The sequence below is a fragment of the Homo sapiens genome, chromosome 12, assembly GCF_000001405.40.
Source record: "Homo sapiens chromosome 12, GRCh38.p14 Primary Assembly".
Classification (NCBI taxonomy): Eukaryota; Metazoa; Chordata; class Mammalia; order Primates; family Hominidae; genus Homo; species Homo sapiens.
This window is the reverse complement of record NC_000012.12, coordinates 67,256,048-67,400,226: the sequence shown is the minus strand read 5'-3', so window position 1 is coordinate 67,400,226 and position 144,179 is coordinate 67,256,048. Positions and strand designations below refer to the sequence as shown.

The window sequence follows — 144,179 nt, the reverse complement described above, 5'->3', positions numbered from 1 at the left end:
TGAAATAGAATTGGCAGGACATGCTGAGAGATGGATGTGGGAATAAGGGAATAGAGGGAATGAGAATAATGTCTAGATTTGTGGCTTGAGCAACTGGGTGGTGGTGTGAGGCCACTTACTGAAATGGAGTCTGCTGAATAGAAACAGATGGGGAGGTTGGTAAAGAATAAAGATTGTCCTTAATCGTGTTAGGTTTGAGATACCATTTGGACACCCAAGTGGAGATATCAGGTAGGCAGATAGACTTGGGCAAGTCAGTGCTGGAAAGCAATATTTGGGGTTATCAACATAAAAATGCTACTTGATGCCATAAGAATAAATGAGGTCATCAAGGGAGAGAAGAACAGAAAGAAAAGTGAAGAAAAAAATCCCAAGTCATAAGCCCTGGGATATTCCATTGTTCAGAATAATAAGAAGAAAGAGGATCCATCAAACTAGTCTGCAAAAAAGCAGCCTGAGAGGTGGAAAATAAACCAAGCAAGTGTAGTGCCACAAAAGCCAGAAGACCAAAGTGTTCTGTAAAGAAAGGAATAGCCAACTGCACCTAATGCTGTAGAGATGCCAGGAAAGGGGAGGAAGTGATGTGACTGTAATCAGCAGCCTAGAGGTCATCGGTGGGCAATTCAAGAACAGTCTCAATGGAGGTGGGATCACAAGTTCAGTAAAATGGGGATGAAGTCATTAACTACAGAAAAGCAACTTAAGACATATCACCAAGACAAGTAGCAGAGTAATAAGGAAGTAGCTATTAATAAAAAAAAATTTATCAGCCAAGTATGAAATGCAAGGCATTGTACTAAGTGCAATTGGAGAATAGGAGAGAAACACTTTACATTCCATGCTCTATAGAGCTCAAAAAGTATGGCAAGGCATTGGAAGACTAATCATGGTGACATGTATTTATTAGCTATTGCCATACTAACACTATATAACAAATAGTCCCCACAATACAATACACAATAAGGATTAATCTCAAACACAATAAGGATTGATTTTTGCTTGTAAGTCAGCTGGAAGGTTCTGCTGATTGGAGTCTGGCTCAGGGAGTAGGAGCTGGGCTTGTTCAAGTGTCTGTACTCAGGGCCTTTCTCGGTGCCAGAACCTTGGTGAGTGCAAAAGTTGCTTGTCCATGAGTATGGCTCTACCCACCAAATTGGAAGAACACGATCTGCCAATGAAGAGAATGAGGCTAGCATATAAAGAGGGATGAAGATAATTATTAAGGAGTCTTAACTATACCTTTGAGCTTGAATCCAAATATGCCTGAAGTCTTCCATCCTGCGCTTCCCAGTAACGGAAACTAAAAACCTCCCATTGTGTTTAATATAGTCTTAATTGGACTCTGCCACTTGCAATCCAAAGAGTTCTGACCAATACATCCAAGTTAATTTTGGACCTTTAAAAAAATAAATATCCATTGATGATTTAATCAAAGAGAGATTATTTTAAGGGGGAATTTAGGAAGATTCATTTTCACAAACTGGTTAGGAGAGATAATAAACTGCTGAGATGAAGTCCAGCTGGCAAGAATTTCATAATTTAGTTCCTGAGGATAAAAGGAAGGAAAATCCCATTTTCCTGTACCACAGCTGATATTCAGTTGGTTCACATAGGTATAGCCATGCTGGTTATTTAATGCCAGCATCCATTCTGATAAGTGGTATCCACATCTTCTGATTATTAGGTATCTTGATTATCACTGCTGTCCATATCTATGCTGCAATATATGTTCAACAAAGTGAAGCTGCTTAGGAATATTTTAGAATTCTGTTTTCTCTCTACCTATGATGTGTAACCTCAATTTCTTTCACCTTGGATATCAAGATGCAACAGAATAAATTTGTCTGCAGCCTGGATGAACTTGCTCCCCACGAGAGGGACTGACTTTACTCATCCTTCTCTTTTAACCCAGTCATGCTGAAATTATCAGAGAGAGCCAGGCAGAATGAAAATGGCAGTAACATCCAGACTCTCCTAGACATTGACCGGAAGTTGACCTCTGGCCACAGATGCCAGAAGCAGGCAGGCAAGGAAGGGACCAAGGAGAAGCCATCAAGAAAATGAAGGTACGATAAACTGTGAAAATTGCGTTGGCAATGCATGAGTTACCACTGAGTCAACCTATATTTCCAACAAAATCCTGGAGAATAAGCCTGCAGAATACACAGACTAAAAAGATGGCGGCTCCCCACCCCAAAACACCTTCCCTACCCACCAGCCTCTGCTCAAAATACCACCACACAAACTTGATTTTTTAATCTAAGGAAAGAATCAAGCAGATGAACTATGATTGAAGCTTATTTTGTAATAGCAATGATTCAAAAACAAACTCTATGTCCAAACTTAGTCAGCTTTCCCTGACTGGCTAAATAAATTATGATGTGCCCATACAATGGTGAGGCAGGAGAATAGGGTCTGGAGGCAGAGAACCTAAGATCGATTCACATTGACTTCTTAGGACTAAATCAAAAGGAAAACCCCAACTTTCCACAACTAAGAAACAAAAGTGTGGAAGCCTACTTCCTTTGCAAACCCTCCACCCACTTTTTCTGCCTGGCAGATGGAAAATTGAACATATCTCTGATTGGTTGCAGAAAGCATAGGAGTGTAACTTTTGTAACTTTACTTCAGCCTCTGATGGGTTGCTTTCCACAACCATTCAGACACTTGCATAGAATGTAACCTTTGTAACTTCACGTCAGCCTCTGATTGTGGGACCCACTTCATTTACCTAGGGTGTACACAAAGGAACCAGTGGGAAACCTCTAGAGGGTATTTAAACCCCAGACAATTCTGGAACCAGGCTTTTGAGCCCCTATGCTCGGCCAGCACCCACCCTGTGGAGTATACATTCATTTTCAATAAATCTTTGCTTTTGTTGCTTCATTCTTTCCTTGCTTTGTTTGTGTGTTTTGTCCAATTCTTTGTTCAAGATGCCAAGAACCTGGACACCCTCCACCAGTAACAATGGAATACTGTAATTCCATTGAGCCCAGACAGTGTCACGTGCCACCCCTACCTGCATGGGATCCTGGGGAGGCTAATAGGTTTAGTTGAGAATATTACCATCTTGAACAAAGTCAGAGTTCTCATCAGAAAGAAGTAGAAATGACAACTTGCTGCATCTGCCACGCAACTTCAATATCCTGCAATATGAGATTGTTTGAGAAACGAATGTACAACCACATGATGGAATTCTCTACAGATGTCTAATGCTAGAGAAAGAATAAAGGGGAAAATTGTGTGGTAAATGTTTTAGACATTTTAAATGAAAAAAGCATTTTCATTTAAAAAATGAAAAAGTTGAAAAAATGTAAATAATATGATCACGTGTGTGTATATGTTTGCGCGTGGATGGGTGCGTGTGTATCTCCTAGTACATGCATAGAAAATCTGTGGAAGAGGCTGGGCGCGGTAGCTGATGCCTGTAACCCCAGCACTTTGGGAGGCCGAGGCAGGCAGATCACGAGGTCAGGAGATCGAGACCATCCTGGCTAACACTGTGAAACCCCGCCTCTACTAAAAATACAAAAAAATTAGCCGGGCATGGTAGCACGCACCTGTAGTCCCAGCTACTCGGGAGGCTGAGGCAGGAGAATCGCTTGAACCCAGGAAGCAGAGGTTGCAGTGAGCTGAGATTGCACCACCGTACTCAAGCCTGGGCTACAGAGCGAAATTCCATCTCAAAACAAACAAACAAACAATTACAAAAATTAGCCAGGAGTGGTGGTGGGTGCCTATAATCCCAGCTACTCAGGAGGCTTAGGCAGGAGAATCGCTTGAATCCAGGAGGCGGAGGTTGCAGTGAGCCGAGATCCTGCCACTGCGCTCCAGCCTGGCCACAGAGCAAGACTCCATCTCAGAAAAAAAAAAAAGAAAGAAAGAAAAGAAAATCTGTAGAAGAATACGTAAGAAAGCACTATTGGTAGTTATTTCTGGAAGATAAGACTGAGAAGGAACATGACATTTACTTTTCACTTCAATCCATAGTATTTCTCTTGTCATTAGAATCAGAGAATTTATTGGTATAAAAATACCCAGGACTCCTACCGTGGTAATTTGAAAATTTGTTTCCAGATAGTCTAAATATAAAACACTCTGGAAAAAGCTGCCTCAATCCTGTCCCCTGGGACCCTCAGCAAGGGGCCTGTTAACCACGATTCCACTTCAGCAAAGAAGCCCCACCAGAAGGAAAAAACCACGCACCAGCCAGGACTCTACGGGAGAGAGAAGCCCACCAAAGGCTTTAGAGGATAACATCGCAGTTGTTCTCCATGTTACTTTTTTCTCCAAGGTAAGGAATACACTCCTAAATGTTCCTAAACTCATTTTGCTAATCTGATTTATCATAATAACCCTCAATAAAAGTCCTCCTTTGTATTTAAGTTAAAACTCTTTATGTAACCTATAATTTTAGTTCTATCAGGCTCACAGAAAGTTGGTCACCATCCTCCCTATTGTAATTAAACACTCAAATGCCTCCTAACGACTAAAGAAATTAAACCTATATATCTAGGACCCAGGAGCCAAAACCGTAACAGCTCAGACAAAAGCTTGAGTTTTTTTAAGTTTGTATTTTATATTAACAATTTTTTAGCATTTTACACTCTACTCCATGATATAGCTATAACTGATTCCCACTAAAATAATTTCTTCCTCTCCCCTCTCTTCTGGAATATTTGAATAAATTGATATTCCAGGAAGATGTGTCTTGTTTTCGCAAAGGCCACCCCCAACAACATATTCCCTCAGATTATGCTTTCATATGACCTCATCCCTCAGGCTTTTCTACTTTTAAGTCAACCATTTCTAATTCTCTTAACCCATAGACATAGGTCCCAATTTTTCAATTCTTCAAATTTCCCCATCATTTTCCTCCAAAGCCTATTCCACTTATCACTAACGCTCAAATAATGTGCTCTAAAATTCACTGCAGTGCTCCAATGAGATGCTGTTGGAAAGGGTCTCAATTTATGCTCCCATTTTCTCTCCCCTCATATTTGTACACCCACTGTTTATTTGTACCTCTGTACTTCCTGGAAGGAAGAACACATTTAATAATCAAGCCAACTAGTATTGCTGAGGCTTTCTACTAAAAACTTGTAGATCATTGCATAGAGCACAGCAGGACTGATTAGTATGCCAGGGTGAAGACATTGAAAAAATAAACTAGAAAAGTCCAAGGGAAGTTGTGATAGACTGTGTGAAGTTTAGAATAGAAAATGGGTTCATAAATTAAGGAGAGACGTGGGAAATTTTGCAAATATATGCATAAAGTGAACAGCCAAACGGTGAGTTTCACCCAGTGTAACACCCAGCATCTGTCCCAATTTGAAGCCCTTACCTTTAAGCAGGCCGGCCTGCCCAGCAGTTCACATAGCCTCAGCGAGAGGGCATGCCAAGAAGTCTGCTTTGTTCCCCGGCCAATGCTGGACCTTCCTGCCGAGACATGCCTCACACTCATATTTCCCAGCCTGTTCTAATGACGCCAGCTCTCAACTTCTCAGCTGCTGTCTCTGACTTTGCTCCTCTGTCCAATGCCTGATATTATTGTATCTCTGGGATTAAGCCTTGGTTCCCTGAAATTGCATTCACCACAAACTACATGTGCTTTTAGCTGCTCCAGAGAACATCCTAGCATAATCTGGCACATCCTCTGGACAAAACCCTGGTTGGACCTAGCCAATAAGACAGAAGTTACTGCTGGGATAATCCCAGTTGCTGAAGAGGAAAACTATGTTTATCTATGCATACTAATATGACTGAAAAAATATTTTCTTTATTAATCTATGGAGAAAAATGTCCCTAACACAGTCTGGGACAAAAATCACTTTACAAGGTTCTTTACAACCTTCTTCTGGGGGAAAAAAAAAATTACCATTCCTGAATAGAAATGCTGAAGCAATTTTATGATAAACTTTAATTAGATTAAGATCCCTTTTGAGAACTTACTTCCCATATCTCCGGCTGCGTGTTTGTCAGGAACCTGATGGTATTGAAAGAGATGTAGCATTTATTATATTCAGTGAACACAGATTATCTAATCATATCTAACCATTCTCTTTTTCTACAAAATGTCCTTACCCAAAGTAAATCTTTGGGTTTTGTTGTTGTTTGTTTTGTTTTTGAGAGAGGGTCTCACTCTGTCACCCAGGCTAGAGGGCAGTGGTACAATCATGGCTTGGCTCACTGCAGCCTCAACCTCCTGGGGCTCAGGTGATCCTCCCACCTCAGCCTCCCGAGTAGCTGGGACCATAGATGCACACCATCACACCTGGCTAATTTTTTTTTTTTTTTAATAGAAACAGGGTTTTGCTATGTTACCCAGGATGGTCTCGAACTCCTGGACTCAAGTGATCCACCCGCCTCAGCTCAGCCTCCCATATTGCTGGGATTACAGGCATGAGCCACCATGCACAGCCAATAGTAAATCTTTGGATTGTCCTGCAAGATCTGTTTGCTCTCAGCAAGTGTGAAATAAAATTTTGCCACTATGGGCTCTTTACAAATTTAAACAAATTATTTAAAGTTTTTTTTCAGGGATGGGGATCTCACTGTGTTGCCCAGGCTAGATTCAAACTCTGGGCTTAAGAGATCCTCCTGCCTCAGCCTCCTGAATACCTGGGACTACAAGCATATGCCATCACACCCAGCTCCCCAGAAAATTGCTTTTTATCAATGTGTTGAGTCTTTATAAAAACAGGTTTTGGTCACTGCTGAAGTTTACATTAGCCAATTTGTCTTGACTGTGCTTTAGACTGCTTTACACAGCCATTTGTTGCTTTGTTCAAAAACATCCAATTTCGTTTTGATAATACATTAGAATATCTGCTGTCCTTTTAGAGCTGTTTAAGATGTTGCTAGATTATTTGGAATGATTCAGTGTTGTGCTTAAAAATGTTGCCTGTTTACAGCTCTCTCATCTTAACTCTTGCTCACCTAGAGTGTAGTTTGGCAACTGATATAATTCACTTGCTTCTCCCAGAAAAATCCTTTTACATATTTTTTTTCTTTCTGGCATTACTTAGATCCTGATTTCTGGGCATATTCCAAAACAACATCTTTTTTTGAAGAAAGGAACAATATTTTCTTTTATCAACTAACGTATATGCATGCTCATTCATTATTAGTTCAAATCTTTATTACTATCCACTATAGGCAAAGTATTCTTTACATTTCCTTTCCTCCAGAAATATGCATTAGCAGTGGCATAGGTAAAAGAAAAAGAGAAAAGCTCAGTGATACAACAAATCTAGAACCACCTCATGTATCAGAAATATGGTGCACTTATACTCACACCAGATGATATTGAAGCAAGTGTTTAAATACTGAAAAGGAATTTATAAATGTACTGAAATCTCTCAAAGAAGCACTTAACAGACATTACATTGTACAACCCACAGTAGTTGTCCTAAAGATCTTTTCTTCATAGTCCCACTTTTCAGAACTTCTGCTTCCATCAAATCTCTTTTCCTCCCATCCCAGTGCCAGCAAGGATTTTGAATTTTCTTTCTCTCGCCCAACTCCCTTTCTTAGTCTAACATCCCAAGTAAATGTGTTATTTTAAGCATAGCTCTAGTCCCTTTCTAGCCATTCGAGGTTTTGTTGAGCCTCTGTAGCTCTATTATTCTGGTCATTATAAGTCCAGGCCTGGAGGCTGTTCCCCAATCAAGTGCCCCCTGCTTTATTAGGGGGCCAAGGAAAGGCAGTAAAGCCTTTTTTTTTTTTTTTTTTTTGAGACAGTCTCGCTCTGTGACCCAGGCTGCAGTACAGTGGCATGACCTCAGCTCACTACAACCTCTGCCTCCAGGGCTCAAGTGATTCTTGTGCCTCAGTCTCCCAAGGAGCTGGGATTACAGGCATGCGCCACCATGCCCAGCTAATTTTTATATTTTTCATAAAGACAGGGTTTCGCCATGTCAGCCAGGCACGTCTCAAACTCCCAACCTCAAGTGATCAACCCGCCTCAGCCTCCCAAAATGCTGGGATTACAGGCGTGAGCCACTGCACCCAGCCGGTAGTAAAACTGTTGATACTCATGTCATAATAACTCCACCTCCAGTATAGCTGTCACACTAGGCAACTTGGAATAAGGGCCACATAAAGCTGCAACGTACCAAGGGCATCTAGAATAGTGAGCACCCATTTCTATTTGCGAGGATTAGCCAAGTTTCACGGGCCAACAGGTGGAAGTCAGCTCAAAGCTGATGCCTCCATCATCTAGAGCAAGTCCAACCTGACTAATGGCTAGATGTTTAAGACAGGAACTTGCCATACTAGACCTCCCTTTCTGATACTCTGATACAAAGCCATTCTATCTGCATTCCTCTCCTTTCTGTTCCTCAAAAAGTCCAAGCCCTTTCCTGCCTCAGGGCCTTTGCACATTCTGCCTACTCTGTCTGAAATGCTCTTTCCTGTCTCTTCTCATGCCTCATTCCTCAGGCCTCAACTTATATGTAACTTCCTCAGAAACCTTCCTTGACCACCAACAACTGAGTTATCATCTCTCACTTCACCTGAAGATTGTACTGCCTACAATCTTCAACCTCTAATTGTCTCGTGTATTTACTTAAATAAAATTAGGCTGCAGTTCCATGGGGTCTGGGACCTATCTGTCTTATTCACACTATATCCCCAATCTTATGACACAGGAGGAATTCAGCCTATGTCTGTTGGTAGATTAAATGAATGAATCCCTGCATTCAGATCAAAATATCCAAGGGGAAGGGGCGTGGTGGGGATCCTCAGAAATGCATTTCAGCATCTTCCATCCTGTTGGAAATCCATTTTACATCCAACAGAATTCCTGTACAAGAAAAAAAGAAAAGAAAAGGCTCTTCTTGTGTGTACAAGTGTCCTTTCAGCACTAATTTTAGAAATTCTCATGATACAGTGCAAACATTTTAATCCCTGAACAAGCAGGTGGATGTAATTGGCCTGAACTCATGTTTCAGTGTGCAACCCATGAATTGGTAAGATCTTGCTTGCTAGTGGTGAGAACTCAAATTCTGGTGAAGCAATACTCCGTTGACATATCTCAGAAAGCTTACTCCCTTGTGACCTTCTCTTTGCACTGATTTATGGGAGCTATAAAACAAATGCCTGGTGTTGAGAAATAAAATTTTAAAAAAATTCAGTCTAGATTTTGAAAATGAATTGCCCCAATGAAAACACAAACACAAAATAATGTTGCCAAAATATGACACAAAAATTATTCCAGTAGCTCTTGGATCATCTCAAGGATATGGTCTTATATTCTGAAAACTGTCATTCTTGACACATCTGTCAAATGGAAATGGTGAAGAAAGTCAAAGACAAGGGCGTCCTCTAAAAAGCACTGCCATTTAAGAAATTTTTTATGATCAGAGTTCAAAGCAAGGAAACTTCAATGAAGTACTACAGTTCATCTGGCTATGCCAAGATATGCTCCAGTTTGCAGAGAGAAGGGTATATCTTAGGGATAGAAAGAGGCCTGATCTTGCCTTACACTTGGCCATCAGGGACAAGAAGAAATCTGCTAGAACTTTGTCTCTGGCATGAATGCCTTTGGACTTAACCTGAACCATTCTGATCTTTCAAGTTGCGTCTTCTACCACTTCCCAGCATATACCGTAAGTTCACACCATATTGAAATCCTCACACTTACTAATACATGTCCTGCTCCTTTACATCTCTAGGCCTCTGTATACAGCCTTTCCTCTATCTGGAATATACATCCCTGGGAGGTGATTGGATCATGAGGACAGTTTCTCACGGTTTAACACCATCCCCCTTGGTGCTGTCATGACAACAGTTAGTCATCCCAAGATCTGATCATTTAAAAGTGTGTAGCACCTGACCATCTTTCTCTTCCTCCTGCTCCCACCATGTGACATGCCGGCTTCTGCTTCACCTTCCCCCATGATTTAAGTTTCCTAAGGCTCCCCAGAAGCCTCAGGGGAGGCTTCTTAGGAAACCTTAGGAAACCACTATGCTTCCTAAACGGGCTGCAGCACCATGAGCCAATTAAACCTAATTTCTGTATAAATTACCCAGTCTCAGGTATTTCTTTATAGCAATGCTAGAACAGACTAACACAGCCTCTGCATAGAGCCTTTCCTCTATCTGTAATGTACTTCCATTTCCTTTCCTTTTCTATCAAGAAAAAAACTACTCATTCCCCCAGGAATCTGCCCAGGTACAACTTCATTGGTGAAGCCTTTCTTTTTTTTTTTTTTTTTTTTTTTAGATGGAGTCTAGCACTGTCGCCGGGGCTGGAGTGCAATGGCACGATCTCGACTCACTGCAACCTTTGCATCCCAGGTTCAAGCTATTCTCCTGCCTCAGCCTCCCAAGTAGCTAAGATTACAGGTGCCCGCTACCACACCCAGCTATTTTTTTGTATTTTTAGTAGAGACAGGGGTTTCACTATGTTGGCCAGGCCGGTCTCGAACTCCTGACCTTGTGATCTGCCCGCCTCAGCCTCCCAAAGTACTGGGATTACAGGCATGAGCCACCGCACCCAGCCAGTGAAGCCTTTTCAAATTTTCCAGGAAATTGGTGGCTTCTTCCCCTATGTTCCTATTGCCCTTTGGGAAAAGCTTGGTTATAGCACTTAGGATTTACATTTTAATGATTTTTTCTGTGTCTTTCTTTTCAGCCAGGCTGTGAGTTCTCTGAGGCAGCCAACTTGATTCATCTTTGTATCTTTACAGCATGATAGCTTAACAAATGCCGAATGGCTGGCTAAAGAATCAGAATTGAGACTTCAGCTGTTTGACTCCAGCTGCTAACCTCTAGACTGTTAAGGTAAAGGAAATTGAGTGTAATATATTGTAACATGCTGGAGATTTTTCCATTTACAGCATTCTAAAAGGTTTTTTACAAAAATTTGTAAGGAATTTTATATACCAAAGGAAACATCAATGATCTCCTGTCTTCCATTAAATATGGACAGACTGTAAATCAAAATTTTCTTCCTTTCAAGGGTATTTGAGCTTATACTCTATAAACAGAATTCAGAATCCTCCGGAGGCCCACCCAGCCCACTTCATCCAGCCTCTGTGTCCTGGGAGGTCTTTACATGTGAGAACGGTAAGGCCTAAGCCTCACAGAAGAGAAGACCAGCTGTGTAAAAATTAACTAATGAAGTCCAGGATCATAGAAATAGAATTGTGGTATGTGGTTACTTCTCTTCATGAAGATTTACTATCTAACCTGAACAGACATGCTGCTGTGTGACAGGAATTTATTTACTGTTCAAACCTGACCTTTTCCCGTGTGGTGGGAGATTGCATTACACTGGGTGGCTTGGAGATTTATTGTCTCTGTTTGGCTGCAGTGGCATTTCCTGACTATTGGCTGCTGAGACCCTCCTAAACTCAAGCACAGAAAATCCTGACCTCAAAGTCCCTCCTCCAACTGGGGGCAGATTTCTTGAGGGCAAAGTATTAATAGATTTAAAGGACAAGTTTGCATGGAAGCAAGTGAAAGCACAGGGGACAGTGTAATGATAAAAACACACAGGTTGCCTTCTCACCTCCCATGCAAACTAAGACAGATAAGTTCAAGCAGGCTTGAGACCCCGGGAACCCTGCAGGCAGGTGGCAGATGCAAGATCTGAAACCACAAGGAAATGAAATAGGACTCCTCTCTCCCTCGCCCCCTCCTTAATTGTCTCTCTACTCCATATCTAGGTCACAGCATCAGTTTTCCAAACCAGAGAAGAGTCTCAAAGTGTCTTCTGCAAATGGCACCAATCTCAGGTAGTCTTTAAGCACACAATGAATTAAGTGCCACACAGTTCTGTGTATTCTGGGTATATTTTAAATTTCCTTTTGCTAAATTTTTATTTTTCTTCTTTTCCTTCACTGTCATCATTTCTATAAACTTTGGTGCTTTCTTTTTAATATTTTTGTCTGCAAATATCTGTAAGGAAATTTAAAACTTAACAAATCAGGCTAAGAAAACACTATGTATTGGTAATTGAGTTCATCAAAACAAAATGGTCCCAATTAAAATGAAATTGATTTAAGATAGGACCATGTTAACTGAAAAAACTGTTTATATGCACCAAATTCAATACAAGTCACTTCAAGTGTAGCCTGTTTGGCTTCATCAGATTCACAGAGATATATATCATAGACAGCAATTAGCCAAAAGAATGTCATTTAACTATGACATTGCCCTCCCACTGTGTGCAGTATGCATCATTCATCATGGGCATATATAAAACCCCAAGGCACAAATGGACAGGAATTACTATGTTCTTCTAAAGGCATTTATTTTTTAAATTATACTCATTTTTAATTCATGTTGCCAGTTTATAATTCAAATTATAAAATTAAAACACTGGAGGGAAACCTAGACATTGTCTTGGATGGAGTTTTTCCAACCTCTTTTTAAAAGAAGAAACTTTCCCCAACTCCCCAAAAGAGAGGCCCAGTAAATAAAATTAATAGCAGAGTTTCCCACTCACTGGGAGGTCTTGAAGACCCACTTCTTCAGGGCCTCCTCCCATCCTTGCTCTTGCCCTGGCCCCCAGCACAAGAGCTTCCAGAACAACCCATAGAATTCAGAACTGCGAAATCTTTACTCAGGACAGTTTGAAAGCTGCTAATCTGGAAAGAACCTCTCACTTTATTTGAGTTGAGAAAAATGAATCCAACAGAGGTTAAATTACTTTCTTAAATTGACACAATTCTCTAATTGCTAACTTGACACTAGAACCCAGATGTCTATACCACCAAACTGCTTCCAATCAATTCCCAGTTCTTTTCTGGAGCAGAATGCCAGAAAGCAAGCCTGGATGGAAAAAAAAAAAAAGATATAGTCAGCTGCCTCCTTTATTGCCCAAGATAGAAGTCACTTTTATTATGTAATTTGATGTAGCAGTTAATGAACATATGTTTTCCATCAGACATCACAATCGTGGGGTTTCTCCTGTTAAAAACGGCGCTGTTACTCTACATAGTCTAGAACCAAGTGCAACATTTTGGTTGTCAAATTTGTAACATGAACAACTAATACTGATTGCAGAGCATTTTAAAAATATAAGATGCTGCCTAATTTTAGAAATAAGAATACAAAATTGTTCTCTATAAATAAGAACATGAATCCATGAGTCTTGCTGTCTAAATACTGCACACTTCTCTCCATATCAGTGGCCCATCTCAGGACACAACTGATGTAATATCACAGATGAAATAAGGTAGCAATGATACAAGGAAGAAGACAAAATCTCAAATTGAAATAACCTATTTAGAGGTTCAAGAGCGGCTGCTGGCTGTAGGTGCTCCTTATTTGTTCTCTGCAGTAAGCTTATTTTTCTCTCTATTTACATTAACCCTAAATTTAAGGGAACTATTTCCTGCTACTGTTAATTTTACCTTGTTTGTCCTAAGGAAAAGAGAAAAGAGAGAAGTTATTTCCAGTGTAGGATGAAGTGATCCAGGCTAATTAAATGCAGCAAGAGCTAACTGATGGATTAGCCTTTAATTCCATTAGCCCACATGCATAAACCGAAGTCATAAACATTTAGAAAGTTCTTTGCCATTTATTTTAATGCTTTTTAAATGTGCTAAGGAGAAAAAATTGATGATGTGTTTCTACAGCATTCTGGTTATGAAGGTTCTATCCATCAGTAACTAATTTATTTCTATAATGGAATACCAGTTTACAAAGAATGCTTCACATATAAGGAATTAATGCAGAAGTCTCTAAATGTGAGAAATTAATGCAGAAGCCTCTAATTATTGAAAAATACAGGCAAGAACATTTACTGAAAAAATTATATGTACTGAATTTCAAAAAAAACAAAGAGAAAAAATGCTTTAGGTCTTTTAGGAAGAAAAGATTTAAAAATCACATGGATTCAAATTTTTGCCATAAAGAAAAGAGTTCCAAAGCTCAGTTTACCACCCACTTATTAAACACCTAAATTCCAGTCCAAAGAATCTAGCTCCACCCTCAACAAGATTACTGTAACAGAATTTAAAGGATTACTAAAATAACTAACTCTGTAGCACAGTTTCTTGAAGGTTTACCTTAGTAAATCTATTAAGTCAAACATAGTCACTTAAGTTTAACACTTACGGTTCCAATAAATTTGAATTTTCAGTAACACCAGTAATTTGCCAAAATTGGTCAATTAATCTGGATTTAGTTACTAAAAATACTTTAATAGAAATAAAAATTATAAATAATTTCTAGTAATTCACTTGTTTTCCACGGTTACATTGCTTCAGCTTTGTCCCAGCTAAGCTTCACTGGATATTATGTTTTAAGACCCTGTTTGTATTTGTAAGGTAGCTGAAATTGATGAATTTTTCTTCTCAGTCACAAATGGTAATTTTATAACTGATTACACAATTCCTTTGCCATAACCACCTAATTGACTTTTATTTTAGTTTTTATGTGGCCAGTGTACCCTGACTAAAGTGGAAAAAAAATGTAGAATTGGCTGAGTGTGGTGGCTCAGGCCTGTAATCCCAGCAATATGAGAGGCCGAGGTGGGTGGATCACTTGAGGCCAGGAGTTCAAGACCAGCCTGGCCAACATAGTGAGACCCGGTCTCTATTAAAAATACAAAAATTAGCCCGTCATGGTGGTGCACGCCTCTCATCCCAGCTACTAGGGAGGCTAAGATGCAAGAATTGTTTGAACCCAGGAGGTGGAAGCTGCAGTGAGTCGAGATTGCAGCCACTTGCACTCCAGCCTAGGCAACAGACCAAGACTCTATCTCAATAAATAAATAAATAATGTAGAAATAAAAAATACTTGCCATATAGTGGGAAATATTAAAAGTATTAATTTAGTTCTCAACATTCCTTTATGTTGCAAGGACCACCCACCCCCAGGCAATGTAGAACATCCTAGGAATATGGACTAAGGATAGCACCTCTTATTCAATGTTTTCTAAAATGAATACACTAAAAGCTGCTTACAGCAAAATTATTAATCATCTTAAACCACCAGCATAACATTCAAAGACCTTCTTTGGTCTGCCCTACTTTAAAACAATTTAGTTCAAGTATGTCTTAATGGCTATTATCTATGCCAAAGACCATAGGAAGAACAGAAGATGGCATAAGATACAGTTTGAAACTAAAGGAACATAAAATTCTATTGAGGAGACAACATATGCAGAAGTAGCAATGCGCTTCCTCAGGCCTTGACCTGTTAAATAGAATACAACAATGTACACGGCTCAAGGGAAAGACCGTCAGTGCTGGGTAATCTTGGGAGATAAGAGGAGTCTAAGAGGCCTCCTGAGAAAAGAGGACCTGGCTGGCCCCTAAAGAATGGGCTAATGGGCCAAAGGTGGAGAAAGCAGGGATGCATATTCCCGCATAGGAAGCCATAATAGCAAATCTATAAAGGTGGTGGTGGCCAGGTCTCACTCAGGAGATAGCAGGGGGATTTTCCTAAAGAGAGTGCATTAGTCAGGGAGCAGGAATGATGGGGGAGAGGAGGGCAATAATAATAATACTATTATTATTATTATTAATCAAATATAATAAAGGGTCTTCATTACTACAATGATGAGTTTGAATTTCATCCGGCAGAGCAGTCATTTAAAAAAATAATAAATTATGTCAAGTCTTATCCCATTTGTGGTTGAAAATAGCCACAGGAGCATATTTACCTACATCTTAATGCCCAGAAAACAATCTGCAATGATACAAAAAAAGCTACTATCAATGGTTGCCTCTGGAGTGGGCAGGAGGTCGAGTTGGAATGGATTAAAGAGGAACTTGCACTTCGTATTGTGTACACTCCTGTGTTTAATGATTTTTTTTTTTTTTACCACAGGTTGTATTAACGTATCACTTATGTACTTAGAAAACAATTTCTTGGGGGAAAATTTTGTGATAGTTTATTCCATTTTTAAAACCAAAATGTAATTAAAACCCAAGACTTGACTTTTTTTTATGTAAAAGAAAAAAGTAAAATCCAGTTTGAATTTGTCCAGCATAGTCTTTGCTGGTTGGAACCTCATTCTATAATAACTCTTGATGTTCTATAAGGATGTGCTCACTCAGACATTAAGTATATATTGAAAAAAAAGACGCAAATTTGGAGGGCAGGATAGCAACCTGCTAGAAGTAAGGAGTCTGAATTTCAGACAGAATTCACCTTTTGCACTATCAACACAGACTCTTGCTTCAGTTTGGTGCAGGGTGAACTGATCAAGAACATGAGCTTTAGAATGCTGGCTATAACTGACATTTATTGAGTAACTAAACTTGAAGTAGGTGGGCACTATTGTCACCATCATTTTACAGTTGAGGAAGCAGATGCACAAAGAGTTCATGTAACTTTTCCCAGATGACACAATTGTAAGTGGTAAATCCAAGTCGCCTGATCCCTGAGCTTGGATTCTTAGATTTTACAACACAGTCAGGCCCAACATCAGATCACAGCCCCCACCAGCTCCATGACCCTGGAAGCGTCATTTAACCTCTCTGAGCTTCTAGTTCCTCATCCATCAGATGAGAAATTAGATAATAAATTAAAGGATTTAGGGCAATACCTGGCAAATACTAAACGCTCAAAAAATTATGGCTACTAATTGTTATGACATAGTTACATAATAGTAATGTTAACCCCTAGACATCCTTTTTTGGTTAGAGCACAAATTTCTGGTTCAAAAGACTGCCTTGAGCTTGCCTTCCACTTGCCCTGGTTTTTGTGTTTGTTTGTTTTGTTTTCTTTCCCCATACGTGCAAACATAAAGCACATGATTTTGGAAAAACTAGAGAACATTAGAGTTAAAGCAGAGATACAAGAAGAGCAAGCACTGAAATGCAAGAGGCTTCTCTACCTGTCCCAATTCACAGGAGATTGATTCTGCATCTTTTTGTTTTGTTTTGTTTTTTTGTTTTTTGGGGTTTTTTTTTTTTGAGACGGAGTCTCGCTCTGTCGCCCCAGCTGGAGTGAAGTGGCACAATCTCGGCTCACTGCAAGCTCCGCCTCCTGGGTTCACACCATTCTCCTGCCTCAGCCTCCTGAGTAGCTGGGACTACAGGTGACTGCCACCACGACCGGCTAATTGTTTTTTTGTATTTTTTAGTAGAGACGGGGTTTCACCGTGTTAGCCAGGATGGTCTCGATCTCCTGACCTCGTGATCCGCCCGCCTCAGCCTCCCAAAGTGCTGGGATTACAGGCATGAGCCACCGTGCCTGGCCCTGATTCTGCATCTTACAACTAAAAAGAAGAGCTACAAAACAAGACTGTTTATCTCCAGAATGTCTATTGTCCTGCACATTAGCAGTTTTCACCTGGGCCATTTCAGATCTCAAAAGGGAGGCAGATGCCAAAGGCTGGTCTATCATTGACATCCCCTTGTTACTGATCATCATTTTTGGAAGTTTTTTTTAAGTCAACTTAAGCCTCAACCATTAATGTATTTTCTGCAATGAAAATTAAAATTAATCATTAATATGGTCTGTTTTGTAGAGTTTTTTAAAGCAGTTTTAAAAAAAAGTTAAAATGCTGTTGACTGAACTACCCATAGAGAATGTGTGGGAAGCGAGCTGAATAGTTTTGGTTAGCGGCTTTTGCATTCTGTCCTTTTCAACCTCACTTTTATTTTTAGTCGTAATTTCCTATGTCAATTGGCAAGCTTTAAAAGGATTTTTTTTAAAAATCTATGGTGACAAGCTGCAATCTAACCTAAAAATGTCATGTTTTTCTTTTCTTTCTAGGTGTTACTCATGCCTTTCTGAGAAAATGTCTTGAATATTTCATCAAATGTGAGGGGAAAAATCCATAAATGTGAGCATATTTTTATTGTAAACAACTTGTTACACAACTGTTATTGAATTCTTCTAATGGAGCAAGGTCCTCTGTGACTTTGGTTTTCACTATTACTCAGATCCTTTGTGGCTTTGGTTTTCACAAGCTCTCTATCCCCAAATCTCTCCACTGGAAGAACTTTTAGTTTCCCTAAGTTCCCATGGCTGAATTCACGGGATTTGAAGGTACAGAAGCATCTCTCACTTGCCAGCAACTGCGAGTTTCCAAAATAGCCCTTTGATGAGGGCCTGATTCCCACTGTCATACATTAACACTTCAGAGGTAGTATTTCCTATTCCTGCAACTTGCTCTGAGCCTTGGGAAAATTACTTAACCTCCCTGGGCCTTTTTTCTCATCTGTAGTAAAGGAATAATAATATCTACTTTGTGGGTCATTGTGGAGATATATGTTATAAGGTTCTGTTTGTACTATCTAGCACAGAGCAAGCCCATATATAATGCCTATTATAATTACTTTCCTTAAAATTATATGACGACCCTACGTAACTAAAGTCAGGAGGTGCTATTACAGTGAATGGTTACAGACCTGAATAACCCTGCTCCTTAGACCTCCAGGGAATGTTGGGGGGTCCAGACACTGTCAAAGGTAGTATAGCTTGGTGATCCCGTGCTCACAGTGTGGATTGAGGCAGATTTGAATGTCAGCTCTGACACTTATTAGCCATGTGACTGTAGCAATGACAAATTACTCAGCCTCGGTTTCCTCATCTGTAGACTGGAGATGGTTTGTAACAGCATCCACTTCCTAGGATTACTTCAAGGATTGAACAAGACAGTAGGGTAAAGCACATAGTGGAATTCAGTAATTTCTCAATGCATAGCTTGTAAGCCCCAGTCCAGGTGGCGGTCATATGAATCAAAAGGCATGTGGGTGTGCCCCCCTTTCATCCCTGGCAATTGACCTATCTCTTAGGGGTTAAGACAACCCCATATTGCTTTTTCCAGTTTTGAAAATTAAAATGCTGATATATTGAACCTACTTAAATTAGAATTCTCCTCTACCTAATTATCCAGCAAGACAACCATTCTTACTGGTGTTTACTCACAAGTCTTTATAAGCATCAAATGGATGCATGTGTACTATTAATAATAATAGTGAAGACTTACCAAGAGTTTACTATGTCAATCGATTGTCTTGCATTATGTCATTTAATTTTTACATCAGCCCTTTGAAGTACTATTCTCCTTTTACAGATAAGCAAACTGAAGCTCAGAGAGGTCAACTTTCTCAGGTTTACAAGGCTAATAACTAATGGAGCCTGCACTGGTACCAAGAGAGTTTTAAACCAAAACTCGCAGTATGATATACTTCTTGCAGAATGCTCTTGCTTTAAATCAGATGTTAAATACTTTACAGATGTAACTTCGACCCATGTGATGACAAGCCTTTGGCTAGTGCTGTTGCCAGCCATGCTTTGCAGTCACTGACACAAACAGCGGGGGACGCAACTGAGGCAGGACCAAGCCCTCCATTTTGCCATCTGCTTGTTCTGAATTTCTGAACTGGGCCAAGTCGATGCTGTTTTTCACGAAAATCTCTCCATGGGTGGAATACAATGCAGCCATAAAAAAGAATGCGTTCATGTCCTTTGCAGGGACATGGATGAAGCTGGAAGCCATCATTCTCAGCAAACTAACACAGGAACAGAAAACCAAACACCGTATGTTCTCACTCATAAGTGGGAGTTGAACAATGAGAACACATGGACACAGGGAGGGGAACCTCACACACCGGGGCCTGCTGGCAGGTGGGGGGCAAGGGGAGGAAGAGCATTGGGACAAATACCTAATGCATGTGGGGCTTAAAACCTAGATGATGGGTTGATGGGTGCAGCAAATCACCATGGCACATGTATACCTACGTAACAAACCTGCTCGTTCTGCACGTGTATCCCATAACTTAAAGTTAAAAATATATATATATGGAGATATATCTATCTATCTATCTATCTATCTATCTAGATAGATAGATAGATAGATATCTCTCTATCTATCTAGATAGATAGATATATAGATATATATCTCTCTCCATGGGATCCTGCAAATAAAACAAAGAGGGAATTCTAAAAACCTAATAGCAATCTAGAGTTTACACACTATTTAGTGAATGGAGCAGTCTGTAAATCAAGTATTCTAGTTAAATCAGAGGCGTCTATGTATATATGGAACATAAAATGTCAGTTTTCAAAGAATCTGTATATAATTCCTGACACTCAAACTGGACATATTTTCATCTTTGTTTGAGAATTCAGAAGTCTGGGTTGTATCCCGAGGTTACTATCAGACATATCAATCACCACATTGTAAACTTCCAGTGAAGAAGAGAAGTACAATTTAAATGGGATTTACTGTATGACAGAGAGTATATTGTTTTTGTCTATGGATTGAAAGAATGTCCTAAATTTTTATTTCCATATTTTATCCTACATAAACCAGAATCCATGAAAGTGGTCAACTGAGTAAGTAACATGTAAATATTTTTTTGTCCAGAATAGCTATGGTCAAGTTCACTTGAAAAACGGGCTATTTTCTACTGTGTTAGCCCTTTTAATCTTCCTAAAGCTTGATATATTGAATAACTGTGAATTTGTACTATGGATTCAATGACAAGAGCTATGAACATAGAGATGGGCAAATGGAAAAATTACTGGAATTTGTCCAAAAAGTTGGTTCAGGACTTCAAGGAAACATCAGAGAAACTTCCAACTCCTCAAGGTCCCCCTTTCTGTTATTCTCTGATAAACCTAGAGAAACTCTCTCATTCCCAGTCCTTGGAGTTTTTCTCCCCAGTCCTATTTCTTCACCTTCCTTGAGACTAAACTTCAACTTTCCAGGAGATCTCAGGTCTGGATCATCACTTTCTCAATGTCGTTGCCCCAGGTGAGGCCCTTGGTAAAGCCGTCTTCATTTTTGATTCTATCCCCAGTGGACTATGTCAGCTGAAGTCAGTACTTTGAGAGTTAAGGCAATACTGATCCTCTGCTGAGACCTCTGGGGTACTGGCATGTAGCGCAACATTGCTAAACAGGGAAAGATTCTCTTTGAGTTCTCCCATAACTCACGTACTTAATGATGATGCAAACACAAAAGTGATTCTTCATGTCAGTAAATGTATAACTGTTGGTTACATGTTAAAATATGTTTCTATGTGCTGGCCAAGTAGTTTATTGATAATATAATGGTTTTCTTCTCACTAATTAAAAATATTAGAGGCAGCAATGATATGGATTCTGAATCAAACCTTGCAGTCCACCCACCTCTAGCCAAAGAGTCCCTAATGGATAGCCTCTGCTGTATTCATTTCAGAGGAAAATAGAATTCTAAAGATGTCACTCTAAGATTATTCAACCAAACAGGAATCTAGGTACTGCTATGAATTTTGCAGATATCATTAAGGATCTAGGTCTTAAAATAGGGATATTATCCTGGATTATCTGAATGTGCCAAATCTAATCATTTGAGCCCATAAGTCAGAGATATTTCTCTATCTGCAGTCAGAGAGACACAGCTGCAGAAGGGGAGAAAGATGAGGCTGGGAGTGAAGGGGGTCAGAGAGAGGAGAGTGAGATAAATATTTAGCCAGCCTTTGTTGGCTTTGAAGATAGAGGAATTGAGCCATGATATAGGGAATGTGGGCAGGGTCTAGAGGCTGAGAACAATGTTCTGTGGACAGCCAGCGAGAAAATAGGGGCCTACTTTCTACAACCACAAGGAACTGAATGCAGTCAACCTCCTGAATCAGCCTGGAATGGATTCTCCCCAAAGACCCTCCAGTAAGAAACGCAGCCCTGCCCATACCTCAGCATTGTAAGATGCTAAGCTGAGCCTACCAGACTTACAACATACAAAACTGAGAGAAAATACATGGATAATTGTTAAGCTGTTATGAAAGGAGTAATTTCTTACAACAGCAATAAGAAACTAATAAAATGTCCCAAATAAAAATGTACTCATCTCCAATAAGGACTTCGTTTTTTCCAAATTCCATGCCATATGTAATTTTCTAAGAAAAAATATCTTTGATTCAATTTTTCACTTTCTTTCACTAGGATGTAGAGATGGATCCAAAAAGTCCATATTTGCTCTAAAGTAGAAATCCATATTTATTATAGAGTAAGGGTTATATTGAGCTTCTAATGGCATGAAGTTTTTTGGTTATTCGCACACTATTAGAGTACAGGAAAGTCATTGTATAATAGAAATGTTTGTTCATTTAATACAAAGCCACTCAGTTTTGTGAGGCAAAAGAAAAGTTTTAGAACCCTATCAAATGCATGTAACGCCCAAATTAGACCTATCTTTTACAGCAAATAAATCCAATTTTAGAATTGATCTTAAGGATTCTCAGTTGAATGTTGGAAAGCTTTAAATGCCTTGTAATAGTCCCAGGAATGGATGCAATATCATCTTTATAAAACCTTGTAGTAAAAACTGAGGGAATTCAGTCAGAAATGCCAACCAACAATTCTGGTAGACCTTAAGGAAGTCATGATTTATTTTCCTCAGGCATGAGGAATCATTTTTAACAAGTATGATGACTATATATATAGCTAATGTCTCTCAACCAGAGTTTCTTAGTGCAATTTGAAAGAGCTGACGAGGCAGTAGCATGATTTAACCAAATTTCATTTATTGTAACGCATGCTAACGTCAGCTGCCTTTGCAAGCAGTAGCATGTGAGGAACAAGCCTAGAGCAGCCACGAGAGGCAGCCTGACCTGACTGACAAGGGAAGAATTAGGAAGATGAGTGGGTGTGTCCCACAACTGGACATGGTCTGCATTCCCACTAAGATTTATCTTAGTGATAAAATTAATAACTATCCATAAGGAGGCTTCTTGGCTCTGAACTGCCCTCTTTGTAACAATATGGTGTTGATATTAGGAAAAGAAGGGTCAGAAGAAAGCATGGCCCTAGATTTGGACCGTCTGCATTTCTGTTCATCAGAGTGGACTACAAAGTAATCAAATGCACAGTTTTCATTTTGTTTTTAGTTTGAAACAACAATTTCTATTGGCATATGTTTTACTTCAAATTCTGTTTTCCGAAAAAAGTGAAAAAGCAAATTAATTCCAAAGAAGCAAAGTCAGCCAATTAGCTTGTAAAGGACTGAGACTCGAAAATCTGGATTCCATGTCTGGTTCTGCCAGTGAGCCTGGAAGGTGAAAATGAACACCTCACGGGTTTGGAGGGCCTCGCCTTACACTCTCCTTCTATCATAATAAGGCAAACAAATAATGTGGTGCCTGAGGGCACAGACTTCCAAGTCACAGAACTGGCTTCCAGTCCCACCTCTGCCACTTAGTGGCTGTGTGTCTTTGCATTACTTAATGTCTTCAAATCTCCATTTCTTTACCTGTAAAATGAGTATAATCATAGCTGTCTCATAGAGATGGTGTAATAATTGAATAACATAAGTTTAGCACAGTGCCTTGCACATAGTGAGCACTCACAAATGTCAACTGTTGTTATTATTACAACTATTAAATGGTACTAGCAGATACCTTTGTGCAACATATGCAATATGTCTTTATGAGGCATTCCTAATTTCACATTTATCTACAGATATACATAATCAGAACCAAATGATTACCAAATACATTGGTTTATGTCATCTAGTTCCCAAAAAGTAAATCTCATTGGCCACACACATTCTACCTCCACAACTTTGTATTCCTGATGTGTCCTAATCTATAAAACTGACTCACACTGCATGAATTCAAATAACATTGTGTTAAAAAGAAAAGAAGACAGAGAGAGAGACAGTGACAATGTGAGAAGGAAGCTGTTAGTACAGGGCAAAGCCAACATGCAGAGGGCAAACCAACCACATTTGTCTTTGTCATCACCATCTGGCCCCATTTCCAAAGTTTAGAGACCATTTTTGTACCTTCAGCTTATTAATTGGGTTTCTGTTACCTACAACATCCACCATTGCCAGTCTGGAGCCAGGGTTGAGCCCTGCAGTCTCAATGCTTACACTAGCAACAAGCTTCCTAAAAATCAAAAGTAGTAACAATTAGGAAGGCTTTAAAGTGTCACTTCAAGGTGACAGTCCCTGCCAGTGCCCAGTGAAGGTGTCCTATTCTCAGAGGACCAAGGCATTCTGTTTAAAACAGTCAGGAAGCTTTTCAGATAACTAAATTTGTCAAACAAATGGAAACCTCAAAAACCTGGGGTTACCATATCTGGGTTTGTCACTGATGGGTATAATCTCAATCTCACGCGTATGTTGACAAAGAGTAATGCACTAAATAAGAAGGAAGATTTGTCTCTTTGCCCCCATTCTATGACTCCAAGAAGCTAGACGTGAGCATGGGTTATAGTTACATAAATCTTTGAGTCAGAATATACAGGTTTAGACCCTGGCTCTTTGTAACTCTGATCTAATCAAACTGCCTTAAATCTCAGTTTCCTTATCTATAAAATAATTATATATATATATATATATACACACACACACACACACAAACTGGACAGTGATAAGGAATTAAATGGGCCTTCACGTAGGAAATCTCCTGGATTTAGTATGTTTGTAATAAAGCTTTGTGTCCTGCTTCATGTCCCTACCCTGACCTCTATCAACTCCTGATTATTTGTCAGCTGATTTTACTGGTCAAGGATTACATAGATCTTTTCTTTTTCTCGCTCTCTCTTTTCTGCATTTCCATAGTTGCCAGGCTCTTCATTTAAGGTTAGCCTGACCAAAACAGGAAACCAAAGCGGACTTATCAAGCATTCCTACAGAATGTTATGAAAGAAAATTACTAGTACTGGTCTTCAATAAAATTTGTGAATTTCATTTCTCCAGATTTTCTTGAATACTATTAAAAGCCTACACGTTTGTATTAGTAATACAGATACAACGACCAATATTATTCCTTCATGACTCGCTTGGCTTAAAAATAGAAGAAAATTGAAATAGCATTTTAGTAACAAGATTGTTTCGTGTTAACTAATGCCATTTCAGAATGATCATTATCTTTAAGAAATATTTTCATGAAATCTGAATTTATTCTTTTACCTTTCCTAAAACACTGTAATAAAAAATTTTCTTTCTACTTCTTTGGACTTGATAGTTGTTCAAATAACATTATAGCTCATAAGAGAGGATGAAATGGCTTCTGTCCAAGTGAGATATTATTCTAGTTAATTATCAGCATTAAAATTCCAATTTAATGTTGAGCACACTAATAGACATATGCTGCCACTGCTATGGGTCAATGCTTTTATAAAAGACAATCTCATGCTAGCCGGGTATGAAATTATGTTGAGAAGCTGAATGAGCTAATGGCACCGTGTGTGCTGTGGGTGCATGCTCAGAACTCTTCACGTAGAATGAACCCCACAGAAGCTGCCTGGGTTTAGTCTAGAACTTTAAAAAATAAAGTTTATTTACGTTCTACAAATTGCATTTATTAATAGCACTTATTGAACAAAATATAGTAAAGAGTCCTCTGGGGAATTTCAAGAGAAATAGATCTCTGTCTCCAAGGAGGGCAGTCTGGGTATAGAAATATTAATCAAGTAGAGAACAGATTTCCAGAGCAGCATGCTAAAATGCCCACGTTCAACCCATTCCTCCACATGCATAAGAATTTAGAGGTAAGAAAAAGGAAGCAGAGATCAGAGGGATTAAATTGCGAGGGACTATTTCAGAAGCAGTAGTGGCAATGTGTATAAATGTGAGTCAGGAACCAGCAACTTGTGAAGAAGAGGAAGAAAGCTAAGTAACTAGCTGCTGTGGAATGCGTATATGAGAGTAAAAACAAAAGGTGGAAATATTCGAGGAAATGTATGTATGTATGTATGTATGTATGTATTTATTTATTTTGAGATGGAGTCTCGCTCTGTCAGCCAGGCTGGAGTGCAGTGGTGTGATCTCAGCTCACTGCGACCTTCGCCTCCTGGGTTCAAGCGATTCTCCTGCCTCAGCCTCCTGAGTAGCTGGGATTACAGGTGCGTGCCACCACACCTGGCTGATTTTTGTACTTTTAGTAGAGATGGGGTTTCACCATGTTGGCGAGGCTGGTCTCGAATTCCTGACCTCAGGTGATCCACCCACCTCGGCCTCCCAAAATGCTGGGATTAAAGACCTAAGCCACTGCACCCCGTTGAGGAAATGTTTTTTATCTTTACTGTGAAGATGGTTACCTAGGTATACACATTTGTCAAAATCTCATTAAAATATAAATGTAAAACACCTGCAATTTTTAAAATGTAAGTTATACCTCAATAAAGTGGCTTTTTACGAGGTCAAAAAATATTTTTAAAAATTAAAGAAGCTAAATCAGCAGGAGATTAATTTCTTCAAGGTTTATCTTTTTCTTTTTCTTTATTTTTTATCATTGAACTTGAAATCTTTTTCGAATAAGTTGCTAGAGAATATGCTTCCCAAAACTATGTTTTGAAACAAATTCACTTATAAAAATAACACGTTGGAATTGGGTATAATTCTGTTTAACTCCATATACCATTTTATGACCCATAGCACAGAATTTAGAATAAAGTAGTTTTTATTCTCAGAAGCTGATTAAATAAGGATGATGTCTTCATGCACATTTCTCAGTGATATATTTAAATCCTAAATCTTTAGTTATATATTAATACAAAATTTATACATTCCAAGTAAGTATATAGCCTTTTCTGAAACAAAAGGTAGTGGGAATAAAGCTGTGGGCCTCCAATCACTAGCATCAGTACCATTCAAAGTAAGGTGGGATATAGCAGGTTACAGAGGGCCAATATTCCCACTGCAATAACCAAAATTGCAAAAATTTTATTTTAAGGTATCAGAGTTCTCTGGAGGCAATGAAGTTTAGATTAATTCCAACATGAAGGGTGGGTAAATACTCCCTAGGCGAGTTGACCACAGTCACCTATCTTTTTCCCTTGAGGCACCTGGCAAGACATAAGTGCCACTGTAAGAGGCCCATGGCTCTTGGACTAAGGAGAATGAAACAAGCAGAGTCTTTGGTGTCCACACAGATCTGGAAGACTGGAAACTAGAGGAGACACAAATGCAAGACTGATTTTTAGCACTGATCATTTGCTATGTTCTGGAACAGTGTGGGAGGCTGGAGGCCTGGGGATGCTAGGCTAGAAAAGCCAAGTGAAATCTCCCATAGACTCTTGTTGCCTTGAAGATAAAATCCCACTGGACAGAAGGGGTCTGCAATAATAAAACTAGTCGCTCCCTGAAGACAGTTCGTATATTTTAAATTTGCCTGGAGCAGGAAGTTAAATAGTTAACACCTCAAAATCTTCAAAGGGCAAAAGTTTTAGGCCAAAGAAAGACACTTTCCAAAATTTGAATCAAAAGCCTGCATAGACCAGGGCTGAAGAATAATAAAAAACAAAAGTAGACTGACTTTTTTACTAAACCCTGGCTCAGTTCAGTCCCTGGGTGCAAGGCCAAATCATGAGCCCTCAGAAAACAAGGGCAAAACTTGCTTGGTCTTGATTTTTAATATGAACACAGGCCACAGTAGCACAGCTTCACAATTCTTTTTATCTTTTGGGTTTTAAACAAAAGTTGCCAGAAAAATTACGAGAGGATAATACACTTTATCTACCTAGTAGAGGGAAAGGGGGAACTCTCTGGTAAAAAGACATCATGCAGAGATGTTACTATTCTCTTAGACACAATGACCAGAATACAACCAAATGTTAACAGACATATGAATAGGCAGGAAAATGTGATCAAAATCAAATGAAAAAAATAGATAACGTACCCACAGATGATCCAGATGTTGGACTGAGTAGACTAACACTTCAAAATAACTAAGTTAAAATGTTAAAGAAAATAAAGAAAAAATAGGTAAAATAGATAAAAACATGAAAAAACTCAACAGATAAATGAATTATATACAAGAATAAAATAAACATTCTAGAATAAAGCTACACTGTATCTAAAATTAAATAATTGGATATCCTTAACAGTGACCTGGGCACAATAAATATAAAATTAGTGAGCTAAAAGATAGTATAAGATATCCATGTAGAAGCACAGAGAGCATAGGAAGAATAACAAGAACAGAACAGAGCATAACAAAAAATACATGGAAGACAGTCAAAAGGCTTAATATGTATGTATTTGGAGTTCCAGAGGAGAGGAGAGAGAAATTGGGGCAGTAGTAATATTTGAAGAGAAAATAGTTTTATATTTTCTAAAATTGATGAAAGACATCAACTTGTAGATTCAAGAAGTTCAGTAAACACCAAGCAGGATAAAAACAAAGTCATGCTCGAACATCTTGGTTAAAGCATAGAAAACCAAACTTTAAAAAAGGAAAAAAAAATATTAAAAGCTTCCAGAGGTAAAAAATACATTACCTACAAAGGAGCAACAACTATATTGAAGGCTGAATTTTCAAAGGAAATTGAAAGCCAGAATACAAAGAAATAACATTTTTAATAAGCTGGGTTGCGAGGGCTGGTAAAAAAAAAATGCCAATCTAAAATACTATACCCAGTGAATGTATCCTTCAAAAAATGAAAGTGAAATAAAAATGTTTTCAAACAAAAGCTGAAAAAGCTTGTACTGTGAGTGTACTAAAGGAAGTTCTTCATGTTAGAGAAGGCAACCCCAGATGATAGCTAACAGAAATTACAGGAAGAAATGAAACGCAATAGAAAAGGTAAATATAAAGTTATATTCAGGCCAGGTGCAGTCACTCATGCCTGTATTTCCAGTACTTTGGAAGGCCGAGGAAGGCAGATCACCTGAGGTCCGGAATTCGAGACCAGCCTGGCCAACATCCTGAAACCCCATCTCTACTAAAAATACAAAAACTAGCCAGGTGTGGTGGCACACATCTGTAATTCCAGCTACTTGGAAGGCTAAGGCATGAGAATCACTTGAACCCGGGAGGCAGAGGTTGCAGTGAGCGAGATAGTGCCACTGCACTCCAGCCTGGGCAACAGAGTGAGACTCCGTCTCAAAAAAAAAAAAAAGTTATATTCACTGCTTTAAATACAGTAATAATATGTTTTGTGGGCATTAAAACATATGTAAAAATTAAAATATATGAATATATGACTACAATAGCACAAAGGGTAAGAGGCAGTAACTACAGTTAAACCATCATAAGCTTTTTCATTGTTTGGGTGAAGCTTAAGGAAGGTGTTTTATAGTTAGTCAGGAATGCATTTTAAAATTTCTAGGGTAATCACTAAAAATAAACACAAGAGTGCATACTTAAAAAGTTAACTGAGCAGAAAAACTTAACCAATATCCCTGATGACTAAACCTTTCTCAGATCTACAATTCAATGTATAACAGTTGGCCCTAGAACATGACATTTTATTACATTCCCCCTGTTGGTTCCTGTGCTCACTCATTTCATGCCCACTGCAGTAGAACTTAGAAGAACATCCAGCAAATTTTTTTACAAATTGCTCATAGCTGTAATTATTAAGTACCACACATTATAAAAATACAAATCTATTCAGAGGCCACTAAAGAAAAATAAACAAGCATAAGCATAAATAATATCTAGCAATGAATAGAGAGGAAGAAGATAAATTTTTAGTATCAGTGCAGTGTTCCCAAGGGCACCTTCTATCATAAAACAAAGTAGAGGCCAATGAATACAGAAGAGTTTTCTCATTATCTCAGGCTTTCCCTGAATGAAACTATTAACTCTTACAAATCACAGACTCCTGTAGGAAGTGAACCACTGCTGTATCAAAAACAGGAATGAGATCACCAGATTTTCTTTCTCAACTTTGCATTCTGACAACAATCCCAGGCTCAGAGATTCGGAGGGATGGTTTACTGACATTTTGACAAGAGTCATGGTAACTACTACTACCACTGCTGATGCCGCTGCCATCCCTGTGCCTGCTGTTGATACTAACACTTGTTTGGCACGTTAGTTTGTAAAATATGTCAATATGCATTATTTCTTTACAGAAGTCCTAGGAGAAACATATCATAACATCTTCTTATTATCATACATAAGCTTATATGTGATAAGAAAACTGCAGTTCTAAATAAAGAACTTGTACATTTTGGGACATGTTTGCTACATGGCAAGCATTATCTAATACAGCAACCAAAATTAATATTCTGTCAGTGCTATTGTAAAACTGTTCAGGCAAGCAGTTGGCTTTCTATCTCTAACAGCCATCCAGCTTGTTCAATATCACAGGCCTAAATCCAAATTTTATCCTTCATAAGAAATAAAAACCAAATACAATGAAAGATGAAAGTAAATAATAGTGAAAGGAATCAAAGGGTTACAGTTACATGCAATGAAGACCTCAGTTGTTCATTTAACAAAGCTAGAACTATCCAAAATACACAGAGCTTTATGTGAAAATGACGAGAATTGAATACGATGAGAACTGATGCTCTTCATTTCAGAGATATATTACCCAAAGCAAGTCAACCCTGAAAGATGGGACATGTAGAAGCGATTAGAAGACAACATGCAATAATGCCCTTTATGGCTATTTATTTAATGTGTGTTCCCAACCTGCCACTTTAAACTTAATCCTCACTTTTATCTCTAGTAGATAGTACAGAATCTGGTATATATCAGGTTCTCAAAAGAATATTTCTGAATAAATAAGACTTGCCTAACCTTGTAATTCTACCTTAGCACTATCTCACTACTGTTTCTCGTAGATGTTTCTTATCAGCTTCTTGGAGCACAAGGGCCATGCTAGCTGCCACCTGATTCCCCAACAGCAAATATGTCTATGTGTGCATGTGCATGCACATGTGTGTGTATTGTATGTGTGTTTAAAGATGGTGAATGTGTCAGTAAGCTTTCAAACAATAGAGTAGACAGAAGTAAAGAAGTTGAAAATAAGGAGAAAGAGGGGATAATAGAATGAAAACTTTTTTTTAACCCTGACTTGAACACAGCCACAATAAAAGAATTTTTTTAGACAAATTAGGAAATTTGAATATGAAGTGGCTATTAGATGATACCAAGGAATAATTATTAATTCTGTTAGGTATGATAATGTCATTGTGGCTACACAAGAATATGTCTATTTTCTTTTTCTTTTTTTTTTTTTGAGATGGAGTCTCGCTCTGTCACTCAGGCTGGAGTGCAATGGCGCGATCTCGTCTCACTGCAACCTCTGCCTCCTGGGTTCAGACGATTCTCCTGCCTCAGCCCCCCTAGTAGCTGGGATTACAGGTATGCGCCACCATGCCCAGCTAATTTTGTATTTTCAGTAGAGACAGGGTTTCACCATGTTGTCCGGGCTGGTCTTGAACTCCTGACCTCAGGTGATCTGCCCACCTCGACCTCCCAAAGTGTTGGGATTACAGGCACGAGCCACAGTGCCCAGGCAAATATGTCTATTTTTTAAAAACATACAAACTAAAATATGTAAGATGAAAAGCCAAGGTGCCTGGCCAAATCTAGTAATTGTTGAATCTGGATAATAGATACATGAGTTTATTATTCTACTCTCTATATTTTCACATATGTATGCACAGTTAATAATAAAGAATTTTAAAAAATACTATTAGTCCTTCACATTTTACAATGAATAGATTCCAACAAAGGGTAGGAAGGACAACATAAAATCACAAGAACACGGTTCAAGATCAAGATCTAGCACCTTAGAAAAATGAGTCTCAATAAGAGTCTCAGCTTCCTCATCGGCACGGTAGAGATAAATGATCTCTGACATATTTTAAGTGACTAGGCTATTGTAATTTTCAAATAAGAAAATGTGTACAAGGGCATTTAGAACAAAATCTTTAAAGTGGCTCTGTGGCACAATGGATAGTGCATTGGACTTCTAATAAAGAATAAAATCTTTAAAGGACTATGTCTCTGCAGTAATAATTGAGGCAGAGCCTAAATGGTATCTGCAGAATAGAAAGGGAGACTCCCTCCAGGCAGATGAGGACATAAAGCCCCCTCTTTGGGCTGACACAGCCATATCCTGGGCTGGTTGGAGGCAGTGGAGCCACTAGGCAAAAAAAAAAAAAAAAAGGACAGGGTGGGTGAGGCACAGCTGGATTTGTGCTCACTCTCCCCAGGCTAGATGCTTTGGGTAACTCTACAAACTCCCCATCCTTTCTCTGTGTTTCCAGATGGAATCCAATATTTTCCTTATAACAAGGTGGAAGCAGCCTCTCTTCATGAGTTTGAGTAGAGTGGAAGAAAGAGGTGGAGGAATAGGAGGAGATGGATTTGGTAGTAGGTGTCTTTCTGCCTGGTGTGTTCCAAAGAGCAATGATTGGCAAACTCCCACCAGGTCCATTGCAAAGCAGGTGAGAGAGAGCACCAGGAGGTGTAGCATAGTTCAGAGAGGGAAAAGAGAAGGACTCAGCAATGTGACCACTACCTCCTTCCTTCAGTCATGCCTTGGGCTGGCCCAAAGTCTTACCATCCTCCACGCAGAGCTGCCTTGCACTTGAAAGATGAGTAAGCCATGTGGGCTGAAAGACCTGAACCAGAAGCAAGAGAAACAGTCTTGGGTCAGGTTTCTGTTTCCCATTCTAAATTAACTTGCTGCAAATTATTAAACCAAAGGCCATTATCTCAACATCATAAACCTTATTTCTAATTGAGATGATCAATGCCTCTTTCAGAATTATACATTCCAATTAGCAGGGAATAAGGTTATTTCTACTGTGCACTGGAATGCTAAAATTATCCTTGAAAAGTTTTTAAAAAATACTTCAATTATATGAAAGTATTAGTCTTCTGTCAGGCTTGTTCTGAAACATGGGTTCTTCATATTCCACTTAATGGAATTATGGCTTCATTAAATATATTTGCTTGTAAAAATATGTTCTTCAATATTTTAACAAAATGTCTCTCAAAATTTTGTTTTGTTTTGAGATGGAGTCTCACTCTGTCGCCCAGGCTGGAGTGCAGTGGCTTGATCTCGGCTCACTGCAACCTCTGCCTCCCGGGTTCAAGCAACTTTCCTGCCTCAGCCTCCCGAGTAGCTGGGATTATAGGCGCCTGCCACCACACCTCTCTAATTTTTGTATTTTTAGTAAAGACAAGGTTTCACCATGTTGACCAGGCTGGTCTCGAACTCCTGACCTCAGGCGATCTGCCCGCCTCAGCCTCCCAAAGTGCTGGGATTACAAGTGTGAGCCATCGCACCCGGCCGTCTCTCAATGTTTTTAACTAGCAGCACATGTGTACCTCAGCTGTGAGTTCTGCAATGTCTCATATCCTATGTACATGTTATTTGCATCTAAAAAATTAACATGACCTTATTATAGAAGATAATTTTACCCAAGGGAGACACACAAGACCTGGCACTAGATTGTCTATGGTATTTCCCCATCATGTAATTACTCAGTGCTTTTTAAAAAGTGTTATGTGCTCTGCAGAAAGATGATCCCACCACAATATATTAGCTCTCTTCTAGACACATATGTAATCACCCAAGGTTCATCTTGCCAACTGCTCAGAAGAGCCAATGCACCAAGGACAGTGGGTTTTTGCAACAGAGTGTTTAATAAATGCAGAGCCAGCTAAGCAAGAGGACAGGAGGTTATTATCACTCAAATCAGCTCCCTGAAAATTTGGACGCTAGGGATTTTTAATGATAGCTTGGCAGGCAGAGGCCTAGGAAATGGGGAATGCTGATTGGTTGGGTCAGGGATGAAATCACGCAGTGGGGGGTCGAAGCTGTCTTCTTGTCCTGAGTCAATTTCTGGGTGGGGCCCACAAGACCAGATGAAGCAATTTATTGGTCTAAGTGGCACCAGCTGGTCCGTCAGAATGCAGGATCTGAAAAATACCTCGAACACCAATCTTAGATTTTACAATAGTGATGTTATCCAGCTGGGAGGTTAGGAATCTTGTGGCCTCTGGCTGCATGACTCCCGAGTCATAATTTCTAATCTTGTGGCTAATTGGTTAGTTTTACAAAGGCAGTCTGATGTACAAACAAGGAAGGAGTTTGTATCCTTTGTTTCTAAATTGAACTATAACTAAATTCTTCCCATAGTTAGCCTACTCCCAGGAATGAACAAGGGCAGCTTAGGGTTAAAAGCAAGAGGAAATCAGTTAGGTCAGATTTCTTTTATTGTCATAATTTTCCTAAATCAGGTTTTTCTCTTTCATAATTTTTGCAAAGGCAGTTTCACACAGACCTGATTAAAAGCTCAGAAACATGGTTTCTAAAAATACAAGGCTAGAACTAGACTTGAATTCTAGGTCTGTCACTCCCTACCTAGTAACTTGACTTCTCTTGCTTTAGGTTTCATCGCCTGCAAAATGGGTTGATGAGGAGATTAAGTAAAATAATGTATGCAAAACTTATATCATGTAATAAATAGATGCTCAGTAAATACCAACACTACCTTACTCAATATCCCGTATATGATAATGGCTTAATAAATAGTCATTCATTTAATTGGAAATACAGTTCCAAAGATGTTTTTACTAGTTCTGCAAATGAGGAATATTATTTCTAGTAGTAGTTATGGTTCAGTCAACAACAGGATATGTTCTGGGCAAAATTTCCAATAAGCCAAATTGGCCCTGGTGCCTTCTTTGCTATTGCATGCTCCTTGTACACAGCTTGGCACTTTTCTCTCTGGCCCCCTCAAAGACGCTCCAGAAATGCTGCCCTGTGTTGTCTCGCATTATAACCTCCAAGAAGCCTTAGAGTCCCCAGAAAGCAATCTGGTTGAAAATCAATTCTTATCTGGCAATGACTGTCTAACCCACCCAGAAATATGTGCATTTTAAAAAGAAGCCCAGGATGATAATTCAAACAAAGAACAAATGGGCAGAATTTCAGGCAGCCATCGAACAGAAGACTTTTTTTGCATGGGAGAGGCATCTGGGGACAAGGACAGGTTAGGACTGGGACCTCCTAAATTATAGCATTTAGGCTGCTCATGGGGCTTTGACTACCCAATGAGCAAAGTGCACTCGTGAGTATGGCTTCCTCTGTGGAAGGAAGGGGTTAATACTCTAGGGACCTTTTCTTCTGGAGACCCATTGGCTGTATGTTTTTCTCCCCCAGCACCACAACTGTATAAGAAATGCCAGTTGAAAGTATGAAAATCAAAGTTTCATCCCACAGAAAAATTTAAATACTGTAACTTCAATAGCATTTTTGTCCTAAAGTGGGAATTTGTGATAAGAGAACATTTTTCTTCAGATAAGAAATTACTGAATTCCAAAAGTAATTTCACTTCCAGAAAAGATAAAAATAATAACTTCCAGAAATGAAGAATTCCTTGCATTATAATCATAAATGCTTATAGATGATTAAAAAGAATAGGATAGGCCCAGAATGGTGAAATCCACAAATAATCCCTGGATTTTACTGTTTGTCATCTTTTTCAACCTATCTTACCTCAAATATTTTTATAAAAAATGTTAATAAGCAAGAAAGTCAACCAGTTTTACAAATCCTAGCACACAATACCCCCCAAATAAATTATGATGGTAGCAACAGTGGTGGAGAAGTTAATGAGGACGGGAAAAGTGTAAATAGGGCAAGGGGTACCTCTATTAACTAAATGACTTCTGAATCGTCATTTACAATTTTGCCTAAAATAAAATCCCTGACCTTGGCTTTGATAGTGCAGGAAATAGTATTTTCACACCAATGCTGTAGGAGTATATATTACCATTTACAAAGCTATCATTTCTTTTTGTTTATCTTGTCTCAAATGATTTTTTTCCTTTCATTTCTTATAGCTCAAAGCAGAGAATGATGGAAACGATGGGAACACTTCCCCCAAAAGTACCAGCAGACCTTGGCTGAGACCTGTCTCTTTAGATGAAGTTAGGTGAGGATATTAGGGGAAACTAGAACCTGTTCTTATCTTCTTGAAATATCACTTGCAGAAAATAAGCATTAACTCCACTGAAGCACAGTGAGAATTTTTCCTCAAAGCCTCTTCACACCCTGCCTTAATTATGGCCTCACTGATGCTCTCTGGGAAAAAGTGTTTTGGAGTAATTAGAACTGCCAACATCAATAGTGCCACCAGAAATGCTGGTGCCAGACCCCCCAGGTGGTTTGCATGTCAAGAATGGCCTCCCAGATAGCTTCTTCTCCTAGAAATGTAAATAAACACAGCTGGTTCTCTTTCACACTTGAGATAAGCCAAGAGCTCTGAGTCCAAATCCTCACCTCCCTGTGGGTGGAGACCACCTCACCTGGCCAGAACAGTCCCAGGCCTCTCCAAGACCATTCCCCCTTGGCTGCTGTTCTCAAAGTTTTGCCCCTGGCTGCTTTACCACTCCTGACTTAATGTAAGGTCAAATCTTACATTCATTCTCATTCATTTTATCAGTGAGTCTTTATTCCTCAGATACCTCCATTCTCTTTTCCTTGTTACATAACCAGTACTTTAGAGAAATACAGAGTAGCTGGGTTGAACATCTTGCCCACAGGGAGTTACTGAAGCTCTAGGAGTGATGAAGTCTTCTTGCTTTTGTTACTCTCGAGGTTGCCTCACCTTTTCCCCCTTTTCACTTTTCCAATGCCTCTTCAACTAGTTTCCATAATAAATGCCCTCTACTGCCTGGCATGGGTTCTGTTTTCCAGACTGGATGCTGACCATTGCAAATAAGCCTCAGCAATGGTTGAGTTCTCCAGGTTTTTGCTGATGTTGAAGAACAAATGATGGGTTCAGGACACACCACACCAAAATATGACTGCGGGAGATCAGAATATGCCACCCTAAAATGTGCCTTTTTGGCATATTGATTATTTTGAGCTGGTTATTCTGAGAAACTGCAGACACAGAATGTCTAAAAAGTTACCCTTTTTAAGAGAAATTTACATCAATAAAGAAAACTTCCATTTGTAATGGTGTTTCCCTCTCTGCACCAGAAAGAAAAAGACAACTAAATCTCGAGACTCAATCAATGGTGAAGGCATAACAAATCTTACTTTTGTTTAACCTGCTTTTCATGGCCATCTCCTCTTAATTTGGCCTTTCCTCCCAGCCTCCTGTAATTTGCCTCCACTCTTGTCCCCCAACCCCAAATCTCTATTCTTTTCTGTAGTTCCAGGTGACACATAAACCTTAATCATCTGACAACTTCTTTAGGTATCATACTTTTGTGGGACTCCCATGCACATAATTAAAATTGTTTTCTTCTGTTAATCCTATGTCAATTTAATTTCTACACCAGCAAGAACCTAGAAAGGTAGAAGGAGGCAATTTTTCCTCCCCTGCAATGGTTTTGCCTGGCCCTCTACAATGTATTCAGGTCTCTTGTGTGTCTTCTAGCTACTGTGATCTGTTTCTATCCACAGAACACCAAACATTGGTGAGGGGAGGAAGGTCTCACACTAACCAATTCTCTAACTCTCAGGATACCAACTAGGTGTCCTACAATTCAATTATGACACTATGTACCTGGAGCTAGCAACAGATTCCATAGGTTAAGGGCCCAGCCCCACGACAAGGCTACCCTCATTTTAGATGCCAATCCGAAGTTCAGACCTCCCATGCTTCTGACCAACTGGCTATAAATCAGGGGTTCCCATTTTGACAAATGGTCATTTTTAGGTGCTCAAAGTTAAAACAGAACCAGGCAGCATGGCAGCGTGAGGGAGCAGTCAGGTACTCCGTGTTCTCAGAAAGATATTGTAAAAGTACCATAGGACCTCCCTTTCTAAAATCAAGCCAAACTAGTTCCTGTTTTTGGTACCAAGATAAACTGTGGCCCAATACACCCCTACTGGCTGTTTGAAAGAAACATCTGACAGACTTCCAGTGTGGGGCTTGGAAGCCAACCAATCAAATATCAGCTGTGTCAACCAATCAGGGCTCAGCTGTATTGACCAATCGGAACTTAGCTGTGCCAACCAATCAGAACTAAGCGTGTTTCAATCCTTCATTCGTATGAACAGACCTAATTGGGAACCTGGGCCGGAATTTTGCTATAAAGCTCAAACACTCTCTTTGCTCTCTGGAAGGTATCTTCCTTTTACTCCAAAGGCTGCTTCTGCCAGTTTGCAAACTATTTGCTGAAAAAAAAGTCTCTTTCCTCCAAATTCCTTTTTCAGAGAACTTTTTTTCACAGCTCCTAGCAAAACTCACAGAACTCAGGAAAACACTGCTTACATTCACAGGCTTATTCTAAACGATACAACTCAAGAACAGTCGCATGGAAGAACTGCATTAGGCAAGGTATGTGGGAAGGAGTGCGGAACTTCCATGTTCTCTCTGGGTGCACCACCCTTCCAGCACGTCACTGTGTTCATCAACCTAAATGCTCTCCAAACACTGTCATTTAGGGTTTTTATGAAAATTTCATTATGTGGGCATGCTTGATTAAATCATTGACCATTGGTGATTGACTTAATCTCCAGCCCCTCTCCCCTCTTCAAAAGTCAGGGGGTGGGGCTGAAAGTTCCAGCCCTCTCATTATGCCTTGGTCTTTATGGTGAGCAGTCCCCAGCTTTCTAGGGGCCCCAGCCACAAAACATCTCATTACCATGCAAAAGACAGTCATCACTGTGGGGATTGCAAGGGTCTTCAAAGCTTGGTGTCAGGGACCTGGGACTAAGACCAAATATTATAACAAAAGATGTTTCTATTATTACACCTATCATTCAGGAAATTACCAGGATTTTAGGAGCTCTGTGCCAGGAACTGGGGGTGAAAGCCAAATATATATTCTATATCACAATATCACACTGGCCTTCAGGAACACTGAGCTGACATCCGCTATTACAGGCTATGATTCCAGTCATTTGCTTCCATTTAACAGGTCCTCAAATTCTTCATTTATTTCTTCTAATCCCCAGCCCCTGATGGTACTCCAACCTCTGAGTGTCTCCAAACCCTCTCACTGGGGCACTCAGGGGCTCTGTGATATCCTGCAGGTTGTGGTTGCCCAGAGCCTCAGGCTCATCTCTCTTTCCTGTTATCTCTGTTTCTCTCTCTCTCTCTCTGAACCCCACTCTATCCCATTCTACCCCATTGCCCTTTCACTGTTTGAGATATGGTGCCATTTTAAATGCAGACGCTTGCATTCTTCCCCAGGCTCTTGTAGAGGAAAGAAGAAGAAAACCTTTTTTCTTTACCCACCTTAGGTTTTCTGGCTGGGGCCATATAAATTAGTCTTGCAAAATATTAAAAAGAGAAAAACAAACATAAGTTTAACACATGCATGTACACATGGGAGCACCCAGTGATAAATAACCCCAAGGGATGGTTAGAACTTGGGCTTGTATAACATCTTAGGCTAAACAAAGGAAAGAAATTTGAGCTTCTGGGTGGTCAAGTTATGGGAAGGTAACCAGGAAAAGTATAGTAACCCAGGGTTTTTTAGTAAGGTTTGTTATAAAGATTTAAGTATGTACCTTCTCCACTGATAAGAGTTGTTAAGAATCCTACTCTTTCTGCTATGATAGAGGGAGACACCTTTTACAAATGGAAACTTCCTTTATAAATGTAACTTTTCCTTTACAAAAAGAAAACTTGTGCCTTGTTTTTAGAGTTCTCCTTACAACTGCCGGTTCTCAATGGCTTTAGTTCAAAATAACTCATATGCCAAAGAGGCATATATTGGGGTTGTGTATTCTGGTACCCTCTAATATGTTTATGGAAGTGGGCCACTACTACCAATTTCATTACATTCCCTCATGCTTACACACGTGTTTCTAGACCTCACCTCTTACCATGGTTCAACCCTAAGAGAATAGGAGAAAGCAAGGACACTGACACCTCCTTCTTTCACTCCCTCCCTTCTATCTATCCTTTTCTCCTTCATATTAGAAGAATCTTGTTTTATTTCTTTATCTTGTTTGTCAGGGCCTTGACTCCAATTATTTCCTTCTCCTCAAATCATTGTTTATACTCACCACTTTTCTGGGACTCACACTGACAGAAAGGCTGCAAGAAAACATTTCAAGTTGGAAAAGGAAATGAAAAATACATTCATTTAATATTTTAATATACTCCCCTCACTCCATGATCCATCTACTACATCTCTTTCAAATGCCCCTCAAAGGACATTTATTCTATGTAGGTCTCTTCTCTTTCTAAGAAAGTGAGAGCTAGATCTCTGATCTCCATTTATCCTCTAGTCCTGTGCTGTCCAATATGGTAGCCACCAGCCACATGTGAATATTGAGCCCTGGAAATGTGGTTTGTCCATTAAGATGTGCTGTAAATGCATTAGAATACATACCAGATTTTGAAGACTTAGTATTAAAAAAGAATGTGGTATATTGCATCAATAATTTTTATATTCATTGCATGTTGAAATGACAGATATATTGGGATAAATAAAATATATTGTTAAATTAATTTCAGTGGTCTCTTCTTACATTTTAACATAGCTATTAAAAAACTTTAAATTGGCCAGGTGCAGTGGCTCATGCCTGTAATCTCAACACTTCAGAGGCCAATACTGGAGGATCACTTGAGGCCAGAAGTTCAAGACCAGCCTGGGCAACATAGTAAAATCCCATCGCTATAAAAAAAATTTTGAAAAATAGCAAGGCATGGTGGTGCACACCTGTAGTCTTGGCTCCTCAGGAGGCTGAGCTGAGAGGACTGTTTGAGCCCAGAAATTTGAGATTTCAGTAAGCCATGATTATACCATTGCACCCCTGGGTAACAAAATGAGACCCCATACTCTAGGGAAAAAAAACCTTTAAATTACACATGTGTATGCATCTTATTTCTATTAGCCAGCTGCCAGCTTCATGAGACCTAGGACAATTGCTGGTTATTAAGTATTGTACACATGGCTGGTAGCTAGTGGATTGGCCCTGGGGTGGCCATACCAATTGTTTACTGATGTTATTGGTTTTGGCCCTGACATCATGAGTGGTTAAATATTTTTTCTATCACCTGATTGCATTGCCATTAGCTACCACAGTGCCCACATATAGCAATAGATGGATGGATGGATGGATGAAAACACAAATGATACTTTTTCAGTATCTAAAATTTCCATGCAACTCTGACACGACAGATGATTGCATAAATCTGTCACACTATCCAAATTTTCATTCCCTGCCCTATGATCCAAAAGCCTAAACTAGAGTGATCACATTAATGTCAAAGAACAAGAAGTAAAAAAAGCCTCCTGCCCCATCTCTTGCGGGGGAGACTGAATTTCCACTTTCAAATGTAGAATCATATGAGTAACAAGATATACAAGCACAATTCATGTGAGTTTTTCTGTCTCCATTCCCAGCCTAAGCTACCGTGACAAGGCCAACTTCACACAGGGCTGAGCAACAGCTGTTTATACCGAATGACTGTAGAGCCCCAAGAGACACTTCTACCACTAAAATGCCTTTCTTTTCTTCCTTGGAGAGCTCTTCCCTGTTGACTGTAGGGGGTTGAACTGCATAACCACAAAAATTCATGTGTTAAAAGTCCTAATCCCCATTACTTCAGAATGTAAACTTGTTTGGTAATAGGGTTGTTGCAGATCTAATTAGATGAGGTCTTCCTGAAGTAGTGTGGGCCTCTAGTCCAGCAGGACTGGAGTCCTTATAAAAAGAGGAAATTTGAAGTCAGACATGCACACAAGGAGAAGACAATGTGAAGATGAAAGCAGAGGTTGGGGTGATGCAGCAAAAACCACGGAACGCCAGAGGCTGCCAGCAAACCCCCAGATGCTGGGAGGGAGGCATAGAACAGATTCTTCCTCACAGACCTCAGAAGGAACTAATCCTGCCAAAATCTTGATCTCAGATGTCTACTCTTCACAGCTGTGAGACAATAAATTTCTGATGTTAAAGTCACCCAGCTTGTGGCACTTTGTTACAGCAGCCCTAGAAAATTAATACACTTTCTTGATCTAAATCAGACTCCTAGTTCTTCCTCATACCACCTCCTTTGTGGTACTTACCAAATTTGTAAATATTTTTCCCTGTGTGTCTGTCTGTGTAATGTCTATGTCTCCATTTTTCTCCAAGCTCAATGCGACACCAGTGTCTGTTTTGTCCACCACTGTCCACCCAACATTTAGAAATGAAGAGTCCCTTCATAAGCACTTTTTGATGAATACCTGGGCTGTCCGGCCATTGGAAGCAGAAATGCAACTGTTAAAGGACCACAGGCAGCGCTCCTCAGAAAGAAAAGCCAGAATGCAGGATGGTGCACACTGACAGGCTGTCTCAGCAGCCCTCTTTCAACAAGGTAAAAGATGAAGGTGGCCGGGCACGGTGGCTCATGCCTGTAATCCCAGCACTTTGGGAGGCCGAGGCGGGCTGATCACAAGGTCAGGAGATCAAGACCATCCTGGCTAACACGGTGAAACCCCTTTCTTACTAAAAATACAAAAATTAGCCAGGCGTGGTGGCGAGCACCTGTAGTCCCAGCTACTTGGGAAGCTGAGGCAGAAGAATGACCTGAACCCTGGAGGCAGAGCTTGCAGTGAGCCAAGATCGTGCCATTGCACTCCAGCCTAGGCAACAGAGCGAGACTCTGTCTCAAAAATAACAAAGGGTGAAGGTTAGCGCTGACCTCTTTGGCACAGGCTAGTCTATTCAGTTATCTAACTGGATCAGGCAGAGATCAGGAGCCTGAAGTAAGTTCTAGAAATAGAACCCCATTCCCCTGGAGACGGCAGACCTAAAGGAAGCATCACAGCGTGCATGTATTGTTGAAGAGGCAGGAGGAGTGTTCCTCTAGAATGGCAGCAACAAGCAAGCACAAGGAACCAAGCCCTTGGCAGTGGAAGGAAACCAGCTGAAGCAAGACAAGCAGAAATGATCACAGTAGCTACCACTTATTGAGTCTCAAGTGAGTGCCATGCTGAATGCTTTTCTTACATTATTTCATTAAATCCCCATAACAGACTCACCAATAAGTACTATTATTACCATTTTACATGAAAAAACTGAAGTTGAGAGAGGTTAAGCAATTTGCTCACGGGCACACTGTTAATGAATCATAAGCTAGAATTTAAAGCCAGAGATCTGCTGTTTTGATACTTTCCTAGCTTTGCAGCCTTGCATAGAACTGGCCTTGATGACTTTCTTTCATGCTGTGATTACCAAAATCTGAAAAACCTACATGTTTTAGAAAGCATTACTTACCAATAATTGCTTACTGTCTATCTCCACCTATTAGAAAGCAAACGTCTTGAGATAGCAAATGCATACTCAAACTTATTAGGATTTCGATCCAGTGAACAGTAGGAGCTCAAAAATATTTGTATTAGGAATGAATCAAATAAGCACTTATTGACCACCTAGATGTACTTTAGAAGACATTAATGTTAAAAAAAAACTTCATATTAGAAAAAGAACCCTTACAAAACTACTGCACTAGAATGAAGCATTTATCTTTTCCACTTTTCAATTGCGAAGTACTGCAATATAGTTAAAGTTTCTGTGAATAAAAAACTATTCTGTGCTGCCCTATAGAAAGTTCCCACCCTTAGTTTTACAAACTTCCCTTCTCTGTATATTCATTTTCTTCTTCTAGCTGCTTGTGCTCAACTCTCCATTGGATTCTCTTTTGCATACCTATCCCAGTTTTGCTTGCTAAACCAGGAACTTTTTGTTTTAAGAAAATATTCAGGGGCCCAGGGGAGGGATAGCATTAAGAGAAATACCTAATGTAAATGATGAGTTTATGGGTGCAACAAACCAACATGGCACATGTAAACCTATGTAACAAACCAGCACGTTGTGCACATGTACCCCAGAACTTAAAGTATAATTTTTTAAAAAGGAAAATATTAAAGGTAATCAAACAGCAGATATTTTCAAATTAGATAACTCTAAAAGATAGCTAAACCTATTAAGATTAGGCAGCTGTTGATGATAAACCTCAGAATAACTTTCTCTCTCCCCTAATACAGAAATCAGAAATCAACTGGCAGGTGCACAAGCAAGATACCAAATTCCCGTTTCCCAGCCAAGCTCCTGTGGTGAAATTGTTCCTTGGCAAATGTCCCTTTTTTTTTTTTTTTTTTTTTTTAACTTTGCCTTAAGAGGAGGAAAAGCTGCCAAATGCCAACTTGGAGAATAGTGTACAAAATGCTAAATATAAAGAGTTGAGGAATATCAGGGGCTATTTTAAAAATTAGTCTCTAATAGAGCCTGTAGTATCCTCATATGTCTAGGAAACAGCATGGCAGTCATGTTGGTTTACACCAAAAGCAATAATTCTAGGTTCAAAAGCCCAATCTACAACAGCGCTAGTAAATCTCAGTATCTTTCAACTGAAGGCCAACCTATTTAACATTTCCTGCACTCAACAGCACAAACTCAGAAAATGAGAAGCTAAGTGGAAAAACAAGTGATCAGTGGAGTTGAAAGTACTTCTGCTCTCTCTTCAGATATGACTTGGAAGTCAAATATTACAATAAAAGAGCTCACCCAAGGCTCAAATCTTGAATAGTAACTCACGCTGGTCATAAGCTCCACAATGGGAGGCTTTGAGGGGCAAAAACGCATGCATTTTGTACCTTGATATTTATGATGTTCTATCGCCACCTCCTGGAAGAAAAGACCAAGAACGCCAAAAAAAAAAAAAAAAAAAAAAAAGGGTGCTTAGTATTAAGGCTTCCAGTGAAGATAAATTTCTTCAATTCTCAAGAAAGGTAAAGACATTCTGCAGCCGCTGACAGTTCCATTTCAGATGAATTAGCATAATGTTGGGCAAACAGCAAACCTAAAAGGCAAATGTTCAAGACTCTAGCGTCAGTTATTTGCCAGCAAAAGATAACATCAAACATATGAGTAATGAGCCTTTAAAGTTGCCAGTCCCCAGGGAAGATTTGAGTTCTCATTAGTAAAGAGATATGAGATCCCATTTTGCCAGAGTCAATAGCACCGCATGAACACAGAGAGATACTAGAAGAATAATTTCCACACTTGGCTCTGAAAATAATCATCCTTATCTTTGCATTTTAAGTCTCAGAATTTGGCAAAAGAGTTCTAAGGATTTTAAAACATTAATAACAAGACTAAGAATGTTCCCAGATGAACTCTTATTTCTCAGACTATCTTGTTGGAGTTATTTACACATATGGCACAAACAAAGCCAAATGAATTGGAATATTTGACTTTCTCTCCACAAGATCTTACCAGTCTTTGTTTCTCAAGGTTTAGTTTGCATAAGGACAAAGGAATACAGTCGAATACTTAAAAGTATTATTTTAAAACACACTTTTATCTTGATAGTTATGTCTTTTCCATCAATATCTCTATTCACTATGTGAAAAAAAAAAGTCATACAACTTCAGAGTAGAAAGCATTTCAGTCCAACCACTTCACAGTCGCAAATCACAAGCTATTCACCCAGGAGGAAGAGCTGCTAAAGTCAATTCCCACTAAATTTCACCAGGGGCAGTTTAAACCTTCTGTTCTGTCTAGACATTTTGCCCTCCTCTGCCCAAACATCCTGACTTTTAAGGAGTTTTACAGCTTAGTCAACTCACCAACATCCTGAAGTAGGCTGAGATTGCAGATTTCTTTTCTGAATACCAATTATGCTTATTTATAAAACACAGAACATGGAGCAGAGAATTTAAGATTTTAGAGCTGCAAGTCACCTTCCTTTTATAATCCACAAAAGTGATTTGCTGTGATACCTGATGGCCTCTTTTGGAAAACAGAAGGCTTGAACACAGCATTGAAATGTGTCAGACTTTCTTTTTAAAATTTTTTCAGCTTCTTTTGAGGGTATATCCTGTAAAGCACTATGAGAAACATCCGAAAGACACAATTCTTATCCCCCAAAAGCCAATTATGTTGTCTGACTTCGGTTTCCTAAGCTACCCACAAACTGAAAGGCAAGGTATGGTGGTCAAAGAGTAAAGTCGACGTCTACACAGAAGCTTCCCTCTTTCCCTCAGCTCTGCCTCTTTCCAGTGCTGCTCATGTGATATGATACTTAGTCAAGCTTACTTTTTAAGTCAGCCACTTCGTGGGAACACTTTCCGGAGTGATGGCCAGCAGAATAGCTAAACTTTGTTACTGCCAAACCTCTTCTTGAGACAGGAACTCTGCCTACACAAAGCAAAAACAATATTTCAGCATCCCACCCTCCCTTTGAACCCACATTTGGAGTCATAGTTTCAGTTTTCATAACTATCCGGAAAACTGAAATGCTTCACTGGCCCACAACCAAACTCTTGGGCTCTTTTCAAGTCTGCCATCTCCCCCTTTTCATTCCACTTCCTCCCTCACTGTGAAACCTTGCTTGCTTGGACACTCCTGTAGTTTTAGACACCTTCCTGTCGATCTTTGAGCTATTTACCAGCTGAACATTTGTATTGTTAGTGTTAAATGATAAATTCATATAGCTAAGACACTTGACCAAGATAGACCGATACTATCATTTGAGCAACTGTCTCCTGCAATCTGTCATCACAATGAGATAGCCATGTTCTAACCTATCAGTAAGATTATACAAAAGTAAACAGAGTTGTCGGTATAAAATTGATTGTCAGCCGGGCACAGTGGCTCAAGCTTGTAATCCCAGCACTTTGGGAGGCCGAGGTGGGTGGATCACAAGGTCAGAAGTTTGAGACCAGCCTGGCCAAGACAGTGAAATGCCGCCTCTTCTAAAGATACAAAAATTAGCTGGGCATGGTGGCAGGTGCCTGTAATTCCAGCTACTTGGGAAGCTGAGGCAGGAGAATCTCTTGAACCTGGGAGGTGGAGGTTGCAGTGAGCCAAGATCGCGCCACTGCACTCCACAGAGCTAGACTCCATCTTGAAAAAAAAAAAATGCCACTGAGAGGTCATCTTTTATGAAATTCAAAAGTTTCAGAAATGTATCTAAATTGTCACCAATCCTTTCCCTGTAGTGTTCACCAGCCTCTGATCAGTTGATTTTAGGCAAATTTCTCACCTTCCACACTTGCAACACAAACTCAACTTCCAGCATACAGAGCTACTTGAAGGTTTCCCTAAATACACTAGGCACCCTCAGTCACTACACTACATATATGCTCTTGCTTTTTTGCCCAATGCCTGCCTTTTGACAGTCTGAGTAATGCCTACTTGTTTTCAAACTTCAGCTCAGGAGCTGCCTTCGCTTGTCTCATCCAAGCAGTCTGCAGCCCCTTGCTTTTATGCTCCTACAAGACCCTATTTATAACTCCATCACAGTGCCCATCATATGCTGGTAAAATGGTTTGTTTTCCCCTCTCACCTGCCATAGGTTCATTCTGAAAAAAGATTAAGAGTTTGACTCTGCAACCCCAGCACCCCAGGCTGTATCTAACACGTGGTAGGCAAACTGCAAATGTTTGCCAGATGGATGACCATTCCTGATGGCCAAGACATTAAGAAAGGGGCTGTTTTCCAGTGGTCCATAGCACTATGGACAGCTAAGATGACTGCCTCACCAGTTCAGAAGAAGAATAAGACATGCTCTCACTTACTTTCCTCCCTCCCCTTGTAACATGTATCTGGCGTTCTAGACAGCCCCATTTCCCCATCAGCCAAAGTTTTGGACCTATCAAGAATAAATCTTTAATTGAAGTCTATTAGTCTGTTCTCACACTGCTATACCTGATACTGGGTAATTTATGAAGAAAAGAGGTTTAATTGACTCACAGTTCCACAGGCTATACAGGAAGCATGAGGCTAGAAGGCCTCAGGAAACTTACAATCACGGCAGATGACTAAGGGAAAGCAAGCACATCTTACCATGATGAATCAGGAAAGAAAAAGAAGAGGGAGGTGCCACATGCTTTTAAACGATCAGATCTCATGAGAACTCACTCACTACCAGGAGAACAGCAAGAAGGAAACCTGCCCCCATGATCCAGTGACCTCCCACCAGTCCCCTCCTCCAATTCAACATGAGATTTGGGCAGGAAAAGAAATCCAAACCATATCATGAAGCTTTAATTGAAATGTTTGATTCTTCAAATAAATTACTTTCAAGTCAACCCAAGTGGCGTACAACTCTTGTAAACAAGTTTTCTAAATTTTGGTCACATTTTATTAACAAGTATTGAAATTTTAAATCAAGGCATTCAACAAGTGGAAGAACAAAAACCTTCAGCTTGCAAAACTTTTTAGAGAATTAAAGTTATTGAAAACAAAACTTACAGAAGAGCAAATGAAATTTGTCTATACAAAAAAAAAGGATGTGAACAAATGTTAACAATACAAATTTAAACAGGATACAGGATTTAATTTTGAAATTCTATAATTGCACTTTGGAATATTTCAACTTGAAGAGTCTTTTGATGGAGCTCCTACGTTTATTCAGATAAATTGGCATTCTGTTCCAGAATAGAATGGAATAGAGTTGAGAAGTCTACATTTTCACAAAACCTAAATTTGGTGAAATGCTCCAAACAGTCATAAAGACAACGTTTTTCTTCCTTTTATTTTTTTTTCTTTTTTGATTAAACATGTCTTTATTATCAGTATGCCTGATTCTGTGGAAAGCCGACTGGAACCCTGGTCATTCTGACTCTCGGGGCCTCATGTTCCAAGGTTGGCTGCTGCAACTCTCTCTTGAGCTCTACCTGTGTGTACATCTTGGTGATGTCATTGTACCTGCCTTTGGGGGGCTGGTAGTTAGAGACCCATAGTGTATAATCTGGACCTTCCCATTCAAAGGGGAACATGCTGCAGTCCCACTTGATGGTCTCAGTGGGGAACTCAGGGGACTTGAGTGGTAGCTCCTGCAGAGCTTCCTGCTGGGTCCCCAGCACAGCCTTGATGGTGTCCCTGTCCATAGTGTGCTCTCGCTGCTTGTACAGAGACCACTCATCAGAAGCAGAGCTCTCCACTCACTCTCCTCCAAGGAGAGCTCCACCTGAGGCCACTGGCTTGCTTTATCCAAGAACCTCACAAGGCTAATAAAATCTGCAACAAGAATGAGCTCTTGGCTAGCCTTTTCCAGTTTTCATATCTTATTTTTCAAGCAGCCCTTTCCTGCTTGGTCTTTTTTAGAATTCACCTTCTGCTCTCGAAGAGGTTCTGCTCTCACAGGAATGAGTTCGTAGGAGGACAACACTGAAGCTCGCTGGTGGGTGCCTCAAACCTGCTCCAGAAGCCACTGGGTAGGCACATAGTGCATGCCAGCTCACAGCCTAGCACTAGGACTAGTTGGCAGCCTGGCCCTGAGAAATATTGATCTACAAGATTTGTCTTATAGAAGTGCATGTCAAAGAAAGGCATTCCAGATTGAAAGAAAAATATCTAGGCTAAAATGTTTACCCATTTTAATATATTTTAAAAGAGAATTGGGAATATCTTCTATTTAGCCGCATTTGTTGTGAGCTTACTGATTACCTCACCACTGACAGAGAGAATATATTCTCATTAAAAATAGAATTTTCATCTAGAAGTAAATATATCAAACATTTTCCATTTATATATCATAAAATTATATTTTGAAGATTAGAGGCAATTTTATTAAAATTTTGGAACCAAATTAGGGAAAAAAGCATTATTTACTCAAAGAATAAAGAAAGAAAAGAAGGGGAGGAGGAAGAGAAACAATGTCATAGGCTTAAAGGCAGACCAAACTAAGAAACTAAGTAAAATACAGTACTATGTTTGAAGAGTAATTATTACACTTGTGTTTTTTGAAATATTCAATCAATATATCTGCTTTAATAATTTTTTATTTTTTGTTTTTATTTTTGATCTTTGTTTTTTATTTTTGCTTTAATATTTTTAGAGAGACCTTTTAAAACAGTTTTAATGGAATTGTTTTATATGCTTAACAATAACATAAAACCAGTTTGTTGAACAATAAGTAAATATTTCAAAACTCATATAATGTTAATTTTTTAACAACTCATTTTCAAAATTGTACCAGTTTGGTTAGTAAGTTAGATTCTCATCTAAGCTCAAACTAAGTGCAGCCAGCATGGCAACTTATGGGTTGAATGGAAGTTGTTTAGACCACACTGAAGGGTTCTGATTATATCCTGATGGTTGGAGGATGGAACAAGGTGCACGAGCAGAGAGGTAGATGAAGCTGGAAATGCAGATGCCAGGTCCTCACCTGTACTTCATCCAGAGCAACTCAGCCTATATTTTATTTACATATTGAATTTCTGTGTAAGTTCTAATTTGAAGAAATGGTTCCATGACTAAAAATAAGCTTGAGACCACCACTGTGGGCAATGAAGAGTCAGGGAAGAATTTTAAGCAGGGGAGTGACATGATCGTGTTTGCATTTTTAAAAGTCACTCTGGCAACAGGAGGGAAAATGGACACTTATAAAAAATAAACACCTAGAATATGTGGGTTTAGCACATGCATACAATACTTCTTTGCATTAAGATTTAACGTCATGCCTGAAAGGCCTTCTTTAAGACTTTTAAGAAAGTCCAAAATATTGTTTCAAAGCCCCTTTGTACAAGGATCTGCACATTTAATTATGATTAGAATTTCATAAAAAGTTCATTTCTTTAGATGACCTAATTTGATTTCAATTACAAATCAACAAGAACTATATTACATAACAGTGTTTTCATTTTTGACATAGCTGCCTAGATGCTCAGAACTAAAACATTTAACTGCAGCAACTGATTTATTCTAGGAACTCAAAATGCAAATTTTTCCTGTATTTTTTTCTTTGTTTTGTTTTGCCTTTTTAAAATAGCCATTTCAAATATCTTTTGGAAGTACTGACTCTAATAGTAAATAATAATTGTCATGATTATTATTATATAGGGCTTACATGTACCAGACAATGTTCTAAACTCTTTGTATATATAAACTCATTTAATCCTCACCAAACTAAATATGGAACTATCTCTGGCTTTGGAATTTGTGAATTTATTTATAAAACATAGGTGACATCAGAGGACACCAGTTTCCCTTCATCACCAGTATAAACTTACCTAGTAATTTCTGTGCTTAAAACCCATCAAGCATATTTCAAGACAATTTCAAAAAAAAAAAAACTTGGCTCAAAACAACTAAAAATCAAATCACTAGAAGAAATCACCTCTCTGATCTTCCAGTCTTGTCTATGTAAAATACATGTAAAATAATGATATATATAAAAAGGTTGTAGGGAATTCTAATGAGAAAATAAATGTATAAACCATGTCGAAAATTGTAAGGGGGTAAACAAATATGAGTTACTGTTATTCTGAAAAAGAGACAGTAAGGAGTTGTCATTATCTCACCTGTCTCATGCAGTCCATGGGCAAGTCAATCTTCACAACACATTCAGAATCTGACAACTTCTCTGCACTTCCACCCCAACCACTCTTGTCCAGGGCACCATCTTCTTCCACCAGAACCATTGCTACAGCCTTCTATTGGGTCTCCTGCTTCAAATTCTTCCCTTTCACCCAGCAGGTACAGAGATTCTTCTAAAATACAATGCAGATTATATCACTCTTCTGCTCAAAACCCTCTGAGGTGGGCAGAATAATGATCCCTCAAAGATGTCCTGATCCCCTAATCCCTAACCTACAACCCCCAGAACCTGCGAATATGTGGCCTTATGTGGTAAAAGAGTCTTTGCAGATGTGACTAAGTTAAGGATCTTGAGGTGGGAGATTATCTTTGATTCTCCAGGTATAATAACAAAGGTTCTTATATGAGGGAGGCAAGAGAGTGAGAGTTAGAGAAGATGAGCCAAAGGAAGGAGAGGTGGGAGTGGTGCCATTGCTGGGAGGGGCCATGAGCCCAGGAATGTGGACTCTAGAGGTGGCAAGGTCAAAGAACAGATTCCCCCCTAGAGTATCCTGAAGGAATGCAGTCTTGAAATCACTTTGATTTTAACCCCGTATGTTATGAATTGAATTGTGTCCCCTCCAAAAAAATAAATATTTGGGAGTCCTAACCCCCAGTATCTCAGAATGTGATCTTACCCGGAGATAGGGTCTTTAATAGAGATAACCAAGTTAAAATGAGGTCATTAGGGCAGGACCTAATTTAATATGACCAGTGTCCTGATAAAGAAGTGAAAATTGGACACAGACATGAACACAGGAAGAACATCACATGAAGGTGAAAGCAGAGATTGTGGTGAGGCACTACAAACTAAGGTATGCCAAAGATTGCCAGCAAACCATGAGAAACTAGTGGAAAGGCATGAAACAGATTATTATTCACACCAATCCTGCTGACACCTTGATCTCAGATTTTAGCCTCCAGAACTGTGAGACGACAAATTTCTGATGTTTAAGCCACCCAGTTTGTACTTGCTTCATGGCCGCCCTAGAAAATTAATACACTCTGCAAGACTTATTTTGGATATCTGACCTCCAGAACCAGAAGATAATTAATTTGTATTTTCCTAAGCCAGTAACTTTGTGGTAATTTGTTACCATAGCAATAGGAAACTAAAACACTCTGTGAAGGCTCCCCTTCTAACATCCTAAAATATGAAGTTGAAATGGTTTGGGTTTGTGTCCCCACCCAAACCTTGAGTCAAATTGTAATCCCCAGTGTTTGATGGGGGGCCTGGTGGGAGGCGATTGGATCATGGGGGTGGATTTCCCTCTTGCTGTTCTCATGAGAGTGAGTTCTCATGAGATCTGGTTGTATAAAGGTGTGTAGCACCTCCCCCTTTGCTCTCTTCCTCCTCCAGCCATGTAAGATGTGTCTGCTTCCCCTTTGCCTTCTGCCATGATTGTAAGTTTCATGAGTCTTCCCCAACCATGCTTCCTGTTCAGCCTGCTGAACTGTGAGTCAATTAAACCTCTTTTCTTTATAAATTACCTAGTCTCAGGTAGTTCTTTATAGCAACATGAGAATGGACTAATACAGAAGTCCTTACCAGAGTATAACATCTTCCAACCTGACACTTCCTCTCTGACCTAATCTCCTAGTACTCTTTTCCTCACTCTCTGTGTTCCAGCCCCACTGGCCTCCTTGTTGTGCGTTGAACACTGATATGGTTTGGCGCTGTGTCCCACCCAAATCTCATCTTGAATTGCACTCCCGTAATACCTGCAGGTGTGGGAAGGACCCGATGGGAGATAATTCGAATCATGGGGGCAGTTTTCCCCATACTATTCTCTTGGTAGTGAAGAAATCTCATGAGATCTGGTGGTTTTATCAGGGGATTCTGCTTTTGCATAATACTCATTTTCTCTTGCCATCACCATGTAAGAAGTGCCTTTTGCCTCCCACCATAATTCTAAGGCCCAAGCATGCTTTAGCTATGCTTGCTAAAGCATAGCAACAGTGGCCTTTACTTTACTTACTTTCCCAATAAGTTTCTCATCTCCATTTGAAACCACCTCAGCCTGGACTTCACTATCTATATCTCTATCAGCATTTTGGTCACAACCATTCAACAAGTATCTAGGAAGTTCCAAACTTTCCCTTATCTTTCTGTCTTCTGAGCCCTCCAAACTGTTCCAATCTCTACTCATTACCCAGTTCCAAAGTTGCTTCCACATTTTCAGGTATCTTTATAGCAATACCCCACTACTCAGGACCAATTTTCTGTATTAGTCCACTCTCATCTTGCTATAAAGAACTACCTGAGACTAGGTAACTTACAAAGAAAACAGGTTTAATTGGCTCACATTCCCACAGGCTGTACAGGAATCATGACTGGGGAGGTCTCAGGAAACTTACAATCATGGCAGAAGGTGAAAGGGAAGCAAGCACATCTTGACATGGCCAGAAGGAGAGAGAAAGAGTGAAGGGGGAGGTGCTACACACTTTCAAACAACAAAATCTCATGAAAACTCAGTCACTATCACAAGAACAACAAGGGGGAAATCCGCCCCCATGATCCAATCACTTCTTCCAACAGGGGGGATTACAATTCAGCCTGAGGTTTGCGTGGGGACACAGAACCAAACCGTATCAAATAGGCTGTTATTTGGTCCACTCCTGTGTCCCCACTGCCTGTAACAAACAGTGCTAGACACACTGGAACAACTTAATATATCTTTGTTGATCGAATAAATTATTCAAGGTTGCTGCTATATTCTGCTTCTAAAGTTCTTTCCACTTAAACGATTTTTAATATTTTTGTCTTTGAGCATATAAACAATGAAACTAATAGGCTCTGGGGTCATAAATCCAATAGGCTTACCTTATGTGACCCTCATCAAAATAAATTGGAAGGAGATAAACTCACTGGGGAGATAGCAGCTCAGATTTTCAACTGAACTTCAAAACCTTTCAAACCACAGTCAAGAGCACATGAAGCACTAGTTCAGAGGCAGACCACTCCTGACCGGAGAAACCAGTCAGAATGTAATGACAGCTCTGGACTTATAATTAATCTCAAAAGTCTGGCTGGGCAATTACTCCTGAGTTTGCAGCTAGATATTAACATATTTTTAATGCACTCTCACTTGGAAGTAATAAAGGGGAGGCCAAAAGTTGGTTGTTTATAAGGAATTCAACATTGATCATAGTTTTCAAAAGCTTTCTCATTCTGCACCTTATAATTTAACTAATAGAACGTGACTCTTGGTGACAACATTGGCAGCCTCACAATAGACATCATAATATAAACAGGCTGGAGAGAGCAGCTAGAAACAAAATTCTTTCTCAATCCCATACTCTTTTGTGATTTTTTTTTTTCCTTCAACTTGGAAGTAAGATCATGCTCCACATCTGAATACAGGTGAGGATATAGGGGATTTTGTTTTAGGTTTTGTTTTAACCATATAATCATCATCATATCTGTATATCACCATGCCTGCAGACTTAGAACTTAAAAAACCAAACATAAGCAAAGGAAAGAATGGATTGTCCATTCTTTAAACAACATGTCTTCAGCTTCTTATCAAAGTCAGATATATATCAATCTGATAAATAATAAGAATAGATTCATCTTGGGAGGTCCTTTTAGACTCCTTAAGTCCCCAAGTCTATAATTGCCATTGTAAGAGGAAGAATGCTCATGCTCTTCTAGATACCACCAAGGGAGGAGAAAGAGCTAATCTGATTGGTTAGAATCCAAGATAATCCATCAGACATTGTTATTAGAAGCACATCACATAGCCATTTCCCTTGTAGGATCTTTAGCTCCTGTTCCTTCTCTATAGCAGGAATATTCACTGAGTCAAAGCTGCCTCAGGGTCCAGCAGTCTTACTATTTCTGAACACATGCCCAAACCTGCTGGTCACTAATGAAAGCTCCTCTACCAGGAAGCCAGGCAGAAGGTGGTAAAAGATCCCAACTTTGGATATAGGCTTGATGGGAACCAGGATGTCCAAACTAGGCCTCAAACCTAAGCCAAGAGCTCCCTTCAATTATATAATTGGGGTACTGGCCTGGTCTATCCAATAATAAAATGGCCCTTTGTTTTCCACCTACTTTTGGTCCTTATGCCTAGCTCCCTCAGACATTCCTGGGTCCCTCTTGCCAAATATTATTAAAAATCTGCCCATCACATATACACCATGGAATACTATACAGCCATAAAAAAGGATGAGTTCATGTCCTTTGTAGGGACATGGATGAAGCTGGAAACCATCATTCTCAGCAAACTATCGCAAGGACAAAAAACCAAACACTGCATGTTCTCACTCATAGGTGGGAATTAAACAATGAGAACACTTGGACACATGCAGGGGAACATCGCACACCAGGGCCTGTCCTGTGGTGAGGGGAGGGGGAGGGATAGCATTAGGAGATATACCTAATGTAAATGACGAGTTAATGGGTGCAGCACACCAACATGGCACATGTATACATATGTAACAAACCTGCACATTGTGCACATGTACCCTAGAACTTAAAGTATAATAAAAAAAAAAAATCCACCCGTTTACTTCACAGTACCATATAATTTCCACCCACAATGTAAAGGAAAACATCCAAACTCTGAAATAATCCCTTGGGTTTCTTAATGAGCATCAGAGCACACACAGCCATTAGCTGAGAACCTCCTGGTCATCAGCTGGGATCCCTCACCAGTAATTCCACTCTCCCAAATTTAAGCAACATGAAATTACATTCCAGCAAAATCACATAAGCCTGCAGAGCTGCATGTGACTAGTCAAAACCATACACATAAAAAGCAAAAATATTAAAGGTCAACTGTTTTATTTTCAATAACGCTGACATTTGCTGGGCACAGTGGCTCACACCTGTAATCCCAGCACTTTGGGAGGCTGGGGTGGAAGAATTGCTTGAGTCCAGGAGTTTGAAACCAGCCTGGACAACATAGTAAGATCCCATCTCTACAAAAAGTGAAAAATCATCCAGGCATGGTGGCATGTGCGTGTAGTCCCAACTACTTGGGAGGTTGAGGGTGGAAGGATCACTTGAGCCCAGGAGTTCTAGGCTGCAGTGAGCTGTGATCATGCCACTGCATTCCAACCTGGGCAACAGAGTGAGACCCTGGCTCAAAAATAATAATAATAATAAACATTCTGTAGATTCCTGTAGGTAGTTTTCCATAACTGTTAAATGCACAAGCTGAGGAGTTTGGCAATCTGGGATAGAATTCTGGATCCACCATTCCTAGGGTATGTGGCCTTTAGAAGTTTCCTTAAGATTTTGTTTCCTGAACTGTAAAAGGGGAATAATAATAATAATAATACTTGGTAGGATTAAATAAAAAACACTTTGCACAATGCTTGCCACATAGCATGCATTTAGTAAATGTTAGGAGTTACTGATATTGTTGCTGCTATTATTAATATTATTTCATTACCAAATGAATTTGTCTCACCAAAATTGGTAATGATAAAGATTTAATTAATAATATTCTTTAAACTATGATCATAATTTAGAAATGCCTGTAAAAGTAAAGCAATCTTATTGTTTTACGTAAGGAAATAGAATATATGCTAAATAAAACAACCAACCAATCATAAACACACACACCATCCCTCAACCCCAAGGCCATATCCAACTCTCAGAGAGAAAAAATACATGTATCAATAGACTTTAGTATGATAGAATATGAAGCATGACAGACCTGTGCATTCATTTTCTGTTGCTGGATAATGAATTACCAAAATGTAGTGGCTTAAAACAATACAAAATTATTATCTCACAGTTTCCATGTGTTAGATGTCCAAGTACAGGTTAGCTGGCAACTCTCCTCAGGGTCTTACTAAGCTGAAATGTTACTCACAGGTACAATTTCATCTGAAGCTTGGGTCCTCCTCCAAGCTCATTGCTTCTTGGTAGAATTAGTTCTGTGTGATTGTAGGACAGAAGACCCTATTTTTCTTGCTGACTGTCAGTTGGGAATTACTCCCAGTTACTAGAGGTCACCCTTAGGTTCCTGCTGTATTGTCTCCTCCATAAGTAGTTCACATGGTTGTTTGTTCCTTCAAAGCCATCAAGACAGCATTTCTGTTGCTTGAAATCTCTCTCACTTCTAGATCCTCTTTCAAGGGTTCATCTGATTAGGTAAAGACTCCTCAGAATAATCTCCTTTTTTAATTAACTCAAAGTGAACTTATAGGGGCTTCAATTACCTTTCACCTTTGCTATATAACCTAACCTAACCATGGACGTGGCATCCATCATGTTCACAGCTCCTGCCTAGACTCAAAGGGAGGGGATTACACAGGGTGTGTACACCAGGGGATAGGAATCTTGTGGGCCATCTTAGTGTTCTGCCTACCACAATCTGAAATCAAATACTAAAGCAATAAAACATAACAGACTTACTTATTCTGTAATGGTGTCAAAATTATATTTTTAAATAAAGAGAGAAACTAAGAAATAATAATAATAGACTTGGATAAACATAATGGTTGAATATATGTATATATCTCTTTTATCTTTCCCAAATGCATGCAAATGACAGTAAAATAATAAAACATTTCAACGTTTTTTAGACAAGGAGAATAGGAGAGTATGGACAAGAGATGTTGATAAGCATTTGGAGGATGCGAAATGAATAGAGATATGAACGGCCTTGTAGAAGAAAAGAAAATTGAACCCAAATGCTGGGGAGAGGTAAATACCAACCAACATCAGAACCCAGAAAGGCCCAGGGATTAGAGTGTCCTGTGATCTCAAAAAACACATGGGGAAGGGAGGGTGGTTAAAGAATAAAGAAGTAATGCAAGTCTGTATGAATAACAGAATTACTGGGTCACCTAAAAGTTGGTTTTTTAAAGAGATAAATAAGTTAGCAAACCTTTAGCTAGATTAAGAAAATAAGAGAGAAGGCTCAAATAACTAAAATTATAAATGAAAGAGCAGACATTACAACTGAGTGATAACACAGAAATAAAAAGGATAATAAAAGAATACTGTGAACAATTATACACCAACAAATTGGATAACTAGAAGAAATGGATAAATTCCTACAAACATACAACCTACCAAGAGTGAATCATGAAGAAACAGAAAATATGAACAGACCAATAATGAGTACAGAGATAAATTAGTAATCAAAATCCTCCCAACAAAGAAAATCCCAGGACCTAATGGCTTCACTGGTCAACTGTACACTTATTTAAAGAGACCTTCTCAAACTTATCCAAAACAACTAAGAGAAGGGAACACTTCCAAACTCATTTTACAAGGCCAGCATTACCTTGATACCAAAGCCTGCCAAAAACACTGCAAGAGATGAAAATTATAGGCTAATATACCTGATGAACATAGATGGAAAAATTCTCAACAAAATACTAGCAAACTGAACTCAACAGCAAAGGAAACAATCAACATTATGAAACCTACATGTTGAGAGAAAATATTTTCCAACTATATGGCTGAGAAGGAGTTAATATCCAAAATATATAAAGAATCCAAATAGTAACAAAAAAAACCCCCAACAATCTTTAAAGTGGGCAAATGACCTGCATGAACATTTATCAAGAGAAGACATACAAGGTGGCAATAGGTGTATAAAAAAAGGTCAACATCATTCACTAATCATCAGGGAAATACAAATTAAAATTACCATGAGATATTACCTTACATCTGTTAAAATGGTTATTGCCAAAAAGACAAAAGATAAGAATCATTGGAGAAGGTGTGGAGAAAAAGGAACCCTTGTGCAGTCTTGGTGAGAATGTATATTGGTACGGTCACTGAAAAAGTTGAAAATAGAACTACCAAATGATCCAGTGATCTCACTACTAGGTACATATCCAAAGGACGTGAAATCAGTATGTCAAAGAGATATCGACACTCCCATGTTCGTTGTAGCATTATTCACAATATCCAAGATATGGAAACAACCCAAGAGTCCAGTGAAAAATGAATGTATTAAAAAAGTAATGTAAGGGAGGTGGGGGGCAGCCCCCACCCGGCCAGCCGCCCTGTCCGGGAGGGAGATGGGGGGCAGCCCCCGCCTGGCCAGCCACCCCGTCCAGGAGGTGGGGGGCGCCTCTGCCCGGCTGCCCCGTCTGGGAAGTGAGGAGCCCATCTGCCCAGCCGCCACCCCACCTGGGAGGTGTACCCAACAGCTCATTGAGAACGGGCCATGATGACGATGGCGGTTTTGTCGAATAGGAAAGGGGGAAAGGTGGGGAAAAGAAAGAGAGATCAGATTGTTACTGTGTCTGTATAGAAAGAAGTAGACATGGGAGACTCCATTTTGTTCTGTACTAAGAAAAATTATTCTGCCTTGGGATGCTGTTAATCTATAACCTTACCCCCAACCCCGTGCTCTCTGAAACATGTGCTGTGTCAACTCAGGGTTAAATGGATTAAGGGCGGTGCAAGATGTGCTTTGTTAACAGATGCTTGAAGGCAGCATACTCGTTAAGAGTCATCACCACTCCCTAATCTCAAGTACCCAGGGAGACAAACACTGCGGAAGCCGCAGGGTCCTCTGCCTAGGAAAACCAGAGACTCTTGTTCACATGTTTATCTGCTGACCTTCCCTCCACTATTGTCCTATGACCCTGCCAAATCCCCCTCTCCGAGAAACACCCAAGAATGATCAATAAATACTAAAAAAAAAATAAAAAAATTTAAAAAATAAAAAACAAAAACAAACAAATAAACAAAAAGTAATGTATATCTACACAGTGGAATATATTCAGATTTTAAAAAAGGAAATCTTGTCATTTTCAAAAAAGTGAATGACCCTGGAGGACATTATTCTAAGTGAAATAAGGCAGATACAAAAAGACAAATACTTCATGATATCACTTATATGTGGAAACTAAAAAACACTGAACTCACAGAATCAGAGAGAATGATGGTTACCAAGAACTGGGGGAGGTTGGGATGGGGGGAATGGGGAGATGCTGATCAAAAAGTAAAATATCTCAGGTAGAGAGGATGAATAAGTTCTGGAGATCTACTGTATGGCATGGTGACTATAGTTAAAAATAATGTACTGTATACTTGAAAATTGCTGAGATAAGACCTTAATGTTCTCATGACAAAAAATGATAAGTATCTGTGACATGAATATGTTAACTAGCTTGCTTTATTAATTTCATAATGTATATATATATCAAAACATCATACACAGTGTAAACACATACAATTTTTAATCATCAATTATACCTTAATAAATGGTAGGGAGGAGAGGAATTCATTCTCCCTAATAATTATTTACTGTCCCTCAAAAGAATTGTCTACATTCCCCGACTCTCCTTTCTCCCTTTCCTTATAAAGAAAGTTGATTTTTCAGTGAAACTTCAGAGGGCAAGGGGGAGGTTTCCGCTTGGTCTCTATAATTTTGGCACTGCAGCCAGGATAGCAAAGTCTCTCTATTCTTTTGGGAGTCACAGTCAAGGGAAGCTGGGACCTGAAAAGCCAGGAGAAGGGTTTGCCTACTCTGAGAACTAAAACCCTGATTCAGTAGACAAATTGGCACTCACTGGGTCCACCACTGTGACTGCTGGCACCTGAACAAGCCACCTGGAGGCCTAAGGATCAGCCTGCCTGGACTCACTACCACTGATGCTCACATATGCCACATGGGGACCAAGGACTGATCTGCCTGGTGTCCCTATGCCCAGCAAAACCTCACCACAGTCTTCACTATCAACCACAGCCTAAGCCACTGAAGAACTCACAGACACCACTGATGCTGATTATAGACAAAGAAGTCCTACGGAGACTACACTACTGCATCCACCCAGCTTTCAAAGCCAAAGTGCTCTGCCCAACCAATACTATAGATACATTTATAGGAAAAACTCTTCCTACAAAAACCAACCCACAAAACTGGAATAAGCAACTGTAACAATAGATGTACAGACATCAATGTAATGACAAAAGAAACATAAAGAAACAAAGAAACATGACACCTCCAAAGAAACACAATTCTCCAGCAACGGATTCCAATGAAAAAGAAATATCTGAAATGCCTAAAACAATTTTCAAAATACTGATATTAAAGAAACACAGTAAGATACAAGAGAACACAGATAAACAATATTTAAAAATCAGGAAAACAACTTATGATCTGAATAAGAAACTCAACAAAGAGATAGATATCATAAGAAGACTCAAGCAGTAATCCTGGAACTGAAGAATTCAGTGAATAAAATTTTAAAAATACAATTCAGGGCTTCAACAATAGACTAGATCAAGCAGAAGAAAAAATTTCTGAACTAGAAGACAGATCTTTTAAAATAACCCAGTCAGAAAAAAAAAGAGAATGAAAAAGAATGAAGGAAGCCTGTATGACATATAGGAAACCATGAAGCAATCAAATATTCTAATTTTGAAAGCTTTAGAAGAAGAAACAACGGGCAAAGGCATAGAAAACCTATTTAACTATATAGTAGCTGAAAACGTCCCAAGTCCTAGAAGAAACAGACATCCAGATACAGAAAGCACAAAGATCCCCAAATAGATTTAACCCAAATAGGTCTTCTCCAAACCACATTATAGTAAAACTGTCAAAAGTCAAAGATAAAGAGAAAATTCTATGAACAGCAAGAGCAAAGTGTTAAGTCATATATAATACAATCCCTATCAGACTAACAGCAGATTTCTCAGCAGAAATCTTATAGGCCAGAAAAGAATGAGTTGTTATTTTCAAAGTGCTAAAAGAAGGGGAAAAATCCTGCTAGCCAAGAATACTATGCCCAGAAAATCTATCCTTCAAAAATAAAGGAGAAATAAAATCTTTCCCAGACAAGCAAAAACTGAGGGAATTCATCACCACTAGACCAGCACTACAAGAAATGGTTAAGTGAGTCCTAGATCTAGAAGTGAAAGGACAATATGTACCATTATGAAAACATATGAAAGTTTAAAACTCTACTAGTGGAGCAGATATACAAATAAGAAAGAGAAGGGACTAAAATATTACCTCTACAGAAAATCACTAAGCTACAATGATAAACAATAAGAGAGGAAGAAAGAAACAAAAGATATACAAAGGAACCAGATTAGCAACTAACAAAATAACGAGAATAAGTCCTAACCTATCAATAATAACCTTGAATGTAAATGGATTAAATTCCCCCTTAAAAGATATACACTTAAAATCCATACACTGGCTGAATACATTTTAAAACAAAACATAACCCCACTATATGTTGCCTACAAGAAACTTCACCTGTAAAGACACATTTAGAGTGAAAGTGAAGGGACGAAAAAAGGTATTTTATGCAGATGGAAACCAAAAGCAAGCAGGAGTAGCTATACTTACATCAGATAAAAGAGACTTTAAGTCAAAAACTGCAAAAAGAGACAAAGTCCTTATATAATGATTATATGGTTTGGCTGTGTTCCCACTCAAATCTCATCTTGAATTCCCACGTGTTGTGGGAGGGACCCAGTGGGAGGTAATTGAATCATGGGGGCAGGTCTTTCCCATGCTGTTCTTGTGATAGTGAGTAAGTCTCACAAGATCTGATGGCTTTATAACATGGAGTTTCCCTGCATAAGCTCTCTCTTTTTGACTGCTGCCATTCATGTAAGAAGTGACTTGCTCTTCCTTTCCTTCTGCCATGATTGTGAGGCTCCCCAGGCATGTGGAACTGTAAGTCTAATTAAACCTCTTTCTTTTATAAATTGCCTAGTCTCAGGTATATCTTGATCAGCAGCATGAGAAGAGTCTAATACAAATGATAAGGGGTTAATTCATCAAGAGGTTATAGTAATTCTAAATATATATGCACCCAACATGCGAGTACCCAGGTATATAAAGCAAATATTATTGAATCTAAAGAGAAACAGATTCCAGTACAATAATAGTGGAGAACTTCAACAACCCACTCTCTGCATTAAACAGATCATCTAGGCAGAAATTAACAAAGAAACATTGGATTTAAACTGCACTTTAAATCAAATGGACCTAACAGATATTTACAGAACATTTCATACAACAGCTGCACAATACATATTCTTCTAATTGGCATATGGAACATTCTCCAGGATAGACAATATAGGCCACAAAACAAATCTCAGCAAAGTTTTGGAAATTGAAATTATATCAAGAATCTTCCTAAACCACAATGGAATAAACTAGAAATCAATAACAGGAGAAACCTTAGAAACTGTACAGATATGTAGAAATTTAAAGAACATACTCCTGAATGACCACTTAGTCAATGACGAAATTAAGAAGGAAATAAAATATTGAAACAAATGAAAATGGAAATACAACATATCAAAACCTATGGGATATAGCAAAAGCAGTGCTAAGAGGGAAGGTTATACTAATAAATATCTACATTAAAAAAAAGATTTCAAATCAACAACCTAGTAATACCCCTCAAGGAAATATAAAAGCAAGAAAAAACACCAAAATTAGTAGGAAAAGATAAATAATAAAAATCAGAGAACTTAATAAAATAGAGACTAAAAAAATAGGATCAATGAAACAAAATTTGTTTTTTTTGAAAAGATAAAATCAATGAACCATTAGCCACACTAACCAAGGAAAAAAGAGAAAAGACTCTAAAAAATAAAATCAGAAACAAAAAAAGAGACATTACAACTGATGTTACAGGAACATAAAGGATCATTAGAGACTATTATGAACAACTATAGGCTAACAAATTGAAAAACCTAAAGAAAATGGATAAATTCTTGGACATGTACAAATTACCCAGATTGAACCAGAAAGAAATAAAACACCCGAACAGATTTATAATGAGTAATGAGATTGAATCAGTAATAAAAAGTCTCCCAACAAAGAAAAGCCCAGGACCAGAGATGGCTGTACTGCTGAATTCTACCTAACTTATAAGTAAAAACTAACACCAATTCTTCTGAAACTATTTCAAAAAAACAGAAGAGGAGGAAATTCTTTCTAACTAATCTACAAGGCCAGTAGATACCAAAACTAAACAAGGACACAACACAAAAAGAAAACCACAGGCCAATATCCCTGATGAAGATAGATGCAAAAATCCTCAACAAAATACTAGCATACCAAATCCAACAACACATCAAAAATAAAATACACCATGATCAAGTGAAACTTTCCCAGCAGTGCAAGGTTGGTTCCACATTCATAAATCAATAAAGATAATACATCACATCAACAGAATAAACAACAAAAGTCATATGATCATCTCAATAGATGCAGTAAAAGCATTAGAAAGAATCACAAATTAGACATAAAAGGAACATATCTCAACATAATAAAGACCATATATGGGCCAGGCGCTGTGGCTTATGCCTGTAATCCCAGCATTTTGGGAGACTGAGGCGGGCAGATCATGAGATCAGGAATTTGAGACCAGCTTGGCCAATATGGTGAAACCCTGTCTCTACTAAAAATACAAAAATTAGCTGGGCATGGTGGTGCATGCCTGCAGTACCAGCTATTTGAGAGTCTGAGGCAGGAGAATTGCTTGAACCGGGGAGGCAGAGGTTGCAGTGAGCCAAGATCGTGCCACTGCACTCCAGCCTGGGCGATGGAGCGAGACGCCACCTCAAAAAATAAATAAATAAGGACCATATATGACAAACCTACAGCTAACTTATTGAATGGAGGAAAGCTGAAAGCCTTTCCTCTAAAAACTAAAACATAAGGATGCCTACATTTAGCACTTTTATTCAACACAGTACTGAAAGTCCTAGCCAGGGCAATCAGGTAAGAGAAAGAAATAAAAGGCATCCAGGCCAGGCACAGTGGCTCACACTTGTAATCCCAGCATTTTGGGAAGCCAGGGCAGGCAAATCACTTGGGGCCAGGAGTTCTAGACAAGCCTGGCTGACATGGTCAAACTCCATCTCTAATAAAAATACAAAAAGTTAGCTGGATGTGGTGGCATGTGCCTGTAGTCCCAGCTACTTGGGAGGTTGAGACAGGAGAATCGCTTGAAGCTGGAGGCTGAGGTTGCGGTGAGCCAAGATCACACCACTGCACTCCAGTTTGGGCAACAGAGCGAGACTCTGTCTCAAAAAATCAATAAATACCACCCAAATTGGAAAAAGGGGAAGTCAAATTGTTTCTCTTTGTAGACAACATGATCTTATATATTAAAAAATCTAAAGATTCCATCAGAAAACTATTGGAACTGTTCAACAAACCAACATACAAAAGTCAGTAGCATTTCTACACATCAGTGATGAACCAGCTGAGAAAGAAATCAAGAAGACAATCCCATTTACGATAGCTCCAAAAAATTAAAAAAATAAAATACCTAGGGATAAATTTAACCAAGGAGGTGAAAGACTTCTACAAGGAAAACTACAAAACATAGATGAAAGACATTGAAGATACAAACAAATGAAAAGACATCCCATGGTCATGAATTGAAAGAATTAATATTGTTAAAATGACCATGCCACCCAAGCAATCTTCAGATTCAATACAATTCCTATCAAAACACCAATAACATTCTTCACAAAATAAAACCTCCTAAAATTCACATGGAACCACAAAAGACCCCAAAGAGCCAAAGCAATCCTGAGCAAAACAACAAAACTGAAGCCCCCACATTACCTGACTTCAAAACATTCTATACAGCTATATAATCAAAACAGCATGGTATTGGTATAAAAACAGACACATAGACCAATGGAACAGAATAGAGAGACCAGAAATAAAACCATGCATTTACAGCCAGTGTATTTTTGAGAAAGGCATCAAGAATATACATTGGAATTGAACTCATGCAGATAGAGAGTAGAAGGATGGTTACCAGAAGCCAGGAAGGGTAGTGGGATGGTGGTGGGAGGGAGGGGATGGTTAATGGAGACAAAAAATAGATAGAAAGAATAAGACCTAGTGTTGATAACACAACAGAGTGACTGTAGTCAATAATAATTTAATTGTACATTTTAAAATAACTTAAAATAGTATAATTGAGTTGTTTGTAATACAAAGGATAAATGCTTGAAGGGATGAATACCCCATTTTCCATGATGTGATTATTACTTATTGCATGCCTGTATCAAATTATCTCATGTATCCCATAAATATATATACCTATTATGTACCCCCAAACAATTGAATAAAAAATTAAAAATTTAAAAACATGTAAAACATAAAAAAGAATATACACTGGGAAAGGACATGTAAAAAATTAAAAAGAATATATCCCCAAATAAATTTTTAATACAAATTTAAAAATTTTAAAAACATGTAAAAATTAAAAAAAGAATACACTGGGAAAGGACACCCTCTTCAATAAATGGTGCTGGGAAAACTGGATATCCATATGCAGAAAAATGAAATTAGACCCCTATATCTCACTATATACAAAAACAACTCCAAATGGATTAAAGACTTAAACATACACCTGAAACTATAAAACTACTAGAATAAAACAAGGGAAATGCTTCAGGACATTGGTCTAGGCAAATTTTATGACTAAGACTTCAAAAGAGCAGCCAACCAAAATAAAATTCACACAGCAATGGAAACAATCAACAGAGTGAAGAGACAACCTGTTGAATCAGAAAATATTTTCGAACTATTCATCCAGCAAGAGACTATTATCCAAAATATGTAAGAAACTCAAACAACTCAACAGCAAAAAAAAAAAAAAAAAAAAACCCACAGATAATCCCATTAAGAAGTGGGCAAAGGATCTGAATAGACATTTCTCAACAGATACAAATGGCCAATGGTACATAAAAAAGTGCTCAACATCATTAATCATCAGGGAAATGCAAATCAAAACCACGATGAGATATCATCTCACCCCAGTTATAATATCTATTACCAAAAAGACAAAAATTAACAAATGCTAATGAGGATGTAGAGAAAAGAGAACTCTTATACACTGTCAGTGTGTACAGCCACTATGGAAAATAGTATGGACATTTATCCAAAAAACTGAAAATAGAACTACCATATTATCCAGTAATCCCACTACTAGGTATTTACCCAAAAGAAAGGACATCAGTATATCAAAGGGATACCTGTACCCCTTATGTTTATTGCAGCACTATTCACAATAGTTAAGATATAGAATTTACCTAAGCATCTATTAATGGATGGGTGGATAAAGAAAATGTGGTATATATACACAATAAAATACTATTCAGCCATAAAAAGGAATAAAATCCTGTCATTTACAGCAACATGGATGGAACTGAAGGTTTTTATGTTAAGTGAAATATATTAAGCCAGGCACAGAAAAACTAATATTAGATGTTCTCACTCCTATACGGGAGCTTAAAAAGGTGATGTCATGGAGGTAGACAGTAGAATGATAGTTACCAGAGGCTGGGAAGGATGGGTGTCTGGGAGTGAAAAGGATGAAGAGAAGTTGGTTAATGAGTACAAACATACAGTTAGATAAAAGGAGTAAGTTCTAGTGTTTGATAGCACAATAGGATGACTATAGTTAATTACAATGTATTGGATATTTCAAAATAGAAGAGAATATTTGAAATATTCCCAACACAAATAATAAATGTTCATGGTGATGAATATCTGAAATGTCCTAATTTGATCATTACATTGTATGTATCAAAAAATCACATGTACCCCATAAATTTGTACAATTAGATATCAATAAAAAAATGTAATAGCAGGGGGCAAAGGGGCAGGGCAGGAGACGACTATAAACATTCAGAAATGTCTCTCAGTTTTCTAGCTTTTAAAACATTATACCAATATTAGGCTGGGCAAGGTAGCTCACGCCTGTAATCCCAGCACTTTGGGAGGCTGAGGCAGGCAGATCACTTGAGGGTGAGGAATTTGAGACTAGCCTGGCCAACACAGTGAAACCCCATCTCTACTAAAAATAGAAAAAGAAATAGCTGGGCATGGTGGTGCACACCTGTAATCCCAGATACTTGGGAGGCTGAGGTATGAGAATCGCTTTAACCTGGGAGGCGGAGGTTGCAGTGAGTGGAGATTGTGCCACTGCACTCCAGCCTGGGCAACAGAGTGAGACTCTGTCTCAAAAAAAAAGAAAACAAATTATACCAATATCATATAATTATCATATTATAGAATTTCTACATCTAAAAAAAACTCTTCTATATTGATTTTTAAATATCAGCTATATGAATTTAAAGAACATTTTTTCCATTGTCATTACTCGGAAAAGCAAATTCCAAAAATTCAGTATCACACTGGGTGGTAGAAACTTATCTCAGATGTTTATTTCTGGAGAAAACTCCTTTCTATCCCCATTAATCACTTCAGTTCTTCCCCATTAATCACTTCAGTTCTTCCATAATTAATTAGAATTGTTTAGTTATTTGTTTTTATAGTCCCACACCTAAGGCTATTATTACAGTCACCAAAATAAAATGCTGACAAGTTAATTTTTGTAATTTATTTATGTCTACCAAGAGGTTCAAAAATTTTATAGCTAATATAGCTCAGTGAAAATCAAATAGTCATAATTATTTGCTCTCAAGGGCATCAAATCCACCAGGGCAAAGGTATCAAGAGAAAAACCAGAGTAAAAAATGGAAAAACAAATGGCCAGTTTCAGTGGTTCACACCAGTAATCCCAGCACTTTAGGAGGCTGAGGTGCGCAGATCACTTGAGCGCAGGAATTCAAGACCAGCCTGGGCAACACGGCGAAACCCCATCTCTACCAAAAATACAAAAAAAAAAAAAAAATTAGCTGGGTGTGGTGGCATGCGCCTATAGTCTCAGCTAGTAGGGAAGCTGAGGTGGGAGAATCACTTGGACCCAGGAAGCAGAGGTTGCAGTGAGCTGAGATTGTGCCACTGCACCCCAGCCTGGGCAATAGAGCAAGACCCTTCTCAAAAAAAAAAAGAGTAAAGAAAGTTTATTTTCACCACAACTCTTCATCACCAAAGATATGTAATAACACCCAAGGAAGTAGAAAAATTAAGAAATGTAATCTAAAAAAATATAGCTTACTATACTTTTATCATGCTTTGACTGTTGGGGATAGAAGAATTAGGTAAAGGGCCAGAGAAAGAAGACACTGAGGGCTTGTGGTGGAGGGCAAAGGTAAAATGTGGCGGGTAGGATTATGGTTTGGCCAGGAAGGAAAGAAAAGTGAAAGAGAAAGGAAGACAAAGACAAAGGTAGTCTCAGAGCAAAAGAGTCAAAATGACACCATATATTAGGTCAGTTTGATACAGCAATTTTAACACTCCTGAATCAAAGTAGCCCTATAAAAAATGTATAAGTCTCTGGGATTTTATTTTTTATTACCAAATAATTATGTGTACAACTTACTGATCCCTACTGCATCCATTAACGCAACCCAGACTACATGAGACTCACATTTTCTTTAAGTTCTATATTATTTGGATTTTTTCACACTATATATTACCATTATTTTAAGTATATATATATATATATATACATTTTTTAAAGTCTGTCCAATTTGTGTAAGCCTCTAATGATGTCCCAATCTTTTCTCCCAAAACATCTTGAAAGAGTTTTTGAATCTTAAATATAAAATATGTTCGTAGGTCAAAGTATCTGTTAGAAATTTAATTGAGGATTACATATGCCATCCAGACTTGAGATTAAGGGATCATATTGTGGCCTAGATATCTACTACCACAACCAGCAACATCTTCTCATCCTCAGGATATAGGAAGGTAAACAATAGTGTAATCATAACTCCTAAGAGCTATAGTCCATTTTCATGATCTTGAGATTGAAAATAGAATGTTTCATTTGGCCAGGCATGGTGGCTCATGCCTGTAATCCCAGCACTTTGGGAGGCCGAGGCAGCCAGATCACTTGAGCTCAGGAGTTCAAGACAAGCCTGGGCAACAGAGTGAGACCGTGTATCAAAAAGAAAAAAAAAAAGTTTCGTTATTAAGCAGGGACTTATTAGTAAAAAGTACATTATTAATAATTTTAAAAGAGAAATAAAGTAATATTTTTTAAAAACCAAAAACTCAAACTATTCAAGATACAAAAGATTATCAGAAAATGCACAGACAGCATGATAGCTCATGCCTGTAATCCTAGCACTTTGGGATACGAAGGTGGGCAGATCACTTGAAGCCAGGAGTTCGAGACCAGCCTGGCCAACACAGTGAAACCCCATCTCCACGAAAAATACAAAAAGTTAGCTGGGTATGTGGCATGTGCTTGTAATCACAGCTACTTGGGAGGCTGAGGCATAAGAATAGCTTGAACTCAGGAGGTGGAGGTTGCAGTGAGCCGAGACTGTGCCACTGCATTCCAGCCTGGGCGACCGAGTGAGACTCTATCTCCAAAAAAAAGAAAAAAGAGAGAGAGAGAAAGAGAAGAAAGAAAAAAAGAAGAAAGAAAGAAAGAAAAAGAAAGGAAAGAAAGAGAAAGAAAGAAAAAGAAAGAAAGAAAAAAGAGAAAGAAAGAAAGAAAAAGAAAGAAAGAAAGAAAAAGAAAGAAAGAAAGAAAGAAAGAAAGAAAGAAAGAAAGAAAGAAAGAAAAAGAAAGAAAGAAAAGAAAGAAAGAAAAGAAAGAAAGCAAAAAAGAAAATGCACAGACACTTTGGCCTAGAACAATGGATGGCAGTGCAGTAAACTCCTGGTTACGTGGCTTCTCTGCAAGATGATTCTTAACTCCCTCCCATCCCTGATGGGGCAGAACAAAGTTTGAGGACTGGGAAGCAGAGTGGAGCACAATATAACATGTGTTTAGTGATAGAAAATATGTTTAGAGACCATTTAACTCAGATTGATCCCGTCACACTCCAGGGTTGGTAGTTTATGATGTGGTAAGGTCCAATATTTTGTACTTATAATAAGGACATTTTAATATGGCCAAAACCAACCAAAAAGGAAAGAAAAGAGCATCTCATGTACAAATTAGTTAATAATTAAAAAAAAATTTTAACCTAAAGTTAAAATATGTTTTCTTAGCAGTTTGGAGATTTCTCAAAGAACCACAAAGAATTACCATGAATTACTATGTGACCTAGTGATCACACTAGTAGGTATATTCCCAAAGGCAAATAAATCATTTTACCAAAAAGACACCTGCACTCAAATGTTTATGACAGTACTATTCACAATAGCAAAGACATAGGGTAAACTCAGGTGTCCATTAATAGTGAGTTGGATTAAGAAACTGTGGTACATATACACCATAGAATACTACACAGCCATAAAAAAGAGCAAAATAATGTCCTTTGCAGCAACACAGACGCCGCTGGAGGCCATTATCCTAAGGAAATTAACAAATTAAGCCAACCAAATATGCTCACTTATAAGTGGGAGCCAAACATTGGCTATACACGGACATAAAGATGGGAACAATAGACACCAGTGACTCCAAAAGGAGAGAGGAGGGAGGGGGACAAAAGGCAAAAAATTACCTATTGGATACTATGTTCACTGCCCGGGTGACAGGTTCAAGTGAAGCTCACAGCATCATGCAATATATCCATGTGACACACCTGCACATGTACCCCCTGAATCTAAAATAAAAATAAATAAATAAATAAAAATGTTTTCTTTTCATTCTTTTTGGTTTGTTTTGATCACATCAAAATGTCTTCATGTCAATAGTACAAGAATCTTCATTGTAGCATTGTTTGAAATAGTAATATGTTGGAAACAACTTCAATATAGAACTCCCTACATAAATTATGAGAAATTTGTACAACAGAATATTAAGGAGCACTTTAAAAGAATGAAACATTTTTATTTCCACTAACATGGAAGGTTCTCCAAGCTATATTGTTAAATGAAGAAAAAAGGGGCAGGGGCAGTATGCTACCATTTGGGTAAAAAAAGAATGCCTACAAATATGTTCATATATGCTTAAACAGTTTGTGGGATACTACACAAGAAACTTAAGAGCAATGCCTCAAAGAAGAGACTCTAGGAGCTTTTTTTTTTTTTTTTTTTTTTGAGACAAAGTTTCACTCTGTCACCTAGGCTGGAGTGCTGTGGCGTGATCTCGGTTCACTGCAACCTCCGCCTCCTGGGCTCAAGCGATTCTACTGCCTCAGCCTCCCAAGCAGCTGGGACTACAGGCGTGTGCCACCATGCCTGGCTAATTTTTGTATTTTTAGTAGAGATGGGATTTCACCATGTTGACCAGGCTGGTCTCGAATTCCTGACCTCAAGTGATCCGGCTGCCTCAGCCTCCCAAAGTGCTGTGATTACAGCCGTGAGCCACCGCGCCCGGCCGATATTTGCTTTTTAATATATACCTTTAAAAATATATTGAATTTTCTACCATGCTTATAATACTGATTCAAAAGAGTAATTAATAATTAAAAATTTCTCCATGTAAAAACAGCAGCCTTAAGTGGAGCTATCACAATGTTCCTGACACTAAAAATCATTATTTCCAAACATTACATGCTTGGCACCACCACCTGGAATATCTTGAAATATGGAAGTTATTTATTCATTTATTCAATCATTTATGTATATACCATGTGCTTATTATACATTAGTGAGATAATAAATCAACAGACAAAATCCCTGCTCACATGGAACTTATGTTCTATGCCAGGAGACAGTTAAGGAACATATGATCCATAGGTTATATTGTACATTTAAAGGTGATAAATGTTATTGTATGGAAACAAAAGGGTAATAGAGATTGAGAAAGGCAGGATTGGTGACATTTAGGCAGACACTTGAAAAAGCAGAAGGAGTGAGCCATGTGGATATCTGGCATTGACACAGCACTCTGGGGACAGTGTTCCAGGCAGAAGGAAGAGCCAATGTAAATGTCATGCACCTGGCATGATCAATCAACAGCAAGGAGGCTAGGGTAGCTTTAGCGGAGTGAACAAGGGATAAAGTAGCTAGAGATGCAGTGAGAGAAGCAACGAGGGTTATTATATCATGAAGGGCCATGTAGGCTGTATGTAATAAGGTGTGTGGCATTTTCTGAGTTAAATGGAAGGCCAGTGGAGGCTTTTGAGCTATGGAATGGTGTAATGAGATTTACTTTCTTATAGGACCACTGATTGCTCTTTTGAGATTAGATTGGAGGAGAGCAAGTGAGGAAGCATCAAGGATAGTTGGGAGACTATTACAGCAACCCAGGCAAGCCAGAGATTATGATAAACTACACTAGACTGGTAGTATAGAAATGCTGAGAGGGGATCAGAGCCACAGACACATTTTGAAAGCAGAACAAACAGGATTTCCTAATAGATTGTATATGGTCTGTGAAAGAAAAGGAGGAATCAAGAATGACTTGCAGCCTTTTGGATTGAGTAGCTGGAAGGATGAGGCTATTACTACAGTGAAGAGCACTACAGGCAGAGAATTTATGAGGTAGAGAGTCAGGAGTTCAGTTCTGGATCTGTCAAGTTTGGGAAGCTACTTAGACAACCAAGTAGAGATGTTAAGTAGCTATAGTTGTATATACAGGGCTTAAGTTCAGGTGAGAAGTTCTGATTGGAGATATTGAGAGTTGTCAGTATAGATGGTATTTAATTCTATACTGCTGAGTTGATGAGTCCCCTAGGGAGTGAATGTAGATAAAGAGAAAAGACCCAAGATCTTAGTCAAGAAGAGGAGCAACAATAAAGATGACCAAGAAAAATGCTGATGATGTTCTTTTTCTTGTCCAGGGTGATAGTTACATAGTTACATGGGATATTAACATTTTGATAACTCATTCAGCCATACATTTATGAATTGTGATCTTTGCTCTGTATATGTCACACTTCAATAATTTTTTACCCCTCCCCCCTTCCTAGTCCCTTACTTTCTTGCTATTTCTTTATGGAATCATAAAGAAATTAACCCCTTCAGCAAATTTTCTCTTCTCTTCAATGCTGAATCTTCTACCAAACACATGGCATCTGCTCAGGGAACCGAAGTATTTTGAAATCTGTTTTTCTTTTCTTTTTTTTTTTTTTAGAGATGGAGTCTTGCTCTGTCACCCAGGCTGTAGTGCAGTGGCACAATCTTGGCTCACTGTAAGCTCCGCCTCCTGGGTTCACCCGCCATTCTCCTGCCTCAGCCTCCCAAGTAGCTGGGACTACAGGTGCCCGCCACCACGCCTGGCTAATTTTTGTATTTTTAGTAGAGACGGGGTTTCACCGTGTTAGCCAGGATGGTCTCGATCTCCTGACCTCGTGATCCACCCGCCTCAGCCTCCCAAAGTGCTGGGATTACAGGCATGAGCCACCGCGCCCAGCCTGAAATTTGTTTTAAATCAAATTAAATCTACCTTAGAATCTCACTATTCAAAGTGGCATACAATTCTTTGAATAGAAGTGGGACAGGCAATAGCTCCAAGGACAACGGATTGGGATGAGGGCCTTCTGTTCTTCACCACTGAGATGCTTGGTTTCCAAGCCCATGTGGCCCATTCTTCTGAGGAACTAAGTAATCTTTTTCCAAGGGCCTGTAAGCTATGGAATCCATAAGGCAGACAGCAATCCCTTTCAAAATCTTGAGCACTGTGTGGGGACACAGATCTTTCCCTGACAGTTGTACATATGTGCCCAACTCCCATTTTTCCCAGTCACAGAGAATCTCATTCTTTCCTCAACTCCCTACCACCTTGGGTTTCTCTCGACATACTCCTATATCCCACCTCTCTTCATCTCATTTGCCAAACATTCTCCTTCCAAACAAAAACTGGATTTCATTTGTTTGTCTTTAAGGCCCATGATAGTGCCTGTTTTCAGCCGTGAAACACAAATCTTATGAATACTTGAGGTAAGAAAACTCAGATGCAGAACACAGAGATTTGGCTAACTTTGGAAGATGAAGAAGGCAAAAACTCTTACCACTTTTCAGTTTTCAAGTTATTTTGGCCTGTAGGTTGTGTTCCTCTGGAAAGATCAGCTGTTCTCTTCAGATACGGGTGTTGGGTAAGAAGTCAATGTCAGATCCTTGTTTATATCCCATCTAGTGAGTTTAGGGAAACCAGAAAGTATGAGTTCTAGAGTGAAGAGCCCCAGGCACTACCTCCATTTGCTGCCATCCCTTAAAAAGACTCTTCTGGAAAGGGATTCTTCCTCATTTTTTAGCTTTTATTTTAGTTTCAGGGGCACACAGGTAAACGTGTGTCACAGGGGTTTGTTGTGCAGGTTATTTTATTGGCTTGTTTGTGTGGTTGCTTTATAGTGACACTGGTCTGTGTGTTTATATTAGCTGGTAGCAGTCTTTCTATATTTAGTGCTCCTTTCAAGATCACTTGTAAGGCAGGTCTGTTGGTAATGAATTCCCTCAACATTTACTTATCTGAAAAGAATCTTATTTCTCCTTCACTTAGGAAGCTTAGTTTGGCTGGATATGAAATTCTTGGTTGCAGACTTTTTTTCTTTAAGAATGTTGAATATAGACACCCAATCTCTTCTGGCTTGCAGGGTTTTAGCTGAGAGGTCCACTGTTATCCTTATGAGATTCCCTTTGTAAGTGACCTGCCCCTTCTCTCTAGCTGCCTTTAACATTCTTTCTTTCATTTAGGACTTGGAAAGTCTGACAATTATGTGTCTTGGGGATGATCTTCTTGTGTAAAATCATTCAGTTCTCCATATTTCCTGAATTTCACTGTTGGCCTCACTAGCAAGGTTGGGGAAGTTTTCATGGACGATATCCTGAGATGTTTTCCAAGTTGTTTGCTTTCTCCCAGTTCCTTTCCGGAATGCCAATGACTTATAGATTTGGCCTCTTGACCTAATCCCATACTTCTCAGAGGTTTTGTTTATTTCTTTTTATTCTTTTATCTTTATTTTTGTCTATCTTATTTCAGAGAACCAATCTTCAAGCTCTGAGATTCTCTCCTCAGCTTGGTTTAATTCTGCTATTAATACTTGTGATTGCATTGTGAAATTCTTGTGTTATTCAGCTCTGTCAAACTCACTTAGGTCCTTTTTCATACTGGCTGTTTCATTTTTCAGCTCCCATAATGTTTTATTGTAATTTTTAATTTTTCTTGGATTGGGTTTTGCCATCCTCCTGAATCTCAACGATATTCATTCCTATCCATATGCTGGATTCTATTTCTGTCATTTCAGACAGTTCAGGCTGGTTAAGAACTCTTGTTGGAGAATTGGTAAAGTAATTTGGAGGATATACAACACTCTGGCCATTTGAGTTACAAGACTGCTTGTGTTCATTCTTTCTCATCTCTGCACGTGGGTGTTCCTTTAGCTGTAGTGTGGATTGAGTAGTCAATAGATTTCTTTTCTGGATGTTTTCACCAGGCTGAAGCTTTGTGCAGGGTCTTTATTTGAAGCTGGCTTCTTGTCTCTGGTTTCAGAGTAGAGTAGGTTAGTGAGGTATTTTTGGTGTTGAAGCTTTGGAGTGTAATCCAGCAAGTGATATTTAGGATTATTTGTCAGTTGGTAGACTCCTGGTCAGTTGTATGGCTCCCCTGTGTTTCCTCACAGTTGCAGTCATGTTCCCTTTCAAGGCCCTGAAAGTGTGGGTTCCTCTCCCACTTGAGTGTTGGCTGTAGCTTGTGGCTTGGTGTTCCTGGGATGCCCACTGCAGTTCTGAGGCAATCTCTGTGTTTATATTCCTTCCCCAACTTGTATGCAGATGAAGAAGGGACCTTAGTAGTGATTGTGGCCAAGGGTCTTTTGCTTGTTTCCTTGAGGCCCCACCCCAGAGAGATGCAGGTCAGCAATCTCTCAGTGCAGTCCACCCAGGATAAAGGGTCTGTGCTGTAGGCCCAATCCAAGGATTCCGTTTGGTGATGAGCAGTTGGGGGCGGTGGGTGTGGGACCCGTGTAAGACAGACTGGCCTCCTCTCCTTGGGTTGACTGCAGCTTGTTGGAGGGGTGGATAAAGTACTTAGGGTCTTTGCTCCTTCATTAGTCTGAGGGTAGCAAGGGCAGTTCCACTGCAGAAGCAGTGGCAGAGAGGCTTTCAGTTGTCCCTGGAGGCTCTGTTCAGGTCAGGGAGTTCCCGAGTTGCTACTGGCTCAATAGCTCTGGCAGGGGTTGGCTAGAGGTCCAGGCCTTGAGGACCTACCTCAAGAGATATGGAAATGGCACCCGTGTAACAATCTGGCCACTTTTCTGTCAGGCTGTTGCACTGTGCTGGGGACCCACTCTAGTCCCTGGTTGCTGCAGATTTTCTAGTACCTGGTCCAGTGCAGACTGTGAAACATCAAAGATGGGTAACCTGCCCTTCCCTCTGGGAGCTTTGTTCCAGGGAGGTATGGACCTGTTGCCGGCCCAAACACACCTGTAGGAGGTGGCTGGAGACCCTGGTTAGGAGGTCCCACCCAGTGAGGAGGAATAGGATCAGGGACCTACTTGAAGCAGTCTGGTCACATTTTGGTGGATCAGCTGTGCTGTGCTGGGGTACCCTTTCCACCTCCGGTTGGCTCAGACTCTCCAAAACCCAAAGGCTGGAACAGCTAAGTCGCCCAAACAGCAATGATGGCAGCCTGCCCCTCCCTCTGGGAGCTCTCTCCCAGGGAGAATTCAAGTATCTGTCAGCTGGAGAACACTGGCAGGGGTGGCTGGAGGCCCCAGTCAGTGAGAAGGAATGGGATTGGGGTACCTGCTTAAAGAAGCAGTCTGGCCATATTTTTGTAGCGCAGCTGTGCTGTACTGGGAAATCCCTCCCACCCCCAGTCGGCTTGGACTTTCCAAAGCCTGAAGGCTGGCGTGGCTAAATTGCCCAAACAGCAGCGGAGATGGCGGCTCACCCCTCCCCCAGGGAGCTCCATTTCAGGGAGGCGCAAGGCGGCTACCAGGGGCTGGCTGGATTTCCAAGCCCGTGGGTCTTCTCCTATGAGATGCTGTGGAAGTGGGGCCTGCAGACTGTCACTGCGCAGCCTCTTGGATTCAGCCACTTTCCTACGGGTATATACGGGGGTCTAATCTCCCGCTTTGCAGGAGTTGCGGTTACTTTGCTGGAAAGCTTGATTTTCTAAGGCTTCTGGGTCTCCACCCATGCCTGAGCAGCTACTCTGCTAAGACTCTATGTAGCTCTGTCTGTCAGACTGAAGGCTCTGGTGAAGTGTGTTCATGAGATCTCCTGATCCCCGCGTTGCGATGATCCATGGGAGAAGCCTGGGTTCCCAGGGTCACACATTCACTCACCACTTCCCTGGGTGGGGGAGGTTCCCCTGGCTCGGTGTCACTCCCAAGTGGGCTGTTGTCCTGCCTTGCTTTTCTTTGTTCTCTGTGTGTCAAGTTGTTTCCTTGATTAGTCCCAACGCAAGTACCTGGATGTTTCAGTTGAAGGTGCTGTAGTCACCCTTCTCATTCCTCTCTCTCAGAGCCATGCACACTTCCTGTTTCTCTTCCACCATCTTCAATTTATGCCAGGGTTCGTCCTTTGAAAGAATCCACCTCAGCACATTTTATCAATTTTAAGCTTTTCTCTTGCTAGATTCTCTTGGTTTCCTAGGTGTGTGGTTATGTCACACACAAAAACGATAGCTTTACTTTCTAACTCACATTATTCATTATATTTTCTCGCTTTATTTCATTTTTTGGAAACCTCCAAGACCATGTTATACAATGCTATATAATGCTAGTAGTTTATCTTCTGACTTTAAATAAAATTGTTTTAATGTTTCACTGTTTAGGATACTATTTATTACTGGTTTCTGACAACTAGTCTTTATAGTTTTACTACTTCACTAATACTTTTACATTGGTATATTTTCTAATATTGAGCCATCAGAGGATTCTCAAAACATAAGAGTAGAATATTCCCCTCAAAATACATTTCATAACATTCCTTTCCCTCCCTTAGAAAATGGGAGTAACATGAAGAATCCAGTGTGGACTATTAAGGTTCTGTAGTCAGTCACTTATGAATAAATGTATTTTTTAAAATATATTTTTTGAGTAATTACTATGTGTTACTGAACCAAACTTAGGTCCATCCACCTGGTACAGCAAAGCCAAACACCAACACCAAGATCTGCACTGAGAGAAAGTAGGCATTCATTGCAGGGCACCAAGCAAGGAGAACTGGGCAGCTAATGCTTAAGACTCAAACTCCCCAGTGCCCTCCATGCAAAGGTTTTTAAAGGCGGTGAGGCAGAGTTTATAGGCAGTCATAAATCAATACATGGAGGTTATACATTGGTTTGGCCCTAAAAGGTGAGATATCTCGAAGCAGAGGTTTACAGGTGATAGGTGGATTCAGAGATTCTTCAATTCACCATTGGTTAAGGAAGCAAGGCTTTGTATAAAAACTTGGGGTCAGCAGAAAGGAATGTTAAGGGTTGGCCTGAGGGTATGACTCTGCAGGCCCCTCAGATAGAAATTTAGAACAAAGAAGTTCAGCCCTCAGTTCCTCCTTAACTGAGGTTTACATGACAGTCAGCATTTTCCATCAGGTGGGGGTTCAGGTTTCTGAAAAACAACTCAAGCACAAGTGTCAAGATGTTATTTTTAGTTTCTATGGGAACCAAACATCTTGTGACTCGAACTTACTTGGGTGACTATTGTTCAAGCTATTATTACCTTCTTGCTTATCAAGTTGCTCATTTACTTCACAAGGCTAGCTAGGTGCTTGGAATTTTCCTTAATTTCCATGCTTGGAGGGATCCGGCAGGCCCCTAAGAGGAGTCCCTGCCCTGTCTCATGTGTGTGTGTGTTAACCTTCTTAGTATGTTGGGGGAGACTCTTCTTTCAGACTACTACATATAACTCAATTTGACTAATGAGGAAATAGACCTAGTGAGGCAGGAGAACAGGCTCTGGAGACAGGGAACTTAAGGGCAATTTGTGCTAACTTTTTAAAAGAGAAATCACCAAGGTCTGGGGGCAGGAAATCTAAGGCCAAATCACGCTGACTTCCCAGAGCTGGATCTAAAAGAAAATACCTGGGTCTGGGGGCAGGAATCCTAAGGCCAATCAACACAAACTTCCTAAAGCTAAACCCAAAGGGAAAAACCCCATCTCCCCAAGCGAAGTAACTAAGGATCAAAGGCTACTCTCTCTACAACCCTCCCACTTCCACCACATCTGAGATGGAAAGGAAGAGTACCCTGGATTGGCTGAGGGCCACACAGGGACCATCTCTTCGTGTGCATAGGGTGCCAATTCACCTCAGCCTTTAGCCACAGACCAAATACTTCATCCAGATAAGGGGTAGATGATAAGAACCTCAAATGGGATACTTAAAGCCCAGAAAACTTTGTAACTGGGCCCTTGAGCCACTTGCTCAGGCCCACTCCCACCCAGTAGAGTGCTTTCTCGCTTTCATAAAATTCCTGCTTTTGCTGCTTCATTCCTGCATTTCATTCCTCTGCTACTTTGCGCGTTTTGTTCAGTTCTTTGTTCAAAATGCCCAGGACCTGGACAATTCGTAGTCAAGCCCCTCCACTGGTAACACTAGATACATTAATAATTTGCCCAAAGTCCCACTCTCAAGAAGTGGTAGAACCAGATTTAAACCCAGGTTTAGAGCCTGAGCTTTTACAACTATATTATAATGTTTCTCAGTAAAGCATTACCAAAGACCAAGAAATAACAGATGCTTCAAGATGGCAAAAAATCTGATGTGCTTATATTTATTGTGTCAAAATTCTACTGAAATGACAGTAAATATTTTTTAAAAGGAATGAATCCAAAACCATATATAGAGCAAGAAGGAAGGCCCAAGAATTTTGGAAATTCTGACAAATTTCTAGAAGGCAGAAAGCTGGGGGCATCAGAGTACAGAAAGTCACAAACCAGACAAGGAGGGGTTACTTTTAGTCCAGACAAGTGACTCCAAGCTGAGTCTTTAGATACAGAAACTGGAACTACGTTGGCAGTATTCAGTTTGACATTAAGGGCTGTTTGTGAACAGCTGGACTAGTCGGCCCTTCCCATACCCTCAGTAACCATCAGCAATGGTATGGAGGAGGGGAATAGCAGTATCTGCACCAACGTTAACAGACAGACAGGTGCTTTTAAAAGGAATTTGACAATATTACGTGCCTGAAAATGGAGTCAGGTTCCAAACATGGGAGTTGGCCCTTGGATTATGCCCTCTTCATTACTTGTCCAGGGAAGACTTCCTGGAGTCCTTGACCTAACCTACAAGATGAAAAGCAGCCAGCTAAGTAAAACAAAAGAGAAGTCAAGTCATTCCAGGCAAAAGGCATAACTTGACCTTGAGCAAACTTGAGAAGGCAAGGGAAATATTTTATAGTTGTCAGAAGAAAAAGTTAGTCCTAGTTGTGAGAGATGCTGAGGCTGGTGGGGCAGGCAGTAACCAGATCTAGTTTGTACTTATCCTATGGGCAAAAGAGAGACAGTGAAGGATGTAGTGCAAAGATGAAATGGTCAGGACCATTGTTTTGCAGCTGTGTAGAGGAAGGACTGGGAATTAATGCCTTCTGGGTATTTTAATGTGGTGGTTTCCAAGGTGTGGCCTTGGGGAACAGCATTAGAACCTGGGAACGTCATAGAAATACAAATTACTGGTTTACTACAGCCTACTGAACCACAGCCTCTGGGTGTAGGGCCCAGCGATCTGTTTTAATAAGTCTTACAGGTGACTGTGATGCACACTCATTTGAAAACTATTCTTCTAAGAGCTCATTCCTCAAGACATTTCATCTCCTTTATGAATTGTTTCTGTCTCACTCATGTTGAATGGACCATACCCTCAATTATTAACCCCCAGTATCCCGTGTATACCTCTCATACAGCAGAATTTTATGGTGCTTCCTTATGTCAGTCTTCCCATGATAATCAGCAAGCTTCTTCATATCAAGTACAGTCTCAACAGCTTTTGTAGCCCTGGCAGCACCCTAAGCGCGTAATAAATTGGCTTGCTAAATGAATGAACACAAAAATAACGATTAGCAGGCATTTGCCGCAGTCCAGTCAATAGATAAGGAGGAAAAGAGGTCTTAAGCCAAAAGCATGAGAGATATTTAGGAAAGAGATATTTAGGAGATGGGCATGAGAGATATTTAGGAAATAAAAGGGACAGAATGCTAGTAAGAGTTAACAATTATATTACTTAGTATGTCCCAGGTACTGTTTTAAGTGCTTTATACAATGTTCCTATTTAATCCTCACAATAACCCTATAAGGTGCAAATATTTTAATTCCCATTTTATAGATAGGGAAAGTTGAGGTTAAATTATTTGCCCAAGTCTAACAGCTAACAGCCAGGATTCAAACTAATATGATATATGATGTCTATCTATCTGTAGAGTCCTTGTTTTTTTTGAGACAGGGTCTCGCTTTGTCACCCAGGCTGGAGTGCAGTGGTGCATGCAATCTTGGGTCACTGCAACCTCCACCTCCCAGGTTCAAGCAATTCCCCTGCCTCAGCCTCCCACACAGCTGGGACTACAGGCATGTGCCACCACGTCTAGCTAATTTCTTTGTGTTTTTTTAGCAAAGACGGGGTTTCGCCATGTTGGCCAGACTGGTCTCGAACTCTTGACCTCAAGCAATCCACCTGCCTTGGCCTCCCAGAGTCCTTGTTCTTTATCATATTCTGCCTCCAAACTCTTGCTAAGTGAGGCTTTTAGATTTCCAGTTTGAATGACTGGGTAAATGGGATGCCATCAGCAAAGAGACAGGAAAAACCAGGGCAAGATGATGACTTCAGCTTTAGATATGCTGTGTTTGAGATACCTTTATGAGATGTATAGCAGGTGGTTGGATATAATAGTCTGAAACAGGGGCATGGACTGGGCTAGATGTATAGATTAAGAAACTGGCTGGGGGACGTGGCTCACGCCTGTAATCCCAGCACTTTGGGAGGCCGAGGCGGGTGTATCACCTAAGATCAGGAGTTTGAAACCAGCCTGGCCAACATGGCAAAACTCCATCTCTACTAAAAATACAAAAATTAGCTGGGCATGGTGGCACACGCCTGTAATCACAGCTACTTGGGAGGCTGAGGCAGGAGAATAGCTAGAACCCGGGAGGCAGAGGTTGCAGTGAGCCGATATTGCGCCACTGCACTCCAGCCTGGGAGACAAAGCAAGACTCCATCAATCTCAAAAAAAAAAAAAAAAAAAAAAATTAAGAAAGAAAAAAAAAGAAAAAAGAAATCAACAACATGTGGCTGGGCAAGGAGGCACTTGCAATAATCTCAGCAGTTTAGGAGGCCAACACAGGATTGCTTGAGCCCAGGAGTTTGAGATCATCCTGGACAAGGTCATGAGACCCCATCTCCACAAGGAAATAAAAAAATTAGCTGGACGTGGTGGCACACACCTATACTCCCAGCTACTCGGGAGGCTGAGGTGGGAGAATCACTTGTGCCCAGGAAGCTGAGGTGCAGTAAACCATGTTCGTGCTATGTACTCCAGTCCAGGCAACAGAGTGAGACCTTGTCTTAAACACAAAAACAAACCTGTGAGGCCATTTGCACTTCAGTTTCCCTTAAATATTGTTCACTAGGTATTTCAGCCCACACGTCTTCTCATTATATGTAATCCTTATTCTTTTAGGGCCATCTCATCCATTCTTATGGTTGCATGTTGTTGATTTCTTTTTTCTTCTTTTTGGTAGAGACAGGGTCTCACTATGTTGCCTAGAGCTGGTCTCCAACTCCTGTCTTCAAGTGATCCCCCACCTTGGCCTCCCAAAGTGCTGAGATTACAGGCGTGAGCTGCCATCTGGCCCTGAAGTACAATTCTTTACTATTTTTTTGAGAGCATTCTAGACTAAAATCACTTAATATCCATCAACCATTACTTACTGGCAATAGCAAATTAATTCCAATACTTCCTAATCTGGAAACAATGTCACTTTACATAGCATAAGCTTTCTGTCTTCTAAGACCTCAGCAAAATAATTAAACTTGCTAAAATCACCACTAGAAAGTTATGAAGAGGACAGGGTATTAAGATTCCAAAACAAAATTAGGTATTTCTGTCTACTAAATATCATTCTGAAACCTGACACACTGGCATTATAGGGTCCAAAAAAGTAAAATTATATGCATTACTCACTTCAGTAGTTTTTGGATTCAGAGCTAACTTTCTAAGTTACAAAGAGCAAAAACATGTTGCTGAAAGATCTTGCCTGAAACTACAGCAAAGGTGTTTACAAAATCTTTTCTGATATTCATAGGAAAACAAGCAATTTACTGTATTGGAAAAGGAAAACATATGATTTCATTTTGCATTTCCTTTAAGAAAACAGCCTTATCTGATGAGATTTGGGTAGCCTGTAGCCAAATACTTCCACTGTGTTCCACTTTTGCAACCAAAATTATCAAATGAATTTTATTTAAATGGAAAAGTCAGTTAAAACCAGAATATCCTTTGTCCAATCAGTCAATAAACTATTACCATACTGTCAATTTTCCATTCCATAAACAAGATTTCAAAAACAGGTATGAATCTGGGGTAGCAGTGGTTTGAAAATTAGGATTCAATTTAAAACAGAGCTAGAATCCAAAATTTACTTGCTGAAATGTTTAAGGTCTTTAATTTCAAAACACTTACTAAGCATAATATATCCAGAGATTGGCAATTAATTTTAACAATTTAGGTCTTTAGTAAAATTAATGTGGGCAGAAAATGTTACTTCATTACAAAGTGTTACTATATACTTTGTCTTGTGACTAACTAGAGCTTACAGGAGTATAAACAAGTTAACTGAATTTTTCAGTGGCTGAGGATTTTGTATACTTCCTCATTTTGAACTTCAATCATGACTATATAATCATATTCATACATCTGAGACTGAACTAGATATAAAGATATCACAACACCCACTAGAACTGGTTAATTAGATATGCCCATTATTTCTTCACTATTTACCGAAGAAAAGTATGAAGAAAAAAAGACTAATTTGGTTTAATTATGGTTACATAAAAATTATGTAAATATTCAAACATTTGATGAAATCATCATACTCCAACCATAAAGAATTGTAATTCCTAATGGTTAAGCAGCTTTCAGATATCATTAATAAAATACATGACTGTCATTAAAAAAATTATCATTCAGTGCTATTGATTTTATAAATAACCTTTTAGGTTAGGCCCTGCCATACCAAATTTCCTTCCTGCCTTTTTTTTTTTTTTTTTTTTGAGACAGACTCTCGCTCTGTTGCCCAGGCCAGAGTGCAGTGGCGTGATCTCGGCTCACTGCCAGCTCCGCCTCCTGGGTTCACGCCATTCTCCTGCCTCAGCTGTAGCAGCTAGGACTACAGGCGTCTGCCACCACGCCCAGCTAATTTTTTGTATTTTCAGTAGAGATGGGTTTTCACAGTGTTAGCCAGGATAGTCTCGATCTCCTGACCTCGTGATCCGCCCGCCTCGGCCTCCCAAAGTGCTGGGATTACAGGCGTAAGCCACTGCGTCCAGCCCTCTGCCTTCTTTTAAAATAAATCAGGTAGACCTAAACTAACTTAAATGTTCTCATGAAAATCAGTAAACAGCTTGGTTTTGTATTAACTTTTAGATCTCCTCAGGAACCTACATGTGACAAATTCCTAAGTTTAACACCTTAATATTACTAGTAAGTAGCATGAGTGGTAGACTATGTCTGGACTCCACATCCTGCCACTTCCATTCCAGTATCTGGACCACATCACCACTAGGAGTATGGAGTTAATCATCAGTATGACACAGCATTGAAATTCTAAGCACTGCTGTTACTAATTTTGTTAATGTATGCATATAAACAGGTATATAAACACTAAAGCCATAAAAGAGCAGTATCTATTTCTTTAGTACTAAAAGAATTTCAACTGTTAGAAAAATGAATTGGCTTAAGAGACAAAAACAAAGCAAAACAAAACAAAACATGCATCTTGAAAGTTAAAAACAAACAAACTGAAGAAAAAGCCAGTTGAAGTATTTGGATTTAACTTTACCCAACTAAGACATTCACACAACATATGCATGTCAGTCTCCTGTTCAGTCCTAGAGCCTGCAGTATTGTAATTTATTGTAAAACCATGTAACCAAATACTTAAATATATCCACAACATCTATACCACAGAAATGCATAGTACATAATATACTAACATCTCAAAATAAACTTCTATTACAGTTTTATGCAAATTATGGTAAAAGATTATCACCTGCCACATTTTGAAATGGCACCAACTTCAACATCAATGCACTAGTCAAAATCCTTACTAGAAGTGATGTCTTCTGCATTATCATCTGAACATTCAAAATCAAGCTGTTAATCTAATAACCACAGTATGTTATCATTTAAAATCACTGTATATTTGGATGTTAAAGCAGGTAGTAATACAGCAGGAAAAGTGTTTCTAATTCACAGTTTCAAAACTAAAGGGTGCAGTTTTCAAATATCTGATTGCTTAAATTGGTCACTCAATTTAACAACTGCCTCCTTCAATACATGTAAACTATGTTTGCACAGCATTAGGAGATGTCTTTTATTTCAGAATTAGTTCTTACTGTTACAGGAGCACCACAAATTTTAAGGAAGAGGCTACAGTGTGAAATGAGCTCACTGAAGGATATGTTAAATAAAATTTTAACTACAATATAAGGTACTGCAAAAGCTTTGTTCCCCAGCACAGATCCCTTAATCAGGAAAAGTAGTGAACACTTACCCAATACAATATGTAAATTCGCTCTACAGGAGATGGGGAAAAACCTAACTCAACTAAAAGAAAATACTATTATTAGCTAACAAACCTGTGATAGCTGGCTTCAGAATTTTCCTAAAAATAAAATTCAAAAGCATACACAGTATTTATATCCTTTGATAAGGAATGTAGACATCCAAACGGAATGAAAGAAAAATCTGGTTTTAAGAATTTCTAAGTGGAATCACACACACACAAATGGGTAACTGAGAAAAACTAAATATTCAAAATTTAAGTAAGAAGATTTATAATAGAAAAAAGTGGCAAATTGTTACTGTGACTTGATTTTCTGAAAACATCTGCAAATTCACACTGGCATTAAGAAAACCCAAGTCTCAAAAATTCTCCTTTCTTTCTCTCCAGATAATGTGTTTTCTGTGCAAAAATAAATATCTGAAAATTGCACTAATACTTATTTTAACTTCTATATTATGAATAATCTGCACATGCTGCTTTACAGACGATACATATTTGTAAACTTACTCATGCAAAATTAGTGTGCGCAACAGGGATATTGTTAATTTTCATACTTAAAAATGATACCTTATTATCTTTTAAAAATTGCCAAACTCTCTGAAATGGTTAACAAATCTTATATGGATATTCTTGTCTGCCAGCTAAAAATCAATTTATGTTGCTGAAAACAAAAAGTTATACAAGAAAAAGAAACATGGTTTTTGTTTTGCAAGATTTTTGATTTTTAAATGAGAAAATTTATAAAAGAAAGAAATTCATGGTCACAAAATTTTAACATTTTAATCCTAAACATTACAGGGTAAATAGATACTGGACCCTATCTCCATACTCCATAAAATCCTAACTTTTAGTTTCCATTTCAAATGTTGCTGTAACCACTAAAACACTAGTGGTTTTACAACCTCTGGATTATGGAAATACACATTTCTGAAATAAATGCTACAAAAACAACAATGGAAGAAAGCCAAACAAACAGTCTCCATGAAGGAAAAAAAAGTGGAACATTTTGAAGCTTTTAGACACTTCTCTTTCCATGTCTTATGATTAACCTGTCAATTCAGTGCATTGTATGGTCATATGTAATGGTCCCCATGGTGAACAAACATCTAACTAGTGTCCATTGATTCCAAGTTAGTAGATGATGAATCTTTCTGGATACTTTCAAAGATAGCCGCCAGCTCAGGGTTAGAACTGATCTGTGACTGGAATTCACTCATCAGTGGACTCTTCTCTGCTTCTGGAATGGTTAGCAGTGCTGCTACTGCTCTCATGGCAGATCGCTTTAATTCATCTTGTTTTTCAAACTCCTGCTTTACTGAGTTTGCCTTTACCTGTAAGATGGAGTAAACTTAGATTACATGCTATAAAAGACAGCTCTTACATGAACAAAATTTAAGCACATAAGATCTTCCTGCTAAAAGCTACTCTCGTAGGTCCATAAGGCATATTACATTCTAAGAACAACTGTTTTTAAACTTATTTTTAAAGTAGCTGTCTCCTTTTCTTTTAAGGGAATATTTTACACAAAGCCCCATTATAAAAACAGAAAATCTAGACCCAAATGATTGTAACAAAGAGAGTAGGACACTCTTTGTTTCAACTATCTGCTTAGCAAGTCTCACACTTTAGCCCCCATCAAGAAAGTACTCCTCTAGCTACCCTATTCTTTGCTATACTCTATTATTCACTTTTTCAAACACACCATATGATGACATCTCCAGGCCTTTATTCAAAGCCCGTTTCATCTTCTTGGTCTAAAAAAAAAAAAATCTTGATTTTTCGAGGTTCATTGCAAATGTTGTCAACCTAATATGAAACCTTCTGACTCCCCTTCCAACCAGAATTAAAAATTTCCTCTTTTGTGGCCTGATCACATTTTATCCCATATCAGTACTTCAAATATGTATCAGTACTTCAAAATGTTAACATATTGATATAGCAATAAACAAAAACTTTTAAGAATAGCCGTTAACAGGGCTAAGTTTTATAAAATATCAGTATTCGATAGGTTAACTTTTTAAACCAACTGCTACACAGAGCACTGGAATAGTTATATTTGGAAAGCTAGAGAAAAGAATTGGCTAGGAATCCCCAATACACCAAGTCTGACCTAGGTTGATACTTATCATTTCTTACCTTAGTTGTACATGTTGCACGTAATGGCTCAACAAGTCGGTCCAACCTCTGCAGTACTGCACTTGGACAAAGGGTAGACAGTCTCACCAACATTAAAAATGTCAGCATCTATTAGGAATAAAAAAGACAGAATTTAGATTTGACATCATTTTCTAAAAACAAAATACTAAATTCTGACAAATCCTTTAAAGGAAAATAACTAGCATGCAAAGTAAACCTTCCTTTTAATGTAATCTGCCAATCAGAATCAGACAGATTTGTCTCAAACAGATATAAGAACTAGAAAAGTGGTTTTCAATCTTGGTTGCACATTAGAATCATCCAGAGAGCTTTAGAAACATACCCATTCTTCAAGCCCCATCCCCAGAGAGTTTTACTGAACCTGTCAGAATATGGCACACATTATTTTTTTTATTTTTATTTTTTAAAGCTCATGTGCACCAGAATTGAGAATCATAGAACTAGAAAATTACTGAACTGGAACACAATTTCATAATAAGTTTCCACTATCATAACAGAGTTGACCAGTTATTCAGATTAATCCATGTAAAACCTGATAACCCATAAACCTTTTTCTCTTGGACTATAAACTCATAGAATTAAACAAGCACATCCTTTTACTTCTTGGTGGGGAGGCCCTCTTCATTGAACTTTGAGAGGCTCAGGTCACTACCACACATGGAAACCTAAGAGTAGGAGTTCGGGTAGTATGGCTCAATTACTGCTGAGTTACCACTTTTGTCCTGCTTGGCCAAAAGCCCTAAATGGAAGAGTAGATGAAAAAGACACAATGCATATATTTTTCATTTTTCAAATCACCCTTTTACTGTTCACATTTTAAATGGAGACGAACACACAGGAAAACAAAGAACACTTATATGCAAAATTCATTATCCAAACATAAGACGCAGTATGATTTCTCTCAAGTAGCTTCTACAGATTGTTTTGTATATCTGAAAAGTTCCATGTCCTATAACAAAATTCTTGATATTAAACACAGTATATTATATTGAAAAACAAAAATTCCTCATTCAGGTAAATGATACAGTTACAATTCAGACTAGCCCCAAAGGTAGCTCAGGAGACTTAATCAAGACAATGCTAAGAAAACCCTCCATGGGTAGCAACTATGGTCCAATGTTAAGACAGGCCAAAAAGTTACAGATTTATACTTTAAACAGCAAAATCTGTCGGGACTTTTTTGAGGGAAAGGATCTAGGGACTATTCACTAAGCAAGTGGGCACACAGCATTTTGCATCCACTGCCACTTCCTCCTCCAATAAAAAGGGCTCTGGATCTTTCTTACACGTCAACTGGTGTTACACTGCCTATTACTTTTGCACTTTATAGTTTACAATATGCTTATCAAAATCTTCACAGACAACCTGATTTTTCTCAGACACATGAGTAAATTACAAGGGTGAAAGTTGCTCTAGCAAAGTCTTCTTCTAAAACATTGTATAAATAGGCACAAACATCTTACCTTAATATCATAATGGTCCTTCAAACCATCTTCAACATGATTTAGAAATTCAAAGATATCAAGTCTATCAAGACAACTGTCTAGAAGTGTGTACATACACTCAAATGCTGCCTTTCTAATATCCAGACCATCATCAACCGTATGTTTAAATGGACCCATTTCTACCTGTTAAAGCAAAAAAGAACGTGTGGATATACAATACTTAAGTCAAAGACAAGCTCAAATAAACAGTGTGATCTAACTTACCTCTCTTATAAGCTCCTTTCTAACTTTTGTTTCATTGTAAAGATGTGGAAGAACAGTATCCAATAGATCCCTTATTAATGATGGCTTGTTATGTGCTGCTGAATTAAATGTGACCAAGGCTACTCTTCTCACATTCAAATCTGGGTCTTCCAAAGTTTTTAGGAAATCACCTGAAATATTACAAGAAAAGCAACAGACAGACATGATAAACTTAAAATACAATATACATTATATTTTCTCTAAGTTGATATAATTTATTTTTGCTGGTGTCATTGTTATTTCTTCAGTGACGGTCAGGGAAGAACCTGATGAAACACTAAGTGAACCATAACGTTTCTTTCAGCAGCAACGCAACTATCATTTCTGAAGGTGAATATATTTTCAATTGATAATCCACTCTCAGCACTTATAATGCAGAGGGTATGGAAGAAGAGTCCATAAAGTTCCTCAATATCACTTCTATAGATATAAGATATGACAGAGACAGAGCTAAAAAGACTAATCACATGCTTGATTCTCCTTGTAGTTCACTAAAAGCAGCAACAAAAATATTTTTAAACTAAGTTCAAAATAAGAATAAAAAAATGAAGTGAAGACAGACCCACTGCTTAATAAAGATGGAGTACTATTAGCAGATATACAATTAATCAAATGAAAGAGAAACGTGCCTCCAAAAGCCCTACTTTATTTCTGTCTTCAGTAAGAAATACACGAATTCACAGGAAAATAATATAAAAGGAGAAAATTGAAAGCTAACATAGGACAAAAGCCAGAGAAGCCATCTAGGTATTTTAAAAGTCTGCTTACTCTTGCAAATGTGGGCAAGAAAGTATAATGCAAAGATCTTTGGAGTCACATGGTTGGTGGTTCAAATCATTTTACTTGTTAAATGTATGATTTTGTGCAAGTTACTTTAGGCAAGAACCTCAGTTTCTCAGTCAATAAAATGAGGATTATAAACCTTTTAGAGCTATACTGAGCAGAATAAACGGCGCATATATTGTTGAAGACAATGTCTAGTACACACTAAGTATTCACATGTAGCTATTATTCATCATTATATGATCTCAACTCTATCATCAGCAATCTTTTAGAATACACAGGGAAATGTAGGAGAGATAAAAGACTTGAATGCCAACTTGAAAAACCTGCAATTTGAAAATATGGGAGGAAAGAGAGACTTCAGATACTGTAGATTGGGAAACCCAATGTTGATATCCAAGAAAGTTCCAGCACTGATTTAAAAAAAAAAGTCTGAGAAACAGCGTGGTTTCAAAAACAATATAAATGTACCAAACTAATCTCCCCTCCCCTTTATTTGCATACTAAACTGGTAGATTAGAAGAGTAATTACAATAGAGTATATATCCGCTTTCAGTAAAGCATCTAAAATATTGCTATTATGGACAAAATGGTGTCATGAACTAGCAATTTCAATTTTTAAAAAGTTTCCCAGGTGGTTCTGATGTTCAAATAGTCATGAATACTTAACTAGATCATAATTCAATTAGAATGCTAACTACCTGGCTGAGTAACTGTATCAACAATGCATACTGGTTGACTGCTGTCAACATGGAAAGATATTTCTAGAGATATGGCATGGGCCTCTTCCTCTGTCCTATTTTGCATAATACCAATGTCCTCAATAAACATATCAAAGCAGAAAATGTGTGGGGGAAATGCCAATAAGTTGTTTCTCATATAGACTTTAAATAATTTCTAGGCCCTAGCAATAGAACCCATTTGTGCCTGTGCTTTCCTTATTCTGAATTGGCAATCCCTTTCTATGCAGTTCAAATTTTATATTGTATTTTTTTTCTTTCTGGCACACTGAAGAATGGCACAAAGCTACAAAGCTTCTTTGCCAAATCCCTCAATCCTCCCTGATGGTTATCTCCATTATCCTGTCCTCAAGAAAGCAACAAACTAAATTCTGAGGTGTTTTTGGCTATTATCAAACTCTAGGAAAACCAATGATAAAAACAAAATGCAAGGAGGTTATAAAATCAGAAATAATCCCAAAAGCTAATTCTTGTCTTCACAGAAATAGAGAAGCCCTAGTTTTTCTTGGGTTATCTCCTCTTAGTTCTTCTGGGAATTAGCTCTCCCCCCCTTTATTTTTTATTCTTAGGTTATTTTGACCTTAAATATGGAAATCTCCATAGATCTCCTTGGGTGTTAGAAGTAATAATTGAAATTTGAGGCCTTAATAGCTCAAGCAAGACTCATTTAAATCTAGGGAGAAACTTCAGACTGGCCATATAAATCTAGTATCTTTTTGCTTTATCCACTAAAGCTATCTTAGGTCACCCCAAAAATATGGCTATCAAATATGTAGTTGACTCTAAAGACATGCTGGTATATTATAACTTCATTTATGTGCAAAATCATCTAGGAATAATTACAAACAATACAGGCAAATGCAATTTGTTAAAAGTTGTAAGATCATATCAATTTTCTTTTAAACAATTATTTTATAAGCATTTTAATTCCTCGATATTTCTAGTTACTAAGTTCAAGAGTTTCTTGAGAATTCTAAAGTCCAAAAATCAGTATGTTTATCTTTGTTTCCACTTACCTATGCAGTTCTTTAACAGTGGATCAATAGGTTGTGGATGGTCAGAAATTGTAAATTTCACAGCCGTAACCACTGAGCTTCGGGCATATGATGAGCCTAGTTAAAAATAAATTGCAAGTCTATTGGTATGTAGTCCACTAAAACTCACGGACATCATTTTTAAACCACTCCAAATAACACCAGTGTCTTCAATGCCTTAGAATTCTCCTTGGCCAAGAAGGGTATTTCTTATTGCACACATGAATCCAAAGGAGCAAAATTAACTTACTTATGAGCACAAAATATAATCCCATTAGATTTCAAAGAAACAATTCCTTCTGGGAAGGAGGGACTTGAAGCAGCAGTGGACGATCTCGCCCTCACAAAATAGAACTAGCTAAATCCAAAACCGCTTAAAAATCTTCAAATTTTTTACTAAAACAGAAAGCAATGTCTAAGAATGAATGGCTATTACTGCTATTAATATTACTACCTTTTACTTGTTCTAATGGGGATGACACTGGTAAATCTGAAAACTCTTCCAGAATCTTCCATTTGAAAAAAGTACTGTCACCAATTATACTTATTGTAATTAGTATCAACAAGCTCTTCAGATTATGTTAATTCATTAGATACATCTTTTCCACATTTTAACACAATATAGTAACATTAAAATGTAGTTATCATGAGGAATTAGAACAGATTTAACCATTATCTAATTACCACACTATCCTTTAAAACAACAAAATGTCATTTGAATATCACTCCATACTACGAAAGACAGTTTTTCTTCATCACATACTTAGCTTTTAGGTTTAAGAAAATATAGACATGGCTTAACTTCTTTATTAGGTGTCTTTTAAGGCAACCAACTATCAATAAAAAACTTTTTAAGTAAGAAAATCTAGATACCTACCTGATATCAAGTACCCCTTAAGCCGTGGAAGGAGAGTTTCTGGATCAATTAGAGTGAGTTTTCCTAGACATTCAGCAACAACATTTCTGGTTCCTTCCTCTGCACACTCACAGTGCTTTAGTAATAAGGCCCAGATGTTTTCAACATATGGTTTAAGGCCCACCACTGATGCAGAGCTAATAATTTCCTTCAAGGAATGAAGTAAAAGATACTGCCTTTTGGGTTGACTAGTTATTTCTTGCAGGACAAACGGCAGATATTCAGGAAGGTTGCCCACACTAATGCTGCCTAATGCATAGGATGCAGCTGATTTGACTTCTTCACTAGGAGATGAGAAAGCTTCTAGTATTACAGATTTTAGTTCCAACTGTCCACTTAAGTCAATATGATGCCCAACTTCTCCAAGAGAAAGTAGAGCTAAGAGACGAATGGAATCTGTAGACCTTGAGTTCTTGACATCTTGAATAAACTGACCTACTACAGCTGGTCCCTCTTTAGGGCATGCTCGAGTAAGGGCAGCTACACATTTGGCAATGGAATAATAAGACTGCTTATGAGTAAGAGCTGTGCTCTGAGAGTAAACTGGACCAGTCAGCATGCGCAACAAATCCATGTATCCTAAATTATTTGTTCCAGTGACAACCAGAGCTTGGAAAAAGTCTAGCATGGCACTAAGAGCTCCCCCCTGCAATAAGGGTGATCTCACAAGTCCAATAAGTTCATTGAGAATGGATCCACTTATCTTTGAAAGGGAGGAGGGATATACTTTTGCCAAAGTGGTAAGAAAACTGATGGCCATTTGTGAAACATGCATATCACTTTCGCTGATAAGAGGTGGGAGCTCATCTAGAACTGCATCAATCATGGCAGCTGTCAAGCTGTCACTATAGTTTTTTATTAGAATATCAAGGGCAGAAAGAGTACCCAGTTTCAAAGCTCTCTGGTTTTTTCTAAGAAATGAAGCAAGGATAGGAACCCCTTCTCCCAGAACAGGCCTCAAATCTATCTTCAAAGGTGACCCAGCAATCAGTGTCAATGCCTTTACTGTAGTTAACCTGGTAATTTCATTCTTTAGTCTCTCCAAGAAAATCTGAAGTGTATTAGGCAAGTCAGAACCCAAATTGTCTCCAAGGTTGCAAATAATTTGTCCCATACAGGAAATAGCCCTTTCCTTGACTTCCTGATCAATGTCAGCTGCTTTTAATCTCTTAATGGTACAGGTAAATAGATCTTTGATATAAGGAGTTGCATCAAACGAGGAAGGCTGATCTAAAGGACGAATTACTTTGACAAGCTGTTGAGTAACAAGAAGTGCTTCAGATGTAATTTTGTAAAATGGGTCTCCAACACAAGCCACCACTGGAGGAACCAAAGCCTGAACGTGAGGATGGAAGACTTGAGGAGAATGGTTACAGAGGATTACGTATAGACATGACAAAGCATCGATCTTCAAATTCGATGAGCTTGATTTATCATTCAGTGAGAAAATGATTCCTAAAAAGCCAACAAAAAATCCAATCATTGCTGTGCAGACTTTTAAGAAAGAAAAATTAAAAATCAACCCCTATAGTACTGCTAATGTTCCCACTTCATTATATTATTTCTATAAGTAGAAATTTTCACCATCTACAATAAATATTACAGCCAAATATTTTAGGGTGAGACTTTTAACCTTTTACTTACAAATTTCTAACTTCAGGTATTCAAGATTGTTAGATTAAAAAGTTAGCTCTATGTGCATATTAAGTTGTCACATATATTCCTTTAAAAGGAAACAATTATTTAAGCTTATCTAAGTCCTAACAAAAAGGCTACAATAAGTCCCAAAAGAGATTTATGTTTCTTTCATACCTGGTACAAGTACAGGAATGTGTTGAGTTAGGGCCCCAGGTAATACATTTACCAGCTCAGTTAACATGTTAAAACAACACTGTCGGGTCTTCACACTTTTTTCTTTCATCTGTTTGTGAAGAGCTTTAACAATGTTGGGAACCTGCAATTATCATATAGTCATTAGCTGGTTCAGCTGTTGGTATTTCCTCAGTACACTTAACATGAATTATGGAGAATGAGGATAAAGGGAAGAGTTTATCTTTTTTTGTTAAATTCCTAATTCAGCTATCTATTGCTATTGCTAACACAAGATCAAGTTTGTTGCATGTATTATATATGTTCTCTTGTAACTATATTTGCTTGATACTGATAAGAAATTACAGAAAAGCTATCATTTAGCTTTCCAGAGAGCAACAAAATAGTCTTCCCTACTTAATTTTTAATTGTGAAACATACATGACTAAAAAGAAATTAATAGGCTGGGCACAGTGGCTCACGCCTGTAATCCCAGCACTTTGGGAGGCTGAGGCAGGCAGATCACGAGGTCAAGAAATCGAGACCATTCTGGCCAACATGGTGAAACCCTGTCTCTATTAAAAATACAAAAATTAGCTGGGCGTGGTGGTGCATGCCTGTACTCCCAGCTACTCGGGAGGCTGAGACAGGAGAATCGCTTGAACCCAGGAGGCGGAGGTTGCAGTGAGCCGAGATAGCACCACTGCGCTCCAGCCTGGCAACAGAGCAAGACTCCATCTCAAAAAAAAAAAAAAAAGAGAAAGAAAGAAATTAATCAAATCATATTTTCAATAAAAAATTTAGGAGGTTAATTTATAAATGGTATTTTGAATGACAACAGCACAGATAAAAATCAAAGGAAACAAGACAAATTATGGAAAAGCAACCATCGAACAGGTCCTTTTCTTACTTTCCATTTGCTGTTAGAAGGAATCAACCTCACTTCAAATGTAGCTACAAGCAGCAGGGGTATGATTAAAAGACATCTGCTCTAAACTTCCTAATGTTTTGCTAGTCAGTAAAACAAACAGGGTCTCTACTAACAAATCTTACGGATGCAAAGCTATCAACGGAGCTTCTAGAATACCTCAACAGCAAAGCAAGTACAGAGTAAAAACAAAAAGCCAAGAAAAATCCCAACAACCAAACTACATGGACACATACCCTAATTACACAATGATCTAAGAACTAGACAAAACAAAAAAAATGTCTGACTTTCCATAGCATTGTCAGAATTCCTGGCAACTCTACTGAGCAATACCTGACTTCTATATACTCACTCACTTGCATATGTCCTCCATACACTTTATCTCATTTCCTTCTACAATTAATCTTCAACATTCACCTTTATGAGTAAGTTCACCACAAAAATGTATTTATTTGTACTACTTAAAAACAAGATAGATACAGTATGTGTGTCCCGTCCTCTCCACTGGTTTAATCCCTGGCAATATCTGTTTTGTAATCTATAAAAATTGACCTACTATTTGTGCATCCCATAGGGCTGCTGTAGAGATTACATATAAGATAGGAGAATGCCTGGTATGTAATAAATATTCAATAAATGGGAGCATATAATAGCTCTAATGTTTAGGATCTTAGAAAACAAATGCCCTCAAGTGAAAAAATGTGTATTTTATTAGTAAGTACTGGCATATATCAAGCATATATGTAGTAGGCACTACACTGAATGCTCTACACAGATCACCCAGCTCTCACAACCACAGGTAGATATTTCTAAGTACGTTCTTATTACAAATAAGAAAAGTGAGGTTTAATAAAATGACTAAATAACTTGCCCAAGATCACACACCTAAATTAGAAATGAAGTCAGTTATGTGATCGCAAGTAGTATGACTCCACAGCTCTAAGACTTCTCTATTAACATCAAAGATAAAGACTACTTTACTGAATCTTAAAATTATTTAAATATTGTTTATCATGTAAAGCCAAGAATAATTCAATTAGAATAGTTTACAACTAACATAATATGAACATGCATTAACTATATAAACATATCCTAGAACTTTCTGCTTCTCTATAGATATTCTGGAACTCACCTTTCCATATAAAGACAATTTTAAAAGCATTGCATTTACTATCATGATTTTCTAAACTTTACTTTAAAACCCACCTGACTCTGAAGCATTGTTAAAGGTGTTTCTCCCTGCTCCATTGCATCAGGGTCACATAGCCAACTTTGTACAGGACGAGTTTGCTTCAAAAGAGAAAGGTATGCGTGAAAAACATCTGCCTTTACATTCTCTTCACGCTCTTTAAATCTGGATATTAGTGCAGGAGAGACGGTCTTGTAGAATTCTGGAAGCATTTCATGCCTTGTGCTAACTACAGCATCCAAGCACTTCGCAGCTGCACGTCTCACTTTCCAACTCATGTCATCATCATCACTGTATTCATCATCACTCCCTAAGGGTAAGTTTTAATGTAAACAGGCTATTAATGACAAGAGAAGTATATCATTTAAAACAGAAAATCAATTGATATTCTTAACCAAATCAGTTAATCTAACTTTCCGGTAACATATACAGCAACAGGTAGGTTTCAACAGAACTAGAACTTGAACAAAGAGCTTGTTATTTCTGTAAATCTGCACATAAATTAAACTTAAAAAACAAACATAATGGTATTTTTAATTAGTTAAACATTTTCTCATTTACTTTGTAATGAACTGCTGCTTATTTTAACCCTTTAAAATCATCAATTAACACATTCAACTTCTTTAGAATATAAATATTTATAGTCATAAATTTCCCAGCCTTTGAAACAAAATTCAAAGAACTTACTTAACAGCATAGGAAAAATCAAGCAAACAATCAGGGACTTTATAAGACAAACCATGAAATGGATTTGTGGTAATAGAGTAGGTGATAAAAAGAATGGTTACCAATCCCAAAACACTGTAGAACTAATTTGCTGGGAATAAAAAGAAGGTTGACATCAGCTTTGTGACTACAAGGCTTTTCACTCAACTTGTTGATAAGCTGTGAGGAACAAATATGTATATTCTAAACCTTTCACAATTTTGTCTTAATGTACTTTAACAAAACCATTTTTGCTTAATTATACCAAGAAAATGCTGCACACTTAACAGAGGACCATTTTTTCCCCTAATGCTAAACCTTAAACATTCAAAGCAAAAGCACTAAGAATTGTATCTCACTTATCTATACTTGATGGATAACATGTGTGTGAAATCTCCAGAAAATCTTTCTTTCTAACACCATCAGGTTTAATTAGTTGGGTAATATGAAGTCAGAAAGGTGGCAGAAATATTAGCAGTTATCATGATAGTCTAAAATTATCTCACAATAATTTCTTTATTCTTAGATAAGACTATACATAGCCTTGAAATAATAGAGCGGAGTAGTAACTTTTTACTGGCTTTTATTCCAATTAGCTTAGTTTGACAGTCAAATGTAGCCAGCTAGGCCTTAGAAGATTCTACAGTATACAACAAAATAATAAAATTTTCCAACTCAAAAGCTTAAAATTCACCTTAGCACATTACAGGAAAATACAACCAAATACTGCTAAATGCAAGACGTTTGCTTATTTACCAATATCTATTCAAATAAAGTTAAAAGATACTGCCAAAATACACTATCAAGTTAAGAGCACATAAAATTTTTTCCATGTCAATACACTATGGCAATTGCCTCCCAGAAATATAAGCTTTATTAAAAACAAGATTATAAAAAATTAACAAATGTCCTTATTCACTAAAATTACGTTGATTTTATAAATCACAAAAACACCATGGTAGAAAAGTCATTTAATGGGTATAATTCATACTAAGTGATAAAGCAGGTGAAGTACCTAGTTTGTTATACAGCACACAAAAAAACAAAATTCAAAACCTGGAATATACATTGCTACTGCTTTCTTCAAAAGATATTCATATTAAAATATAAGCTAAAGTTTCCCTTCATTAATACAACCCATTTATTGATTGCCTGTGTGTCAAGTACTGTCCTAGGCACTGGAATAAAGCAGTCAATCAAGAGATTAAAACATCTAGCCTTCATGAAACTTATATTCTAATAGGTAGGAGACCATCAATTACAGTATGTCAGAAAGTTACTAAGTGTGATAAACAAAATAAAAACAATAAAATGAAAGATAGTTCTGAGGTGGAAGACTAGCTGAGGGATGTGTGAAAAAGGAATCAGGTATGACTGCAAGGTTTTTGGCCTGATCAACTAAGAAGAATAGAGGTACCATTCTGAGATGGAAAAGGCTAAAGAAGAACAGGTTAGGTGGGAGATGGGGAAGGGGCAGGGAAAAGATATTTTAGATATCCAAGCAGCAATATTAATTAAGCAGTTGCATATGAATCTGGATTCACAAGTGAGATCTGGATTAAAGATAGGATGTGGGTTGCCAGCATATTGATATTAAAGCCAGGAGACTAGATGAGATCAACAAAAAAATCAACAGTATAACAGGTTAAGTTCAAGGACTGAGCCTTGGGATACTCTAAGTACAGTGGTCAGGGTGAAGAAGAAGAAACAGCATCGAAGACTGGAGTAATCACAACGATAGGACTACATCCAGGCTAGAATGGTATCCCAGAAGCTAAATAAAGAAATGTTGCCGAGACTGAGTAATACGATAGGCAGAGTCAAACATTTGCAATCTCATCCATCACTGGAGGAGTGGATTCAAGAGAGAATGGAAAAAAGAAAATGGAACTGCATTCTTTTAAGGAGCTCTGTTGTGGAGGAGAGAAACTAGGCAGCAGCTGCTAGAGGAGTATATGGTGTTAAGAAACTCTTTTGGTACTTGTTTTTTAAAGATGGGTGAAATTACTGACTTGACAGGAAAGCTGTTATGTAAATTCATTCAAAGAATCAAACTAAAAAGTATTCTCAAAAATAACAAAAAATCCACCAACCTGTTTACCTAGTAATTTACCAACTTAAATATTTGTTATTATGATTCTTCCAATACAAACAGAAACAACTGACATGAGCAACCCCTATGTCCTTGAAGTGCTGCTACTACTTTCCAGAGTAAATATCATAAATCATCGTGTGATTACATCAATCTTAGGAGCCTCAGAAATGTTGTAAGCTATTAATGAATGTTAAATGGGGCCTCGAACAGTATTTAGAATTTTTCATGAACTATGAATAAACAAACTAATATTCTTTCAAGCCAAGCTGCCCTAAATATGTATATCTACAGATTCAATTCTTTCTAAAACCTTGGTTTATCTCCTTACAAAAATGCTTTGTAGAAAATTTGAATAGTACTTAAAACCAAAAATCATACATAGTTCCTAGCCAAGAGAAAACAAGTGGTAATAGTACTAGTTGTAAATATACAGATTTTTTTCTGTATACTTAAAGAAATAAAATTGGGCTATGGTGAGCAATTTTTGCTACATACTTTTCACTCACCTTATTAACAGCATTAATGAATGATTTTTAGACATGATTTTTTAATGTGTTGCATAACAGTTCAATACATGGATGCCCTCTAACTTAATTTGCTGTTGTCAAATATTGAGATCATTTCCCTTTTCACTATTATAACTAAATAAAACAAACAGTACAATTTGGACTAAGAATCATCTCCATCTATAAGTGTCTTTCACAAAAACTCAAAAGATTCTATTTAATTTGCAATACCTTGATCATCATCATCACCACCATCAGCATCCATTGCATTTTCATCTTCATCTTCATCATCGTAATTATAATTTGGATCATAGGTAAGATATTTAAGACAAATATTTATAATGGTAGAAACATGAGGATATACTTCCTTAGGACATCTAAAGACAAAAACAAAAGCTGCCTTGAAGAGCTGCATTTTACTCCTTGATTCATTACCTGCCACATTTTGCTTTATTACCAGCAATAACATAGGACAGTAGTTCCCAGACTATCTAGCACCAATGATTCTTGCTCTTTCTCTCCCATGGACTTACTATTTTAAAAGGTTTACCTTTCAAATTGTACTTATTTAATCAATTTTAAGATGAACTCCCCTAATCCCGATTTTAACTATGTTATGGTTAATGTATGGCAGTATAGACAGAAATCGGTATATAATCAACATGTTATTAGAAAACCAAACCCAGATGAATGTGCTCTTCAGTAACTAGGATTATTTGTGGAAATGCCAGTGCATATTCACCTAGGCTTGGTCTTCTACCGATGTAATGAGAGGACAGAACATATAAATGCCCACAGGGCCAGCAAATAAAAGAATACTTTGTGTTTCTCAACTAAAGGAACAAAAATGAATCTAACAATTTCTGATTTTCAGAATATGGTATGATTAAAAGCCACTTCTCAAAACCAGGAGTGTCAAGGGATAAATGCAGAAAACAACCAGTAAGGTCTCAAGACACCATGCTACTGCATTAGTCAAGAGGAAAAATAATGTTACTTATCTTGTATTGCCTTCTAGTACACAAATACACAACTTTTACTAAGCTTTTAAAAAATATATTAGAATCAGTTTCCAAATTGAGAATCACTGACCTAGCAAAATGGATGTGACCTAAGAAATTGTTGAAAAGGCAATTCACTACTTATTTCTGACGAATAATTTATCCTGCTGGGCTTTCAGTACAGACTACATTATTACACTGGCATTTCTTCCCTTCTAAAGTAAACCCAAAATAATTATAAATACCTTTCCAAAATTCTTTAAATAAAGTCCTAACAATGACAAGGAAAATTTTCAAAATAAATGTGATGACCACATTTTATAATAGCAAGATGACATTAGTTTCAAATACTGTATTGTCTGTTATATCTGAAATCCAAAAGGCCGCTTCTCCTCACACACCTAATGTAGACCTTATGATTCTACTCTTAAGGAAAAACTTTTTGTAAAAAATAGAGATCTTAAAAACTTACCTTCTTACAAATGATTCAAAGGCTTGAATACAGTACTCTCTTAATTCATCATCATCTACATTGCAAAATTTTACCACCAAAGGAATTATCTTCTCAAGGTATTCACCTAAGAAAAGCATAATGGTTCTTTAAAAACATGCATTAATTTTTTTAATTAAAGAAAACTGTAAAACTTTTAAAGATTTCTTACCTATTCTATGACCAGCTTGCCTACTAATAGCAGCAATACATTGTATGTAGGTTCTTGTTGTTGACATAGAATCATTTTTGGACAACTCTGACAACAGATGTTCAATAAGATCTACAAAAACTATATTTCCACAGCTCATAACCAGATGGCCAAGAGCGATAATGGTTCTTTTCCTCACTGCAAGTCTAGGGCTGGTCAACTGGGGAAGTAGACAGGTCAGAATTGAAGGATGGAAATTAACAAGAAGTCCTCCTTGCCTTAAAATAAAATAAAAAAAGAAAGAAAACAACAAATGAATTCAAGATGCCTGGCCACTACTAAATGTCTGGCCTCTGACCTCAATGCAAATATTCAGAACACAAATTTAGTTGAGACTAATTCATAGTGAAAGAAAAATTAAATTATCACTTTATCTACCAATGCAACTGAAACCTGAGCTAAGTGAATGCAGCACTGAAATTTACATTGCCAAACTGACTCCGGGAATCTAGACCTAAATCCCCAATTATAGGATATCTAATTGATTGGCTTGGGAAAATATTAAAAAACAAAAACAAAAACCACAAGTCTGGGTGTGAAGGCTCACACCTGTAATCCCGGCACTTTGGGAGGCTGAGGCAGGCAGATCACTTGACCCCAGGAGTTCGAGACCAGCCTGGGCAACATGGCAAAACCTCATCTCTACAAAAAACACAAAAATTAGCTGCGTGTGGTGGTGCATGCCTGTAGTCCCAGCTGCTCAGGAGGCTGAAGTGGGAGGATCACCTGAGCCTGGTAAATTGAGGCTGCAATGAGCCATGATCATGCCAATGCACTCCAGCCTGGGCCAAAACCTGTCTCAAAACCAAAACCAAACACAAACAACAACAACCAAAACTACACAATCATCTTGTCACTTTCTCCTTCCAAAATCTCTAAATGATTTTCTGTGCCAGGAATGGTGGCTCATGCCTATAATCCCAGCACTTTGGGAGGCTCAGGCGGGTGGATAACTTGAGGTTAGGCGTTCGAGACCACCCTGGCCAACATGGTAAAACCCTGCCTCTACTAAAAATACAAAAATTAGCCAGTGGAGGTGGTGGGCACCTGTAATCCCAGCTACTCAGGAAGCTGAGGCACGAGAATCACTTGAACCCAGGAGGCGGAGGCTGCAGTAAGCTGAGATCACAGAACTGCACTCCAGCCTGGGTGACAGAGTGAGACTCCATCTCAAGAAAGAAAAAAAAAAAGAAATCTAAATGATTTTCTGTATTCTGACTTTCTGTATTGCTTTTTTAGGGGGGGATTCACAACACTAAAAAACTGACCTTCTCTTGAGTTCTCCCTCTCCCTTATTGGCTTTCCTCTATATATAGTTTCATTGTTCCTGTTGTTCCAACACCCCTCTTCCAAATCATCTCAAATGTATAGTTCAATGAGTCACTACTACCCAAACCTGTGCCAGGACAATCAGTGTTCGTGATTAAATCATGCACAGGACAAAAAGTCTGAATTTTCAGTTTATCAAATTAAACATAAATTCCTCATCCACCTCAACATGACCCCAATCTATCAGAATGATTTCCTACTGCTTTTCTATTCATTCTCTATTCTAGAAAACTAGAATATGCTTCCCCATTCGCATACTACTTATGTATTCTACACCTGGGCACATCTAACTATTGAAGGGCTACCCATTCTTCAAAACCCAATTCAAATGCCACTTTCCATAAAAACAATTTTCTTGAATCCTTCCATTTTAAAACCCAAAACACACTATGCTCCCAGTTAGTCTTTAGTCCCATTCTGCCCTGTAGCCATCGGTGTTCTTATGTCCTATCGTAAAGTATAAGCTCTTTCAGTGCCAGGATGATAGCTCCTCACTTTATACACACACACCCACACACCCACCTGAAGGCACTTGATTGTTTTTAAGTTGACATGAATTTGCCACAAAAAACACACACAAATAATGGTGGCCTATAATGAATATGAGAATCAGAAATTGACAGGTCCTTTAAGGTATTTTCTCCTAGGAGTTGCTTAGGTCTGTCTATGTTCTAACATCTGACTTCCAAAGGAAAGTGAAAAAGCAACAAATACATAAAAGCCAAGGTCCTCCCTCCCCTAAAATATGCACTATTAATATGGTTACCGAAGATTACCAGCATTCTTTTAACCGGAAAATCCGTAACTACCAGCACATCTCCTTATCTAAATACACCACTGAATGCAAGAATATATGAGTAAAACAAAACATGAACCGTGCTAAAAAAAATTTAAAATCACAAATTTTATTAATTACTTTAAAGAACTACAAAATGTTTACTATACAATATTATATACTTATATGTTAGTGTAATTAGCTTATTTCCCCCTCACTCCCAATCACACAAATTGATAAAACAGCCACCATTTAAATATGAATAATTTCTGACCAAGTTTTATTATATTTACTAGAAAGGGTTTTTAGTAAATTAATGTAGTTATCTGTATTACGAGTAACGGAAATAAACAGGCACACTTACCTGCTCAACATATCAGCCATAATATCCAAGGCTTCTAGCTGAACAGAGACATCTTCCTGTTTTGCTATTGCACTTGTAAGACGTCCAGTAATCTTTTTACATACATTAGCAGCTAATGCAGAGCCTGCATGAATAAGAAGCCAATAATAATTTCAAGGCAAGCATGTTGAATTCCCTCTTATATTCATGGTAGTTACCAAATATTTAACAACTCCACACTTGATCATGAGACACAACAGATCCAGGGCAGAAAAACACATCTTTCAAAACAGGCTGCTTTTCAATAAAATGACTTATAGAAATAAACAAGAATTAGACCAAATATTTAACAACTCCACACCTGATCATGAGACACAGGAGATCTGTGGGAGAAAAACACATCTTTCAAAACAGGCTGCTTTTCAATAAAATAACTTACTGGACATAAACAAGAATTAGAGATGACAACTTCAGAAGGGGTAAAGGACACAGAAAACAATACAGATGTCAGCAGATTCTTTCTACTGGATAATAGTAGATATTATAGATAACTAGTAATAGTAGATAGATAACTATGCTATCTACTGGATAATCTGTATGCATTGGTATGAATGCTAGCTATGGAGCCAGTAGTAGCTGTAGAGCTTGCACACCTAGATTGAAAAGCAGCAAGGAGAGTTTTCTCTATTTGAGTCTTTTCTAGTAGACTAGCCTTTTAAACTTCAGTGAATTAAAAAGCATATATTCTGAGCTCCAATGCTTAGCAGCTTCTTTAAAAAAAAAAATCAGCCATAACTTTTAATAAGGTCCTTTCCAACCCAAAGATTCCGTAACTTCATTATAAAGCAGAAACCTCGTTCCAGGACTCATAAATCAGAATTGTTACTACTTACAGTAGGTCATGTTGTTACTGATGAGAGAAGAAAAAGAACAAGTCACTGTGAAAGTAAGAATCTGAATGGTTAAAAAAATTCTTGTAAGAACCGGAAATTGGCTCAATGCAAACACATTTCAATGAGAGAAAAAAAATTAAAAAATATATACATAGCTAATACAATTATAAATAACATACTTCTGAGTTGGTGAAATGTTTTATTGAAATAAGTAACTATTTAATAAAGGTAAAATAACACTGGTATGATACATTGAAGAAAGCATCCTTTTTCGATTAAAAGAAAATGGATTTGAATCTTTACCCAATTACTCACCCAACTTTGGGTGAATTAACCTAATCTCTCTGAATTTCAGTTCTCCCATCTACAAACTAGAAGGAACAGTAAGACCTCCCATATGATTGATGTTTAGACTAGTTTACGTATGCAGCCTTTAGCATGAAAACTAGCACAGTGAATGATTCAAGTACATGAGTGGAAATAACATACCCAGACTACATTATTTATTTTTTTGTTTTTTTATTTTTTTTTGACACGGAGTTTCACTCTTGTTCCCTAGGCTGGAATGCAATGGCACCATCTCGGCTCACCACAACCTCCGCCTCCTGAGTTAAAGTGATTCTCCTGCCTCAGCCTCCCAAGTAGCTGGGATTACAGGCATGCACCACCACGCCCGGCTAATTTTGTATTTTTAGTAGAGATGGGGTTTCTCCATGTTGGTCAGGCTGGTCTTGAACTCCCGACCTCAGGTGATCCACCTGCCTTGGCCTCCCAAAGTGCTGGGATTATAGGCGTGAGCCACCTCGCCCGGCCCCCAGACTACATTATTACCAATCTAAATCTTCCCATGAAATAGGTGATAATCTCACCTTTTGCAGATGAGACAAAAACTTTTAGCCTAATAATTTTAGCAATAGTTTAGTAGTCAAGACCAATTCTAAAATTTATATTACCTACACATTTCTATCAAAGGCCAAAAGCTAATTAGTTAACAAATACATTAATCATAGTTTTAAATTTGTTTAATTACCAAGTAGCTGTAAAAGGCTCAGCTTTAATTAAAGCTACTAGTAAACTGAACTATTCCACAGCTATGTCTGAATGGTGTTACATTTTACATAGCAAATACTGACGCAAAGTAAAATTAATACTGGAAACAGTGAACTAATCAGGATGCAATATTTTGGTTATCTCTTCCCTCACTGCATAGGTTGGCATAACTCTAGTCTGCAGTCATGGTACACACAGTATAAAATCTTGCTCCAACATATAAAAATCCTTCACTGAAATTCATATTACATACAAGTTCAATCAAAATATTCATTTAACATTTATTTCTAAGGAAAATAAGGCTTCACGCTTTAATTTTCTTAATTGTCCAAAGGGATTCCTATGAACATCTGTAAGGACAGCCACCTCCCTCCCTCCTTGGCCAGAAGGGGAAAAAAGGGTGGGGAGAAATACCTCCACACAAAAAGAAATAGGAAGAAAAATGTGCTCTTGCTTACCACTGGAAGCTGGAGGAAGTTCTCCAATTACTGTTTTAAGACCAATACTTGAAATGTCTCGAAGTTGTTCTTTATCAGAAAGCATGTTAGTGCAGAGGGTATCTACAATTGTCTCTACTTGGTATTCTTTCACTTTACTCACTAAAGGACCAAGACTGTAATACAAAGAAGAAATTGTTTAAAAAAAGCTAGATAAGCACAAAAACAGGAAAATACATAAGTAGAAATGTTAACCTTTCCGCCTAGAACTTTCAAGATAAAGTATATACCATGTCTGTATCATAAATAGTATACAAATGACATAAAAAATTGTGATTGGTTAAGATTTTTGCAGTTGGTTTCCAAGTTTTTCTCATTGATTTCCATCCTAGTATCATGAAACTGAAGCTGCTTTCCGTATCATACCCCACGTCATACCCCTAAAGCTAATTAGTTGACAAATATACAGAAAACTTATTTTTTATTTTTTTGAGAGACAGGGTCTCACTGTTGTTCACACTGGCCTTGAACTCCTGGGCTCAAGCAATCCTCCCACTTCAGCCTCCTGAGTAACTAGGACTACAAGGGCACAACACCATGGCTGGCACAAAACTTTTTAATAATAAGGTAAGGCCGGATGCAGTGGCTCATACCTGTAATCCCAGCACTTCGGGAGGACCAGGCGGGTGGATCACTTGAGGCCAGGAGTTCGAGACCAGCCTGGCCAACATGGTGAAACCCCGTGCCTACTAAAAATACAAAAAAAAATTAGCTGGGCATTGCTGGTATGTGCCCGTAGTCCCAACTACTTGGGAAGCTGCACAAGAATTGCTTAAACCCAGGAGGCGGAGGTTGCAGTGAGCCGAGATTGTACCACTGCACTCTAGCCTGGGCCAGAGGAGACTCTGTCTCAATTAATCAATCAATCAATAGGCGAATTAGGAGTCTGCTCCTAACAAGAAGTTTTTTCTACAATGGAAGTTCCATCCAACATATAGATTTAGCATCCCTCATCTAAAAATTCAAAACCCTTTGAGTGCCATGGTGGAAAATTCCACACCTGACCTCATGTGCTGGTCAGTCAAAGCTTTGTTTCGTGCAGAGAATTATTATTTTTTTCCCTTCCTATCTTCAATGTACAGAATTACTAAAAATATCATATAAAATTACCTTCGGGCTATGTGTATAAGAGATATATATGAAACATAAATTAATTTCATGTTTAGACTTGGGTTCCATCCCCAAGTTATCTCATTTTGTATATGCAAATATTCCAAAATCTGGAAAAATACAAAATATGAAACACTCTGGTCACAAGCATTTCAGATAAAGGACACTAAACCTGCATCACTTTGCCAACTTTGACCCTTTCTTTCTATTACCAAACACCACCTCATGAACCAAAAGAATTTCCACTGCCCTTGAATTTCCTTGAGGAGATTTATAAAACAATGTGCCTTTTATATACTTGTCTAAATGTTAAAAGCATAAAGTAACTGGTTGTAAAGATGAAAACAAGTCAATACTACACTACCCTGTGCTCCCAAAGCACCTTGCATATACTTTTCTCATTACTATTATGGATGTTGTTACAAGTTTGCATTATGTCCACCAATTGAACCATTTCTTGAGGATGGAGGAAAGTCCTTCCTTTGTGTTCTTCCCATAGATTTTAGTAGGTAAGTTTGGTACATGAATCTCATTAAGACAGCAGTTCCCAACCATTTTGGCAGCAGGGACCGATTTCATGGAAGACAATTTTTCCACAGATTTGCAGGGGAGGCAGTTTCAGGACAAACTGTTCGACCTCAGATCATCAGGCACTAGATTCTCATAAGGAGCATGCAACCTAGATGCCTTGCACACACAGTTTACAATAGGGTTCGTGCTCCTATGAGAATCGAATGCCACCGCTGATCTGACAGGAGGCAAAGCTCAGGCAGTAATGCTGGCTCGCCCTCTGCTCTCCTCCTGCTGTACAGCCCAGTTCCCAACAGGCCAAGGATCTGTATGGGTCCATGGCCCAGGGTTTAAGGACCCCTATATTAAGAAGTCACTGTATTCAAAATTATTGAATAACAAAGACAGTATGGCCCCTATCTTCAAAAACTTAACCATCTGGTTGATGAACTAAGGAACTCCATAACTATTTATGAAATGAAGGCATTCACTACTCTGGCATGATTAAAAACAAATTTAAAAAAACTTTTAAATGCAATGTCAGCATTTACAGGGTAAGAGACTGAACATTAACAGTCAGATTTTTAGGTATTAAGTTTTTTTTTTTTGAGACACTGTCTTGCTTTGTCGCCAGGCTGGAGTGCAGTGGTGTGATGTTGGCTCACTGTAACCTTAGCCTCCGAGGTTCAAGTGATTCTCATGCCTCAGCCTCCCAAGTAGCTGGGACTACAAGTATATACCAACATGTCCCATTACTTTTTGTATTTTTAGTAGAGACGGGGTTTCACCATGTTGACTAGGCTGGTCTCGAACTCCTGACCTCAAGTGATCCACCCGCCTTGGCCTTCCAAAGTGCTGGGATTACAGGCATAAGCCACCACGCCAGGCTGGTACTGAGCTTTCATGAGATAGTGAGAAAAGAAAAGCATTTCAAATGAGGAAACAAGTTCTTGTAAAGAACAGAGACTAAAACAAGTAGAATGCATATTGAAACAAATTAGGAGTAAAAAGAACTGCTTTATACAAAAGGCAGATGGAAAACACCATAGGAAAAATAACCACCTATGATATTACAGAGAACTCTTAATGTCTGGTCAATGACTTGAAATGTGATAAAACTGGCAGCCAATGCATTTTTTCAAGCATAAGTAACATCATGAAAATTTAATTTGATAAATGCTCAGATCAGTGTCTCAAATAGATGCTCAACTGATGACTGCTGACTGCTTGACCAAAGAAGTAGTAGGCAGGTCAATTTGGTGATTTAAAAGAAAAGATAAAAATAAAAAAAACTGAAAGGTTAAATATAGCCTAATCCAAAATGAAGACAGTGATAACTGAAACATGGCAGATACATGGAGAGACCGAATATAAAATAATAAAAATTGGGAGTGAAGTTAAAAGGAACTCAAAAAATGAATTTAAAGAGTTCTAGCTTTCAGCAGAATAGTGGCGAGTCACGATTGTAATCCGAGCACTCTGGGAGACTGAGGCGAGTGGGCTCCTTGAGCTTGCCCAGCCTGGGCAACATGGTGAAACCCTGTCTCTAACAAAAATACTAAAATTAGCTGGGTGTGGTGGCATGCACCTGTGGTCCCAGCTACTCAGGAGGCTGAGGTGAGGATCACTGGAGCCCAGGAAGTCAAGGCTGCAGTGAGCCATGATCACACCACTGCACCCTCACCTGGGTGACAGGTTGAGACCCTGCCTTAAAAAAAGAGAATGTTATTATTAATTAGCTGGACATGGTACATGCCTGTAATCCCAGCTACTCTGGAGGCTGGGGCAGGAGAATCACTTGAACCTGGGAGGCGCAGGTTGTGGTTAGCTGAGATGGCGCCACCACACTCTAGCCTAGGCAACAAGAGCAAAACTCCATCTCAAACAAATAAAATAAAAATAATAAAAAATTTAAATGCTGTATTTAAAAAACTAAAAATAAAAAATAAAGGGCAGAAATTATAAAACTGAATAAAAGAAAAAACAAGACTTAACTACCTGCTATCTACAACAAACAATTTTAAAATAAAAACAGACAAAACAAGAAATAAAGAAGATACATATGCACATACACCAATCTTGAAATAAACGGGAGTGGCTATATTACTAACATCAGAGAAAATATATTTCAAGGTAAGGTGTATTACCAGAGATAAAGAGAAATGTCTTATATTCATAAAAGGGTCATACATCAAGAAGACACCACTATTATAAATGTTTATGTACCTAGTCATTGACAAAGACTCTCTGACCAAACTTCACTAAGCCACGTCTCAGCCCTCTTCTCAACAAGCAGTTCTTGACCCTGGGCCCCTGTCCTTGCCAGGCCTACATAGCCCAACTGTAGTGAGAATCTCACCAACCCTGATGTTTGCTCTTGTGTAATGTTCCATCTCTGACTGACTCTTTCCACTCTTTGGCTAGAAATTTCCACTTGTCATAGTATTTGAAGTTGAGACCAATCTCTTTCGCCTATTGCAATAGTCTTTACACCTATCACAATAGTCCTGATTAAAGTATTTCTTACTGTTTAAACAAATATCAGAACAATTTTGTCTTTAACATTATACAGCTTTAAAATGCAAGAAAAAGAAACTGACTTTACTATAGGGAAAAGTAATACATAGTTGAAAGTTTTAACATCCTTCTCAACAGTCAACAGATCAACTAAACAAAAAATCAGAAAGGACGGCCAGGCATGGTGGCTTATGTTTAAAATACCAGCTCTTGGGGAGGCGGAGGTGGGTGGATTACTTGAGGTCAGGAGTTCGAGACCAGCCTGGCCAACATGGTGAAACCCTGTCTCTACAAAAATACAAAAATTAGCCAAGTGAGATGGTGTGCGCCTGTAACCACAGTTACTTGGGAGGCAGTCTGAGAATCGCTTGAATCTGGGAGGTGGAGGTTGCAGTGAGCACAGATCACACCACTGCACTCCAGCCTGGGTGACAGACTGGAGTCTAAAAAAAAAAAAAAAAAAATTCAGAAAAGATATAAATCTGAACACTATCAAATACCTTGACCTGACACTTATAAAACACTTTACCCAACAACTGCAGAATATACTTTCAAGTATATATAAAATATTTGCCAAGACCTACCATGTGGTACACCACAAAACAAATCTCAGTAAATGTTAAAAGAAGGTGCCCTGACCACAGTAGAATTCAATTATAAACCAGTAAAAAAATAGATAACCTCCAAATATTTGGAAACTGCTTCTAAATAACCAATGGACTAAAAAAAAAAAAAAAAAAAAATCACATCAAAAATTAAAAATATTTCAAACTGAATAATGAATATACCCAAATTTGTAGGATGTAGCTAAAGACATACTTAGAGGAAAATATATACCTTTATATGTTTAAATTAGAAAGAAACCCATTAGGAAAGCAATAATCACAGAAAAAATCAATGAAACAGACAACAGACAAAATTAATAAACCGACAAGTCAGGTCTTTGATTCAGATTCGTAAAGCTGGTAAGTTCCTGATTCAATTAATTAATGATTAAAAAAAAAGGAACACAAATCACCAAAATTAGGATTGAAAGAAAGGGATATTCACTGATGACGATTGTTTAGGTAGAAAATCCTGAGGACTCAGCAAAAACGACTTTAACAAGTATGAGATACTATGGTTCATGGTTGAAAGACTAAGTATTGTTAATACACAAATTCTTCTCAAATACTCCTAAAGCTTCGACAGACACAATTTTAATCAAAATTCAAGCAAGCTTATTTTTAAGAATAAAAGCTGACAACTCTAAAACTTACATGGAAATATAAAGGACCTAAAAAACTAAACTACTCTTGAGAAAGGAAGAATGAAGCTAGAGAACTTAAATTACCTTTTACTTCACACTTATCTACACCCATGTTTCTCAACAGGGCAATTTTTGCTCTCCAAGAGACATTTCTGATTGTTACAATTGGGAGAGGTGGGAATGCTATTGGCCAGGGATGCTGCTAAATACTCTACAATACACAGAATACACAGCTCCCAACAACAAAAAGAATTATCTGGCCCAAAGAGTAAGTAATGCCAAAGCTGATAAACCCTGAGTTACAATGAATGCAACTGTTGTACTGGTATAAGTATAGACAAATAAACGAATGGAACAAAACAGCATCTAAAAACAGACCCACACTTTTATAGTCAATTGATTTTTTGACGAAGATGCCAAAGTAATTCAGAAGGGAAGGAAGGTCTTTTCAATAAACAGTGCTGCATCAACTGGATATCCATTTGGAGAAAAAAAGAAAAAGTTAATTCCTACCTCACATCCTTTGCAAAAATAAATTCAAGATAGATCACAGAACTAAAAGTAAAGCTAAAATCAGAAATCTTATTTGGAGAAAACCTTTACAACCTAAGGTAAACAAAGATTTCTTAGGACACAGAAAACAATAACCATAAAAGAAAATTTTTAATTAACTTATAAATTAAATCAAACTAAAGTAAATTCAAAACCAAAATTAAAAACTTAAGCTCATCAAATTCAGAGAAGAACTAGAACTTGATAATAAAAAGTCCATGCACAAAAAAAAAAAAATGGCCAAAAAACACAGGAAACAGTTCTTGACATCATTAGTTATCAGGGAAATAGAAATTAAAACCACACTTACACACCTACTGAAGTGGCTAAAATTAAAAACTGACACAACCAAATGGCTGGTGAGAATGTGGAGCAACTGGTACTTTCACATAAAGTGGTAGATAGACTTTGGGAAACAATTTGGCGTTTTCATAAAAAGCTAAGTGAACAAGAGCAGTTTCACTCTTGGGTATCAGTGAAAAATAAAGACGGCAGGGCGCGGTGGCTCAAGCCTGTAATCCCAGCACTTTGGGAAGCCGAGGTGGGCGGATCATGAGGTCAGGAGATCGCGACCATCCTGGCTAACATGGTGAAACCCCGTCTCTATTTAAAAAATACAAAAAAATTAGTTGGGCGTGGTGGCGGGTGCCTGTAGTCCCAGCTAGTCAGGAGGCTCAGGCAGGAGAATGGAGTGAACCCGGGAGGCAGAGCTTGCAGTGAGCAGAGATCCAGCCACTGCACTCCAGCCAGGGCGACTGAGCGAGAATCTGTCTCAAAAAAACAATAATAATAAATAAAATAAAACAAAGACACATGTCCTAAAAGGGACTTGTACACGAAACGTTCACTGTATATTTATTCACAGTAGTCAAATCCATGAAAGAAACCAAATGAATAAACAAACCATCAATGGACTACTAATCATTAATAAAAAGGCATGAACTACTAATATACACAACATGGATGAACTTGTGGTGTTATGAGAGCAAAAATAGCCAGACACAGGAACACATACTACGTAATTCCATTTATATGAGTTTTGTAACAGGCAAAACTAATTTATGGTAAATAAAACGTGAATAATAGTGACCTTGATTGGAGATGTTGTATGATAAAATTATACAATTTTATCAAACGATTATCCAGTCATTTGAAAAAGGTCCATCTTTTTCTCAGTGATGCCACCTTCATAACATACTTTACATTCTATTTTACCTCACTGGTCTATGAATGCCCCACTACCTCACTGCTTTGATTATAGAGACATAATATTTATAGGGCTAACCAACACCTCTCTACCTTCAGCAATTGTTCTACCTGTTCAGAGTTTTCTTAACTATCTTCAGCACATGCTCACTCTCAACCCTAATATACTTTAGTCAATTTGTCTAGTTTCTGGAAAAAAACTTAATATTTTTATAATTAGTTTAGCATAAAAGTAACCTGAAGAGAACCAAAAACTTTATGATGTGGAGTTATCCCATCCAAGGACATGAAATATCTCTCTGCTTGTTCAAGTACATTTTTGTATCTTCAAGTATTTTAAAATTTTTCTCCCATAAATTTGGAACAACAGAAAACTGTAATCTTACCTTACACTACACAACACTGCAATACAAGGTCACCACTGTAACATTTCTTGTTACATTTACTCCTATGTTGTCTTTCTGTTGCTATAATAAATGGGTGTTCCTTTCTATTGTATCTTCTGATTGCCCACATGAAAAGCTACTTATCAAAAGCTTATATGAAAAGCTACTAACTTTGTAAATTTTACATCCTACCTCACTGAATTTTTTGTAAATTCAATTTTTCTTAATTGACTTGTTTCTCCCACATAAACTTTTCAATTCTTATGCCTCTAACTTTCTTCCTACCCCTCTGTCTTAAAGTGGTTAATACCCTCAAAAGAAACAGCAGAGAGATACACATATTTGCCTTGTCCCTGACTTTAGGGTGAATGTATCTGGTATTTTATAACTTTTGGGCTGAAGTAAGTGTGTGTATGTGTGTGTGTCGGGGGCGGGGGCTGAAGTGTGTGTGTGTGTATGTGTGCATGGGCTGAAGAAAGTTTGTGTGTGTGTGTGTGTGTGTACATGCATGTGTACTCTTTTAAGGACCTATCAATTCCTATGTTGTTACATGTTTTACCTGGAACAGATGATGAATTCTGTCAAGTGGGATAATACATCTTCAACCTGTTCTTCACTCTAATGACAAATCAAGTATGATGCTGGTTTTTGGAAGTTCTTCACCTCCCTAATTATACTAAGTAAACTAAGTGCTTTTGTTCGTTTTGTTTTAATCAAGATTCAATGTTGACTCTTATCAGTGTCTTGACAACTAACCAGATAGTTTTTTCTCCTTTGATCTACTAACATAATAACTGTATTAATAAAGCATATAATACTGAACTGCCCCCTTAAAATCTTAGTCACAGTATGTTACTAATAATACACTGCTATATTTTATTTTGAACATTTAAATGAAGCTAATCTATAGTTTTCTTTCTTTTTTTTTTAAGTATTATCATTAGTCAGGATCTGTTATCAGTATTTAATTTAAATAAAAGTCTGGAAGGTTTTCATACTTACCCTATGTTCTAGAACAGTACTACAACTCTCTGTACTGGAATTATCTGTTCTTTGAGGTTTTAAAGACGTGTGAAATATTTCTGGATCTTTCTTTTGGGTGATGAATTCTTTGTTCAATTTTTCCAAAAATGGAAAGTTTTTGTTCAATTTTTCCAATTTTTTGATATGGCTGCTTAATAATTGATATGGCTGCTTAATAATCTATTGGGATTTTCCAACCTCCAAGACCCAGCTCTTAGATTATTTACTATCATTTTATCTCCTACTCTATTTATTTATATCCTAATTCCTTTATTTTCTTGAATATATGTTATTTCTCCCCAACTCCTCTAACTATAAATATAAAATATCAACAAAAGGTCAAGAAACTCAGGTTCCTAATGAGTAAAGATACATACTAAAGTGACTAAGAAGTACGTACCTCCCAACTCTCAATATGGGACAAAGATTACTTTTTTAAAGACTTATTTTTTTAAAAGGTTGAGAAACATTCAGGATATATTTTGAACAAAGTTTAATTTTGTTTATTAGGCACATGGCAAAAAGATATTAAAAGATAAAGAATTAAACTAAAATTACTGACTGATCTGTATCATTCTATAACACCTTTTTTTTTTTTTTTTGAGACACAGTCTTGCTCTGTCGTCCAGGCTGGCATGCAGTGGCACGATCTTGGCTCCCTGCAACCTCCGCCTTCCAGGTTCAAGCGATTCTGCTGCCTCAGCCTCCCAAGTAGCAGGGATTACAGGCATGCACCACCATGCCTGGCTAATTTTTGTATTTTAGTAGAGACAGGGTTTCTACATGTTGCCCATGCTGGTCTCCAACTCCTGACCTCAGGTGATCCACCTGCCTCGGCCTCCCAAAGTGCTAGGATTACAGGTGTGAACCACCACTCCCATACAACACCATTTTTTGAAAGACCCATTTTATTTTAAACTTGCAAATGTCCCAAGTTAAAGAAATTTGTATTGCATGTCTGGAAATTCTATGCTGACAAATTAGTTCTCATATTTTTATTTACTTTTACAAGGGATATGTAAAAGTTTAGGCTAAAACAAATTTAAAATCCTTTAAAAAGAAGTAACAATGGGATAATGCTTTATTTAAATTGATATCAAATATAATGATGTACAAAAAGACATAATTCCATAATTTTTATGAGGCTAAAGGTTATACTAATAACTATGTAAATTAAGGGTTTCTAAAAGTTGACATTCATAAACTAAATCAGTATGTTAATGGAATTTATTGAGAACTCAAATTCTTTACCCTACTAAAAATAAGAAACCAAACTGCCAACATCATGCATAGCAAGAAGCTCCCACTGCAATGTATACACAAAGACAATCAGAATCTCCATAATTCTTAGAAAAGACTCTCTGTAACTATCGTATCATATGTATATTGTATCAACTGATGATATATATATTGTATCATCAGTGTTGTTTTGAGTTAACTATGGTTTAACTGCTGCTATTCTTTATTAAGAATTTTATTATTAGTAGTTTTTTGGCTGGGCATGGTGGCTCATGCCTATAATCCCAGCACTTTGGGAGGCCAAGGTGGGAGGATCACTTGAGCCCAGGAGTTAGAGACCAGCCTGGGCCACAGAGTGAGACCTTGTCTCTACAAGAAAATTTTAAAAAATGAGGCAGGAGGATTTTAGTCCAGGAGGTCAAGGCTGCAGCGAGCTGTGATCACACCACTGCACTCTCACCTGGGAGACAAGGTGAGACCCTGCCTTAAAAAAAAAGAATGTTATTATTATTAGTTTTTAATTTTCCTTAGTCATTTCATTTTAAAATTTCATCCCCACTGGAATACAGAGATACATAGAGGAAAGTAGGCCTTTAACTCAACTAAAAATGTAGACTATAGTGAAACAAATGAGAGAACCATTGTTTTTGGAGTTCCCTACATGCACTTCGTAAGAATTAAAAGAAAATACCATTTAGTAACTTATATGCTGTAAGGAAATACACTATATATACCATATACAAACACTAAACATTAGTCACCTAAAAATTCTACACACACACACTAGAAAGAGATAGTACAAGGCTAAGATAATTTACTACTTATCATAGAGTTTTTAAAAACAGGGTTGGGGGAGCAGGAAGAAAGACTCAACCAGTAAAAAACAACTTACCATTTGACAGCTAAATTCTGTACCTCTCCATTTTTATCTTCCAATAACTTCAAAATCATTTTCACTACTTTCCTTTCACTATCATCATCCAACTTGATGGAATCTTTCTGCAGTTCCGTCATCAAATCATTTGTAGCCATAAACCTATCAAAAAAATAAAATTTGTTAATTTGAAAATTTTAAAGCATTAATTTAAAAAGATAATGATTTTTCAAATCCACTGCTATACCATTCACTCAACAGAAACATCTTTTATTATAAAACTCATCCACTTTTTAAAAAAAGTGATCATAAATTTAATCTAAAAGCTACCAAGGAAAAGAGCAATAATGTACTTAAAATTCATTGTATCCAGAGAGACGGTGAGACTTTTTAAGTACTGATATGCTTTTATATGAGGTACCACTATCCAAAATTATTTTCCCCAGGTCAGTCTTGATCTCAAATTGACTACCAGGACCTACAGTGAGTACTCTTTCATTCTAATTAATTGCATCACTGCTTTTAGGTGAGAAAAGTTCCTCTTTACTTTTTCTTTACATGAGATTTGAATTCTATCTAGGAAGCCCTTAACCAAAAACATTAAGAACACCTTCCAAACATTAAGAACACTTTCAAAACAAGTACGTTGCATTGCAGGGGATGATCACATATTACTGGAAATTTTCCAAAATACCCATCACTAGGTATCAGGCCTATTTTCTTTTTCATTCTCTTTTTTTTGTAGAGGGAGTCTTGCTCTGTCGCCCAGGCTGGAGTGCAGTGGCAGGATCTCGGCTCACCGCAACCTCCGCCTCCCAGGTTCAAGCTATTTTCCTGCCTCAGCCTCTCAAGTAGTTGGGATTACAGGCGCCTGTCACCACGCCCAGCTAATTTTTGTATTTTTAGTATTTACTATACAAAAATAATAATTTAGTATTATTTATAATAATTATAATTTATAAGAAATAATTTATAAAAAATAATTTAGTATTATTGTATTTTAGGGTTTCACCATGTTGCCCAGGCTGGTCTTGAACTCCTGACCTCAGGGAATCCACCTACCTCGGCCTCCCACAGTGTTGGGATTACAAGCAGGGGCCACTGTGCCCAGCCACCAGGCTTATTTTCAAAATAGTGAAGAGGTGATTCTAAAAAGTAGCTCTTCCCCCTGACATCGCCCACCTCCCCTCCCCTTAAGAACCACTGCCAAAGGAAGGTTTAACAGTGTGTTGCCTGGCAAAAACCCAGAGTGATCAATCATCTAATCTCAGCTTTAAATGAAAAGGACTGAATGGTGGCCAAGATAAATAGAGTCTCAGGTAAAATAAGGTATAAACGGCATCTCAGATTTTCTTCTCCACATGCCTTACCAAACAATTCATTGTTTTAAAAGTGATTTCTCAGAATATGAGATAATCACATTCAAATAAAGCCCTAAGACCTCCTTAAAAGTCAAATGAACTTGTCCCATAATTCTTGGCTCCCCTCCACTTACAGAAGCAATCCAACTAAGATAACTAGTTAACACTTTTTTCTTTTATTTGAACCAGATACAGTTTTAGTAAAAATACGTTATTTTGTACACTACAGAGAAATGTCAAAATCCATGTTTAAACAAAAAAACAACTATTGGAGCTGAATTGATAAACAGCTATGGAGATAGTCCGCAACATGGGAAATAAACTGTGTGGTAAAGGTTGGCAAAACAACTTAATAATTTAGAAATGCATTACATGTAAGGCAATTTTAAGGATAATTCCAATAACTAGTACGTTCATTTAATGCTGATCTGACAAAGTTTTACACTACATGCAAGTAGGTATTATGGTAAAAACCACAATTACTTTTGCACCAACCTAATAGTTTAATTCTTACCACGTTCTGTAAAACTGCTTATTTTTAAAAAAGCTTATATTTGCATTAGGGCAATACAAGATCAGTTAAGCACGTACTTTTAAAAAATGGACACAGCTCTCCTAATTGGAAGCCCCTCACCCATTTTATAATGTGACAAAACAAAATTAAAACTACATGACTAATTTTCATTAATATTCTGGAAAGTGGAAAAATTGCATAACACATTAATGCAGGCACTCCTGCACACAAAGTACTGAAAAAATCTTAACTGTTTTACTTAAACAAAATCCATTAAATAACCATAATAGTTATGACCTCTAAGAACCACTGCAGTGCCAGTTACCTGCTTCCAGAGAAAACAGGGATCATCAATTTAAGTAGAAAAACATAATCCCAAGTAAAAAGTTGTTTTATGGTCCTGTATGGTTCTACCGGCACAAATTCATTCTTTACTTATTGTTTATTTATTCACTGTCTATTATGTAAGAAACTCTGGACTAAGAAATCAGGACAGATAAAAGTTGAATACACTTTGGCCCCCCTAACATCAAGAAGCTTACTTATATTGTAATAAAGAAGCCTACTGATTTTCAAAAATCTATGATTAATGGTTAAATATTTTAAAAAGTTGAAATGAGCACTATCAAAATTAGCAATAGATATTTTTAAAAAGCAGAAAAAGTAGATTATTATAATACCAAGAGTTGCTTTTAAATGGTGACCCTGAAATCACAAAGTTCTGGGAATAATTTATTCCTTCTATAAATGTGGTATTAAAAATTTACACTATTAATCTTATTAAGGAAGCTGTTTGACCAGTTTGAAAGCTGTCCATGGCATGTCCATGTCTCTTCAGCATTTACTCTTTTAGGTATGGTGCTAAGGGCACAGATCTCAATACATTTTATAAAACACTACTCAAGAGCATATGGAAATTATCACACCCAAGAGTTGACTGTTAGGTTGGATCTCAAAGGATGAACAGGGGTTTGCATGGGAAAAATTGGTTTGGAATTTAAATTACTTTTTTTTTTTTTTTTGGTGGTGGGGAAGGACAGAGCACCTCAGAGTGAAGGACTAAGGAAACAGTTCAGTATGTGGAGCACAGAAACCTAATAGGAAGATGATGGGAATATAGGCTGAGGTCAAAATGGGAATGGCGTTATATACTCATACACTGTGTAATAAGAACCTACTACATATCAGGTACTGTACTAGTTTTTGCTGATATAAGGGCTAACCAAAGCACACACAATTCTTGCTGTCTTGGAGCTTACATTGCAGTCTAGTAAAAGGCATATTAACTTTTTAAATTGCATGTATGAGTAAGCACCTGTAGAACTAAGAACTAAGATAAATGCTATGAAGGAAAGTGTTATCAAGAAAACACTATGGGGCCAGGTGCCAGTGGCTCACGCCTGTAATCCCAGCACTTTGGGAGGCCAAGGCAGGCAGATCTCCTGAGGTCAGGAGTTCGACACCAGCCTGGCCAACATGGTGAAACCCTGTCTCTACTAAAATTACAAAAATTAGCTGGGTGTGGTGGTGTACACCTGTAATCTCACCTACTTGGGAGGCTAAGGCAGGAGAATCGCTTGAACCTGGGACACAGAGGTTGCAGTGAGCCGAGATTGAGCCACTGCACTACAGCCTAGGTGACAGAGTGAGATTCATCCCAAAACAAGAAAGCACTATCATATAAACAAAGTAACATGACCTAGACTGAACTGCGGGTTGTGTCAGGAAAGACTGATCTGAAGAGTAGGAGCTGGGCATGGTGGCTCACACCTGTAATCCCAGCACTTTGGGAGACCTAGGCAGGTGGAGGTCAGGAGTTCCAAACCAGCCTGGACAACATGGTGAAACCCCGTCTCTACCAAAAATACAAAATTAGCCAGGCATGGTAGTACATGCCTGTAATCCCACCTATTTGGGAGGCTGAGGCAGGGGAAATGCTTGAACCTGGGCGGCAGTCGCTTGAAGCCGGGCAGTGGAGGTTGCAGTGAGTCAAGATCACGTCACTGCACCCCAGCCTGAGCAAAAGAGTGACACTCTGTCTCAAAAATAAATAAAGAGTAGGCAAAATTACGGTGAAGCAGGAGGAAGTTAGTGCCAGGTAAGCAAGGGCCAGGAATTTAAAGGATTTGTAGACCATATCAGGATTTTAGCCTTTATTCTAAGAGAGTGGGAAGCTACTGAAAAACAACTGGGTTACAGATGGGGAATAAATGCAATGATCAGATTTACATTTCAGAAACATTACTCCAGCTATACTGTGGACCATACTTTGGAGAGAACAAATCTTCATTTGGCCATACTGAATGGAGACTAGTTAGGAGAATGACTAAGTTAGAAATTATGATGGCCTGACTTAGGTTATGGCAATCAATGAAGATGGAAAAAAAAATGACATACAGTTGATTCTCATTATTCCCAGGTTCCATATTTGCAAATTCACCTACTCATTAACATTTATTTGTAAAGCAAAATTAATGCTTCCTATTTCACAGTCATTTGGATGAGTGTCGAGTGGTGAAAATTTTGAGTAATCCAACACATACATTCCCAGCTGTGGTGGCACAAAGCAACACTCTGCCTTCTAGCTCCAGCTCTCATGTTGTAAACAAGCATCTTCTTCTTGGCCTATTTCAGCCCATGTTTTTCACATGTTTGTGCTTTTTCTTGGCGCTCTTGTTGTTTAATATGGCCTCCAAGCACAGTGCTGAAATGCTGTCTAGCATTCCTAAGTGCAAGAAGGCTATAATGTGCCTTCTGAAAAAAACATATGTGTTAGATAAGCTTCTTTATTGGCTGTGAATTCAATGTTAATAAATCAGCAATATATATTAAGACAACTTTAAAAGAAACACTCATAAAACGAGGTTACAAACTCATCAACTGATTAAAATAATGTGACTCAGGACTCAGAGAAACTAATTCCATAATTCCCTCAGAAGCAATGGTTCAGTACTTGCTAACTCAGTGTTTGTGATAATGTTACAAAACATACTACAAATAATGAGAACTAGTTGGTTTGAATTTTACAAACTAAAATTAATAGTTCTTCAAAATGGATTAGATATAGGGATGGTAAGGATGAGCTAGCAGGAAAGAAGTAAAAGGAAAACCACAAGACTGGGTAATACAGTCAGCTAACATATCCTTGTCCAGAGTCTTAATGTTACCCTGCAGCCATTGTCACATCAGATGAATAAACTGCTCATCTTACAACAGAAGAAAGGATTAACTTTGGTTAAACTGCAAACTACATGGAATGGATATTCCTCTGATCTTAACAAAATCTCCGCCATAGTGAAGATGTGAAAATCAAAAATTAATGTCCTGCAGCCCAACTTTGTCTACCCTTGGCCAAAAGTGGGCACTGATAAAGAAAAAAACAGCAGCCTCCACATTCCAGAAACTTATCTGAGACTCATAACTAAACCTCAGTGTTATTACTAACCGATCTGATGCTTAACAGCTAAGGCATATTGTTTTCTTGGACATAAACAATCTCACAGAACATCCATTTCGGACAAGGTCCCTGAGCAATACAAAATACCAAACATTCCCCTCTCCAGTTAAATGAGTGACTGATACTTCTTTACCAACTACAGCTTTCCCCCTGCTTAGGTCAGCCCTCCCTGTAAAATTTATTAAGAGGCCGAATCATAGAATTGACCTCACTTTCTGACAACACTCAACCTAAAGCAAGGCTTCACTTCCTTAGACTCTTTCCCAAATTACCCAAATGAATAGGTTCCTTCTAACATCCTCTGATACCCTAAAGTGTGTGTTTTCCCTGACTATTACGGACAAAAACCCAACTCGTGTCAGGATGCCCATATAAGAGAATTCCAAGAAGGAAAAAGTGATTTAAAAAAATATACCAAATAGATGAGCAAAGAAAATATCCACTAAATGAGTTATATTAGGAGACTAGGGAGACTGTTGGGGATTTTAGGAGAGCAGTCTCTACGAATTCAGATGGGCAACAGCTAAGAAATCTGGAGTTTATCTTGTAGTCAATGGAAATTAGTGAGGGAGGCAATGATCAGCTGCAGTATATAGGAAGAAAATTCTAATGGCCAGAGGGAACAAACTGGGTTAGGAAGAGGCCTGAGACAGCAAGATTAATTTGAGAAATACTCATCAGGAGACTAAAGAAGACAGACGGGAGAAGGGTGATATCAAAGATTTTCTGCTTGTGACTTTCAGTGGATGGTAATTTAACAGGCCAAAATAAGGATAAAGAAGGCATTAAGACGGGAAAAGAAAAAGATAAATGTTTACGTTTCAGACTTCAATGGAATTCCCAGGTTGATATGACCTGTAGGCAGTGCCATCTCATTCCTTTATTCAACAAGTATTTTGAGGGCACCAACATAAGGAACTCTACTCTGCAAACACAGTGATGAGTAACACAGTCTGGAACTTACACTAGGTATGCACTAGATCGATAGATACCTTGCACTCACAATAACTCTCACCACAGCCTCTCCCATCATACATAAACACAATTTTACTCTTGCTTCCAACCAGAAATCTAGTTGATATGGTCAATTTTATCACTCAGTACACCAATTACCTTTCAGAGATCCTGCACATACACCACTGCTATTTCACTTTTCCTCAGTTATTCCTTAGAGTGCTATGAATTAAGTTGGAACAGTTTTTTTTTTTTTCTTTTTGAGACAGTCTCCCTCTGTCACCCAGGCCACAGTGCAGTGGTGCAATCTCTGCTCACGCAACCTCTGCCTCGCAGGTTCAAGCAATTCTGCTGCCTCAGCCTCGCGAGTAGCTGGGATTACAGGTATGCACCACCATGCCCGGCTAATTTTTGTATTTTTAGTAGAGATGGGGTTTCACCATGTTGTCCAGGCTGGTCATGAACTCCTGACCTCAGATGATCTGCCTGCCTTGGCCTCCCAAAGTGCTGGAATTACAGTCGTGAGCCACCACACAAGACCTAAATTGGAATAGTCTTAATATTGTTCATGTAAAGAAATCTAATTTTTACTAATCTTTCTTCCCAGTTTTCTCTGTGAGGTCCCTTCCTCCTCTTTCTCAGTGGTGAGCCCTAATCACTGCTGATAACCAGTTAGCATAGTATATATCAAGAAAAAAACATCAAAGTAAAATCAAGAAAGTTACTGCCATCAACCTTCTAAGTATTTTTAAAAGTGCCCAGAAATCACCTTCTTAATCTCTGCAAATCTATTTCTTCTGATTAAACCTGCTTTTCTCCAAGCACAAGTACTTAAGATAATTTCACTATTTCCTGTTATGTTATTGTAAATGCCCACCCACACTGTACTTTCAGCTATATGATAGGATCTCTAAGGTTCCTTCCAGCTCTGAAAACCTGATTCCTTAAAAGGCTTGAGTTTTTTTTACAAGCATTTTAAACAGTTTCCAAAAGAAAATACCGTCCAATATCCAAAACACTTAAATAAATAAATCTGGTAATATAAACCTTTATCAAATTGGGAAAAACTTGCATTCCAAAATGGGGTGAATTATTTTAAGAAGATTCTATCAAGTGGTATTTAAACAAACAGTTTAGTTGATTTTACAATGGTTTTCTGGAGGTTCCTAAAATCCCTATATAATGGAAATAAAACCCAATTCTACTTAAACAAGCACCTACTGAGAACCCACATGGCCCAGAGCCAGACAAAGAGAACGATTCCGTTTAGTAAGACAAGGTCCCTATTCTTAAGGAGTTCTGTGGACAATATCCATCCAGCTACAGTCAGGTTATCTATTCCCTCTTCCCCAGTGAAGTTTTGTATCGTGTGCTTTACATTTTCACTTTCTATCTAGAGTTTCATTTTCAACACCTGGCTCAAATCTCTCCATGGACATGAATCTTCTTGCTTTAATATTCTCTGCCACTTAATGCCTGACAATTACATATTGCCCTGGGTTATTCATCTTTTTACAATAGTGTCTTAACTATTCAACAAGCATGTAGATTTAGGGAAAGTAAGCACCAGATCTTAAACTTTTTGTAGTCCTCAGGAATTATTAAAAGCATCTTCTAGCATGAAATATTCTATAAGCCTAATTTTAGAGGGAAATGAAATTTAAGGCCTGAATCTTAACATCCACTAGTCTAAACCCTGGAGAAGTGACATAGCTGGGTGGTCAAGAGTTCATGTTCTGGGGGTAAAGAGATCCTATAAGTCCCAGACCTACTATCTAACTGACCTTAAACAAGTACTTAATCTCTCCAAATCTCAGTTTCTTCAACTGTAAACGAGATTATTATTATCCTCTTTTACTAAAGTTGTAAGGATAAACAAAAATCAAGCTCACAGTAAGCATTAATATTAACTATTATATATAGAAAGATAATGATATTTTCTTTAGCTCTTGATTCCTTGGAATATTTTAAATCAACTGGTGGTTGAAGAATATGAAAATAAAAGAAGTGGCTGGGCACAGTGGCTCAAGCCTGTAATCCCAGCACTTTGGGAGGCCAAGGTGGGCAGATTGCCGGAAATCAAGAGTTTGAGACCAGCCTGGGAAACATGGTGATACCCATCTCTATAAAAAAAATTAGCTGAGTGTGGTGGTGCGCACCTGTAGTCCCAGCTACTCTGGGGGCTGAGGTGGGAAGAAAATCGCTTGAGCCCAGGAGGTTGAAGCTGCAGTGAGTTGAGGTGGTGCCACTGCACTCCAGCGTGGGTGACAGAGCGAGACCCTATCTCTAAAAAAAAAAAAAAAAAAGAAAAGAACTTAGTTACCTCAACCTACCAAATATTCAATATTAATATTCACAAATGGAGTGTCACATGGTTCATCCACATTAAAGCTTTCACTCTGGTATCAACCGAATCCCCTATCTATTGGCTACATTATAAGGTTTACTCTTTATTCCTTTATGGAACATGCATCCCTAGAGGTCCTTAAAATAACTATATACACTGGTACAAATGTTTTCTGGCAAAAAGTCTCAGTACACTCCAGAAGTGTTTCTTTTAGGGAGGAAGTGATGAGAAGCACTGTTCTAAGGTACTGTCCCAAGGAATGTTTCTTCATTTTTCTTCTGAAGGTTTTATTTGAATTGGCATTCATTAATAACTTTTCACTAAACCGAGGCTAGTAAGTAACAGGCACTATCCTAGTAATTAAGACACACAAATGCCTCCTCCTTTTTTTAATAAAAGAGCTCCTAGTCTCCTTTTTTTAAAACAAACAAACAAAAAACCCTGCATGGGTGGATGCGGTGCTGGCCTGTAATCCCAGCACTCTGGGAGGCCCAGGCGGGTGGATCACGAGGTTAGAAGATCGAGACCATGCTGGCGAACATGGTGAAACCCCGTCTTGACTAAAATACAAAAAATTAGCCAGGCGTGGTGGTGTGTGCCTGTAATCCCAGCTACTTGGGAGGCTGAGGCAAGGGAGTTGCTTGAACCTGGGAGGCGGAGGTTGAAGTGAGCTGAGATGGCGCCCCTGCACTACAGCCTGGCGACAGAAAAGACTCCATCTCAAAAAAACAAACAAAAAAAACCAAAACAACAACAACAACAAAAACCCTGCATATGGCAGAGTTCCTAATCTCAGCATTTCTCATCCTAATGCTTCCCCATTTCTCCTAAGTCTTAATATCTCATTTTTAAATAATGCACAATACTAAAACACAAAAGAAATATTACAATTTTTCAATAAATTGAGCCTTAATAGTCCTACAAAAAGATTCTTTTAAAATGCAGAAATTTCCAAATTTTTAAGCCTGCATTCATTTCTTTACCTTCTCTGTATTAATGAACTATGTAATTATATAAATAGACCTGAAATTTTATGCCTATAACAACCTTTTGTAATTAGTCATGTCCATGCCTCTCAGAAGTGAAAATGTAATCTCAAATTAAATAGCTTGCATAAGATCTTACAGTTCATAACAAAGAATCACACATGATTAGAACCCAGATCTTGTGACTAGGTCAAATTCTCTTTGGATTCTACCATGAGGATAATAAAATTTGCTCTTCATTTTGGCAGCATTTGTTTCTTCTCTCGTCCTTAGTACAGGCAGAGTGCTTTGCACATGTTGGTCATTCCATAATGTTAACCTTGCCCTCAAGATCCTTCTAGTGCTAGGTATTTTTAAAATATGTAGCCACAAATCTTGGTATTTAAGCCAAAATAAATAAACTTCTAATGAGAACAAGGCATCATTTTTTTAAAAAAGAGCAAATTAAAATAAATGCCTATACTAAAAATATGCAGAAAAAATTTCAAAATTCTTGACTCCAAACGCTCACTAATTAATTATTAAATGTCTGTTTAAACTAAACATATAAAGTGCTTTAGTTCCAAAGACTTGTTTATTAACTAGATGGCTACAGCGCATTATAAAAATGTTTTTTAGAAGACAGTTGATAAAAATATCTTAATGATGCCAAATTACTGGAAATCACGTACTGCTCCTAAATATACCTTGTTTAGCATTCACCAACTATTAGGAATATATCAATATTACACTAATCCTCCAGGAATTGTTTTGATTCAGTACAACCAAAATTCATACATAATCTTTACCAAATTCAGCAGTGACTGTCATTTAGTATCAGAGCACTATTTCTTTCATGTAATTTATTTAAGAAAAAAACAACTAGGTATGTACATGTTATCTTTCTTTCACAGGAAATTTAAGAAAGCAAGCTTCAGTCAATAATCACATGTATGGTATCACCACATAATTTCTTTAGCCTTTCTAAACTTATACAGGAGAATGACTAGTTGAACAAAATTGTATTATTATAAAGTGCTACCTTCAGACTGAAATTGACCACAATCAGAATGAAATTTACCACCTTTACAGGATGAGCCAAACTGACAGCAATGGGGAGGAAATCACGCCACACACCTCATCCATTACTTGAATTGGAAGCAAGCAAAGCCCCAAAAATCAAACGGCATTCCAATCCGTAAAACAACACAAAACCTTTATTTCCCCCAAGAATCTTAATTTTGGCCCTAGAACTACACAAATCTAAAACACACAAAACAAACATGTCACCTCCAAAAAGTTACAATACTAAAATTTTTACCATTAGCGAAATGATTTTTAAGTTTTAAATACATTTAAGAGCTGCCTAGGTAGAAATATTTTTTAAAGTAATACGTGGTTTTGTGGTCATTGATTATTTTAATAAGCCAGTATATCAATTTAATCAGGAACACAATTACTACTTTTTCATGGTTCTCCTTTCACAAATCCGAAAAGTTCTTCCCAGTCCACACGGTTTGGACACATTTTCAAGTGTTAAAACATATTGTTCATACAAAACAAACAAGCTCTTTAGTCACAATTTTAGTTGAAGACTATTTGTTATTTCCTTTAAAATGCACCCAAATTACAACCACTAAGCATTAGAGAACAAAACAGGTATAAGGAAATAAGCGATTTTTTTTTCTTTTTTTTTTTTTTTTTAGATTGAGAACTTATTTGTGAAGAGATGGGAGGCGGGAAAGAATGCAACAATCACCGAAGCGTGCAAGGAAAAATAAAAACAAAGATAACCTGTAAAAATATAACAAATCTTCACTATGCATATTACAACACTTTGGAACCAACAGTACCGATCTCCTGAACAGAACTGCTGTAATAAAGCTTCATATTCACCAGGTCCGTATTAAACATCTCTTCCTTTTGAAGATCCGTCTGCTATGATTAAGATCCAGCAATCCACCCCTTTGGCAGTGATTTTGGATATGAGGACATGAGACTGAAACCCCGAGTTCCTAAGTTGGTTTTACCTGACAAGAGGAACTGACAGTGATGCTGGCGGGAAAACCCTATGAGCGAAGTTTCCTCCATCCTGGCTCCCCTCCCCCTTCTTCCCACCTTCACGAAAATTAATAATCCACAAAAGAACTATGTATCAGCCAAGAGCGCAAAAGTTCATCATTCCACCTGAATGCAGCAAGGCCCACGCGCACCTGCGGGCAGAGAGGAGGCTGCCGGGTCCCCGAGTGGGCAGCAGCTTGGGCCCCAGCGAGCAAGGCGGCCTAGCGCCGCAGGATGGCAAGCGAATAGGCCCGGCGCCCGGTCTCCCGGCCTAGAGCAACTCCCTTCTCCACAATGGTGGGTGGTTTAGCCCCTTCGCGCTACCTGAGACGCAAGAATCGCCTCCTGGTGGGGCAGGGAAGGATGTGGGGGCGCTGAGACAAGCAAACGGGGCCTAGAGACCGCGGCGGGCAACTGCCTAGGAGAAAGAATGGGGGGAGGGGGTTGCAAGAGGGGAGAGGAAAGGGGCTCCGCAGGGATCGGGAGGCCAGCGGACCGGTGGGCTGGAGACTTCGGGGCAGAGAAGCTACCGGCTACGGCCGAAGGGGTGGGGCAAGGCCTGCGTGACGGCCAGGGCCGCGGCTGCGAGAACCCCGAGGTGGGGTGAGGGTCGGATCTCGGCCTCACCTAAAGTCCTTGTCGCTGGATGTCATTTTTTCCAGCAAATTGGAAATGTGGTACGAGGCGCTCGCCATGTTGACGGCCTCGATCCCGCCTGCTGGCGCTGCTGGAGCTGCTGCCCGCTGCCGCTGCCGCCGCCGCCGCCGCCACTGGAGCTCCTCCTCTCGCTCGCGGCGGCTCCCGCTTCCAGGGTCGCAGCGCGACGCCGACGCTGACTAGGGAGGCGCCTCGACGGGCTGCCCCCTCCCTGGCGAGGCGTGGGCCTGTCCCGGGGTAAGCCGAGGCTACAGAGCCAGCCTAACGACGGCGCTGTTCGCGTGAGAACGAGCTCATGGGCGGCGGGGCGTACAGAAGGGCCTCTACGGGGAGCCAGACACTTCCACTCAGGGCCGTCTCGCTCCCACTCGCTCCGCACTCGCTCCCTAGGGCAAAAGGCCAAAGCCCGCCTCCTTCGCTCCGGGGGCGGGGGCGGCAGACGCGGGCGCTACGGAAAGCTAAGGTCAGAGTTCACGGAGGCCTCCCCACGCACGCTGTGGAGAAGAGAGTTAAAAAACAATTCGGTTGGCTGAAGCCTGTGTCAGTTTTCATGTGACCCGCCTTTTGGAGGCATGACAACACAAAAAAAAGGGGCTGTTCTCGCGAGACTCTAAAGCGACGGTTAAGGGACAGGGGACGAGTGGAGCAAGTGGGCCTTAATCTGAAAATAACTTGATTGTTTAATGACATTAAGAGAAAAAGATTACGAGCTTTGAGAAGGAGGAAGCCTGGGAGTAACGACAGTTAAGGAGTTAGCTTGCGGAACCAACATAAGAATTTATAACAGGGAGGTGTCGTTTGGGATCAGACGCGTGGCCTGCATTGCCGTAGCCACCGTGGTGTAATGTTGCCACGTAAAAACCACAAATCCCAGAATTCAGTCGGGTGATACACTGGCTCAGAATGTGATTGGCTGCGGGAACTAGTAGCTTCCTCATTGGCTCCCGTGGAAGGAGTGAATGCTGGGATTTGCAGTCTGATGGGGGAGCCGTGCTGGGTAAAAACCTTAGAATCGTCGCGCACTCCGTTTCTGCCGCGGATTCTTATATTCTCCAATACAGGCTTTTTCTGTTATGCAGTATTTGCAGAGCAGGCTGCTGCAGTTTGGCCAGGCGCATTGCGGATCAGTTGGTGTTCTTGCCAGAGGCCTAGCAGCAGCTTCCTAGCGCTACTACTTGCACCTCCCAAGGCAGCTGAGCCTCCCCACTTCTCTGGCCAGACACACTCCTACCGTGCATCGTAGAACCACCTCTCTGACGCCAGCAGGACCTTAGTAAGAGTAATGGGTATGCGACAGATGGCTGTAGTCAGGCCCTACTGATTTCAAAATAGCTAAAAGACTATCTCTGTAGTTAGCTTTTGTGGCCTTGATGGACCTGCAGCTGTGTATTGCTCCCTCAGACGTACAAATTCGTGGAGATGAGTTATGAAAGTATTTAGTATCCAAGTTTTTCATCTGCTTAATATTTGGGATTTTAAACACAAGTTTTGCCAGCTAGGGGTCAACATCCCTGAAAGTGTTAGGGATGGAGCTAGCTGACAGGCCTTTCTAAAAGAACAGAGAGCCTGGTGAAGAGATGAAAAATCAATCTCACTTGATACTCCTGTTAAAAACAACAACAAACCTTTAAATAGCTCTCTACTAACACATAACTCAAATCCGATCAAATCTACCTGACCTTTACCATTGTTTTCTGTATTCATCAACTATTACTGAGTACTTCAAAGTCAGGCAATAGGAGTTAATAAAACAGATGAAACTTGGTTTAGCCTCATAATATGTGTTTAAATTTCACACATACCTCTGATCTGCTCTCATGTATCCTTCTACTTGAATGTATGTAATATAAAGGCCGGGTGCGGTGGCTCATGCCTGTAACCCCACCACTTTGGGAGGCCGAGGCGGGCAGATCAGGGCATCAGGAGTTCGAGACCAGCCTGGCCAATATGGTGAAACCCCATCTCTACTAAAAATACAAAAATTAGCTGGGCATGGTGGCGCGCCTGTAGTCACAGCTACTCGGGAGGCTGACGTAGAAAAATTGCTTGAACCCAGGAGGCGGAGGTTGCAGTGAGCCGAGATCGTGCCACTGCACTCCAGCCTGGGCGACAGAGTGAGACAACGTCTTAAAATGATAATAATAATATATACGTAATATATGATATTTTTTCTCCCCAGTAATGCCATATTTCATTTTACCAATCTGCCATGATTAATATATCTTTCATCAAACTGTCCTTAGTGCTTCAGCCACAATTAATTGCCTTTTGCTCTGAATAGCCTTTCCACCATATTTAATGTAAAACACACACACACACACACACACACAAAGAAGCAGGTCTTTTTTTGTATGTGTGGACCTCAAGGCCTCAGTCATTTGGTATTATCAATAATACTTTCTTTTAGCCTGTGTCCACTCAGAAAGCAAATCATGGTTTGTCTTTTTCTGTGTGTAAATTCTTTCACTTTTGAATTTCCAGCTGAACTATAATATTTGGAGTCAGATTCCTTAAATATAAATCATGTTTACAGCCACTTACTTGGTGTCATAGGCAATTCATTTTCATCTTTCTCAACTTCAGTTTCTTCGTGGGTAAATGATGATCAGGATATTACCTCAGGTTGTTTTAAGAGTTAAATAACTCCTAACCTCAGGTGATCCACTGGCCTCAGCCTCCCAAAGTGCTGGGACTACAGGCATGAGCCACCACGCCCGGCCCAGCCAAATATGGTGAAACCCTTTCTCTACTAAAAATACAAAAATTAGCTGGGCAGATGATAAGGAGAAAATAATGAATGTCAAAGGAAACGTAATTCCTCCAGTGCTGGTTGTCTCAACTGCGATTGTTGTGGTTTGGAAATGTATCAACACCCAAGAAGGCTCTCTCTTGTGGATGTATCACTTAAAACACCCAGAAGTTGTTGACGGCGGCGGGCAGAAGGGCCGGTGGTTTCCAAGCTGCTTCAACAATGGGACCCACAATCCTCAAGCAGAGGAAGAAGAAGACATAGACAAAGAAAAAGAGAAAGAAAAAAGAAAAGAAGATGACAAAAAAAGAGCTTCGGCTATGGAACTGGTTTAATCCATACGATCGCCCAGAGGTGCTGACGGTGACCAGCTGGAATGAGCCGGTTGTGTGGGAAGGCACTTAGAACAGAACCATCCTAGAAAATTATTATGCCAAACAGAAAATTACTGTGGGTTGACGGTTTTTGCTGTCGGAAGACATGTAGAGTATTACTTGAAGGAGTTCATAGCATCTGCTGATAGGTACTTCATGGTAAGCCACAAAGTCATGTTTTACATCATGGCCGATAATCCAGGATGCTGTTGATAGAGCTGGGTCCTCTGCGTTTCTTCAGAGTGTTTGAGATCAAGCCCGAGAAGAGGTAGCAGGTCATCAGCATCGTGGGCATGAAGACCAACAGGGAGCACATGTTGGCCCACATCCAACAGGAAGTTGACTTCCTCTTCTGCATGGATGTGGACCAAGTGTTCCAAGACAATTTTGGAGTGGAGACCCTGGGCCAGTCCGTGGCTCAGCTATAGGCCTGGTGGTACTGGACACATCCTGAGGAGAATACTTAGGAGAGGCAGAAGGAGTCGGTGGCATACATTCCATTTGGCCAGGGGGATTTTTATTACCACGCAGCCATTTTTGGTGGAACACCCATTCACTTTCTCAACATCACCCAGGAGTGCTTTAAGGGAATCCTCCAGGACAGGAAAAATGACCTCGAAGCCAAGTGGCATGATAAAGCCACCTAAACAAGTATTTCTTCCTCAACATACCCTCTAAGATCTTATCACCAGAATGCTGCTGGGATTATCATTATAGGTCATCATGCAGATATTAAAATTGTCAAGCTATCTTGGCAGCAAAAAGAATATACGTTGGTTAGAAATGATGACTGACTTCAAATTGTGCCAACAGTTTTTTGAATTTGAGAGAATTATTATTCTGGCTACTTCCTCAGAAAACAATTTTAACTTTAAGAAAATATTAATGAAACACCAACATTGCAATCACATACTATCTCTCCTTGTAACTTTGAGCATTGTAATATGAGAGAATGAATCTATGGTAATCAGGTGTAAATTCCCAGTGATTTCTTATGTATTCTGAATTTGGGGGAAATACTATCAGCTGAACCAGAAAGAACTTGTCATAGGCAAAGATAAAGCCAGAAACAGGCCAGGCACGGCGGCTTATGCCTGTAATCCCAGTACTTTGGGAGGCCAAGGGAGTGGATCACCTGAGGTCAGGAGTTCGAGACCAGCTTGGCCAACATGGTGAAATCCCGTCTCTACTAAAAATACAAAAAATTAGCCGGGCATGGTGGCGCACACCTGTAATCCCACCTACTCAGGAGGCTGAGGCGGGAGAATCACTTGAACCTGGGAGGCAGAGGTTGCATTGAGCCAGATTGTACCATTGTACTCCAGCCTGGGCAGCAAGAGTGAAATTCCATCTAAAAACAAACAAACAAAACTCTACATGTGTCAGATAACATCCTGGAGAAAATCAGGTGGTAAGGGAAGTGTTGGCAGCGAGATATGGTTGTAGGGGGTTATACCCTTGATTCCAATGTTTTCCTGTTTCCGATGGATCTAAAGAACATGGAGTTTTTATTTGCAGCAGGGGAACTTTCAGTAAGGACACCGTTTGCCTTGGCAATCCTCAAAATACTTCAAGAACAGATTGTTTCAGACCATCTGTAGTCCATTCTTTTCTCATCAGGATGTCATTTGGTTTCTGTGTGAAAGTTTGGTGGAGATTCCCAGTAGATATTATGATGGTGCATGGTCAGAGTCCCAGGGAACCTGAATGAACCAAGGTGCTCAATGTGAAGTGAAAACAGCCTCAACATGAGTGCCATGAAATAGCAAAGAGAGAGTGCAAGAGAGGGGCTGATCGCTGTGGGGCAGTGCCACCTTGCAGGAACACATGCCATGAGGTTGGTGCTTAAATACATCATGGATCCAGGCACTGAATGGGAGGCAGTATGGGTGATTTCCAGCTTGGTTGACCCCATGACTGACAAACAGCAGGGACTTGAATGGAAGATGCTTCTTGTTTTGCCCAAGTTGTATTCGGTCTACCAGATTCTGCAACTTATGTCTTCAGATCCTTGGTGAGGAGATATGGATGCTGTCAGAGAAGGCAAATGCCTGCAGTGGATCGAAGAGGTTTTCAAGGAGTTCCATTTCCAGAATGTGGCTTCATCAGAGGACAATGGATCATCAGCTAGTCCCACCACTTAGCTATTCTGGAACTCAGGGTTCCTGTGCCACTCATACCCCAACTTGGAGGGCTGACATCAAAGAGTAAACTGAAGAAATCAAGTAACCTCTCATTTTTCATCTGCACTATGGAAGTGTAACAACTAGACGTGTAACCAGCAAAAGGGTTCGGCCATTTGTTTATAGAAAGGAGTCAAAATAATAATGACATGTGAAAGAAAGAGAGCAAGACTTTACTACTTGTGTTAGCAAGGGGAAGAATGGGTGAAATTTTAAAAAATTTCCACTCTTCCCTTTGTGGAGGGAAGATAGAGATTTTTAAGGAGAGAGGGGTTTGGAATGTAGGAGAGGAAGTGGGTATGAGGTGGCACGGTTTGTTTTAATGACTTATTGTGAATTGTTGTTTTATTTGGTGAAGGCCCTGGTGTCATTTTGGGCTTTAATTAGGTTACAAATTAATTGCAGTCAATTTTATGGTCAATTTTTGTTTTTTCTTGGAGATGGGGTCTCACTCTGTCTCCCAGGCTGGAGTGCAGTGGTGTGATCTTGGCTCAATGCAGTCTTGACCTCCCAGGCTCAGGTGATCCTCTCCTACCTCAGCCTCCCTAGTAGCTAGGACCACAGGCATGCACCATCCAGCACAGCTAACTTTTTGTATTTTTTTTTGGTGGAGATGGGGTTTCACCATGTTGCCCAGACTAGTCTCAAATTTCTGGGCTCAAGCAGTCCTCCCACCTCGGCCTCACGAAGTGCTGGGATAACAGGTGTGAGCCTTTGCATCTGGCCTGTAGTCAGTTTTTAGCTGGGATTGAGTTTCAGCCTTGACTGGGGAGAGAATTTTGGAGGTGTCTGGTTTGTGTTAGGATTTGGCCTTTGACGTTTTAATGGAAATATATGACTAGATATGTCAGTGTGGCATGTACTTAACAAGGATGTAAGTAAATAAATATGCATAACGCATGGGAGTATAGTATGGGAAAGAAGGGGAGTGGCGATTTATAGTACATTTTGAGGCTGTATTTTAAGGCAAAAGGAAGCAGATATATAGTTTGTCTAAAGTTATATTTTGAGATTGGGAGAAGGGAGGAAAGAAAACATTTTGAGGTTGTAAAATACATTTGTAGTTTATTTTCAAGTTATATTTTGAGGCTGGGGAGAAAGTTGGAAAGGAAAAAAAGTTTTAAAATGCAGTTTGAAGTTAAGCTGTTTGGTTGTAATTTTTATTGTCAAATTTTATTTTATTTGTATGGAAAATGGCTGCCATAATTGTTTTGGCTATTTTTTTGTTGAGAAGGGGCATAGTTTGGGGGTATTAGAATGGAATTGATTTATTTGGATTTGGAAATATTTATGAGTATTTGGGCCTATAGACAATATTTATTGGAGTGTTATAGTTTGAGGTTTAGAAAGTTTTGGGGAAAGTCTGTCTTACAGTTTTACATAGAGGGTATAATAGTAGTAAGTTTTATAACACAGGGATATATCTACCCCTGTAGGCCAGGCCAATGTTATAAGTAGTTTTTGTCTCTAACATGGTCCTGACTTGAATTAGAATGTCCCCTATTGATTTAGTGACAATGTAGGGTCGCACATAGATTTAATTTTTTGGTGTATATTTTGTAGGGCTATTTGAGGCATTTTTGAATTTTTTAATTATGTAGGGTTTTTATTGTTAATTGTAATTGGATGTGATGACACGTTGGCTAATATATATATTTAATAGGCTGTAAATAGGGATATGAATATTTATGAAGGTGGCTTTAAGTCTTGTTTAGTTTATGAGGGTGGATTAGTTTAGTTAGTTGTTTTATTTAGAAGGTAGTATTGTACATGGGCTAGGCCTTTTTATGTGATGAAGGCAGAAAAAAGTTTATTAAGAGGCATTTTTATGGAAATAGAAAAGCAAATATTAATGTTGGAAACTATTTGGATGTTAAAGTACTTTTAGTTATAGAGGAGGAAGGCAGTAGTAATTTGACGTTTTCTTTGTCTGTGTTATAAGGAATAAGCTTTAGTTTGTAAAGCCTCAGGAAAGAGGTAGTAGTAATTTTATTGAGTTTAAGTTAGAAAAATAAAAGAAAAAAATTGAAAATATTAGTTTGGAAATTTGTACTCTAGAAAGAATTTAGGATTTAGTTAAAATTATAGAAAATAATAAAAACTCAAAAACAGTGGATAAGACTAGAATTTAATTACAGGTGTATTATAGTTAGGTTTTTTTGAAACTTTTTTTAGTTTTTGTTTTTATTAAAGACAAATTATAATAGGACAAATTTATAGGCAAAATAAGTTTTAGTTTTATTGTATTTGGCTTGTGTATTTGTGTAAAGTCAGTAAGAATAATTATTTGTCATATAGGCTTTTTTAAAAATTGGCTTTGTTGGAACTTTGTTATAGGGAATTTTAGATTAGATCTTTTGAAGTTTTGAGTCCAGTCATGGGTTTATTTGTGTCTTTAAATATTTGTATTAAATGGGCAAATTTTTTCTTTTGAGGTCTCAAGAAAACTTGGGGCTGTGGTTCCTGTTAGAAAGTGACACTTTTTATTTGTTATAGGTTAAGAATTTTGTATAGACACTGTATAGACAAGGTATGAGGTTAGTTTTTTAAGGGGCTTTTATTGGCTTTATAGGTTAATTTTGATATTTTAAAGTAGTTTGTAAGTATGTTTTTTAAATTAAAATTTTGGTAAAATAGTGTTTTTAATTGTGTTATAAAAGAAAATAGATTTTTATTGAATTTATGTAAATAATAATATTGTTATAAATTAAGTATATGTATAAATAGTTTGTAAATTTTGGAGAGATTAGCTAGAGAAAAATATGTCTTAAATTTTCTTTATAGGAGTGTATTTTATCTGACTGTTGAAAGTTGTCAATAGCTAAAAAGAAAAAGTTTTTTGGACTTTGTAAAACAGAAGAATTAACAGTGTTTTAAATAAAAAGTTATAAAAATATTTTTTAATAGTATAGTTTATGTAATTAATTTCTGTTTTGTTTGATATGTATGAACACAGTAGGTTTTATGGGAGTCTTGAATTTTTTTTATTTTACTGGCATAATTTTTAAAGTTATTAGATATTTGTATTTAAGAGTATTTATTAGAGTTTTATAGTTGATTATAAAATTGTTTTGAAAATAATTAAAACAATTGTGGATGACAAAAGTTTTAAAGTAATCATGGTTAAAGCTTGGTTACTTTTGTGGCACATAATAACTTCATATAATTATTATCGATATATATTGAAACAGAATTATAGGAATTTTATATAGTTTTGGAATATATATTGACAATATATTTATGTAAATATAGCTTAAAGAAGAAAGTCAAACACTATTTTATCCTTAACAATCTTTTTGTATAATTTTAATACATTAAATGTTAAATTGATTTTCTTGGACTTTAAGGGACTTAATATTTAAAGAGTCGATTAGATTACAAGAAGGCTTAAAGCCAGGTATGATGGCTTGCCCCTGCAATCTCAGCACTTTCGGAGGCTGAGGTGGGAAGATTGCTTGAGCCCAGGAATTTAAGACCAGCCTGGGAAACATGGGGAAACCGCGTCTCTATAAAAAAATAAAAAAATTAGCCAAGTGTAGTTGTGCACGTCTGTAGTCCCAGCTACTGGGGAGGCTGAGGTGGGAGGATCACTTAAGCCTGGTAGATGGAGGTTGTAGTGAACCATAATTGTGCCACTGGACTCCAGCCTGGGCGACAGAGTGAGACACTGTCTCAAAAAAAAAAGAAAAGAAAAGAAAAGAAAAAAGGCTTAATTTAGAATTTGACTTTGAAAAGTTTGTCAAGTATTCTAGGCTTAAATACTTGATATTATAAAATAAATAAAATTTTAGGTTATTGTCAGTTATTTAGTACAAGTGATAAATAAAAAATAATTAAGACAAAAATCTCTACTCATTGATAGAGGGAGACTGTTTTTTAAATAGGATCCAATAAAAACAGCATGAAGCCAGCATGTCTCTTTTTTTCTTCTTTATTTGTTGCTTATTTAAAAGGCAAATAAAAATCTTTTATTGTTTTTAATATTATATGAAAGTGTTGTTTAAAAGAGAAAGGTAAATTTTACTTTTGTATTTGTGTATTATTAATGTTAAACCCAATTTTTAATAAAACTGTTTAATTATAATGATTGTAAGGTAAAATTTTTATAAAATTTTTATAACTATAATTTTTTGTTAAAAAGTAGATTAATTTTTTGAGAAAACCCTGTTATTTAGACACACGGTCCCATATTTTGGCCCTGGATTAGTATATTTTTATTTTAATGTTTAACCTATGGAGAAACTAAATAATTCCCTTTAAATTTTAGTCAACTTGTTTATGCTTATAGAACTTTTAAAATAAGATGAACTCTTTACAAATTTTTTATATTTATTTAAATTTTTAATTTTGTTTTGTTAAGGTAATTTTTAAAACTCTTTGGATTAGACAAAATTATATTTTTTAACACAAATCATATATACATATATATTATATATATATATATATATATATATATTTTTTTTTTTTTTTCTGAGACAGAGTTTTGCTCTCGCTGCCCAGGCTGGAGTGCAATGGCACATTCTTGGCTCACTGCAATCTCCAGCTCCCAGGTTCAAGCGATTCTCCTGCCTCAGCATCCCGAGTAGCTGGGATTACAGGTGCGCACCACCACACCTGGCTAATTTTGTATTTTTAGTAGAAACGGGGTTTCTCCATGTTGGTCAGGCTGGTCTCAAACTCCCAACCTCAGGTGATTCACCTGCCTCGGCCTTTCAAAGTGCTGGGATTACAGGCATGAACCACTGCGCCCGGCCAAAAAATTGTATTTTTATACCATTTATAACTTTTTACTAAAAGCAGATTTAATTTTTTAAATATATTTTTTGTATATTTTGTATGTAAAACTGTTTTTTAGTAGTTTTAGCTTTTTTTTCAGACAGTCGTGCTCTGTTGCCCAGGCTGGAGTGCAGTGGCACCATCTCCGCTCACTGCAACCTTCACCTTCTGGGTTCAAGCGATTCTCCTGCCTCAGCCTCCTGAGTAGCTGGGATTACAGGCATATGCCACCACACCTGGCTAATTTTCATATTTTTAGTAGAGACAGGGTTTCACCATGTTGGTCAGGCTGGTCTCGAACTCCAGACTTCGTGATCCGCCCACCTCGGCCTCCCAAAGTGCTGGCATTATAGGTGTGAGCCACTGTGCCCAGCCAAGTTTTAGCATTTTATAGATGAGAACCATTCTACAATTTTGGAATATGTTTTTCATATAATAAATTTTTTAATTGGAAATGGCACAGACATTTAATAAGCATCTATAATGATTTTAAGATTTTAAATTATGTACAAAGTTTTACTTATAAGCATTTATCTCATACATACTCAATTTTTTATTTTAATTGTTTATTTAGATTACTTTTGAAAACATTATATAGGGATGGTCATGATTTAAAGTTATTTTTTTCTTAACTATTTCAAAGTTTATGAACATAAGGTGTTTAAGAATTTAAACGTTAAACACATGGACATTTTGTTGATCATTTAGAAGATTTAGTTGCTTTTATTCAATATTAAGTGTTTCATTTATTAAAAATTATATAAGCAAAAATATTTTGGTTTTGGGTGGGTTTATACTTTTATAATTTTTATGCCAAATTTTGACACCTAATAATATTTGGCAGAGATGAATATGAAACCATTTAATCAATAAACTCAAACAAAAATATATGTTAATAGTTTTTTAAACATTTTAAATGTTATTTTGTTAATAATTTTTAAGGCAGGCTTATTTATCAAAGGTGCATGTGAACTTGTAAAGCATTTGGGCTTAATTTTATTTTTTTGAGACAGGATCTCACTCTGTCACCCAGGCTGCAGTGCAATGGTGTGATCATGGCTCACTGCAGCCTCAGCCTCCCCAGGATCAAGTGATCCTCTCACCTCAGCCTCCAGAGTAGCTGGGGCTACAGGCATCATCACTATACTCAGCTAGTTTTTATATTTTTTTAAGAGACAGGGTTTCGCCCTGTTGCCCAGGCTGGTCTCAAACTCCTGGGTTCAAGCAGTCCACCTTCCTCAGCCTCCCAAAGTGCTGAGATTACTGGCATGAGCCACTTCACCCAGCCGGGATTAATTTATGAGTATTCACTTACCTACATGTCAATTTGGTAGTATGTTAGACACAAGACAGAATGTAACTATTATATTATGTATCCATAGCTAAACATGTATACGTACATACACAAAGATTCAATAGCTTTTACCTTGGAGCTCTAGTCATGAGACAGCACCACCAACTCACGGACATATAAAAGATAGGTGACTCTTAGGTTATTTTTTTGATAAAATTGGAACCTGTTCACATGGCTAAACTTGGTTTGCCCTGCTAGGTAATCTAAGCAAGGCTGTGAACCAAAATCTGGGGTAAAGTAGTCTTTATGGCAGTTTGGTTTAACAAAACCTTTTTAAAATATATACTTTAAATGAGTTTTAATGTTTATATTGTAGTTAGGCCATAAATAATGAGTCTTCTCTCAGTACTAGCAGTTTAGTAACAGTAGATTTAAAGCAGGCAGGAAAAAGAAAGATAGAGTTTTATAAGACTCTATTTAACTCTATAGTGTAGGTTCACTCTTTGAGCTTTGAATTTTTTTGTTGTAATTTGTCTATCAGTTTAAAATGTGCAGAGAAATGGGCCATAATATGTAACCACTTGGAGTTTCAAAGAGAACGACAAAATTAGAGGCCAGAATGTTGGAAACTGTTTTTCCCTTTCAAGGCTAGACCCCTAGATTGAACAGAACAAGGGAAAGAGAAAAGAAAGGAATGGAGAGGAAAGAGGTCAAGTTTTACAGGAGGGCTTGTGAGCCTTTCAGCTACTGTGGGTGTGGGGTCAGTACCCCCAACCCACCCATATTTATCTTCCATCAGGGAGAGCCTTAGCACCCCAGACCTACATGGTGTGGGACAAATATCTCCCACCTCCACAAGTCGCCAGTCAAGGTGAGCCATTTCCAGCCAGAGGGAGTTAAGGGTGCTTTGGGCCCAGAGGAGTAAGGCTGTGGGTAGCTTCCAAGATAATCAAGAGGATGAAGTTGGAAGAAGGGGAAAGAGAGAGATCAGGGCCCATACAAACACAAATATCACAAAACGGCCCCCCAGGTGACAGAGTTGGATGTGAGCAAAGCCCTGAGGATGCCACAAATACAAACAAATACAAATGTATACAAACAGCTTGCTTCCAAACAAATCCCCATACGGGTCTGGGTAGAGTTCCACATTTCATATCTTAATTTTAACCTGTCCTCCTAGATGATTGAGTCGATGTGAGCAAAGCCCTGAGTGTGTCACAAGTACAAATGCATAAAAATGCCTAAATGGTGATGCCAGCAGCTAAGTCTAAACAGAGCAGAGCCCCAGCAACACCCCAGAAGAGGCAGAGGAAGGTTGGGTGCACACCAACAACTCAGTTCCAAAGTTTGTCAACTTCTTCAAAATGTCACTTTCTTTTTATCAGCAAAGCATTGGAAGCAGCAGATGCCACGGCAGGAAAAGAAAGGGAGGTTCCCTGAAACAAAGGTGCCTAGGCAGCTGCTGGGAGCTCCTCTAATGTTCTGGCCACAGGGTCAGCTAGCCACGAGCAGCTGGCACTCATAGGAGGCTCCATGCCCTGTCTGACAGGGGATCAGTCTGGCAAGCCCAGGGCCCCTTGGGAACGCATGGTGCTCTCCGTCCTGGCCACCAAAAATTGTATCCAGCAAAAGGGGTCCACGGTTTGTTGTTTGTGAAAAGAAGTCAAAATAATAATGAGGTGTGATAGAAAGAGAGCAAGACTTTATTATCCATGTTAGCAAGGATAAGAGCAGGTGGGATTCTTTCCAAAAATGTCCACTTTCCCTTGGTGGAGGGAGCACAGGTTTTTTTTTTTTGTTTGTTTGTTTTTTTGTAGAGAGGGGTTTGGAATGCGGGAGAAGAAGGGGGCTAGGAGTTGCCAGGTGGTGCGATCTGCTCCAGTTGCTTATTTTTTTTTTTTTTTTTTTTTTTTTTTTTTTGAGACGGAGTCTCGCTGTCGCCCAGGCTGGAGTGCAGTGGCGCAATCTCGGCTCACTGCAGGCTCCGCCCCCTGGGGTTCACGCCATTCTCCTGCCTCAGCCTCCCGAGTAGCTGGGACTACAGGCGCCCGCCACCTCGCCCGGCTAATTTTTTGTATTTTTAGTAGAGACGGGGTTTCACCGTGTTAGCCAGGATGGTCTCGATCTCCTGACCTTGTGATCCGCCCGCCTCAGCCTCCCAAAGTGCTGGGATTACAGGCGTGAGCCCCCGCGCCTGGCCTCCAGTTGCTTATTTTTAATTACTGTTTTATTTGGTGAAGGGGCCAATGCCATTTTGGGCCCAGATAGATTATAAATTACTCAGTCAATCTTTTGGTCAATCTCTAGCTGGGAGTGAGTTTCTGCCTTTACT

At 38.4% G+C, this 144,179-nt stretch overlaps 1 protein-coding gene, 3 long non-coding RNA genes and 2 pseudogenes across 8 annotated transcripts in view, besides 6 other annotated features; 2 read left to right on the top strand and 4 right to left on the bottom strand.

The window, feature by feature from the left end:
- LOC105369812 (uncharacterized) overlaps nt 1-5,843 on the bottom strand; it is an 86,311-nt gene extending 80,468 nt beyond the window's left edge. For both annotated transcript variants that reach the window (XR_001749186.2, XR_945043.3), the window contains exon 1: nt 5,345-5,843. This is a non-coding gene — a long non-coding RNA (uncharacterized LOC105369812). The remainder of the gene's footprint in view (nt 1-5,344) is intronic.
- Nucleotides 5,844-11,684: 5,841 nt separating this feature from the next.
- On the top strand, nt 11,685-19,246 carry LOC105369813 (uncharacterized). Its single transcript, XR_945047.3, has 3 exons — nt 11,685-11,744; nt 17,689-17,758; nt 19,158-19,246. It is a non-coding gene; the product is annotated as an uncharacterized LOC105369813 (long non-coding RNA).
- Nucleotides 19,247-47,546: 28,300 nt separating this feature from the next.
- Nucleotides 47,547-71,706, bottom strand: LOC124902957 (uncharacterized). Its single transcript, XR_007063354.1, has 2 exons — nt 71,186-71,706; nt 47,547-51,017 (listed from the first exon to the last, which is right to left on the bottom strand). It is a non-coding gene; the product is annotated as an uncharacterized LOC124902957 (long non-coding RNA).
- Nucleotides 48,186-48,724, bottom strand: MRPL40P1 (mitochondrial ribosomal protein L40 pseudogene 1; annotated as a pseudogene).
- Nucleotides 59,058-59,574: an enhancer, noted in NCBI's record as "NANOG hESC enhancer chr12:67734433-67734949 (GRCh37/hg19 assembly coordinates)". NCBI's record gives its function as "activates a minimal SCP1, AML or CMV promoter by ChIP-STARR-seq in naive H9 embryonic stem cells {active_cell/tissue: H9 hESC(naive)}" and the evidence as "EXISTENCE:reporter gene assay evidence [ECO:0000049][PMID:30033119]".
- Nucleotides 80,274-130,869, bottom strand: CAND1 (cullin associated and neddylation dissociated 1). Of its 4 annotated transcripts, none has more exons than NM_001329674.2 (16): nt 130,442-130,869; nt 126,601-126,727; nt 118,174-118,317; nt 107,451-107,605; nt 105,071-105,194; nt 102,564-102,820; nt 102,374-102,479; nt 101,132-101,277; nt 97,612-97,904; nt 95,481-95,622; nt 93,630-95,123; nt 92,735-92,830; nt 90,157-90,326; nt 89,911-90,075; nt 88,427-88,534; nt 80,274-87,621 (listed from the first exon to the last, which is right to left on the bottom strand). In NM_001329674.2, the coding sequence occupies exons 3-16, from the start codon at nt 118,311-118,313 to the stop codon at nt 87,397-87,399; spliced, it is 3,621 nt and encodes a 1,206-aa protein (NP_001316603.1). In that variant the 5' UTR covers nt 118,314-118,317; nt 126,601-126,727; nt 130,442-130,869; the 3' UTR covers nt 80,274-87,396. The 4 variants fall into 4 exon arrangements, with proteins under 4 accessions (NP_001316603.1, NP_001316604.1, NP_001316605.1 ...); NM_001329675.2 differs by having other exon boundaries at nt 126,601-126,721; NM_001329676.2 differs by lacking the exon at nt 126,601-126,727 and adding an exon at nt 108,600-108,709.
- Nucleotides 121,247-121,746: an enhancer, noted in NCBI's record as "H3K27ac hESC enhancer chr12:67672261-67672760 (GRCh37/hg19 assembly coordinates)". NCBI's record gives its function as "activates a minimal SCP1, AML or CMV promoter by ChIP-STARR-seq in naive H9 embryonic stem cells {active_cell/tissue: H9 hESC(naive)}" and the evidence as "EXISTENCE:reporter gene assay evidence [ECO:0000049][PMID:30033119]".
- Nucleotides 121,747-122,248: an enhancer, noted in NCBI's record as "H3K27ac hESC enhancer chr12:67671759-67672260 (GRCh37/hg19 assembly coordinates)". NCBI's record gives its function as "activates a minimal SCP1, AML or CMV promoter by ChIP-STARR-seq in naive H9 embryonic stem cells {active_cell/tissue: H9 hESC(naive)}" and the evidence as "EXISTENCE:reporter gene assay evidence [ECO:0000049][PMID:30033119]".
- Nucleotides 130,103-130,754: an enhancer, noted in NCBI's record as "NANOG-H3K27ac-H3K4me1 hESC enhancer chr12:67663253-67663904 (GRCh37/hg19 assembly coordinates)". NCBI's record gives its function as "activates a minimal SCP1, AML or CMV promoter by ChIP-STARR-seq in naive H9 embryonic stem cells {active_cell/tissue: H9 hESC(naive)}" and the evidence as "EXISTENCE:reporter gene assay evidence [ECO:0000049][PMID:30033119]".
- Nucleotides 131,034-131,293: an enhancer, noted in NCBI's record as "active region_6624". NCBI's record gives its function as "activates an Ori minimal core promoter by ATAC-STARR-seq in GM12878 lymphoblastoid cells {active_cell/tissue: GM12878}" and the evidence as "EXISTENCE:reporter gene assay evidence [ECO:0000049][PMID:35858748]".
- Nucleotides 131,434-131,733: an enhancer, noted in NCBI's record as "active region_6623". NCBI's record gives its function as "activates an Ori minimal core promoter by ATAC-STARR-seq in GM12878 lymphoblastoid cells {active_cell/tissue: GM12878}" and the evidence as "EXISTENCE:reporter gene assay evidence [ECO:0000049][PMID:35858748]".
- Nucleotides 133,265-134,388, top strand: GGTA2P (glycoprotein alpha-galactosyltransferase 2, pseudogene; annotated as a pseudogene).

What these genes read in the sequence shown, in the direction of transcription:
- CAND1 (NM_018448.5), bottom strand. Translation starts at nt 130,509, where the DNA reads ATGGCGAGCGCCTCGTACCACATTTCCAATTTGCTGGAAAAAATGACA. An exon ending in ACTTCCTCCAGCTTCCAGTG is followed by an intron (nt 105,195 to 107,450) that starts GTAAGCAAGAGC and finishes TTATTCATGCAG; the next exon opens with GCTCTGCATTAGCTGCTAAT. An exon ending in TGGTGATGATGATGATCAAG is followed by an intron (nt 97,905 to 101,131) that starts GTATTGCAAATT and finishes ACTTACCCTTAG; the next exon opens with GGAGTGATGATGAATACAGT.